Source organism: Carettochelys insculpta, chromosome 17 (assembly GCF_033958435.1).
Source record: "Carettochelys insculpta isolate YL-2023 chromosome 17, ASM3395843v1, whole genome shotgun sequence".
In the NCBI taxonomy this organism is placed as follows: Eukaryota; Metazoa; Chordata; order Testudines; family Carettochelyidae; genus Carettochelys; species Carettochelys insculpta.
In genome coordinates this window covers 19,971,576-20,084,491 of record NC_134153.1, presented here as the reverse complement: position 1 = coordinate 20,084,491, position 112,916 = coordinate 19,971,576, and the positions used below count along the sequence as shown (strand labels likewise).

General features: G+C 43.9%; 1 protein-coding gene, 1 long non-coding RNA gene, 3 other non-coding genes and 1 pseudogene across 9 annotated transcripts; 5 read left to right on the top strand and 1 right to left on the bottom strand.

Annotated features, from left to right (window-relative positions):
* The first annotated feature begins 15,254 nt into the window (after positions 1–15,254).
* Positions 15,255–68,578, top strand: STAU1 (staufen double-stranded RNA binding protein 1). 5 transcript variants are annotated; one of them, XM_075011476.1, is made up of 16 exons: positions 15,255–15,390; positions 22,896–22,964; positions 35,477–35,753; positions 38,119–38,243; positions 43,167–43,323; positions 53,196–53,334; positions 54,080–54,245; positions 57,068–57,166; positions 58,896–59,108; positions 59,686–59,829; positions 60,667–60,813; positions 62,042–62,114; positions 63,202–63,521; positions 64,277–64,399; positions 65,988–66,073; positions 66,779–68,578. In XM_075011476.1, the coding sequence occupies exons 3-16, from the start codon at positions 35,555–35,557 to the stop codon at positions 66,864–66,866; spliced, it is 2,079 nt and encodes a 692-aa protein (XP_074867577.1). In that variant the 5' UTR covers positions 15,255–15,390; positions 22,896–22,964; positions 35,477–35,554; the 3' UTR covers positions 66,867–68,578. The 5 variants fall into 5 exon arrangements, with proteins under 5 accessions (XP_074867577.1, XP_074867574.1, XP_074867578.1 ...); XM_075011473.1 differs by having other exon boundaries at positions 58,878–59,108; XM_075011477.1 differs by lacking the exon at positions 59,686–59,829 and having other exon boundaries at positions 58,878–59,108.
* Positions 68,579–71,991: 3,413 nt separating this feature from the next.
* LOC142022102 (retinol dehydrogenase 10-like) lies at positions 71,992–82,240 on the bottom strand (annotated as a pseudogene).
* A 1,428-nt stretch (positions 82,241–83,668) lies between these two features.
* On the top strand, positions 83,669–89,310 carry LOC142022103 (uncharacterized). The gene is made up of 4 exons (XR_012647856.1): positions 83,669–84,225; positions 85,129–85,252; positions 87,012–87,058; positions 88,917–89,310. It is a non-coding gene; the product is annotated as an uncharacterized LOC142022103 (long non-coding RNA).
* On the top strand, positions 83,908–83,999 carry LOC142022432 (small nucleolar SNORD12/SNORD106). The gene has a single exon (XR_012647960.1). It is a non-coding gene; the product is annotated as a small nucleolar SNORD12/SNORD106 (small nucleolar RNA).
* On the top strand, positions 84,956–85,047 carry LOC142022433 (small nucleolar SNORD12/SNORD106). The gene has a single exon (XR_012647961.1). It is a non-coding gene; the product is annotated as a small nucleolar SNORD12/SNORD106 (small nucleolar RNA).
* On the top strand, positions 87,139–87,232 carry LOC142022434 (small nucleolar SNORD12/SNORD106). Its single transcript, XR_012647962.1, has one exon. It is a non-coding gene; the product is annotated as a small nucleolar SNORD12/SNORD106 (small nucleolar RNA).
* Positions 89,311–112,916: the final 23,606 nt, after the last annotated feature.

Here is a 112,916-nt window from a genome sequence, read left to right as displayed (position 1 = left end):
CGGGGCCGGGATCCCCTGTACGTCAGGGGGCGGAGTTACCTCCTCAAGGGAGGGGGAAGGTTGCACACAAGAGGAGGCATTGCAGCCCCTCTCCGCACAGGGCTGTGGAGTTGCTTTCTCACAGCCCTCCGCTTCTGTTACAGACTCCAACCAGAAGGCAGGGGTCCCCCCTAGCCTACCCGGAGCCCCCTTCTCCATTTTTTTGCAACCAGCCTCACCCTGGCTGGGACCACCTTCACCCTTCCTGGGGTTTGAACCGCTGGACTATTATGCAAAATCGCTCTCTCCAGCCCTCCCCCAGACGCAGAGGGTATGCACCAAGGGAGTGGTCTAGGTCACCTTCCCAAGAACAGTGCCTATACTGCCATGGTTGCCCCTACCACGCGGGGCATAGACACCATCGGCTATCTACCAGGGAAAGATCCCCACAAACGATCTCGTACCCCCGAGGGCAATTGCGACCGGGGACAGAGACTCAAGCATCTCAGGGGGGACTGGTTATGGAACCCCGAGATTTTCCCTTGCAAACCTCTAGTGAGAGGGTGTACCATCACCAGCAGGAACCGGAAGGGTCCACAGAGACGTATCCCAGTGGTTCCTCGCTCTCCTCCCCGGATGAGGCTACGGCCCCGGGGGACGTCCATCCTCCGGACGATCTCAAACAGTTCCGAGAGCTGTTTTACGAGGGTGGCCTTCATGCAAGGCATCCAGACAGCTAAGGTGCAAGAGAAACACCATAAGCTCCTCAAAAATCTGAGACCTCCGGCCTCCTCCAAAATAGCAATACCGCTTAATGACGCAATCTTGGAGTCTGCCACTGTGATATGGCAGACTCCTGCGACTATTCCGCCTGTCCACAAGAGAGCGGGGAAAAAAAAAACAAAAAAAACAAAAAAAAAACCAACTTCGTGCCGACAAAGGGCACGGAGTTCCTGTTCAGCCACCCACAACCAAATTCCTTGGTGGTGGAGTCGTCGCAATGTGGGGGAACAGACAAACATGCCAAAAAGCTAGAGCTGTTGGGCAGAAAGGTCTACTACTCCTCCACTCTACTGTTGCGAATGGCAAATTACGCAGCGCATCTAGCGAACCATAATTTCGATAACCACATTAGGTTAACCTCCCTCATGGACTCGCTTCCAGAGGGCAAGAAACCAGTGCTCAAGGCCATCATGCAAGAAGGCTACGCGGCCTTGAGGACGGGAGTTCAGATCGCCCTGGATGTTGCGGACTCAGCAGCAGCGTCCCCAGTACCACAGGGGTTACGAGCAAGGGCGACATCAACAGCACCAGCAGTACAGAACTCCCAGGCGTCGTTCCCAACACAGCCGTGCATCCTCGGGGCAGGGCCAAAGGCCACAAGTTTGACACACAGATCCAGGGCTGCGCCATCACTACCGTCGCAAGGTCATCCGAAGCGGTTATTCCACCATCGCCTCCGACCATTCTATAACCAGTGGCGAAGGATCACCACAGACAAATGGGTGCTGGAGATCATAGCCACGGGGTACGCCATCCCCTTCCAGTCGCTCCCACCGCCATGACCTCCACCCAGGCCCCATCTCCAGGAGGCCTCCCACGCGGCGAGGCTCAAGCAGGAGGTAGACCATCTCATGCTCATAGGGGCAGTGGAAAGAGTGCCGGAGCAACTGCAAGGGAGAGGGTTCTACTCGAGGTACTTCCTCACGGAGAAAAAGACAGGAGGCGGGAGGTCCATCTTAGATTTTCGAGGCCTCAACCGGTACCTGCGCAAGCAACGCTTTCGGATGATCACAATCGCCTCCATCCTTACGGCACTAGACGATGGAGATTGGTTTGCAGCCCTCGACTTATAAGACGCGTATTTTCACATAACTATTCATCCGTCTCACCTACGATTCCTCTGGTTTCTCATGGTAGGCAAAGAACATTTTCAATACAAGGTCCTACCGTTTGGCCTCTCCTCGGCCCCCAGAGTCTTCACCAAGCCCTTGGCAGTGGTGTCAGCCTACCTGCACAGACAGGGGGTATTTATATTCCAGTATCCGGATGACTGCCTACTCAAAGGGGCCTCGAAGGAGGAGGTACTACGCATAATATGCGTCACAACAGGCACATTCTCTCGCTCGGCCTGGTTATCAATCTGACAAAATCGAAGATAGACCCCACGCAGGACATAGAGTTCGTAGGGGCACGCATAAATTCTATTACAGCGAGGGCGTATCTACCAGAGACTCCCTTTCAGGCCGTCAGCTCCCTCGTGCAAGTCTTCACCTTCAGCCCTACGGTGCTGGTTCTGACGTGCTTACAGCTGCTGGGCCACATGGCAGCAGCGGCGTTCGTACAACAGAACGCCAGGTTACACATGCGCAGCATGCAGCACTGGCTGGCGAGCGTATACAACCCGGCAGCACACACTGTTCACAGGGTGGCGTCGCCCACAACAGAGGTGCGCAAATCCCTGCAATGGTGGGTAAACCCCGAGAACCTGCTAACAGGGGTACCCTTCCACCAACCACACATATTGGTTTTTCTTACTACAGACGCCTCCCTCATAGGGTGGGGAGCACACATGGGCGAAGAGGTGACGCAAGGGCTGTGGTCCTCCACGGAGCAGTCACTGCACACAAATATACCGGAGCTCAGAGCAGTGTTCAACGCCTGCAGACACTTTCGAGACCATATAAAAGGCAAAGTAGTCGGGATCAGTATAGACAATACCTCCACCATGTTTTATATGAATCGGCAAGGAGGAGCTCGGTCCTGTGCCTTATGTGCAGAAGCAGTCCGGTCGTGAAACTGCTGCATCGCCAACGATATAACCCTGGAAGCCTCATACTTCCCAGGCGTTCACAATGTGAAGGCAGACCAGCTGAGCAGGCGTTTCGCACTCACACACGAGTGGCAGATCCGTCCCGATCTGCTGCAACCGATCTTTTCATGCATGGGGTTTTTCCCCAGATAGACCTGTTTGCTACTCAGCACAACAAGAAGTGCCCACGATTCTGCTCCAGGGCAGGACTGGGACGGGGGTCCCTGAGGGACGCCTTCGCGATCTCTTGGAGGGCCCCCTGCTTTACGCTTTCCCTCCCACAGTGCTCATCCACAAGGTGTTGCAGAAAGCCAGGAGGGAAGGAGCCTGAATGATCCTGATAGTCCCAATGTGGGATCAACAGCAATGGTTCCCCCTACTCCTGCGCATGTCGGACCGGCCACTGATGCCCCTTCCGGTGGCGCCGGATCTGCTCACGCAAGCCCAGGGGTCCATAGTGCATCCGCACCCCCAAGGCCTGCGACTACAAACGTGGTTAATCCATGGCTCAGCTCCCTAGAGAGCACATGTACGGAGGAAGTGCAGCAAGTCCTAGAAAGTAGCAGGAGGACTTCCACCAGGAAGACCTACAAGCAGAAATGGACTCGCTTTACGGCATGGTGTTCTACCAAACAGCTAGCCCCCCTTTCGGTGCCTATGGCTGTGATATTAGAGTATTTACTGGACCTCAAGAGAGGAGGACTCTCGCTATCCTCGTTTAAGGTCCACCTTGCCGCCTTTTTGGCATTCAGATACGGAGAGACAGGGCACACGGTGTTCGCCCATCCCATGGTTACCAGGTTCCTTAAAGGGCTGGTAAACCTATACCCCCCCCTCGGAAACCGCTTCCACCTTCGTGGAACTTGGACCTGGTGCTTAATGCGAAAAGGGGACCACCGTTCGAGCCTTTGGCCACGGTTTCCCTCTGCCTCCTTATGATAAAGACGATCTTTCTTCTCGCAATTACGTCAGCTCGCAGGGTGAGCGAGCTTGCAGCAGTTATGGCAACGCCACCCTGCGCTGTTTTTTCCAAGGAGGCGGTAACCATACGGCTGCATCCAGCCTTTGTTCCTAAAGTTTCTTTCTGAGTTTCATACTAACGAACCTATTGTTTACCCTCGTTTTATCCAAAGCCTCATACCTCTAACAAAGGGGCGCGCCTACACCTCCTGGACGTGAGGAGACGCTAGCTTTCTATATAGACAGGACCAAGTCCTTCCAGAGAACGGATAGACTCCTAGTCTCTCTCGCTCCCAAATCAAAAGGAGAAGGTCTCTCTTCGCAGAGAATCTCGAAGCACATCGTATCTTGCATAAAAATGTGCTACAAACTCAAAAAGACTCCTTTCCTGGCCATGCCCAGGGCTCATTCCACTAGGGCGGTGGCAGCATCAACAGCCCTTTTTCAAGGGCATTGCGCTAAAAGACATTTGCAGAGCGGCGACCTGGTCATCCTGTGACACCTTCGCCAAACATTACGCCCTTCACAGGGTATTCCAAGAGGATACCCGTCTCTCGACAGCGGTCCTCTCGGGGACAAGCTGCACATAATCCGATTACCCACCTCCTATCTTGGGTTACTGCTGGGTAGTCACCTAATGTGGAGCACCCACGGGGACACTCGAAGAAGAAAGAGAAGTTACTCACCGTAGTAACGGTGGTTCTTCGAGATGTGTCCCCGTGGGTGCTCCACTACCCGCCCATCCTCCCCGCTCCGGATCTCTGTTTAGTGTTTTGCAGGAGCATCCGAGGCGGTTGGTCAAGGAACTGGCGGGGACCGGATCGCGCACGTGGCCGGGAGCGCGCGGGGGAGTGGCGCGCACCGGCGCATGCGCGGTCCGGCAGAAACTGCTTGGAAGATCCGATCTGCGGTGCCGGGCGAGCCCGACACCTAATGTGGAGCACCCACGGGGACACATCTCGAAGAACCACCGTTACTACGGTGAGTAACTTCTCTTTCTATATGTTTTTAAAATAATGCTGCATAACAGTGGAAAATAGTGACATAAGAGAAAAAATATTACAAGCTACTAATGCAGCAGAAAAGCAAAATAGGTGCAGCAGGCAAAGCTTGTTCACATGTTTAACTGCCTGCTGAAAATTATTTAAACACATTAAGATGAATTGTGACATCAGTATTGGGCTACTGTGAAGCAAGTATCTAAACAAATGTGTGATAACATTACAAGAATATGGTAAATTTCAAGTGATTGTTTCACAGTTTGCCGGAAAATATTGTGTATATTAATGTGTGTATGGTACTGTTTTTTGTTAATTGTTTCTAAAGTACTTTGCACAATGGTATTAACTACTTTGGTGGAAAATGAAAGAAATGGATCCATGCCCTTCTTTTGCAGCTTAATGATATATAAGGAAGTCCTGTCAGGTATCTTATAAAGAACTCTAACATTTTTAGGAATATAATCTTTACTTGAGTGGGAGCAGTTTTAACCCTCTGTTGAAGAGGCAGGCGTGTTATGGTACCCTCAGACTTTCAAATTAGGTAGCTATTTGTTTAAAACTTGATTTTCAATTTTTGTAATCTGGCTACATATATTTTTCCCACTGTGAGTTTAGATTTCACATTATTACTTCAGATGTTCATAGTTCTTTGGGAAAAACAATGTAGGTAAGATCTGAATTTCTAATACAAAACGTAATCAGAAAAAAATTGACCTCCCCAACATCAAAAACCTGCCCCTTCCATTTCCACCCCCAAAAGTGTACTCTATTGCCTTTTCTCTCATAGGTCACCTTTAAGCCTCACAGTAACTGGTAAGTCAGTAGCTTCTATAACTTCATCTATTGTTGAACTGCAGCAATCTCTAGTATGAAATCCAAAGATATGCACAACAAATCAAAACAAAATAGGAACTGATATTTACGTACAACATGTAATGGATGTCTAGTATTTTATTATTGGCAAATGATCTTTTAAAGGCCATCTTGTCACTGTATTTAAAGCTGTACAATGTATTTTCCCTGTGGCTCATTTGGAAAGCATCCTCATAATAAATATAGACTTGGATAATGTATGTAAGTTACGTGTCTATTGGTATTGACCGAAGGGCTTGTAGGTAAATTATTTATCCCTATATTCAATCCTTTCCCCTTTTATAACTGCTATTTACACATGACTGAATAATGCAGACTGCCTGCAAGAGTGTTTTTTTTCCTGTTTACCAGTAAAACAGAGGCAAAATATTTTTTAGTTTAATGAGGGGTTTAAATATCACAGGGTCTTAAATGTTGGATTGTAACTTCTGAATTCACTTTTTTACCTGCTGCATTAAGAAAGAATAAGCACTTCTGAACAGAAGATTCCTCCCACCACTTTCCCTGGCTAAACAGATTGACCCGATCTAGCTGGCTACCTGTTTTCCTTTCCAGGAGGCAAAAAAAAGGATTATTTAAGATTATTTTTGGCATTACACCATAATTTTCCTATCATTTTGCCTTTGTTTTTAGTACAACATCCGCAGTTTACTGCTGTTTAATCAACAGAAAAGAGACTTGAGGATTGAGGAAAGCTTAGCCTCCTCGAGATATTAATGATTATGTCTAAATATTTGATAATGATGGTTAAATCTCATACAACATTCCCATTGTAAATTTGATATTTACAGTGGTTTAGGAAGAAAAGCTTCAAGTACAATCCTGCACAGTTGGTCAGCTGGATAATGCTGCCTTTCCCTCCCTCCCCTCTCCCCTTCCTTTTGGAACACAATGTTAGTGGCTATTTTTGGAAGGAGAATAAGGTTATTAAAGGACTCTTGACAAGAAATGTAAATTTTCAAATAGCAGGATTCTGCTTGGAATCTGTCAAACAAATTGGCCCATACATTGTTTTTGTCTGCCAGACAACTGGTATGTAATAAGAACATCATTTTCTCCAGGTGCTAATTTGAGTCAAGGTGGTACAATTTTTAAATAGTGTCACAAATACAGAAAACACAACTAAGTTTAAATTAGTGACGGTTAAAGACAAACAGTTTCTTTTCGGGAGGTGGCGGGGGACAGGCATGCAAAGGGACTATCCATGTAAAATGAAATCACATATGCAAACTAAACAAATAGTAAATAGCAGTCTAGGTCATACCAATGCTTATTTTCAAATTCTTTCTACATGGCTATGTCTACACAGAAAGCTTCTATCGAGAGATGTCGCTGTTGGAAGGGATTTTCTGGGAAGACATCTCTTGACAGATTGCAGCTACACGTAAAAGTGGATCGCTGTACCGATCTACTCTGTTGACAGAGAGCATCTATACGTGCAGCCTGTTCTGTTGACAGAACCAGCCCTGTAACAGGGTAGCATGGCTCATGTGTTGGGCAAGTCCTTCTTCCTAGACCACTGACCCTGTGTGACCTTAAAAGGCCCCCCCAAGCCCTGCTCCCTGCCCATGCCAAGGCTTGAATACTTCCTGGAGGGACAGCAAAGCCATTTGTGTGAAAACCCATCCTTGCTAGACCACTACCATGCCAGAGCAGCCCCTGGGCTTGCCCTGGACCGAGGCCAGCTGCTGCTGGCCCTGTCACTCCTGATCAGTCTGTTCCACCACACTGGGTGGGAAGACTCTGAGAGGCAGCCCACAGTGCACACCCATGGTGTCCTGCCTGCCTTCACCCCCCTTGGGGCTCAGGAGGGTCAGACAGTACCCCACTAGCTCTGATTGGTGGGACCGGCTGGTTGTGGGGCATTGGGGCATCCAGCAGTGGACACAGAACTTCTGAATAAAGAAGGCAACTTTCCTCAAGCTGTGCATCTGGCTCGCCCTGGCCGTCCACAGACAGGACACAAAGATGCGGCCTAACCTCCCCTTCAAGAAGTGGGTCACCATTGCTCTGTGGAAGCTGTCCATTCCTGACAGCTACCGGTCTGGGAGGTCCACCATAGGGCCTATACTTAAGCAGGTAAGGCACCCTCAGGCCACATGCCCTGCACAGGAAGCTGGGGACTGGGAAGCTCACCAGGGCCCTCAGCAGCTATCCCCCCAGTCACTCACAGACATGTCTGGTTTTCCTTCCACAGGTGGTGCGTACCATCAACACAGTTCTGCTTTGTAGGCTCATCTGCGTCACCAATGTGAATGTCCTCTTAATCGGCTTTGACGCCTTCAGGTTCCCCAATTGTTTTGGGGTGTTGGACAGGACCCACATCCCCATCCAGCTTCCAGAACACAGCTCTGTACATTTCATGAACAGGAAAGGCTACCACTCTGTGGTCATACAGGCCCTGGTGGACCACTGAGGACAATACCTGGACATCTGTGTTGGGTGGTCAGGGCGGACCTATGACTCCAGGGTCTGGTGGAACTCCAGCTTGTTCCAGAGGATGGAGGTGGGCACCTGCATCCCCCTTCCAGGAGCTAGCCAGGAGGGATGCACACAGATGCCTCTGTGCACTGGGGGGATGTAGCCTACCCACTCCTCCCATGGCTGCTGAGGTGCTACACCGGGCACCTGGGCCCCACACAGGACCTTTTCAATGCCTGCCTCACCTGGGCAAGGAACCCAGTGGAGCTCACCTTCAGATGCTTGAAGGGGAGGTTCTTCTGCTTGCTAATGGCTGGATGTGGGAGAGCTGAACGTCCCCAACGTCATGGCTGCCTGTTGCACTCTCCACAGCCTAGTGGAGTGGAAGGAGGAGGACTTCCTCCAGGACTGGGTGGTGAAGGGCAGGGGGCCCTATGAACAGCTCAGAGCAGCTCCCAATCAAGACTGGGTGCACATCTGGGAGGCCCTGTGGGACAGCTTTGCCTGTGGACCCCTATGACCCTCCCCAGCACACCCCGGGGGGTGCCTCAACTCAGCATCCCTACCCTCCCAACACCCCTCCCTTACACCACCTACCCCCAAGACCCCACCCAATAAGGAGGGACATGGAGTCGTGCTTAAAAATAAACCTTTACAAAAAAGAACTTGTGCAAAAAAAAAACTGTTAAACGATTTACAGATGGTAATGTTCCTATGTACAGTGTGGTGGGGGAGGGACATAGGGGCCCATTCAACTGGGGGGGGTCTTAATCTGCAGTGAGGGTAGAGGGCCACAAGCCAGGCTGGCCATGAGATCCCCTCCCACCCCAGGGCCAGGGTCCACCTCGGGGCTGAGATGGGGGCAGGATTGTAGGGAGGTGGGGGAGTTGCTGTGGGGTCAGTCTTGGAAGGGGAGACAGAGGAGGCCGGGGGCGGGGCATGGACACCTGCCATGTCCACGGCCCACCGCAGGGCCTGGAGGAGGACATGGAGCCAGGGGGCTCAAGGGCAGGTGTTGGGGGTGGGGGATGCTAACTGCAGCGGGCAGGGGCTATGGGCAGGGTGATCCAGGCCGGCCAGCCAGGCCTCCATAAGGTCTAGCAGACGGTTGACCCAGGCCAGCCACTGGTCACAGGCCGCACCCAGTCCCAGTGCCACTACTCTTCTCACTGCAGTGGGAAGGTGTCATTTTACTGCCAGAGGGTAGCCGTGTAAGCCAGTAGGGTGTCATCCTCTGGGCAGCAATGTCCTCTCTGGGCGTGGGTGTGCCCTTCTGGTGGTGGACTGCAGTCTCTTGTGAGGGGGGCACTGCTCCAAGTGCTGCCAGCTCCAGCTCCTTCCTGGGGCTGGCATGGAGTGCAGGGGGGTGGGCTGGCCTGGCTCTACGAAGGTGTAGCTGTAGGTGGAGAGGGTGACTCCTTCCCACAGCACCCCCCCCACCCCCGAGTCCTGCTCCAGGCCCCCCAAAGCAGCAGCCCCCACCCCGGGCCATGAGATGGAGCTGTTCGGAGTGTGCATGTCTGCGCCCCCTTCATGGTGGGCCCTGCTGCATGGGGACCCTGTGGTGTCGTGGGGACTGGCCTGACTGCTGCTTCCCCCAGCCTGATGGCCTAGGGGTCTGGGAGTGGGGAACAGCCATGGAGGGGTCCCAGCATGGATGGCAGGTGGCCTGGGTGCAGCCATGTTCTCCCATGTTTCCCAAACACATACATAGCCCTGGCGGAGCGCTTTCACCTTCGCTCACACCTGCTCGAGGATGCGGATGGGGTGTCTGTGCTCCACCAGGGCTCCGGTGATGCGGATGTAGGCAGGGGCGTTGCAGCGCTGGGCGTTGCAGCGCTTGGCATTTGGGTCCAGTGGGACTGACTCATTGGCCCAGAGGGCCAGCAGGTCCCAGATCTTCAGACTGGAGCAGGATGGGGCCCGCTTCCTGGTGCCCTGTGGTGGGAACCCTTTCTGAGGCTTGGGAAGAGTCAGGAGGGTCTTGGTCAGCCTGGGCAACACTTTTAAAGGCCGCTGGGAGCGGCTGCCAGGGTGTGTTGCTGGCCGTGTGCAGCAGGGTTGCAGCCACGCCTCCATCTTCCTGCCTGTGGCTTCTAGGGCTGCCTGCCCCTTTAAGCATGTCCAGAGGCCCAGGCCATAGACCCATGCCTGCAGTGCGGAGGGTACCTTCCGTCACCAGCAGTCTGGCACCATGGAGGACCCCTCTGTCGACAAAAGGGGCTTCAGAGCATCTACACAGCAGTTTTGTCAACAGAATACTGTCCAGAGAGGCATTATACCTTAACAGGAAAAGGTGTAACACTGCTGGCAGACATGTCCGCTTCTGTCGGAAAACTCCTGACAGCACATTTGCAGTGGAGACGTGCCGCAAGTTTTGTCAACAAAACCCTCTCTTGTAGACATAGCCCATGGTTTAGGTTCAAAGGGTATAGAATTTGAACGGATACACACTTCAGCAATGGGCATATTGTAAATTGTAGAACTTTTTATTCAGAAAATCTCTGCCCAACTCTGTGCCAGCCTGTAGTTACTGGTTATAGTTGAACAGCCATAATCTTTATAACTCAGTGGCTGTGTCTACGCTAGCCCAAAACTTCAAAATGGCCATGCAAATGGCCATTTTGAAGTTTACTAATGAAGCGCTGAAATACATATTCAGCGCCTCATTAGAATGCCGGCAGCCACGGCACTTCAAAATTGATGCAGCTTGTCCAGACGGGGCTCCTTTTCGAAAGGACCCCACCAACTTCAAAATCCCCTTATTCTTATCTGCTGGGGCTCAGCTTTGGCCCTGGATCATTGCAAGTCTAAGCCAGCCCTGATTAAAATGAGGTTGTGACTCACTTTGGGGGTCCTGACCCACAGTTTGAGAACCACTGCTCACTGCTTTATATTATTGTAATACAAATAATTATTAAAGAGTTATCTGCTGATAGGAATAAGGGGATTTCAAAGTTGGTGGGGTCCTTTCCAAAAGGATCCCCGTCAGGACAAGCCGCGCGGCGGCAAGCTGCATCAATTTCCAAGTGCCACGGCTGCTGGCATTCTAATGAGGCGCTGAATATGTATTTCAGTGCTTCATTAGTAAACATCGAATGGCCATTTCGAAGTTTTGGACTAGTGTAGATATAGCCAGTGTGATTACAAGTCTTGGAATGTTACAAGCTGGAGAAGAAAAATTGATCTTGCTTCATGATTTTGGCCCTCAACTTCAAATAGTGAATAAACAGAGAAAAACAAGTCTCCACAAACTGAGAGGCCTTATTTTTAATATTCTACTACTAGTTTGGAAAGGCGTGCATATGTAAGACTAAGCTTTTTATTCTTAAGCAGGATCCAGGTAATAAAACTGCTATTTTGAAGTCAATAATTAAAACCATCAAATCCCTAAAAGTTCTCAGTATTGACCTGTTAAATTCTATTTTATTTCCTTATTGCACTTTTTTCTTCTCTGGAATTATACAATTAACAGCTTTCTAAGTAGGAACCTAATTTAAAAGTTCCCTACTGTTTTGTTTGAACAAAGAGATGTGTAAAAGTTCAGCTGGGCACAATTCTAAGGCCAAACAACTCAACAGTGTGTTCATGTCATAGACTGCAGAGTCGGTAACTCTTTAATAATTATTTGTATTACAATAATATAAAGCAGTGGTTTTCAAACTGTGGGCAAGGACCCCCAAAGTGGGTCACAACCCCATTTTAATCAGGGCTGGCTTTGACTTGCAATGATCCAGGGCCAAAGCTGAGCCCCAGCACCCAGGATGAAGCCTAAGAGTCTCTGCTGGAGGCTTTGTGACTCAGTTGCCCTGCCTGATGCTGAAGCCCTTGGGCTTCAGCTTTGCTGCTCTCTTCCTCCTACATTCCTGCCTGGGACAGCAGACCTTGATTCCCTGGCTTTGATTCTCTATCTGGCATTGATTCCCTCTCTGGGGGTCATGTAACTTTTGTCATATGGCAGTTGCAGTGCAATGAAGTTTGATAATGCTTGGTGTAAAGGGCCGCTACTGAGAGTTGACTATGTACCAATAAAACAAACCCAAAATGGTACTTCTACCAGGGTAGAGTTTATGATCTCATCTCTTTGAGAACTGTTGTTGATGCTAAATGGTATAGATAATTCAAACTAGACTGCTTAAACTCAGTCTGGAGTATGGATCAGAGCTGGAAACTCTTCTTAGCTATAGACTATGGTAGTGGTTTTCAGCCAGCGGTATTCCCCTCTTCTGGGTTGTATCAACTCACCTAGATACCTACCTAAAGTTCCAATGAGCAACAGAAGAACTAGTGAAGTTGGTACAAACTAAAATATCACCAAATGACTTATTTATGTTGTTCCATACACTTTACATGGAAAAGTAAATACAATATTTATATCCTATTTTATTTCTAGGTCGGGGTGGTGACCATATAGATCCTCTTGAATCAATAGATGAGCTGGCACCTATCCTGCCTTTAGGAGGGAGAGATTGGGGGTGGAGCAACTGCACCTCTCCCTCTGTACCTTTCCATTTCTAGCAAAAGAACCTGCAGCTTCTAGTCACTGGTACCTTTGCACTACAGGTCTTAGTCAATACTAGCTCTGCTGCTGCTGGGCCCAGTTATGATCTCACATTCAACACAGCTGTAAACTGCCTGCCTCAAATAACATCTCTCTCAAGCCCCTCTCTCCTCCGGGCACTGATGTAACCACTTTGCCTATCCACTAGCCTGCTGGTGTCCAACACACTTACCACATGTGGCTGTTTGGCTTGAACATTGTTATTTTCAGAATAACGGGGCTAGTTTGTTCTCAGAAGTGGTTGGGCACTCGGATTAGGGTTCCTGGACATCCTGCAATCTTCCAAAATTCCATGAAAAGTCCCACATTTATGCAAAAAGGTCCTGTGGCAACATTTTTGCATAAATGCAGAACTGCAGGACTTGTCATGGAAATTCCTGGCCCCAGCCAGGTTTCCTGTGGCTGGGGCTGCCGGTGGGGCTTTGTGCCCCAGCCGGCTCCTAGCTGCAGGAACCACAGGTTGGGGGTTGGAAACCCCACCAGCCCCACATCTAGGGCTGTCAGTGGGCCTTCATGCCCCAGCCAGCTCCAAGCCACAGGAACCCCAGTGGGTGGGGGTAGACCCTAGCAGCCCCACAGCTGGGGTGCAGAGCCCTGCCAGCAGCCTGAACCATAGGAAGCCAAGCTGTGGGGCAGGGAGAGAACCCCAGCAGCCCTGCAACTAGGACCTGGCTGGGATGTGATGCTCCATGGCCTGGCAATAGCCTCCCGGTTGTTGGGCTGCTCATTTTCTCCCCCTACACAATCAAGGGATTCCATGGCTGGGGCTGCGTGTCCCACAAACCCTCCCCAAAAAGCTGGTACCCCAGACCCTGGCACTAGCACCTACTCTGCTGAGCTAAAAACTGGGCCACAGAGGTCCTGCTCTCATTCCATCCCTTCTTGGCTTCCTTGTCCCCGGAGCTGTGTCTGCACTTGCTTTCCACTTTTGAAAGAAATGCAAATAAGGGAAATTGAAAATGCAAAAGAGGTGCAGATTCACACATCTGGCACCTCCTTTGTGTATTTTTCTTTTGAAAGACTGCAGTGTTGACGTGGCTCTTTTGAAAATAAACCCCATCTTCGAAAGAACCCTTCTTATTTCGTTTCAGGAAGGGCACTTTTGGGCTACGTCTACACGTGCACCCAACTTCGAAATAGCTTATTTCGATGTTGCGACATCGAAATAGGCTATTTCGATGAATAACGTCTACACGTCCTCCAGGGCTGGCAACGTCGATGTTCAACTTCGACGTTGCTCAGCCCAACATCGAAATAGGCACAGCGAGGGAACGTCTACACGCCAAAGTAGCACACATCGAAATAAGGGAGCCAGGCACAGCTGCAGACAGGGTCACGGGGCGGACTCAACAGCAAGTCGCTCCCTTAAAGGGCCCCTCCCAGACACACTTTCATTAAACAGTGCAAGATACACAGAGCCAACAACTAGTTGCAGACCCTGTATATGCAGCACGGACCCCCAGCTGCAGCAGCAGCAGCCAGAAGCCCTGGGCTAAGGGCTGCTGCCCACGGTGACCACAGAGCCCCGCAAGGGCTGGAGAGAGAGTATCTCTCAACCCCCCAGCTGATGGCCGCCATGGAGGACCCCGCTATTTCGATGTTGCGGGACGCGGATCGTCTACACGTCCCTACTTCGATGTTGAACGTCGAAGTAGGGCGCTATTCCCATCCGCTCATGGGGTTAGCGACTTCGACGTCTCGCCGCCTAACGTCGATTTCAACTTCGAAATAGCGCCCAACACGTGTAGACGTGACGGGCGCTATTTCGAAGTTACTGCCGCTACTTCGAAGTAGCGTGCACGTGTAGACGCAGCCTTGATTATGCAGTCCACTTTCGAAAGAGCCACGTCTCTTAAAAGAATATGCAAATGAGACATATGTAAATCTGGACCTCATTGACATGTTCAATTTGCCTCCTTTGCATCCCTCTTTCGAAAGAGGAATGCAAGCGTAGACACAGCCTAACGGTATGGGCGGAAGGGGGAGAGGGCTCCAACCGCCTCACAGAAGGCATCAAGGGGGGTCTGCAGGGCTGTGTGCCCCCAGCGTACCTGCCCACCCTTCCCACACTGTCCTCCGAGCCATGGGCCGGCCCGGAGTACAGGCGCCCCCGCCCAGGGGTAAGCGGGGTCTGAGCCCACCGGGAATGAGGCTTTAGGCCTCGCATACTGAATGGTCTCCGGCCTTGGGCCGGGGCAGGGCCCCAGGAACCCACCCCGTTGTGGGGCCCCCTCTTGCAGCGCTGCCTTGGGAAAGTTTGAGCTCGAGTCTCACCTGCGGGCATGCCGGGAGCTGTAGTCCCCGTGGAGATGAGACGGCGTGTGGGAGTGATGCATGCCGGGAGCTGTAGTCCTCTTGGAGATGAGAGGGTTGACCTGAGCGATACATTTCCGGAGCTGTAGTCCCCTCAGAGGGGAGGCGGGCTGAGTGAGCAGTGCATGCCGGGAGCTGCAGTCCGGGAGGAGGCCTGTGCTTCGAGCCGGTGCGCTGGCGGATTGGCCGCGAGTGAGAAGTTGGGCGGTGCTATGAAGTGCTGTGACCCTGCAGATTGGTTAGCACCGTCCCCGGCGTGCTGCGGTCACTTCCTCCCCGGCCGGACCTGCCCCCGGCGCTCATTCTCTTTAGTGTTTGCCCTGTGTCCGCCGCCTCCCTCCGCCACTGCGATTCGCCCCCCCCCCCTTCCCGGACCCCCTCCCCGCCTCGGGACCCGGCCCATGGACTGAGACGCCCGCCTGCCCGCCTGCAGTACCAGCTGGCCCGGGAGCCGCAGCCCAGGCAGCCAGGTGAAAGCGAGGCGGCTCCGGATTCCCCGGGGGGCGCCGGGGCCTAGCGGGGGCAGCAGCGGCTCTGGTGCCTCTCGCTGGGGGCGGGGGTGAGGGCGGGGGCGAGGAGGCCGGCAGCGGGGCTGGGAGTCGGGGCTTGTTAGGGAGCAGCGGCACCCGCTAGGGAAGCGGCTGGGTTCTCCTTCGCTTTTAGGGTGAACCGGAGCCCCGTCCTCACGGCAGTGGCAGGCGGGCCCTGGGGGGAGCCGGCCTGGCCTGGGGCGAGGGGGCCCGGCTCTGGTTACAGAGTGGGCCTTGCCTGAGGCTTGTAAAGAGAAAAAGGCCGTGCGCTGCGGGGGTTCGGCGCCCTGTCCCTTGTGGGGAGGTAATCCCGGGCCTTGTTCTGTCACACGCCCCGATCCCCACGCGCATAGACAGCTACAGCGCCAGGTTTCCTCCTTCCCACTCACCCCCGTAGCGCTAGGGCGGGTGTCAGCTGCAGCATCAGCCACCCCCCACGTTTTCCTATCATGAGAGCAAATTGTTAACAGCAACAGGTTCTTGTGAAAACTCTCCTCCCTGCTGTCCATGTTAGAGCCCGTGGTACAGGTGCATTTACCTAGTTCGTACCTGCTGTCCCATTGTGTTAGAGCAGTCTCTAAACTTGATACACAGAGGACAGTCTTGTGTTTGTTTTACTCCAGTGAAAGAGGAGGAAGAATGTATTGGTGTTGGTGGGTAAGTTAGATCATGATGATAAAAACAAATAGAAGTGTCAGACAAGGAGCACAATTCTCCATCCACTGCTTTTGTTGAAAGTGTATAAAATAGATGCACAAAGGTTTTCAGAGTTTATTGTAATTTTCAGTTAAACGTGAAACTACAGTAGCTTGTGGTAATGCTTGTACCATGAGGGGAGCTATATTTTTAACATGCTAATTGAGTTGTTAGCATGGGTCTGTCAGTGAGGGCAGGAGACTGGACTCAACTCAACTCAATGACCTCTCTAGGTCCCTTTCAGTTCTGTGAGAGAAGTAACATTATGCTTCTCTTTCTCTGTATCTAGGTATATATATAATGAGTTGTAATTCTAACATGTATTATTTGGTCAGGGTAAACTCTAGAAATCCACTTAGAATAAACAATACCAATTTGGGAATTGTCCAATCTAGTCTTTACAAAGGTGTTAGCTATTTTAAGATAATTACCAATCAGTTAACCATGTACAAAGCTTTAGTGTAGACATATCTTGTATAGTTGAGTCCCTCCTCCTCCTCCTCACACACATTCACACACTTTCCTGTCCCAAAATCCTCATTGGGTCGTATAATTTCATTTTTAACAAAATAAAGCTCTGTACTATGTGTGTGTAAATAAATAAGAGTACACCAAAATCCCTAGCTTTCAACAGCCAGGCTTCTTGAAAGTCATACTTTTAAAATTTTTCCTGCATGGGCATCTGTCAAATCAATCAGTGTAAATGTTAAACTATCCATGGACTTACCTACATAATTACAGGTTAACAGGTAAATTGAAAAAATGGGCTGCCTATATATTGATGTCATTAAATAATATAAATTCTGCTTTATGAACCTCTAATAGTCTGTTTTGGTAAATCTAGAAAGTGGTTTATTTTTACATATTTAATTATTCCAAAGAGGGGAGTTGATTTTGTCTCTCATAATGCTTTCAACAGTTGCATTAACAACTTTTCATAGACATGAAGATGTTGATATTTATACTGCATGGATGTGTCTTGATTATTTTATTGGAGTAAACTAATAAAAGGCTTATTGTATTTTGATAACTACAAGCATTAGCCTTGAGTGTGTGTATTTTCAAACCTTGTGTTTTAGAAGGGTAAATTAAAGTATAATTTAAAATATTTTGTTATAGTGGAAACTGTTAGCATTCAAAGGCTTACTGTTATTTCATTTCTTTGCCTTCATGTCCTTTCTTTCTGGTCTTGGTTTTGTGTTTTTAAATCATGGTGTTGCTTCTGCTTCTCCTTCAGATTCCTTTTTAAAATCTCCTGTTGTGTGTTTTGTCGTCTGTTTCCCTTTTTTTATCTTTCATCCACATCCTCTGTTCTGGGATCTTATCTGTATTTGTGAAGCAACATGTAAGTTATCAGTTATCTGAATTATTTTGAGCTTCATCGTATACTACCACAAATTCTGGCTTTGAGATATTCTTTGGCTAATCAAGGATTTGTGAGAGGAACATGTTTGGGGTTTATAGAAAGTTCCCCAGGAAAATGACCTTGCTCAGCTAGAGTATTTTTTACATTTTTTCCTTGTAATTGATAAAGAATGAGGAGTTAGTGACTTTTTTTGTGGCAGCTATTTAAACCTTTAAATCGATATTTGGCTATTCTATTTTAACACTGATTATAAACGTTAAAATACTCAGCTACATGAAAGCTACTTCATACAGTCGGTTATCAAGCCATGGTTACTGAGAAGTGGTTTACACCTAAAACTGGGGTCAACCTAGTTATATTGCTCAGGTCTGTGAAAAAATTTGACCTAGTTAGGTCAACACCCACTTACTCTGCTTCCCCTTCCCTCTGTAGATGCATCTAGGCCAATAAAATAATTCTTGTATCCACCTACCTGTTGCTTTTTCAAGTGGTTGTGAAAAAATATTCTTTGATTACTGCACAAAGTGTCTGTTCTACAGGAACATAGCTGTGGCTGTATTACTGTACTATAAACATGTCCTGATTTGGATTATCATGGAGGTTTTTTTGTTTTGTTTTTTTGTTTTTTTGTTTTTGTTTGTTTGAAAAAGTCATAAGTTTTCAGAGCTATTAGTTTGTGGGAATTTGGACTCAAGATTCTAATAATGATTTGGTGTAGGGGAAGAGAGAGAAGGAGCAGAGGCAGTTAAGTCATCAATTCCTGCAGCATTAACCTTCCATGTTTTTAAAAAGCATGTAGCTTTTATAGTCAGTCACAAGGACAATTCAACTTTGTGATGTGGTCCTATCTTCCTGGGTCTCCAGGAAGACAGCTTAATTAGTTTCACTGCTGCCATGGGATTCTGATTATCAATGTGCGTGAAATGACTTCTGCTAAAACCGATAATTTTTCAGAGTATTAATGTATTCATTTAATAATAAAGAAATCCTTAGTGGAGTTCAGGAACAGCACTTTGTGTGAATTTCCACACGCTTCCTCTTTTCACTGGCTTTAGGGAAGGTGGTTGTTCTCACTGGTTGGAGTAGGCTGGTAGATGTAGTATTATGGTTATGTGGGTATCAGGTATATTTTTCAATATATCAATTCTGGGGCTTCAGTTAATCACCACTATTATCTAAACGATTACAAGTTTATCTGTTGAATAGTAGTAGAGAGGAAGCCGTGCTACTCTATACACTATCAAAACAGCAGTCAAGTAGCACTTTAAAGACTAGCAAAATAGTTTATTAGGTGAGCTTTCATGGGACAGACCCACTTCAGACCATAGCCAGACCAGGTCTGGTCAGGCTATGGTCTGAAGAAGTGGGTCTGTCCCATGAAAGCTCACCTAATAAACTATTTTGCTAGTCTTTAAAGTGCTACTTGACTGCTTTTTGTTTTATCTGTTGAGTGTAGAGTAGTAATAATTCATAAAAAATGTGCTATGAAAACCATTCCTTTCAAACTGCATGCCACCAAAACCCTACTCCTTTGCAGACTGAGACCTTGGGCAAGTGACGTAGCCTCTCTGTGCCTCTGTTTCCCATCTATAAAGTGGGATAACACTATTTCAAAGGGACATTGTAATAATACATTAGACTGAGAGTCTGATGGGTACTATTATAATGGGGCCCATGTGAGTGCCTAAGATCGGTTTGAATAAATCTGTTAAGTTCAGTTTGTCGTCTTTGTTCATGGGCAAAAACACTTACTATTCCTGATCTTGAACTGAAGTTCTCCATATTTCATTTTATAATTACTTCCATCTTCCCTTTTATACCCCTGAATAGGAATTTGTTGGTGATTAGTGAAAATTATTCAGTCTACAGTATAATTCACACTTTGTGACTTTAGTTTTAGCTGAGTATGGTAGTGCACAAAGCTCTAAAGCTCTATTGTGCCTTCTCAGTTAGTGTTACTCCCTCTCTTTCTGTTCCTGAAAAGCAGTGCAGTAAAATTAGAAGAAAATTTGCAATCCCCTTCAAACAAAGAATGACAACATTCATAAAAGGGTTTCTAGGGACATGCCAGTTTCAGCTAGCTTCTAATAGATTTATATTCTATAATTAAAGACTGATTTACAAACTACTTGTTCACAAGTATGGTGGAGAGGATGCTATTAAGTGCAAAGCAGAGGACACTTAATAATGTTAGCAACATGATGACATGTTGGTTTTGTTCTGCTTTTTAATTCTTTATTTCAGATGACTAACTTTTAAACAAACAGATTATGGGCATATTTTTTTCATCAGAATGGATGAAAAATATTATCCGTCAGATGTTAAACTTCGTAAATCTGCCCTATCAGTTATTCCTCTGTGCAAATTAGATGTTCATAAGGTTTGCTATATTTATTGTGACTGAAGAATTCCTTGAGTTTTTAAATATCCGAGGAATGACTATAATGTCTCAGTTTGGTGTAACTATCTGTAAACTATGATTTGTGTAATTTTTATTAGTTTTTCACAAAGTATCTTGAGAGAATAAACTCCATTTGCTCATCTAAAAAGATAGCCAGAAATGTTAGTATGTCTTGTACAGTTTTCATTTGTGTAGACTGAAAAGTCCTTGTCTGTTACTATTTATTGCACAAACCTGTTCTCATCTTTTCTTTTTCCAGTTATATGTTGTACTGCTTTGTAGTATAAGTACAAAAGTAATTATCCCTGTCCCACTTTGTCTACAATTAGACCTATAAACTATACTAAAAACTACACATGATGCATGTATTGGAGGTCAAAACTTCATGTGGTCGTTTATTTTTTTAAGTAAAAATTTAAATTTAATACTTAATATGTATCCTTGCACTGCATCACACAGTGTTCTGAAATTGAAGCATTCAAATTTTTTGAGCAAGGTCACTTACAGAACAGTGAGAAGGGAATTAAAAGGACACGTCCAAGCGTTTAATAAATATCCCGCTATTGAAAATGGTTATGATCATTTTGCACAGTAGTTTTTAAAGGCTGTATTGCTGCAGTGAAGGAATGCTTTTCTCCTTTTTATACTGTCCAGTTGAAAAATCCTATGGACAAAGTGGAATTTAAACCTGTTTTTAAGTTTTGGTTTTAATAAGATACTTGTAGTTATAAGACTTTTACATTAGAGACAGAAACACACTTTGGGATTTATTTTTCAGTGTTGACATATGTCAGAACAATACCAAGAGACTATCCACCGCCTCTCATATAATATTAGGAAATAACTGAGTAGGAAACAAATTCTCTTTTTCAAAACCCTAGAGGCTAAACTGTGGACATGGTATGTGTATTGTCTGCCAAAGAAAACATAAAAATGTGTGGTGTAAGAGTGGTTTAAATGCAAATTGCAAAACTGACACGATCTTAGTACTGAAAGCATTTCAGTTAAAAAAAGCCTGGCATTTAACTACACAATGTTTAATACATGAGAAGTGACCAAGTTTGAACACTGCTTTAGTATTACTTAAGTTCTGAATCTTAACAAAACATGTAAGCATTAACTCTTTCAGAAAGTTTTGGTAATCAATCTTTTTTTCCCCCCTCCTTTTCACATGGTATCAGTATATAGCACAAGAAGTTGCTCAGAAATATGAAGGGGCCTGGCCTGGGACTTGATTGTGTAGTCAATTGTCAGATAAAACTGACATTGAAGTGAGGGATTTGGAGTTTGATTCATAGTTGTTAAGGTTTTTCTACTGAATCAGCCTTTATAAAAATCCTGCAATACAATGCCAGAACCAGCACTTTGATAATACTGTCTTCTCAGCTATTACTAGAACTTTTAAAGATGACTGCAAAACTCGGTTTTTGAATAACACTGTCTGATACCATGAACTGGTTATAGTTCTTTGGAGGAGGCATAAATACTGTTTCCTGTCTTGGGCCTCTGTTGTTAGATCACATGGCAGCGAGATCAGGCGTTGCTCTAGAAGGGTACATCGTATGCAAACCTTATGGCTGGTCAATCAGCAGAATTGATGGACTCCATAATTTAATCATCCTTCCAGGTTGAAGGTTTGATCTAACCTTACGAGCCTTTGGCAAGGGAGCCTATCAAATTTGACATAGTGATGTTAGTCAAGGATAGAGATGTAGGGAAACCACACCTTCTGACCCGCATAGGTATTCTGACTTAAACCCCAGATTAGACAGAGTGATGAAGGAAAGAATGCTTCCGTCAGTATAGCTGCTACGACTCATGGAGGTGGTCCTTGTGTCTCAACAGGTAAACTTCTTTTGTTGGTGTAGGCTGTAATTACACTACATGGTTGTGCTGGTGTAGCTGTGGTAATATAGTCTCTGTACAGTAGGCATCCCTAAGGGAGGGCATGGGAACAAGAGGAGGAGGGCTGTCAAATCAATCTGTATTTCTGCATGGTAAAAAGTGAAGCTAATTTGCAAACAATCTGTCAGTGAGTACATGTTTACATAAGTCTAAGGCTGAAATTCTCATTTTGGCCTAGGGAAGTTAGGCATTCAGCTCCCTTAGGCCCCTCTGGAATTCACAGCCTAAATACTTACAATGCATATGTTGAATGCATCTTATAAAATAAGTCTGAGAAACGTAAAATAATGTAGAGATAGCATTTTTCAGAAAACCAGATCCAAAATTTCCAAGTAGACTTTAGTCTCAGCTACACTTTAAGAACATGAGAACAGCCATATGGGTCAGACCAAAGGTCCATCCAGCCCAGTATCCTGTCTGCTGACAGTGGTCAATGCCAGGTGCCCCAGAGGGTGTGAACTGAACAGGTAATAATCTCTCCCCTGCCATCCAACTCCAGCTTCTGACAAACTGAGGCTAGGGACACCATTCCTTCCCCATCCTGGCTAATAGCCGTTAATCGACCTAACCTCCATGAATTTATGTAGCTCTTTTTAAAACCCGGTTATAGTTCAAGTCTTCACAGCCTCCTCTGGCAAGCAGTTCCATGTTTTGACTGTGTGCTGTGTGAAGAATGTTTTATTTGTTTTAAACATGCTGCCCATCAATTTAATTTGGTTTCAGCTAGTTCTTATGTTTTGGGAACAAGTAAATATTTTTTTCTTGTTTTTCTCCATACCACTCATAATTTTATATACCTCTATCACATCTCCCCTTAGTCTTCTCTTTTCTAATCTGAAAAGTCCTAGTCTCTTTAATCTCTCTTCATATGGGACCCATTCCAAACCCCTAATAATTTTAGTTGCTCTTTTCTGAACCTGTTCACTTTGGACAGTTTTGCTTTCATATTCAGACATTTCTTTTTTTTTTTCCTCTGATGATAGTGTTTACCAATGAGCAGTTAATTATAGAATAACTTAAAATACTTCAGTAGCTTCACAAAACAAATTACTAACACTGAATTATTTTTCGTCCTAGGCTTTCTCCAATATAAATATTTGCCTTGGAACTAAAACAAAAACTTCACTGTCCCCGGATCACCGGAAGGTACAGAAAACATTAAACCTATCATTCAGGAATTTTTATCAGTAATAGTGTCTATCATTTTTACATACTGTTCAAAGAGGTTGCAACTGGCAATATTCTGTTGGAATAAAAAAGGTCTTATCCCCTTCTGCGCACTTGAACTTATAAGAAACACCTTTTATAATTTTGTGATTAAAGGAATCCAGAAAGATCAGTTGCCTGCAAAAATTTCTCTAAATACCTTTTCTTGTGAATATATGACAATTTTTTGGCTGAGTGAAATGAGGTTATAAGCACAACTTGATGGTATTACTCCAGATGTAACACAATAACTTTAGAATAACATTCCTGATCACTTCCAGAGTTTCAGCGAATATTGTAGACAACAATTGACAGAATCCTGGTGATTTTGATGAAAATTGGAAAATCAGGATGGAGAAATTGGGGAAGCACATTTCCTAGCATCCGATTAGCACACTCATCAACTTTAATCAGCTCTGTCTCTGTTAACAGAACAAAGAGCATTCCTCAGAGAGCCAAAGACTCAAAGAAATAATCCCCCTCCCACCCACCCCCAAAAAAACATTAAGTGCATTGGAAGGAGGAAGTCTGCGAAACAGCCAGGGGGCCAATGGATGACTGAGGTAAAGGGGCTCTCAGAGAGGGAAAGGCTATCCTGCAGGAACTAAATGAATTCTTTGCATTGGTCTTCTAAACCTGAGCCGTTTCTTTTAGGTGATAAATCTGAGGAACTGTCCCAGATTGAGGTGTCAGTTCAAGGAGATTTTGGAACAAATTGATAAACTAAACTAATCATCAGTACCAGATAGTATTTACCCAGGTATTCTGAAGGAACTTCAGTGTGAAATTTTGGCATTACTAACTGCTGTTTGTAATCCCTCATTTAAATATCAGCTTCTGTAGCAAATTACAAGGGTTGATAAAGTGACACCAATATTTAGAAAGGGCTCCAGAGGGGCTCCTGGCTCTAATGGACCATTTAGCTTGACTTCAGTACCAGGCAAACTGGTTGAAAGTTTAATAAAGAATAAAATTGTCAGTTACATAGATTAACATAATTGTTGGATAAAAATTATCATGGCTTTTATAGAGGAAAATCATGCTTCACCAATCTACTAGATTTCTTTGGGGCGGGGGGGCTCAACAAGCATGTGTACAAGTGGAATCCATTGGCTATCATGTAATTACGTTTTCAGAAAGCTTTTAACAAGGTCCCTCACCAAAAGCTCTGATGCAAAGTCAGCTGTCATGAGATAAGAATGAAGGTCCTCTCATGGACTGGTAACTGATTAAACAAAGCGTAGGTACAAATGGTCAGTTTTCAGATTCAGGAGAGGCAAATAGTGTTGCCCCCAAGGGTCTTTATTTGGACCAGTCCTCTTCAACATATTCATAAATGACTTGTAAGAAAGGGTAAACAGTGAGATGGCAACATTTGCAGATGATATAAAACTACTTAAGATAGTTCAATCCCAAGCAGGCTGCAAAGAGCTTCAGAAAGTTTCAGAAAACTGGGTGACTGGGCAACAAAATGGCAGATGAAATGTAATGTTGATAAATGCAGAGTAATGCACACTGGGAAGTATCCCAACTATATATGTAAAATTAGCTGTTACCACTCAAGAAAGAGATCTTGGAGTCATTATGGATGGGTTTCTGAAAACACCAACTCAGTGTGCAGGGCAATCAAAAGAGTGGGCAGAATGTTGTAAATCATTAAGAATGGGGTAGATATGACGGAAAATTTGCCTTTATATAAATCCATTGTACGTCTACATATTGAACACTTCTTGCAGATGTCACCTCTTCTTAGGAAAAAGTTCAGAAAAGGGCAACAAAGACGATGAGGGGTATGGTTCATCTTCTGTATGAGGAGAAATTAAGACTAGGACTTTTCAATTTGGAAAAGAGATTAAGGAGGGCATCGTAGATGTCTAAAAGTTGTGACTGGGTCGGGGGAAAAAGTAAATAAGTGTTGTTTACTCCTCATACACAAGAATTAGGGGTCATCAAGTGAAATTAATATGCATCAGGTTTAAAACAGAAGGAAGTATTTCTTCACACAATGCAAAATCAACCTGGGAAACTCCTTGCCAGAGGATGTTATGAAGGCCAAGGCTATACAGGGGTTAAAAAAGAACTAGATAAATTGATGGAAGATAGGTCCATCAGTGACTGTTAGCCAAGATGAACAGGGCAGTTGGGAATGGGCAATGTGGGATGGAATACTTGATTATCTATTCTGTTCATTCTCTGGCAGTGGCCACTGACAGAGGACAGGCTATTGGGCTACATGGACCTTGGTCTGACCTAGTTTGGCCATTCTTATTTAACCTGTGCCCATAATTCCAGTGGAATTTAAAATGCAGATACCTTGAATGCCTTATTTCCCAGACAGGAAAAAGAAAACTAACTACAAATGAGAGTTCAGTGACATATGTAAATCGCTAAGGTGGGGAGGAGATAAAAAGGTGGTTATGTGGAACTGTCTGGGTGGTGAAATGGAAGAAGCATGAAGCCCTTGGTGTGTGCAATGAGCTTGACATACCGAAGCTACAAAGTATAACTCTGATCTAAAAAAGTCTTAATGAGAACAGGATTGCGACTTGGAGCCAAACTGCCTTTGTTCACTTTTGTACTCTGCCTCTGAGTGTTGTGACTTCAGGTTTCAGTTTTGCTATTAATATCTCACAGGGGTCACCTATGCTTTCCCAGGTAATTGTCATTAAAGAAAAGGTTGAGTAAGTGTGAATTTTTTTAAAATTATGGTAATTTTTGAAGGCAGCTGGCAAGCAATTATCTGTGTTTTCACCTAAGTATTTTTTACTTCACTTAAAATAATCTCGTTGTATATTAAAGACCACCTAACCAGAAAGAAGAGGTGGATGAGGCTTGTTTTAAACAACTGAAAAAATCGTTTAAAGTACAGAAGTTCGTGGTGATAGGGGTCTTCAAATATCCAGACGTTTGTTGGGAAAATAACATGGCAGGGCACAGATTATCCAAGACATTCTTATAGACAGCTTTTTATTTCACAAGGTGTGGAAAGCTACCACATGGGAGGCTAGTCTAGATTTTAACAAATGAGGAGGAACTGGTTGAGAATTTAAAAGTAGAATTCAGCTTGGATAAAAATGGTCATGAGGCGGTAGGAGAAGAGCAAAATGAAGACAATGGATTTCAAGAGGGCAGATTTTAGCAGACTCAGGGAGCTGGAGGGTAAGGCACCGTGGGAAGCAAGACAAAGAGGGAAAACACTTGAAGGTGGTTGGCAGCTTTGCAAAGGGACATGATTAAGTGGGCAGGTTCACACTATTCCATCGTGTAGAATGAATAAGTGTGGCAGCAGATCATCGTGGCTTAAGCAGGAGATCCTGAACAGTCTAAAAATCAAAAAGGAGTCCTATAAAAAGTAGATGAGCTCAGTCTAGCGTGGGACATAGAATGAAGCAAGAAAACATTGTACAAATATATTTTGGGTATTTGCCCATGAAAGCTTATGCTCCAAAATATCTCTTAGACTATGAGGTGCCACAGGACTTCTTGTTGTTTTACAAATATATTGAAAGCACGAGGAAGAGCAAGGTTAGGGTAGGTCCCTTGCTGAATCAGAAGGGAAAACAGCAAATGTGGTAATGGCAGAGATGCTCAATGACTTTGTTTTGGTTTTCACCGGAACAGTTTGTGATTGGATGTCTGGCATAGTGAATTCTGAACAAAATGAGGTAAGATCAGAGCTTAAAATAGGAAAAAAACGAGTTGAAAATTTCTTAGAAAAGTTAGATGTCTTCAAGTCACCAGGGTCTGATAGAGTGCATCCTAGAATACTTAAGGAAGTGTCTGAGAAAGTATCTGTCATTAGTTATCTTTGACAAGTCATGGAAGACAGGAAAGATTCCAGATGTCTGAAAAAGGGCAAATACAGTGCCCATCTCAGGAAACAGGGAAATAAGAACAACCCAGGAAACTGCAGATCAGTCAGCTTAACTTGTGCCAGGACAGATAATGAAGCAAATTATTGAGGAATCCATCTGCAAACATCAGGAAGATAAGGTGATAGTTAACAGCATGGATTTGTCAAGAACAAATTGGGCTTGTCTACACTAGCTCCCTGCTTTGAAGGGAGCATGGTAAGTAAGGCATCGGGAGATTATTAATGAAGTGCTCCACTGCATGTGAAGTAAAGTCCCCTGGAGTAAAGGGACTTCAAAGTTGCCCAGGCACTTTGAAGTACTGGCGGGTTAGCCGTGGCTACACATGAGCCGGCACTTCAAAGTTTAACACTTCACCGTTGCCACAGGGGAGAATTAGCTTAATGAAGTGCTGCATATGCAGTGCAGCACTTCATTAATAATCTCCTGATGCCTTACTTACCATGCTGCCTTCACAGTAGGGAGCTAGTGTAGACAAGACCATAATGTCAAATTAATCTCTTAGCTTTCTTTGATAAAATAACAAGCCTTGTGGGTAAAGAGGGAAGAAGTAGGTGTGGTATGACTAGACTTGGATAAAGTATTTGATACAGTCTTGCATGACTCTCTGATCTTGTAAGTAGGGAAGTATAAGGTAGATGGGGCTACTTTAAGATGAGTGCATAGCTGATTGATTAACCTTTCTCAGAGTACTTATCAGTGGTTCACACTCATCCTGGAAGGGCATAACAAGTGGGATTCATAAGGGATTAGTTTTGGTTCGATATCTTTATCTACAGTTTTGGTAATGGCACACAGATTACACTTACAAAGTTTATAGATGATACCAAGCAGAGAAGGGTTGCAAGTGCTTTGAAGCAGAGTTTCTCAACTGTTTTTTAATAAAGTACCCCTTTAAAAATTATACCCTCAGACCTGTCTCATGTATCCCTAAGTGTATGCATACTATTGGTTAAGAAACATGGTCCTAAGGTAATCTGAGGTCTTGAACAGAGTGCCGTTCAACCTTTCCAGGTTGCTGTACCATTTTCAGAAGTCAGATTTGTTTTGAGTACCACCAAGTTACAGCTCACTTAAAAACTACTTACAGAAACATGCAAAATATCACAGAAGAGACTACTACTGAAAACTTGCTGACTTTCTACCATCTTATTAAATAAATGAATTGGAATAGAAATATTGTTCTTACATTTTTGCGTAAGGCATATATATTTATAGAACATTCCCTAAAACGAAGTATGACTGATCCATGTGCTTCTCTACACCTGTCAGCTTTCCCCCAGCCCTGAGTTTAAAAACGACTCTACCTGTGTTTCCTGTATAGGCTACCACTTTCCCAAAAGTTTCCCCAGTTCCTAATAAATCCAGACCCCTCCTCCCTACATCATCATCTCATCCACACATTGAGACTCTGCAGTTCTGTGTGTGAAAATGAAAGTGTTTCAGAGAATATTATCATTGAGGTCCTGGATTTCAGTCTCTTTCCTAGCAGCCTAAATTTGGCCTCCAGGACCTTTCCTATCCTTCCCCATGTCATTGGTATTTACATCTACCATGACCACTTGCTCTTCCCCTATACTACACACAAGTCTATCTTGATATCTCGAGGTGCCTTCACACCAGGTCATCGTACAGTTCTCCTGGTCATCACAAACCCAGCTGTCTGTTTCTAACCTTACGTTTAGTATTCTGAGGATTTGTCAACTTTTTATAAATTTTCTTAAACTCAGCCATCAGCTGGCAACTCAGGAGACTGCTACAATTGCAAATGTGAAACATTTGTATAACATTTAAGATTTAGTTTAATGAAGTGGGGAGGGGTTGGGGTGGGTTAGTTCTTACCCTTCTTAATGTACTGCATCTGCAGCTTGTTACATATAATACATTTTTCTTAATCAAGTTATCTAAAAATTATACAAATACCCTCATAAATATGGTAAAACGCTGTATTTAGTTGCAAATTAATGTGTTTTACTGATCAGATTTGCACCACCGTTTAAACAATTTGTGAAGATGTATCAGTGGGAAATTTTATTTAAATCACTCAGGGAAAAAAATTGATTTTAATCGGTCTATGCTGCAAACCAGCTGGGTGCAACCAATACAAACACAACAAATGCTAATTTAATTGTGTGCATATAATGATCTATTGGGATCAATGGACTTGTAATCAAGATACTTTTGGTAGTCAGGGACATCCGTTAGTAATAACGCTTCCTCATGGATATCAGTATGTACTTACCAAAACAATCAACCGCAGAATTCCATCAAGCATTTTGAGGGAAAATTAGTTTAGATCCTCCTCCTCTCTTCAGTGAAGCTCAAGCAAAATGGTTGTGCAAGTAGTTTGTAAGTTCAGCATTTTCTTTTATTCCTGGAGATGATGTACATAAGTCTTTGGCTGAAAGATTTATTTAAGGGACACTGCAGCCATATGTTAAGGAGAATACTTTCATCCAGCTATACTTACCTCTTGCACTAGATCCTGACATCTGTTTATGACTAAATCAAGAATTGCCTCTTTTCCTTTGGGTTCCAGAGCCACCTGCTCCAAGAAGCAGTCATTTCAGATGTCAAGAAACTTTCTCTCTTCATCCCAGCCTTAGGTGACATATATCCAGTCAGTATGGGGATAGTTGAAATCCTCCACTAAAAGCTTTTTTTTATTTTTAGCACCTCTCTAATCTCTCTTAGCATTTCATAATCACTATCCCTATCCCAGTCAAATGGTCGATAGTATATCCCTGCTGCTGTATTATTAGAGAATGGAATTGCTATGCGTAGAGCATCTATGAAAAACTTTGATTCATTTAAGATTTTTACTTTGATTGTTTTCTTTCACAAATAGTACCACTCCCCCACCAGCACGACCTCTTCTTTCAAATATATTTTATACTCCATTAAGGCTGCGTTTCATTGATTTAGTCTCATTCCATCGAGTTTCTGTGATGCCTGTTCTGTCTATATCATCCTTTAAGGCACTCTAGTTCACTCATCTTATTTAAAATTCAATTTTGTTTTATTTTTAAAATTATTTGTTCTCCCGATCAGTATTTAGGAAATAGTAGGCTTTTGTTGTTACCCCAGAGGCTTATATCAAGTAACCTGTGAAATTGTTCAAGACTGACCGCCTAGAAAAAGAAATCTGCATGATGCTGAGTGGCTAGGTGAATGCCTGGTGGGAATTTGGTACAATTTCAGCAGTATCTAAAGAGAAGCCTAAAAACCTCCCATTTCTGTAAAAATTTAGCTGAGGTATTGGGTTGCTTTGACAATGTAAATTATCACTGTATGTATTCATATATGACTTAATTTCATTTTTTCCCTAGTTTTAAATTTATAAGTAAAAATGAGAAGTGTCACCAAATTTTAAATTTGGCCTCCTCAAACTTCTAACAAGCCCCATTTTTTACCCAAAGGGAACTGCAGAGAATGTTAGTGATCTGTAGTTTAATATTTATAAAAAGAAAAGTCAAACTTAGTCTTTTGTTACAAGGACTGAGAATCCGTCCAGAAAAGTTGCAACAAATATTTTGGGTTGGTATATCCACTCTCTAAGTGCTGTCATTTCTATAATGTATTGTTTCAGAGTCTGCTTGAGTGTACTCCATTTTAGGAGCTGTTTTTAATCTTTGGGGATACAGTGTATAGTGCATTCTTGCTGTAGTTTGTGTGGTATTTTTAAACTGGCAATTTTGGAGAGATACACAACATCTGAATAGGTAGCTTTTATGTTTGACATTTAGCCAATCTCTATGAAATCTTAATTATGCTCATTGGTAGACCTTAGTGCTGACTTGGAAACCTATGAAAAATGTAATGGGCAGCATGGAACATTGGAAATAGACTTATAAAAATCAAACTCGAGTCATCATCCAGCGAGCAATATAGATTAAATAACAAGCAACATGGAAGGAAGTCTGCCCTTGATAAAAGCATGAAGGGTGTTTTAGTAACTTTGCAATTAAATTAAATATTGTACTTCATTAGTGTTTATGTGCTGACAATGTTTGTTACTGTGACAATGCAAGCTGAAAAGGCTTTGGAACACCAGCAGTGCAGCTTGCTTTCTTTGAGCAACTAGTGTATTAGCAAGCAGAAACCAGCAAGCAAGCAATAACCAAGCAGAAAAATCATTAAAGCAAAAAATCAGCTTTGTGACATTGTGAACACCTGACATAAGACTCTGCTTTATTCATGAAGACCTTTTGGAAACTACAGTTAGAGATGAATTTGGTGACTCACTTAAGCTTTGTCTATGCTTCTAAAATTAAAGCGCAGAGACAGCAGCACTTCAAAGTGCAAGTATGGCTATGGCTGGAACCTTGGGAGACAGCTCTCTCCGCAGTCTATCTAAATTCATCTCCACAATGGGAGTAACTTGCTGTGTTGCGGGTGGGGAGAGTAGGGTGCTTTTTCATACCCCTGCATTAGAAAATTGCAGCTCAGTGAAATGGAAGTGTAGATTTAGCCTGTACCTATGTTTACACCAGCTCTTATATTGCTCTTGGGTGTGAAGAAAAGTCTTATTTAGTAGTGTTTCCCACAGAAATTACATCTTTTTTTAATATTTCCTGCACTTCTAGCTTGACTCAAAGTGAAATTTAATGTTTGTTTTGCAGCTTAGCCACCTGAGATTCTCTCTTGGTACCAAGGTAGTGGAGTTGAATTGAAAAATAAGTGCACTGATTTAAACATATGGGAGCCAGGGGCAAAGATTTCTTTGAAGGAACAGCAGCTTTAGAACTTGTTTTCTACTTTATATTTTCAGAAAAGCAGTTTAGTTGTATTAAGAGGCATGTTCAGACTATCAGTAATTTCGTCTATCTATTAGACATTGCTCTTGAGTAGAACCTGAGACCTCCTGTTATTTGGCCAGTTATTTTTTCCGTACAGTCAAGACTTTTCAGTACTTTCAGAAATACTCATTGTAATTAGGTGTAATGATTAAAATATCATTACTCTGGACCTGCCTTATAAATTTACTGCATTTTGCCTTCTGTCAACCACCAGGTCCTTCTTTGTAAACACTAACAACCGTTATGGCGTACCAAATGTGAAACTTCTGTTAGGCAAAATAATGAACTTGCTGTCAGATATTTGACTATTTGCTGCATATATGAAAAGCTAGTTTACCTGCACTACTTTATTCTCTTCTGTTAGTTAAAGCATTTAAAATACTATGAGTGAGTCATGTAGAATTTTACTGGCAACTTTTAAAGTAAGCTTTAATTAGCAGGCATATCACTTTTTTTTTTTTTAATTCAAAACATAATGGGAGGAAACGTACTTCAGAGTTTAAACTGCTTTGAATATTTACAAAATGCCATGAGATCCTTGTTATACTTGCTAGTATTTTTATCTTTAATGGAAATTGGAACTTTTTAATCCTTCTATAGGTATATATTGGCATTTTTTAAAAAAACTGAGTATTACAATAAAACAAGGTGAAAATATGCAAGTAAATAATTTGCGTCAGACAGTCAATTGAGTACATAAATAATAAGTAAAGGTAACCATTAATCCCAGAAAGAAACTCCATGTAAGCTTGTAACACCAGTATTATGATAGTCTTCAAAGTACCATTCTTAGCAAATATGAAAAACATATTTTGTCTTTCAGGTGAGAATGGATGCTCCCACTTTCTTGCCAGAGTAACTTTTACAAACATCAGGAAAGATACATACATAGGATATGACTGCTAGTTGTCCAAACCTAATTCATTCATGATCGATTTGTAGATAAAGAAACAAGGAGTACCTTTTTTGAGGCATGGAATCAGAATCAAGAGTATTTAAAGGGAACTTAATGGAGATGCACCAAAAAAGTTTAGGAATATGAAGAGGAGCATCAAAATCAGTGAGTTTAGTAGAACAGAAACAGTTATCTGAAATCCATTTATTAGAAATGCCATCAAATACAAGTATTGAAATATTACATGACTTTCAATCTGCTGGATTAGCAGAGGAAGTTTAAATTAGCAAAATTATCACTTTGCCTTCTAGAAGTTTTCTTTTTAAAGCTCGTGGTGTATATTCATGAGCACAGGTTCTCACTGCAGGCTTAATTTTTTGTTAGCGTTAGCTAAAAGGATTACTTGGGTACATCTACACTGATGCAAGCTCTGTTGCCCAAGGGGAGAGGGTGTCAAAGCCTTAGTCCCACTGACCACGCAGGGGGGAGCAAAGCCCAAAGTCTTGAGCGCCAGGCAAGGAGCCTGTAAGTTGAACCCTATCGCCCAGGGTGGAAATTTTTGGGCTTTGACTTTCGTCCCAGTTTGTGGGGCTTAGATTTCAGTTTTGGTCCCAGCAAGTCTCTACAGCCAGGGCAACCGTATTAAAATTGGGTTAGAATCCACTTTGGGGTCCTGACCCACAGTTTGCATGCAGCAGTAGGAATGCAGCTTGCTTTTCATTGTGGCATGTAGCCACTTCCAATAGTTTGCAGTGTAGATATTCCCTTTGAGTCATCCGTCTTTCCTTCTTAAATTTGGAAGGTCTCTTCACAGGCTCAGAATTTGAAGCCCACAGAATGTGGATAATTATATTGCTAGTAGACGTACCTTGATGGATTCCAGATGAGCAGTTTCACTTGTATTCTTCATCTTAAAGTTATACAGGCATAAAACTTAGCCAGCTAGCTAGGTTTTATAGAAATCTGCAATTGGGAATGGTGTGTAAAAATACATTAATAGTAAACGTTGCAGTAAACACTTGCTTTGAACCAGTAAATTACAGGATGGCTGGTACAAGGATATTGGCTGTTGGCTCTGGCAGATATAATCTTCAGGCTCAGTTTGTTAGCATATATTTAAGCTGACCAATCTGGGCATGAATGTTATGTTGCATCCATGAAAAGCAGAATGCTGCTACTAACTTGTTAGAGGAAAGTGCCACCATGTATAGTATTTATTGTTATTTGTATATGTTTGTCACTCAGAGCTTATGTCTAATACAAATAGAAGCTTAAGAGTAATTCTAGCATTTGGCTAGAGGTCCATAAAACTAAACAGTGCTATTCTAATGTATGAACAGTGAGTGCGGCACCTAATTCAAGTATGTATCCCTTTGGAATGTTATCTCTGTATATTATATGCTGAACTCTAGTTACCTAGATTATTTCTGTTGGACCCCTTTTATTTTGTGTTTCTCCTGTAGACATTTGTGCGTTATCTGTATTGCTTTTGGACATTTTTACTGTTTGGAGATAAAACAAACATACTTTGAAGACGACCTGTAAAACAGGTGTTCTTAAACTTCACATTGTATTGCAGTGTCCTTCTGACTTAGTTATTACAAGACTAAGGGTTTAAGGGGCCGGGGGGTTGAGCAGCCCAATTACTATTGCCTGAAGTGGAGGGAAGAAGGAGGCCACAGCGTACGCTCCACCACCCCAGGCAGAGGTGGAGCTCAAGCTTGGCCTTCAGCCCCAAATCTTAGCATGTCGAACATTGGGCCTGGTGACCTCATTAAAATGGAGTCACAACTCACTTTGGGGTCCCAACCCACAGTTTGAGAGCGTCCACTGTAGAGTCAGTCTGCTAGTGCTGAATACTGCGACTTACAGATAAAAAGTGACATAAAGTAAACTCTGTGCTATCCGGCATCCACAGGACCAAGAGGTTGCAGAAAAATCAAATATTCTGGATAATAGAGAGTACTTGTGGTGGGTAGGCGAGCAGAGGATCCTGCAGCTGCACTCAGAGCAGCATGGAGGGATGCAGGGCAGAACTGAGAGGGCTGGCCCCCTCCCTTGTGGGTGTGGAGCTGCTCTCCCTCTCTGTGTACAAAACTCAGTCCTGATGCCGCTTCTCCTGCCGGCTGCACTAAAAGATGCAGCTTGGAGGGATGCACGGCAGCAATGAGTGGGCTGCATCCCCCCACCCCCAGGGGTGTTGGTCTCGCACTCTGTACAAACCCCAGCCCTGATGCAGCTTCTCCACACTCCCACCTGGTGTCCGCGTACCAGATCTGCCCAGCTGTGAGTTATATCAGTTATTTGGGTGTGCTGGTTAATCAAATACCAGTTAAACAAGACTTTACTGTATTCAGTGAAAGCCACAGTATGTTTCCTGTCTGAATCAAATCTGATTGTGCTGGCATATACTTTGAGCAACTGTTCTGTTAAAAAGACCACATTATTACTTACCTTTTAAATTATAAACTTTAATTCTGAAAAATAAAGCTGAAACATAATATAATTTTGAAATTTAAGCTGTTGTGTATAGTAGCAGTAAATCATTTCAGGTTGCTGGATATATTTTCAAAGTGGATTCAACGATGTATGAAATATGGGTGGTTAAGTCGTGGTAAACTAGCATAAAGGACACTGAATCAATGTGAAGCTTATGTATTTAAAATATTTTAAAGTTGTTGAGTTGCAGGAGTATTTTTTATGTTCAAAATGGAAGTAATGAGCTGCTTGAAGAATATTTGAACTCCTTTTTTAATAACAGATAAATCTAATTATGTCCAGTTATAAACACTTTATACTTACTGATGTTCCTGTCTGTGAATTATTGGAATTTAAATATTTGGTTTAATCTTTTTTTTTCTTCTTCTTCTTCCTTACTACTTTTAGGTAGACCATTAGGCTCCATTGCACCAAATTAATCTTCCTTCAAAGCTGTCTGCCTGCAGTAATTCGCTTTGGTTACAAATGAACATGTCTCAAGTTCAAATTCAGAATCCATCTTCTGCTCTTTCAGGGAGCCAAATATTGAATAAGAATCAATCTCTTTCGCAGCCTTTGAGTATTCCTTGTACTACTAGTTCTCTGCCTTCTGAAAATGCAGGTAGACCTCTTCAAAACTCTGCTTTACCCTCTGCATCTGTTACCTCCACCAATGCAGCTGCAGGTAAGCATGTTGATGATGAATATCTATATTTCTTAGCCTCATTCGGTTTTCGGATGGAGCAGGTTGCTGACATAAAAATTGTTTTATAGCCATTACTCTAAAAGCTGTATTTGCCATCTGCATTAGCTTTCACGTTTATCCCTGTCTTAAAATCATAGGACAATTTCATTTAAAATGAACCAATCTAAAAATAGATTTCAAAAGGCTTAAGAGAATTAGTTAAAAATCTGTTAAAATAACTAGATGATTTTGTTGAATGAATTGACAGCAGCATTTTAATCAATGTTCTTCACAGAACATATTCTTTAAGTACAATATTTTAAACTGACTTCATGTCTTCAAATCACATGTACCAGCAGGAGGATTGGTGCATGAGCAAACCTCTTCTGTCATTTTAGCAATGCTGTTTCTTTCCAGATCAAAAAGAATGTCTACAAGTAATAATGCCAAAGCCCCTTGGTATCTGACTACATTTCTTTATTCTCAATAAACCAGTTAATGAAGGTAGAAATTTAGGACTGGAGGGGATCTTGAGAGGTCATCTAGGCCAGTGCTTCTCAACCAGGGGTACATAGAGGCTTTTCAAAGGGTGCAAAAGGTCATTTAGATTTGCTTAGTTTTACAACAGATTATATAAAAGGAAATGGCAAAGTCAGTACAGACTAAAATTTCTTCCAGACAACAGCTCCTTTATACAACGAAATGTAATTACTCATATATATATATATATATATATATATATATATATATATATATATATATATAATATACACGCACACACACAAATGCATACATTAACTTTATAATTACATGGTAAAAATGAAGTAAACAATTTTTCAGAAATAATGTACCGTGATACTTTTTAGTGTTATGTCTAATTGTGTAATGAAGTAATTAAGTGAAATGAAACTTGAGATGTGCAAGACAAATCAGATTCCTGAGATGAGTAAAATAGATATGGAAAGATTAAGAACCACTGATCTAATCTAGCCGCTTGTGCTGAGGACTGGACCTTAGACCATCCCTAAGAGAGATTTGTTTAAAATGTTCTTAAAGACACCCTCCCTTGAAAGATTAATTTAGTTTAACTGTGCTTATATTTAGCAAGTTTTTCCCCCTAATATCTGACTTATATCTTCAGCAAAGCAGATTTAAACCCTATTACTTCTTGCACCACTTTCAGTGGACATGGAAAACTGTTGATCACAACAATTGTTGTAACTGCCCTTAACATGTTCAAAGACTGTTCTTAGGTTTCTTCTTCACCCCTACCCACAGTTAGTCTTCCTTTCCCAAGACTAAGCATACCCAATTTTTAAAGATTTCCTCATAGGTTTTGTTTTCTAAACCTTTGTCCACGTTCTTCCTAAAATGTGGCACCCAGAATTGGACACAGCCTTTTACCTGAGGCTGTACCAGTGCTGAGTAGAGTGAGACAGTTAGTTCCCATGTTCTGCAGCCTGTTAATACACCCCCAAAATATTAATCTTTTTTGCAACTTTGTTGCACTATTAAAGCATGCAGTTTGTGATCCACTATAACCCCATGATCATTTTCAGTAGTGCTACTGCCTGACTAGTTATTCCCTATTTTGTTAGTGTGCATCTGATTTTTCCCCTTCCTGAAAGCAGCACTTGGATAACGAATAGCATAAGGATCATACTTTTTCAATGGGGGGGATACTTAACAAGGGTTTACATGGGAAAGAAGTTAGAAAGAATGACAAAGCTAGGGAACTAAATTAAATGCATGTGAAAAGACTAATTTGGCTTACATGAATCATTTTAATTTACTTAAGGTAACTTAGACTTTTGTGTGGAGGAAAAATGAATACAAACCAGAATAACACAGGAAAATAGTTTCCCAAATGAAGAAACAAAAAGACCAGTAATAACTGACCTTCTGAAATTGTCCAAAAAGAACATTGTGCACAGTTAAGGAATATTGAATGCATATTGCATAGGTCAGAGTTGAAGCCTCAGCCTCCTAAACTTTAATCCAGATTGACACGTACTTGGGTAGATGTGTGAAAGCAAATTTCCATTTGATCCTTCGTTGCTGTCCCAATTATGGCATTTGCTTTTAGATCTTGAAATTAAATCATGCCCTCCATTCTGTACACTACTGTTAGAGATCCCCAAATCCACTTATGTCTCAAACCAGTGAAGATACGGTTAGCGGTCTCTATCCCAGCAAGTACCTGACAATGAAGTAATATGTTCCCCTGAACCAGCATGGATTGCAAGCTGCTATCAGTACTTCCTCAAAGGCACAGAAAATTAAGTGTTTGAATCTATGGTAACTTTTTAAATTCTGGAATCTTAATTATGGTCTAATTTGTGACTTTTTTTGTCTTATAATTCAGCTCCTTCTAACATGGCAAACCCCAAAGAGAAAACCCCAATGTGTCTTGTGAATGAGTTAGCCCGTTTCAACAAGATTCAGCCTGAGTATAAGCTTTTGAGCGAGCAAGGTCCAGCTCACTCTAAGGTAAATACTGTTCATTTACGCCTTCAAGTAACTTTTATGAGTGGACACGCAAAATGGCTGCCAAATTGTGCAAAGTAAAAGTAATCGACAGCAGTCGAATTACATGTAGTTTAATGGCATACTAAAAAATTAAAACCTTAGGTGGTTTCCAATTGCCTGTCCAGTTTTTATTGTGGAGGCCTATTGGGTACGCTGCAACATATTTATGTTGAGCAGGGAGTGTTATTCCATTGGTTAAAACTTCTCCAATGCTAATTAATTGTCTTTAAAGCACTCTACTGGAAACCTACTGTTTACTGTAGTTATTGCACATGAAGCATTAACGTTTTTGAGACTTACCCTTAAATGTACACTACTTACTGTTTTTGTTTGCATTGCGGTCATAGCTTTAACATACAGTGTTCAATGGAGCATGAATTAGCAATCGGTTTGTTATAATACCCAACTTTTAATTGTTACAAATATGCCCTGTCTGCTGAAATTTCCCATGGTGTTCCTACTTAACTGTGATTTTATTTTAAAATGAGCTAAATTCAGTTTCCCCCTTTCCCCAAAAATATGATACCTTCAGATTCAGTAAAGATGGCTGAAGTTTGTATGTAACAGGAGTTGCTACTCCTGCTGGAACTGTTTTGTTTGTGAGAATTGTCTGAAGTGAATCTTTGCAAAGCTTTTAGTAAAATCAGACTGGAGAGAATATGGGGAATTTTTGCTGCATTCTACGAAGTGTCAGTATTAAAATAGAGCATTTCCAGTGCTAGCTTTCTACAGATTGCTTCACCTTTTTCAGGTAATGCAATGCATTAGGAGTGCTATAACAACTTTTAATGCTGGAGAATAGACTATTAAACAGTCTGAAATAATGCCTAAAGGCCCTCGGTGTTCAGATTTACTTTTTTGAGTGGCTCTCACACATCTCATTTATTTGCTACTACCACGTTGTAACTGACAGTGAAGTGCAATTTACTGGAATCCTGCTTTCCAGATGACTGAGAGCAACATTTTAGTAAATTTCACTTAACTGCAAATATTCAATACAGTGGAACCTCATAGGGCATTAATCCACTTTGAAATAAATTACTTTAGTATTAAAGTCTTCAGTCCCCTATGGAATTAGTGGCACTTGTGGTTTAAAAATATTACATTGCCTGGACCCATTTATGTACATTCTGTGCCACAATATTCTATTGACATTTTGGCAGGTTGTATTAAATACTTCATTTCTTGAATGTCTGCTATTAGCACGAAAATGCTTACCTTAAGAGGCTGTAGCAAATGTACACGAAGTTTCTGCTGTTGCAGAGGGTAGGGAAAGGAGTTTGAAAATTAAACCTTCTTCCTTAGTAAAGCACTGCATTTACTGTGATTCCTGAGATTAAGACCTGACAAGGAAAATCTGGTGGAATGTTTTTATCTGTTTAAGATGTGTCAGGCAAGAGGTCTATATAGTAGTAGTGATCATGAATGTCATGTACACTAGGACAGTCGTTTTCAACCTGAGATCTATGAACTGTCTAACATTTTTATTCACATTTTTAGGGATGTGCAAAAGGGTTTAAAACCTCTGCCCTAGAAGAATATGCGAAAATGTGAATATTTTAAAAACTATTAAAGTTGATAAACCTCATTCCATTACTTATCTAGTGTCCTAAACCAAAGATTCCATGTGCAAAGCTGAAAACTCATTTAAAAAAATGAGTATTATGGAATACCAGTCAAGGCATATACTTATTTGCATTGTAATTTTCATCAAAATTAAACTTAACACGTAATGAATCAGATTCATTTGTGGAAAATTAGGTTACTAGGTCTGTCCTTACCCCACTTTACTTAGAATGACATATTGCAAAATTTCTGCAGTTGTTGCATGTGGTGTAAAGCAGCTGTTTTGTCACTATATTGGACTGAAAAACTGTGCACATATGACAGTGATTCCCCAAATCTTTTCTGTTGTTTACTCCTTGTGGCAGCTGGGGCGGAGGCCAGAGCAAGATCGGGTGATGCTCCTCTCCCTTGCGCTCCTTGGGAACCAGCATGGGCCCCGCTATGTCCTCAACATTCCCTCATGTCCCCCCATGGGGCATGCCCCATGCTTTGCAAACCAAGGACAACATAAATATTATTCCTTAGTGCCTTGTGTGTCTTTTTTTTCTTTAATCTGAAACCCAGCTGCCCAAATTCAAAAGGATTTGGATAAACTGGAGAAATGGTCTGAGGTAAACAGGGTGAAGTTTAATAAGGACAAATGCAAAGTGCTCCACTTAGGAAGGAACAATCAGTGTCACACATACAGAATGGGAAAGGACTGCCTAGGAATGAGTACAGCAGAAAGGGATCTAGGAGTTATAGTGGACCACAAGCTAAATATGAGTCAACAGTGTGATGCTGTTGCAAAAAAAGCAAACATGATTCTAGGATGCATTAACAGGTGTGTTGTGAACAAGACACGAGAAGTCATTCTCCCGCTCTACTCTGCGCTGGTTAGGCCTCAGCTGGAGTATTGTGTCCAGTTCTGGGCACCGCAGTTCAGGAAGGATGTGGAGAAATTGGAGAGGGTCCAGAGGAGAGCGACGAGAATGATCAAAGGTCTAGAGAACATGACCTATGAAGAAAGGCTGAAAGACTTGGGCTTGTTTAGTTTGGAAAAGAGAAGATTGAGGGGGGACATGATAGCAGTTTTCAGGTATCTAAAAGGGTGTCATAAGGCAGAGGGAGGGAACTTGTTCTTCCTTGCCTCTGAGGATAGAACAAGAGGCAATGGACTTAAATTGCAGCAGGGGAGGTTCAGGTTGGACATTAGGAAAAAGTTCTTAACTGTCAGGGTGATCAAACACTGGAACGAATTGCCAAGGGAGGTTGTAGAATCTCCATCACTGGAGATATTTAAGAAGAGGTTAAATAGGTGGCTTTCAGGGATGGTCTAGAAAGTGCTTGGTCCCGCCATGAGGGTGGGGGGCTGGACTCGATGGCTTCTCGAGGTCCCTTCCAGTCCTACTCTTATGATTCTATGCCTGTCTTATCATTTATGCTTTCTTCTTAACCTTATCTGTCTTTAGCCATCTGTCCATATTTCACAGTTATGTACATATATGGCATATAGGCTGGGGCTGCTGGCAAGAAAGGTATTTGCCTGAAAGTGGTGCTAGTTGGGAGAGGCTTAGGTAAGTGCCTCATGGCCAGAACCTGGCATTGGCACCCCACCCGAACTCCCTCCCAGACCTACTCCCCCTTCTAGACCCCTCCCCCAAGACTGAATCCTCTTCTGCATCCCTATATCCTCCAAGACTCTGCACCCCAGTCCCACCACCCAAACCCTTTGTACCCTCCCCCCCGCACATCCCAGGTTATGACCACCTCTTTCAACCAAACTCCGTCAGGCGCTACACCCCCTCTGTAGAAAACTGTGGCTCTTGTTCTCTTTCCAAAATCTTGAAGTGACCCTCCTTCAGAAACTTCTCCCCTGGATTAGGAAATTGCTGGGCAACTGAACTTGTGCTTTATACAGTAAACACCAATATTTGGTAAACTGGTATGCGCCAATAACCGGCATGACTCACAGCTGTTCAGATCTGGTCAGTGGACACTGGATAGGAGTGCAGAGAAGCAGCATCAGGGCTGGGGTTCGTACAGCGCGTGTGAGCAACACCCCCCAGGGGAGGTGGGGAAGGAGCCCCCTCATTGCTGCCATGCGTTCCTCCAAACTGCATCTTAGTAGAGAAGTGGCCAGCCCTCTCAGTGCTGCCCTGCGTCCCTCCATGCTGCTGTGACTACAGCTGGTAGGATCCGTTACCCACCCATCCAGCTTGAGTCCAGAATATTTGATTATCAGGCAACCTTACAGTCCCATGGATACCAGGTATCAAAGAGTTTACTGTAGTGATTGGAAGAGAGCTCTGTATGTTTCTCCGTGTTCTCACTGGTACATCTTGAAGTCAGTTAACTGCCGTTTTTTATATAACATTCCCACGGAGTTTTAAAGTTTCATCTGAGTAGCCTATTATGAAAATTCAATGAATAAAACCCACCATTACCCATTTTCTCCTGCGTTCCTCCTCCCCCCGAAATGTCTTTTATACCTGGGTGACGTACCATGGTTTGGGAACCCCTGACTTGGGGAATATGAAAATGTAATTCTATATAAGCAGTCTGCATTTTTAGAAAATTTAGGAGAATCTCATTGACATTGTAAACATTAAAACAGTGGTGGACAACCCGCGGCCTGTCAGGGTTCTATGTGTGGCCTGCAAGACATATCATTTGTTGTCCTCACACAGGCAGCCAGATTCTGCTGGCTTGCATCTGCATAGTTTTTTTTTCCCCTACCAGTATTATTATAGTGACATGCATGGAAAGCAATGGCACATGAAATGTGTACCATCAGCATGCTTTTCAGCAGTGAGTGTGAGAGCCATGCACTCCCACCGCATCCAATGGAAGCGCTGCTACGGTTCACTTGGCACAACCCACAAATTCTAGGTATGCAAGTGAAGTTAGCAAAACTATGCTATTCCAGGAGACAGTCTTGGTTATGACAATCTTGCTGCCCACTGAGATGGAGAGCCACTTTTGATGCATTAAAATCATACAATCAATTCCTGGCAGTGACAGTTCCCAGTTTGTCCATTAACTGTCTACATTCTTCTGTCCACAAGCTTCAGGCAGATGCCCCAAACCTCTTGCAGCGGCAGTTGTGTGGCTAATATTGTTGTAATAGTTTTTGTTAATGCTAGCATTCAGTAACCTGGGAAAACCAGAAGCGTAACATCAGCTACAGTGCTTTATAAGCTTTTATTTGAATTGTACTTAGTAATTAATAACCTTTCTGGTTGTGGCAGAAGGTCTGTTTAAACATAAGAGGTCCTAACAAATAATGTGAAATGGTGGTGTCAGTTATAATAAAGAACTTGCACTTTTTGTTTGTAGGTGTTTACAGTGCAGCTGACTCTTGGGGACCAGCACTGGGAAGCTGAAGGAACTAGTATTAAAAAAGCTCAACACGCAGCAGCTGCCAAAGCTTTGGAAGGGACAAAATTTCCTAAACCTACAGCTCGCCCATCTCGCAGTGAAGGAAAGAACCCAGGTATTTGCTAGGGCAAGCTCTTTAAAAATTTGTGTAGGATACCCACAGGTGAACTTGGTATGTATAAGGTGCTTAAGATTGTGCTGACTTAGTGATCTTGAAATGAGGTTTTGTACAGTCAGACCATCATTTTAACCTAAAGGTTGGTGTGTATCTAGTGTGGAACTGTTCAAGTGTTTTTGGCCACCAGAGTATATTTTAAATTGTAATTTGTTCTGTATGCCTAGACATGCACAGTAGTAACTTCTAAGAAATGTCAGTTTAACGTTTACTGTTTGGCTTCAGATTTTGCCATCTACCACTTCAGTTAGAGTATCCTTGTAAAAATCCGCTTATCAATGGATAGAAATTTTTACTGTAATTGAATTGTAGTGAGGATAGGTAACAAGACTTTTTGGTTTGCTAGATAAATGTCTTTAGCAATTCTGAAAGCCTGATTTTTTTTTTTTTTTTTTTTTTTTTTTTTTTTTTTTGAGACTCCATAAGATATTATACTTAGTTTTGTTTCTATTGACACTTTCTATCGGGTAGACTTCAAAGGATTTTATGAGGGCTTACAAATATAATCAGAATACATGCATAAAATTCATAGTACTGAATGTAAACTTATTGCAGTTCTCTTTTGTGTTAAAAGGGTTCATATTGCGAAGTTACTATTTATGTGGGACTTGTATGTTTGAAAACAAAGGTTCTGATTTCATTAAGTTTCTGTAGGAAGGATTTTTTGTAGTTGGTAAAGTGAAGGCTGAATGTTCTTACATTACTGCATGTTCTTGACGTAGCTTTTTCTGTACTTTCTCTGTCCAGGCCTTTTTACTCAGATCAATAAAGTTGTATGGCATCTTGGTAATTAACCAATAACATCAGCAAAATTAGTACAGATTTAAAACCACTGTATAAAAGAGAAAAACATTCAACCTTCTCCTAAATCTCACTTTTGAAACACTCTATAAAGTAAATACTTAGCTCCCTGCATGAGTATATTTATATCCAAAGATATAAGGCAGATACCTGCAGAGCTGTAGGGCTGTACAGTGTTGGAGTCCCGTCCATACATCAGTGTGTCTCCCCTATCCAAGAGCATGAGAGCCACTTATACGCACTCGAATGACCAGGGACAGCTGTCAATGAGCCTGGTGCCTGCCACAGTAGGCAGAGCTGGGTCTGGCTCAGCCATGCTGCAGGAGGTACCTGGTCAGAGTACTGGTTCCAGCAAACAGCAGGCCGACATACTGCTGCAGTCCCTGTTGGAGCCTTGCAGCTCTGTGGATATTCACGTTATATCCACATAGATCAATTTTGTTTTTGCTCAGAGCTTTACAAACAATAAAACATGAATAAGTTGGGCCATTTAATGCATAAAGATGATGCATGTCACATCATTTTTTCCTATTTGCCACTGCCTAGGCAAATAGAGGAACTGCTCATATATAACCAGCAGGTTATTACTACGTATTTTTCTTTGAGTGTTTGTCCCTTCATGTATTTCACTGTGGATGCATGTGTGTCCAGTGGGAGAGAATTTTGAAAGCCATGTCCAATTATCCCCACGTGCTTCCTTGCTCATCTCATGTCTTTGATTGAAGAGAGAAATGATGCAGTGAACTGACTGCCTCTGTGGTTCCTTCTAACCTTGCAGGGTCCAGATCAGAATCTCAGGTGTCCAAAGCTTTGGTTTTATTCCTTTATGTATGAATTTATATCTCTAAACTAGTTTTAGCAGTTCATGGAGTTTAAAGTTTTATCTGATAGTTTTTAATGTTAGCTCCTCTGTCATGGGGAGCCTTCCCAACCCCTGTACTCAGTTTTAGGAATTGGACTGGGCACAGCCCTATGAACACCAAAATTTATTCTTTCTGCCCAGGCTCCTCCTTCATCAGTGACCACTAATGCTGCTTGTACTACTTTAGGGAAGCCCCCATCACAGTGAGGTGTAATATCAGACATACATTTCTTATTTGTACTCAGGAAGGGTGAGAATTTTGCCCTAAGAAGCACCTCCTGGAAAGGGACCTGAGACCGCAGTTAGACAAAGCCAGAAAACCCACCGGACATCATCCTGATTTAACATGATTCCCACCACAAGGTTTGACTCAGGAGTGAGGAAGTTGATTCTTACAAGTCTGCCATCATTCTCCTAAGCCTGAGAATAAATTGTCCTAAAAGGATTTGGAGACGTGGTAGGATTCTGCTTAAACTGAATAAGTCTTGAAGCTCAGCCCAAGAGAAGTTAATACACCCCAAGTTTCAGGTGTCTGATAAGAAAGCCCACAAGTCTAGGGCTCCACTGGCGTCATATGTGATTGGGCAGTAACGGTGCTGCTAATATCACCCAGCAGAAACTTGAGATCTGCTGGCACTAAGGAAGAGTGATCAGAGATCCATGGCTATTCACGTTACTGATTTTATTTTCCATAGCTGTGGTACAAATGGTCTCTACTACAGCTGTTTGGTGTGGGTGGACAGGAACCCACATGCTCCTGGAAAAGCCAAGTATGCGCCTTCTGAGGATGTCTTAAGTCTGATACCTCCTTCTCCATCAGCCTCTTCTTCTTCAAGGAAGATTTTAATTCCATCCAGTTTTTGGGAGCAGTCTATCTCCTATTCAGTCTTCAGGTTGTGACTTCCCTCCAGCAGAATCTTGGGTGCCACAGCTGGATCTGGACTTGGCATTCTGATGCTCAGGAGATTCTGATATCATGATAAAGTGATATTGCCTCTTCTAAGATGGCTTCCTAGTCAGCAGGCTTCAAACAGCTTGGAATCAACCTCTGTCTCATCACCTGCCTTGGAGCCATTGTTCGTTTATGTCAGGGGGAACCCTCTGCAGCTCCCATTCTATCTACTATAGGCCATAATGGTGGCTGTGGGGCCCATACCATCCTGCAGTCAGTCTAGTTTTCTAGGGAGTCATCCTATTCCTTCCCTCTGAGAGGGCAATCAGAGCTCCCTCCTGATCCAGTTTTTTCAAGTTTTGATTTTTTTTTTTTAATTTACAAACTTCTGAAAGAATCACTGAGCAGATAAACTAGTGGAAGTCCATGAAAACTTTTGCTCATGAGTTTTGTGGGGGGCAGGTTTAATGATATTCATGGGTGTGAATAACTGGTCCCTGAGGCCTCACATTGGCCCCCAAGTTTAAAACCACCAAATGGGAGTTAACACCACCAGATGAAGGAGGAATTAAGCTAGCCCACTGAAGCCCAATGGCTCCCAACACTGGGCAGTGGAGATCAGCCTGGCCACTGAATTGGGAATTTAAAGGGGAGCGAGAGACTAGTTGATGAAAACTATCAGGGCCCAAGCAGAAGGAGAATCTTGTGTCTGGGAGGAGTCACTTGCACATCTTGCTGAGCCAGATGGTATCACTGGCTCCTTTAGTTTTGTTTTTCCTGTTTGCTCAGGAGGCTATCACTTCCTCTAGTGAAGCTCTTATCCATTAGGTTCAACTGTAAGTTATCTACTATGAGATACACATGGTTCTGCAGCACTGCAGTTGTCTTGGAGATGTTCTTGGCAGCTTAGATCTTGCACAGCTTGATATAGCCTGGGTTCTTCCTCTAGTCTCGGCCAGTCATCTGGGCAGCCATGGCTTCCCCCTTTGCCTGGGCAATCTTCTGCTTCTGCTTGGTCTTCTCCATCAGGAACTGGGCTTGCTGGGCCACTTTGAAGAGGAGTAATATGTGCCAGATCTAGCAGCTCTGCTGGAATCAATAAGGTTGTATCTTTATACCCGGGTGAAGCTGTGGTTCTGTTGCCTTGATCCCTTCTCATCCCCCAGTGCCTATAAGCAATTCCAAGAACTCAGAATTGCAAGGGAGCTGCAGATTATTCTTGAAGTTGAAAATCCTGAGCATAACTTCTGGGCATCCTTTGATTCTCAGATTCCAGTTGAATAGCTCTCCCTCTTAATGAAATCATCCTGGAGTTGGTTAAAGCAGTTTTGCCCTTGTACCTTTATTTCTAAGACAGCAGAGAACTGTTACTAGCTACGTCTACACTGGGATGCTACATTGAAATAGCTTATTTCGATGTAGCGAAATCAAAATAAGCTATTTCGACGAATAGCGTCTACACATCCTCCAGGGCTGTCGACGCTGGACAGCATTACATCGAAGTAGGCGCTGCAGGGGAGCGTCTACACAGCAAAGCAGCCCAAATAGAAATAAGGGTGCCAGGAACAGCTGCATACAGGGTCACAGGGCGGACTAGCACTTCCGGGGCAACAGCAAGCCGCTCCCTTAAAGGGCCCCTCCCAGACACACTCAGCCTGCACAGCACGCGGTCTGCAGAGCCACAAGCACGCACACCCCGTGTAAGCAGCATGGACCCCCAGCAGCAGCAGCCAGAGGCCCACACACCCGCCCCTGGAGGAGCAGTGGTTGCCCTGCTCAGTGCCATGCAGGAGGCAGCTGACCATCTTTTATTTGAGGAAGATGAGCTGTCCTCGGGGGATGAGGAAGCAGCCCCAGACCTTGCTGCCCTCCCAGCCCCCCCGCTGCACACGCCACCGGCTGTGGAGATACCCCACGAGCACAGACTGGTGGGAGCAGCTGGTGCTCGGCGAGTGGGACAACAACCGCTGGCTCCGGAACTTCCGAATGAGCCGGCAGACATTCCTGGAGCTTTGCCAGTGGCTCACCCCTGCCTTACGGCACCAGGACACCCCCATGCGACATGCCCTCACCGTAGAGAAATGGGTCAGCATCGCTGTCTGGAAGCTGGCCACTCCAGACAGCTACCGATCCGTAGGGCAGCAGTTCGGCATGGGCAAGGCCACCGTTGGGGCTGTCCTCATGGAGGTAAGAGGACCCGGGGGAGAGGGGGGAGCCCGGGGGGAGGGCCAGACACACCCTGCACACCCCTCACCGGTGCTCTCCCATGTCCTTCCCCTGCAGGTCGTCCGTGCAATCAGTGCCCTGCTCCTCCACAGGCTCGTGTGGCTTGGGGACCCGGTTGCTGCCATCACAGGGTTTGCTAGCCTGGGCTTCCCAAATTGCTTTGGGGCTCTGGATGGGACCCATATCCCCATCCGTGCCCCGGAGCACAGTGGAGGACGCTTCCTCAATAGGAAGGGCTACCATTCCATGGTCCTCCAGGCCTTGGTGGACAGCCGGGGCCACCTCTTGGACATTTTTGTTGGCTGGCCTGGCAGTACCCGCGATGCCCAGGTGTTCAGAAATTCGGGCCTGTGCCGCCGGCTGGAGGCAGGGACCTACATCCCCCAGCGGGGGACACCACCATGCCCCTCTGCGTCGTTGCAGATGCGGCATACCCCCTCTGGCCCTGGCTCATGCACCCTTACACGGGCCACATCACAGCCAGCCAGCAGTTCAACACACGCTTGAACCATGCGCGCCAGGTGGTCGAGCGCACTTTCGGCCACCTCAAAGGGCGCTGGAGGTGTCTCCTCACCTGCCTGGATGCAGGCCTCACCAACATCCCCCAGGTTGTGGGTGCGTGCAGTGCACTCCACAACCTGGTGGAGAGCAAGAGAGAGGCCTTCTTCCAGGGCTGGGCTGTGGAGGCTGGCAGGGCCGACCATCCAGCCACCCACTGCCCCTAGTCGCCAGGTCGACCCTGAGGGGATCCGGGTCTAGGAGGCCTTGCGGACCCATTTTGACCAGGCTGCGGGGTGAACACTGGCAGGGCCAGCTGCGGGTGAGCCACCCACTGCACCCCCCCATCCTCCACAACACTCCCTGCCCCCACGCCCACACCACAGAGAACCCGAGAGCACACACACACCCCCCACACTTCTGTGCAATAAAATGGAATTTTTTTAAACAAAACCCTGCAACCTTGTATTATTAATTATTAAAACAGAAGAAGAAGGGGGAAACTATGTACATGGGACGGGGGCAGGTACAAAACAGGTAGAACAAAAACTATTTACAAAGATGGGAGGAATGAGTCCAAAGGAGGAGGCCTTGGGGGGCAACGTCCTTGGCCACGCACCCCCCTATTGTCCTGCGCCTGGTGTTGGGGGGTGTGACCCACATCTCGGCCGGAGGCCCGGTCGAGGCTGCGTGGGGGCTGGGAGAATCAGCAGACAGGGCCGGTCGGAGTCCAGAGGCCCATGGTCCCCCTTGGTGGCAGGCCCTGGGACGGGGGGTGGAGTGGCGGGGGAGGCGGGGGCCAAGTGCTTTGCGATGTCATCGAACGTGCGCATGAAGGCCCCCCAAGCCTCCTGGCGCCAGGCCAGCGCTCGCTCCTGGAGATGAAGCTGCCGCTCCACCACCTGCAGGGGCCGCTCGGACACCTCCAGCTAACGCTGGAGGGTGGCGGGCAGCTGGGGGTCTGTGGATGCCCGCAGATGGCTTCGCTGCTGTCGGGCTCGTCCTGGGGCTGGTCCGTGCTCTGCCGAGGGGCTGGCCTGGTGGGATGGCCCCGGTGGACTCTCTGGGACCACAGACAGTGCGCCGGTGCTCTCCGGGCCCTCCGATGGTGCAGCTGCAGAACAGAGGCAGGGGGAAGAAGAGTGGAGACAGCTGTTAGTCTGGGCCATGGCCCTCGTCCTCCCACCCCTCTGCTGCTGATTCCCCATCCCCGTCCCCCGGAGATGCTGCTGCTGATGGGTGTCCAGCCCCCCCCCGCCCCCCCGGGGGACCCTAGGTTCTGCTCCCCCCCATCCCCAGGGATGGGGCATGGCGCTGTCCTGCTGGGGGGCAGGGGCTGATGGACTCTTCTGAGGGACATGCCACTGCTGTCCTCGGGGCCATGGTCATCTGGGTGTGTGGAGGGCCCTGGTCATGTCTCTTGTCCCTGCCCTTTAACCGCGGGGGTGTGCACCAGGGGGGTACATACCTGATGCTCTGCTCCCATGGTCGGGGGACACCCATTGGGCAGACGCCCTGCTGGAGCTGCAGGAGGGGAGGTTGATCTGGAGCCCCCTGTCGCTGGAGGCCCCGTTCTCCTCCTCCTCCTCCTCCTCCTCCTCCGGTGTCCCAGGGGTGGGCTCCTGGGGGGCCCCTGGGGTGCAGGGCTAGCCTCTGGGGTGGACTCTGTCTCCGGGGCCTGCTGGGGCTCGTCAGCCGATGTGTCAAGGGTGGCCGGGGGGGAGGAGGTGTACCGGGGGCCCAGGATGGCCCTGAGCTCCCTGTAAAAGGGGCAAGCGGCGGGGGCAGCCTCAGATCGGCTGGCCATGTCCTGGGCCCAGGCGTAACCCTGCTGCAGCTCCTTTACCTTACTCCTGATGTGTTCAGGAGTGTGGACAGGCTGACCCCGGGCAGCCAGGCCCTTGGCCAGCTGAGCGAACACATCCGCGTTCCGCCTCTTACTCCCCATTACCTGGAACACCACCTCCTCGCTCCAGAGCCCCAGCAGGTCCCAGATCTCGGCCTCGGGCCAGGAGGGGCCCCGCTGCCTCTTCCCCCGCTGTCTGGCAGGCTGGGAGCTCTGGGTCCCCTTGTGGGGGGTGCTCTGTGGGCACTTGGGGGGGCTGGCTGGATGCCATGGGGTGCAGGGTGGTGGGTTGGGGCTGCTGAGGGACATGCAGGCTGTGCATGTGGCTGTGCTGCTGCCTGCACGAGCTCTCAGCTTCCTGCACAGGAAATAAGGGGGTGGGGAGCTTTAAGGGGCTGCTGCACGCAGCGACCATAGAGCTCAGGGGCTGGAGAGAGCGTCTCTCAGCTGATGGCCGCCATGGAGGACCCCGCTATTTCGATGTTGCGGGACACAGATTGTCTACACGTGCCCTACTTCGATGTTCAGTGTCGAAGTAGGGTGCTATTCCCATCTCCTGATGAGGATAGCGACTTCGACGTCTTGCCGCCTTACGTCGATTTCAACTTCGAAATAGCGCTTGGCACATGTAGACGCGGTGGACGCTATTTCGAAGTTGGCACGGCTATTTCGAAATAGCCGGCTAGTGTAGGCGCAGCTACTATGTCCCAGCCAAAGGGACAGAATTTCTGCATTCTCCTCCTGCCCCCAACTCTTCAGTGGTCTAGGCCGCTGCAAAGATCAAGGCAGCAACTTCCTTGATCAATCCCCAACAGACAGGGTGGGCAAGCATCTCAGCTTTTAGAAAGCAGAGTTTTTTTCTTCTTTCGTGTGTCATTTCAGGGATAGCCAGTTACCAAGCCAAAATTCCTGAACCATTCAAAAAATATTCATTTTTGCTGACAGACTCCTGCCCCCGAAAGGAGTTCATTTCAAGCCTCTTGAAGAAAAAGGCAAGATTTATGCCAGGATTGCCTTTCAATCAGTGGTAGATGCCATTGATAAATCTTCAATGGCAATGGCTACTGCCATTGTACTGTGTAGGAAGTCATGTCTTCATGCTTTCAGGTGTCTCAGGGAGACTTCGAACACCCTTGAGGACCTGTCCTTTGATGAGACTCATGTATTTAACCAGAAGACAGATAAGAATTCCAGTACTGCCCTCTGCTCCCTAAAAATATATGCTTTCCCTCAATGAATATTTCATAAGTAGTCATACAAGAGGAGACTGATGGCTCAACAGGTCTTCCACCAGAGACCTTATGAGCCATCCCATGAGAGGCAGTGGACTCAAAAGACCTAATTATCCACACCTTCCTCATCAGATTCTTCACACACACACACCCCCGCCCACCAACCCTTTTCTAGGTGTTTTTGATGGAAGCTCAAGAGCTGTAAACCATTAAGACCAGCACCTGCCAATCCCTACACACTCTGGGGGTTGCCCAACACACTTTTTCCGTAGCTGATGTTTAACAGACAAATGTGTGAACAACGTCATACGTGATCATTTGTCTCTCATCTGCATCTTGTCCCCCACCTCTTTTCAGAGCCCATTGTCATGAGAAGATTCTCTGAGCAGTAGAATTCCACTTAGAGCAGGCTCCTCTTTGGTACCAAGTTTTTAGCGGCCATATTTCCTAATACCAAAGGTATGAACAAGGGTGCACATGAGGACAAAGGGGTGCCACTTTCAGAGTTATCTTCAGATTTTGGACCCTGTGAAACAGTGTGCCTAAACTAGAGAGCCATTTATTTCTTAAATGATGATAAAAGTTCCAAGATAGCATGGCAAATCTTCATCCTGGCCAGATGCTCCTGAAGACAAACACCTGTACCTCTTTATACCATTATATAAATGCCAGAGATGATGGTAATGTTGGTTAATGTAAAACAAGGCACCTCCTGGAGAGGAAACTTGCATATTTTGTGATTTATTTTTTTCTCCCCACCATAACATTTGGTGGTATAAAGAAAATAGTGTAACTATTTGTGAGAACATAGAAAGCTCAACTGATTACAGCAAGACTAGTACAATAGTGGTACTAGGTTTACATACATGGCAAACATTTTGTACGTGGCTTTACTCATATTCATATTTAGAAATTCACTCAGGTTGGAACTCCTAAATCTGGCATTCTGTGGTCCAGCAACATCACTGGATCAGAGAGCTGGGCAGGAGGGTGCAGTCCGCATTCTCAGGCAGCACTCGGGGCTGACTGCAGTGGAGCCTGTGTCTCCCCAGCTTCCCCTTGGGAGGCCAGGCACACAGGGCTGGGGCTGGCATCCACCAGCAGCCTGGAAGGCCAGGGCAGCTGCACAGAGCTGGATCTGCATCCCCAGCTCAGGCCGGAGACAGCTTCCCCAGGCAGCCCCAGGGCAGCAGGTAGGGGAGCAGCCCAGTGGCAGGGGGAGTGGTAGATTGGGGGCCGTGGCAGGAAACCTTCCCTGATCTGGTAAATTTTCTTGTCTGAGACCGGACAGGTCCCCGATCATGCTGGATCGGGGGGGTGGAACCTGTACCGATCTCTGGGATATGGGCACCAGCAATCTAGTCCCAGTCTGTCCTGCTTTGAGGCAGCATGAGAATTCACCTGATTTTACTCTGCTTTGACACTTGGCTATGTCCTGTATTTCTGTTTATCTAGATAGCGTAACCCCCACAGTGGAGCTAAATGCCCTTTGCATGAAGCTGGGAAAGAAACCAATGTATAAACCTATTGACCCTTACACAGGGATGAGACCGACCTACAACTATAATATGAGAGGTGGTGCTTATCCTCCACGGTACGTACTAGTTTTTCAGTTTTGTCACCAATCCCCTATTCTTTGAGATTCCTTTCTTTAATGTGTGTGCATTGCTGCAGATACCATTTGAATAACATCTGAAATTAAAGCATGCCATAAAGGGACACTCAACTATAGCCAGCATATTATTTGGAAATTACTCTTGTCCCAAGTAACTGCAATTTTTTTTTCTTAAATCATATTTCTTTAAATTTTTCTCTCTACTTTGTGGGGAAGAATTGAAACAAGGAAGTGGGGAGTTAAACAAAACAATGAAATTGTGCATTATTTAACAAAATAAAGTGAAAACATTTCCTCAGTTACAATCTTGGGTGTGAAGTAAAATAGGCAAAATGTGTAGACATGTTTTATTCTGAAGCTGACTGTGTGCTTTCATGAGTATTGACTGTGGTCTAAAATACTTAATTGTGTATAAAAATCCATTGTTCCTTTACTTAACTAATTTGAGCGTATTAAAAACTTAATCTATTATTTACTTCTGAAACACAGGGATCGAAATGTTTAACTTTTCCTTACATTGTAGATACTGTACATTTTTTTTAAAAGTCCTACATTAAACTCCTTTAGAGTTAAGTTACTGCATTCAAATTGAATCTCTTCTGTGGAAGCTTATTACTGAGCTCAAGTTGCAGAGACTCATTGGTATATCTTTTTTAACCCTAAATATTTGCTTTGTAGCTTACCAGTGGTTTTAAAATAGGCAAGCTTTCTTTTCTAATTTTAGGTACTTTTACCCATTTCCTGTTGGACCCTTACTTTATCAAGTTGAGCTCTCTATTGGAGGACAGCAGTTTCATGGGAAAGGAAGAACAAGACAGGCTGCTAAGCATGATGCAGCTGCGAAAGCACTGAAAATTCTGCAAAATGAGCCCCTGCCTGAGAAACCAGAGGTAGGAATAACCTGGGAATGTCTGAAGTGTGAATTGAGGTACAAGATGAAATACAGTGTTGTGTCCTTTGCTAGTTTAAAAAGAAACTGCACTTTTAGAAGACTAAATTTTATGGGCTTAACACTCGCTAGTATCTAATGGAACCACTTATAGCACAAATAGAACTACACAATCAGGGTTTTCTTGTGAGGTCATTTTCATTGCTTTGTGCTGTCTTAATTCTTGTAGCATTGTCTACTACAGACTGATCCCTTATAGGCAATAAGCAGCAGGAACAGATAAACTGGTAATATTTTATCCAGTGATGACAGCGTGCTTTGGGCTGTACAAACCTATGATGAAAAATCTCTTTCAAGCAATGGCAACTTAGTTCAGACACCTCTACTACAAAGTGTCAGTATGAGTTTGACATCCTGTAGGAATTTTTCCAGGAGTGTGCATAAACACTATAGACATTTGTAGAAGCTTAGGAAAATGTGAGCCTATTGAAAGATGAAGGGATTGTATCAGATGCATGAAGAGGTATGGGTGTATTGCTTGGGAGTAAGTTTCTAGGTGTACCTTGGGAGAATTTTCTGTCTTAAATTTTTAAACTTAAACTTAATACATAACTACACTGAGCAACAGTGCATACTGAGCATGTGTATTTTAAAAAAAAAAAAGATACATGAGGGCTCCAGAGGTGAAGAAGAAATGCTTGAAGTCAGTTTGGATGATGGAGAATCCGGATATTTAAACTTAATGACATGAGTGGAGAATGAGAGAATTACTCTATTTTCTGAATGGACTGGAAGCAAAAAACTAGAAGCCAGAATAAATTAGCTTGTGGTATTCAGGGCCACAGATAAACTGTTGATTAGGCTTATAGTGCTAGACTTAAAGACTACGCATTTACTGGCAAATCTCTGCCTTAATAAATAGCAAACATTAATGCAGAAATATTTCTAAAGATTTTTTGTGATTTCTCCCCCTCCCCAGTTTGTCCGTGAAGTGTCAGCTGTTTACATTCTTCATATATATTTTATCATTTGAGCGAATCTAGACTACAAATCATAACACAGCTATTATCTATGAAATAAGCTCTGGGTTTTTTCTTGGCCTGCCCTCGCTTGTGTGCTTCCAAGTGGTGGGGGAATGTTAGTCCAGTAAAACAAAATCTGGGAGGAAAATCCCTCTTAAGTGGGAAACGTTAAGTTCCAAAAATTCAAGCAGGGAGGGTATGAATGCATTGAAAGCTAGATGGAATTAAGGAAGATTATTTTGATGTGGTTAAAACAATTGTGGTAGTTGATATTTTGAAACTGAAAGGGCATCAGCAGAGGTGGCACTGAACAGGCTACTACACTTAAAGGGTTTCAGATAGACTGCACTGAACTGTTAGGGTTATTGCTTAAGATCTGAAATGATTGTTCTGTGTCTTTCATTAAGAGCCTACCGTGGTGCATCAGAAAAGTGTTATATCTTTCTGTAAAATCCTTTTGACAACTGCTTTTGGGTCTTAAGTGCCAGATGTGTTAACTAGGTTGTCTCCTTAGGTGCGCTTCCAAGAGATGAATCTTTTAGTATGTTGGTATGGCCTGAAGAGCTGTCATAAGCTATGGCGCACAGAGTATATGCCTCAATTCCATTCCAGTGGTCTTTATGAACATTGAGAATACTTACCTGTGTGTCTCTGTACTGAAGAAACCACAAATATTGGATGTTTTTATTGTGAGGAGCACACTGAAATTTGCACATCCCTCTGGAGTGTTTGTAACTTAAACAATGAGTATTGTTAATGCGTGAGAGAAAGTAAAACTGACTGAAAATAAGTGAAAATGGCAAGTTTATTTTGTTTACTGATGTTTCTCTTTAGTTGGGTGGTAGAACCATAAATGGTGAGTCATAAACTAGTTTTTTAATGCTTAATATCTTAATTTAAGATGGTAGTAAGTCAAATAAGGAAACTTTTTTAAAAATTAGAACTGTTTTTAATCTGACGAGGTCTCATCAGGGTATATTTTCCAGTTTTTGAAAAAAATCTCTCTGCTTTTCCATATGGTGCTGTGCACTGAAGAGATTAATAAATTTGCATTGTTTCTCTGCACTGTGGTCCCTTCCACATCAATGACTGACAGCTCAAGTTTCTCGGTCATTGTTATTTTAGCTTTGTACCTTGCTTGGAACATTAGTGCAGTTAAGGCCATAATAAACTTTTGAAATAATGTGATGTGCACAAGACTGCATCATCACAGGACTAGCACTCTTCTAAGGAAAAGTGCATGATCTTAGACTCAAGTATTTGATTTTTAGGCATCTTATGAGCATTGCATTATAATAAATTGTTTCTCCAGTTAGAAATATCTGCAATGCAAATGATTAAAAAGAAGCACGTGGAGAACACATGACTACCCCAGAAACTAACCATCATGCATGACAGTCCCACACTTGGAATTCAAATTTTTCCTGCCTTTCTCTTGTCTGATAGTCTTACAAATTCCAAATAGCTGATGAGACTGCAGTACATTTGTGAAACACATCAATTTGGAAACCAGTTCATTTAATGGTTGAGTTCGCTTTAACACTTCCAAAAACGGTTTTGAAGTTTATTTGCTTTTGTAATGCATTTCTTTCCTTCCCTCAATGAGCACTTGTGCAAATGTGTAATCTTGTCAGCCTTTTGCATAAAACATGTCTTTGTCTAGACTACGTGTGGCGTATTGTACATTTTCATGAAAAGTGACGTACAGGTTAGACAACTTAAAGATTTATGAATTCCATAAACTGGTTTGTTAACAGTTTAATTCTTGAGAACTTTATTGAAATGATTATGCTTCTTTTAGGTTAATGGAAAAGAACCGGATGATGAAAATCTCAATAAATCTGAAATAAGTCAAGTGTTTGAGATTGCACTTAAAAGGAACTTGCCTGTGAATTTTGAGGTATGTTTATTTTACAAGTTCTAGAGTTATTCTTTGTTAGAATATTAGTTTGAAACTAATATAAAATTACTAAGTGACCATTTTAGCTAAACAAAAATGACCTTTAAAGTTTCATGTTAGTTGTGAATATGCTTTTATCACAGTGCATTTCAAGCTGATCATTCCAGAGCTGTACAGCTTAAAAAAAAGTGCTATTCCATAATTGGCACCCTGTGCAAATTATATCACATGTAAGCAATTCAATTGCAGGATAGATCATGAATCATGCTTTTTGAAAATGAATCCTGAAAGGATCTTGCACTAAACTTCTTTTAAATCAGAGTTAAGAAAGGAAAGTGTTTAAAGTGTCCCTTTAAAGGCAAGTTATAGGAACATTTGTTTATTTGTGCACTTAGGTGAGTGGCACACAATGTGGAATTGCACAAAACAGGTTCCCTTTCCATATGACTTTAATCCTCAAGAATCATCATCTGTTCCCTCAAAATTGCCCTCCTAGCTTCAGAATGATTGGCCTCATATGCACAAACTATTCTGCCTTTTGTTACTGCCTCCCTGTCCCACTCTCTCCCAACTATAGAAGTTATATTAATTCCTGTCATAGAAACCTCTTTTTGCACTAAAATTTTAATTTATCATATTGCTGTGATGTTCAGAAGACATAATGATTCTTCATATAAACCCCTGAGTTCTTATGCAGTAAAACTCAATTGTGTATCACTGACAAATTTAAGTTACATTTTCAGTCGTCTGCTTGTCATAGACTTGGGTTTAAATTTTCATTTATTTTTCATCTCTTTACTGTCAATTAATATATGGGGATTTAGTGTCTTTAAAGTGTGTGTAGAAATACAGAATAAGTCCATTCAAAGACCCAGTAAGTTGTTGCAACAGTACCTCATGTTTCTGCAGTGTGCTATGTATCTGAACGAAAAGCACAGTAGAAACACTAAACTAAAGGAAGTCAATATTTGGCCTCGTGGTCATGTCATATGTTCAGAAATTTTATGAAGGGCCAGGTAGGGAAGGCTGTCCCTCACCGTCCCTCATCCCTTATTCAACCCTCCTGCCCCCTAAGAACCCCATTGGGCTTTCCTTCTCGTCTCCTCTCCAGCCCCCACTGGCCAGAGCACCAGGACTAGTGGTGCTGCAGCCATGGCTCCCAGTACTTTGAGGCAGAGGCTGCAGGCAACAGCAGGTGAAGGGGAGGGGCTGGGGATGAGATCCCACTGTGGGAGCTCAGGGGCCAGACTGAATGATCTGACAGGCCTGATGTGGCCAGCAAGCTGCAGTTTGCCCCCCTCTGCTTTTGACCCTAAAGAATGACTTCATACTGATCAAATTATTGTAATATGAATCATATTAATGGGATGATGTGAGTTGGGTAGAAATGCACACTCAAAGAGGAACACTCGTGTTTTCGGTTGAAAACTAAACACAATTTAAATATGATGTGGATGTCTGCAGCATGTGAAGTCTGCTTACAGCTTGCTGTACGTACACTTTTCTAGATACAAATATTTTAGAAAATTTGGAATGGGTTGATGATTTCCATTCTACTTAGTGATGATGCACTGAAACAACCCCTGTTTGGATTGTTTCAGGAATGTTACCTCATGTGAGTGTTCTGCCTTTGAGAGTTTCTATGAGTGAAGTTTGCTATAACCACTGTGCCCTACCATTTTTAATAAGTGTTTATCACGCTTTCACTCAGTTTTTCCCTCTGAAACAGGTGACCAAGGAAAGTGGTCCTCCCCATATGAAGAGCTTTGTAACCAAGGTGTTCGTTGGAGAATTCATGGGTGAAGGTGAAGGAAAGAGCAAGAAGATCTCAAAGAAAAATGCTGCAATAGCAGTCCTGGAGGAACTGAAGAAACTTCCACCCCTTCCTATGGTTGAGAAAATGAAGCCACGAATCAAAAAGAAAACAAAATCAATAGTGAAGGTAAAAAATACTTCATGGTGGACTCAGATTTAACTCTTGTAAAGTGTCATAGGAGAGGGACATTCCCAAGCTGATCATAAATTGCCTTTTCAAATGCTGAACCATCACCAGCAGTCCAGTGCTGCAACTGAGATGTTAGTTAGCCAGCATCCTCTCTTAATGGAGCTTTTGGCCTTGGTGTAGCACTATTGACTTTGAGAGCAATGAGAAAACATGGGAAAATGTTCTCCCTAACTAGTTCTCTCCTTTTCTAGTGTTTAATGGCATTGTAGTTTGTTGATCAGTTTCCGTGGTGCCACCTCCCTCCAAGGCTGCGCTTTCAGCACTAGTTTCCTAACATTCAAAATAAGCTGAATTTGTGATGCTTGCTGGTGGCAGGTTATCAAAGAATTAAGTTGGCTACTTCTGTTTGGCTGTTGGTATTGCTCTTTTGTAGTGTTTCATGAAGCAGGTTTTGGTGTTCTAGGGAATCTGAAGCCTAGAATTGACTGAATGAATTGGCACACTACATTTGTGATGACTGTACTCAAATATTCACAAGTGTCAGCTTGTTTCTTCAACGTTATTTCCACCTTAGCTTCAAACAAGCCCAGAATATGGCCAAGGAATGAATCCCATTAGCAGACTTGCTCAGATACAGCAGGCCAAAAAAGAGAAGGAGCCAGAGTACATGCTCATCACAGAACGTGGTCTTCCAAGGCGCAGGGAGTTTGTTATGCAGGTTTGTATATTGATTTCAGATCTCTAGTTACCTGGCTTTGATTTGTTTGTTTGGTTTTTGTTAGCTTAGGGTTACCAGACTTTACAACAACGACAAAGTTAGCAGGATTGCACTCATCATTCCATTGAGCTCAGTAGGAAGTATTTCCTCTGACTCCATTGGAGCAGGATAAGGACTCAAGACAGCAGATCTCTTCTATTTTGAGTCCTGTTTTTTAAAAGCTGGATTGGCTCCTCGAAGACTCATCTACATCATGCTCTTTCCTTTAGCAAAAAATCCCAGTATGAACAGCAAAATGCTGTTGTATGTGCTAATATGTGTACTTTGTATATCTAGAGTCTGAGTGAGGTTCATTGAAATGTAGATCTGAGAATTCCTTGGCTTTTTTCCATTTCCTTCCTTCTCCCAGTAGATGTAGTCCAGTAATATCATTCTGTGTTGCAAATTCCAGTAATTTGGTAGAAGTTGTGATAGTAGGTATTTCTCCTGATTTGTGGTTGATTAACTACTATCCTCTAGTTAAAGTGCTTAAATGCTTTCTAGCCCTCTATCTATTGTGCTGAGCAAGGCAGAAACTACCACTGTGTCCAAGGATGTGAATTCTTACTGCACCTATGAGAGCTACGTAATTCTGAGCCAATTGCTTTACCGGTGGACTTACTGAATATAAATTTCCTGGCTTGACAGAGCATTTAAGCCAGTGCCAAAGTGAGATCATGAAATATAGCTGAATGTTCTATTTGTATGTGCCTTTATTCTGTGGGGTTCTTAATGAACGATATCAATAGACAAACTTTTTTTTTGGTTTGGTTTTTTATTTGTCCCTGTTCCTTCCAGGTGAAAGTTGGCATGCACACAGCTGAAGGAATGGGTACAAACAAGAAAGTGGCTAAACGCAATGCGGCTGAAAACATGCTGGAGCTCTTAGGTTTCAAAGTCCCCCAGCCTCAACCCCCAAAGCCAGCACTAAAAACAGAAGAGAAGGTAACAGAAATTGACCCAATATGGTATTTCAGCAACTGTTGAGTGAAATGACGACTAGCAGAGGTGGTCCGGGGACAAGACTATATCAAGTTCATACTTCACACCTGAGTACACTAGATAAGAGGCAGAAGTAACCCAGCCACGCTGCATTGATGAAAGGGAGTTCCAGTCCGTAGTCTGTTGGTATCCAGGCCCTTGTGGATTTCTGAACAAGGATATAATCATGGCCCTATGCACTAGCCACTGGGTGCATAGCAGTGTTGGGGCACACATAATACTGGTGGTCCTGTGTTTGGATAATAAACCTGTTCCTGTTCCTGACTTACGCAATTATAATGTTGCCAGAGGGTCATCTCTGCACAGAATGGTTCAGAGTCTGGAATATTTAAGGTCATTGGTCTGAGTACCTAGGCTTCAGTAGGCCTATATCAGACCTCATAATAAAAATGTTCTGTAGCTTAATAGGAGATACTGTTGGGTACTTAAAACAATTGAACAGGTTTTTTCCTTGGTTGATACCTTTAGAAGTCTGACTACTCCTGGGTAACTTGGCATACTTCACAATGAGGCTTGAAATTAACAGGGTATTTTTCTCCCTTTGTGTACCAGTTTGTCACTGCTCTAGGAACCATGAAAAACTAATGTTCACTAAACTGGCTATGCTTCATTAAACTCTTTTCATGTAGATCCTAGGGAAATAACTTTGGCATTTGATTTCTTGAGTAGGAGTGGTGAACTGTTCCCAGATTTGTAGAATGCATGGACCCAAAACTTGGCTTAATTTGAAACGATGAATTAATTAGGTGTTGTTTAACAAATTCTCTCATTTAACAGTTAGGGTGCAATACGGTAATACTTTTCTTTTGATAATGCATAGTAATCAGGCCACTCTTGAGGCTGTGCTGTCAGCTTTAAAGAGTCAAACTAAGCTTGCGTATTTTCAGCCCAGGTTCATTTTAGCTCATTCAGTTTAACAATACCATCCAAGAGTATCCACTTCTGAGCAACGGTGCTTTTTTTCTATAGTACTTAGTCTTAGACTAAATGTAGTTTTGCCTACTTAGTGTGTTTATAGACCACTTAATTTGTTTTCTTCTTGCATGTCTATATAAAGATTAATTTCTGGGCATGCCACTGGAAGACTTTTTTTCTAAAGTTTTATGATACTTCAGTCACTTAAATCTTGAAATTTTTAAGGCAAAGTTAATGGTGTTTGGGTTTTTTTTAGACACCAGTAAAGAAACCAGGAGATGGAAGGAAAGTAACCTTTTTTGAACCAGGCACTGAAGAAACTTCAACTAGTAAGTGAAATTACTGAAAATTAATTTTATATGGGTGCATGTTCATAAGACATATTTCTCTCTTGATTTGATTGCTGCACTTAGCCTGCTGTGTGTATGGTGTACCAGACTAGCTTGCTTTAAGGAGCCAATTCATGGTTTGATTTATGCAAATGGTTCTGGTTCTAGTAGAAAGGTCTCTGAGCATGAATTTGTGTGAATCAGTCCTTAAAATTTGTTAAGAGGGACTTGATTCTGCCCCAAGTTACACCATCTTCCTGCTCTGAAACCCCAGTTGCTTCCAATATCATTTTCCTGGATTGTGCTCTGGCTTTATCATCCCTTCCTTCATCCATTTCTATTGTTATTCTGAGTCCTCTAATGGCATAGTCCTGTCCTACCTAACTTATTTATTCTACCATGATTCTTACCTCTGCCTTTGGTCTGACACTGGACCTGCACTTTTCCGTCCTCCTCAAACTCACCTGATATTCTCCCATGGTACTCCTTATGGACTGTCCAGGGATAAAGGGACAGAACACCTGCAAAAAGTCACTACCTTATCTTTCAGATCTCTTAAATTTAACTTCTGCCGTGGTGCCTACAAATAACTGCTAACTGAAAGTGGTTAGGCAGATAGTGAGCTGTGGCTTTTGCTTGTTGTATGATAGGCATGCTTATGAAACCCATGTTCCTTTTTATGTGTTTCCAATCTCAGCTGCCTTGTTGTAACCTAAACTATAAGTTGCCTTGGTCCAGATTCATTTAACCGTCTGTTCAGTCTTAGCATAGTGAAGTCTGGTCTTTGTGTGGTGTCCTTATGCTTCTATTGGAACTCAACTAATGTGATATAATAAGAGACCTTGATGTCAAAGGCCACCTGGAGTGTGGAAGTGTAAGAGAGCTCCATTGGAAAGGCTGTGATCTTAGGGATAAAGCAATACCTTTAACTGAAACAGCCATTGCGTTCAATGAATAATTCAGCATAGTGCTGCAAATACTACCTAGGATGCAGTTGCACCCTTTTGTACCAGTTGAGATGAATCAAACCCAGTAAGTTTCACTATGTTTCAAACCTAGTCAAAGCTTGTACCTCTGTCTTTTTCAGGTAATAAAGATGATGATTTTAGGATGCCTTATCTCAGCCATCAGCAGCTTCCTGCTGGAATTCTTCCCATGGTCCCAGAGGTTGCACAAGCTGTAGGAGCCAATCAAGGACATCACACCAAAGAGTTCAACAGGGCAGCCCCTAATCCTGCCAAGGCTACGGTAACAGCCATGATTGCTAGAGAGCTGTTATATGGTGGTACATCTCCTACTGCTGAGACCATATTGAAGAATAACAACTCACCAGGCCACGTACCCCATGGACCACTCACTAGGCCCTCTGAACAGTTGGACTTTCTTTCCAGTGTTCAGGGAATCCAGGTAAATGTTCAAGCTGGATTATACTGGAAAAATATTATATAGGGTTTGCCATACTAAATTAGATAATTTAGTTTCATAAAACTCTGCCAGGTGCTTCTGACTCAGAGTACTTCAGGTGTCCTCAGCTTTCTATCAGTTATTTTTCATCAGCTGGAAAATCTTTTGAATGTGAAGTTTTAGTATTAGAAATATGTATTTCTTTGATATGTGTCTTCCTTTAATTCAATGCTACTATAAAGTCTCTTTTTAAGAAATGGGGTTAAGTTCCATTTTGTAAAGTGTTTCCTTAATGTGGGAATCAGCTGACTAATGTTGGCCGATCCAAATTTCAGTTTCTGAAAAAGCCTGAGTACTTTGACGCTTGCTGTAGGCTATAAATTATCCATCATACATATTCTCTTTAATCAGAATTTACATTTCAATGACTCCACTGCATTAATACAGAAAAGAATTTCATGGATAAATTGTATTGGAAAGAATTTCAAATGACACTTATTCATGGTTGGAATAAAGTAACTTTTTTACATGACCTTTCACCTGGAAGACTTTCACGAGCTCTTGTAAATGGTCAAGAACGATTACAAGTTCAAAGTTAGGTTACACAATAAATGATTTTACTAATTTTTAAATAAGCATTGTGCAAGTAGAGTGAACATACCTTCTTGGTGAAGGCAAGTACAACATAGTAGCTGGAATAGGTTTACTCTTTTCAGAGTTCATTGAGAACAAGTATTTTTCTGTTTTTCCCCCTTCAGGTGGAATATAAAGACTTTCCAAAAAATAACAAGAACGAGTTTGTATCTCTTATAAATTGTTCCTCTCAGCCACCACTGATCAGCCATGGAATTGGAAAGGATGTAGAATCTTGCCACGATATGGTATGATCATCATCGCTGTTATACTATCTTCTTTAGTCTGCATTGAGCAAGGGGTGCAGTTGATCACTCAAGATGTCATTTCACAGGAAAATTCAAATATCTATGGTGTGCAGTTGCTATCTGCCATGTTGCAAGTCTCAGAAGCACTTAAATTGATTTACACTTTACTGATTATGTATTTCAAATGTAGAACAGACCTTTTAAATGCTAAATATATGTTCACCATTTTGGTGTATAAAAATGTACTTGCTTTCTTATTGTGTTGTGCTCAGTTATTTTACATGATTGTTTAGTAAAGAAAATGTAGCAAATGAACTTTCAGAACATAAATTACTTATTGGTATTTTCTCCCTGCTAACTGGGAGATGCTTTGTCTGATTCTATAATTTCTTTGGACTTCCTGTTGGAAGCATACCATGTTGGGAGCAATGTCGTTCTCATTAGATAGTCCAATACATTCTCAAACCTACTGGGTTTTAGAAGAAGATCTGTAACAATAGTTTTAAACAATGGTTCTTTGTGAAAGGATGAATCTCCTAGAATGAAAGTTTTGAAGGAGAGACTGTCTTTGTACTAGTCTGGAAGATGCTTATATTGTTGATGATATGCACCTAGTCTGGTAGAACACTGAAAAAGTTTCATTTCTGTGCTCTTCAGTGGGGAATTTGTGTTCTAACCAATAGCCTCGGACTGTTAGCATGGCTGCTTTTTAACTCTTAGGTGAAATATAATTTAAATCACACAAATATATCTTTATAATTGGCTTCTTTATAATGATGTTATAATGTTTTAAATTTGCTAGAGATTTTTTAACCTGACTTATGTCTTCAGTTCAAAGTTTGCAAAGATGTAGATCCTGTTCAAAGAATTTATATGAGTAGGTATACAAACCAACATAATAGGAAAAGCAGTAAATTTGGGGAAGAAACTTTGAGCAGCCTTGCGAAATAATTTTTACTGTCTCTTGCGCATGCTTTTTTATTTTTAATTTAGGCATATGACATAACTAATCTTTAACGTTAATGTAAACCAAAAATATTTATTTAAAGGGAATAGTCCAAACCTGATCCGAACCAAATAACTGTAAAATCTTGAACCCATAAGACTCCATGTTTCTCACATAATGACAATATACCCATAGTTTGTTAAACACTAGTTACGCTATGTCTATATTTTCACCAGTATGTAACTTCGTAGCTCATTTTTTCCTGAAAAGCATTTTCTGGTTTTGTTCATTTTAACCATATATAGCTGGTCTCAGTATGGTTAGAAATAAATAATTAGTAATGACCTCTTTAAAGACACCAGTTGCAGGGCAGTGGTTGTGATGTATTTGGCAGTGAGGGATCCATTGTTCCCTCCTGTGAGAACAAATGCAGTAGGAAACCCAAAGCCATGGCATCCTACCACTTTATTATAGTACTTATAGGATGCTCTTAAATGATGAAACCTTCACCTTTTACTCAGTACTAACTATGCTAGCAAAAAAAGATTAGACTTGGCTTTCCTCTTGTGCACAGAGTTTCAAGTTGGGGAAATTTGAGGAAAGGGCACGTTACAAACACCAAATACTATCCCTTTTCTTTAGGCTGCACTGAACATTTTAAAGTTGCTGTCTGAGTTGGACCAACAAAATACAGAGATGCCACGACAAGGAAATGGACCAATGTCTGTGTGAGTGAAAGCAATTCTGGACAGTATTTTTTCCTTGCAGTAAAATACAAGCAGCTGTTACCTGTAGTGCAGCCTTACCTCAGGCACATAAAATGTTGTAAGGTTGGTTTTTATCATTAGGGATTTTTGACCAGAAGAATTACAATATCAAGCTATATCATCTTGGTAAGAGGGAGAGAGAGCAAGTTTTATGATTACACTTGCGTGGTTTTATGACCAGTTGAACAAAAATTATTGGGTTCAATACAGGAGATAATTGGATAAAATGTGATGGCTTGAGATATATACAGGAGATATAAGTAGATTATCTGATTATCTTCTGTTCTTATACTCTATGAATCTTATTCTTTCTTAGTCATTTTAAGAAATGTTTAGTAGTTCTTTTTCAGTAAATCTTCTATCTGTGTAACCATAAACAGACTATTCTGTTTAGCCAGTTTACTGTCATCTAAATTGTTTCTACTATGGAATAATAAATGAATTTCTTTGCTGATCAAAAATAATGTTCTTTTGCAGGAAGTTTGAGTTAATTATATTGTGCAACTGGCAGTACGCTTTCTATCGATTCATAAAAGTCATTACAGGAGACTGTTGATTCATGTGAATATAAAGTCCTTTTTTCTGTATTGCAGCCAGAAAGTTAACAGTAGTGAAAATAGAATTACAATAGGCTCCTCTGAGTAACACGTTGTTTCTCATTTCTAGATGTGTGAAACAAGAAATGGAAAGTGACCCTCTCCTCAAACCGGCTAACTCAAACACTTTGGGACAAACACTGGACAGCACTGCCTGAAAAGGCTTTTGACTGGACCCAAACCTGAAAGCACCAGAGAAAATCAAATGCTTCCTCTTAATGTAACCTTACTGTTTTAGAGTGCTACAGTCTTTCCAACCTACTGTAGTATCTAAATCATAACCGTTGCTTTTTCTTCAAAGTGATAAATTTTTAGTTTCATTATACTGTTTTGATTGAAATGACACTATAAATTTTTCATTTAAAAGTTTCTTAATTGTATCTAGAACAATAGCACAGTTTAGAAACTTTGTCTTCTGAGACTGATGTTATCTGTGAACTAACTTGGGAAGATCATATCCATGTATGTAGTTACTTTGTTTTTATTGAAATAGCAAAGTTTCATTGGAAACAAATTTGTGTGCCCTCCATTTAAAAAAAAATAAAAAATAAAAAAGTCCAGGACTTCAGCAAACTTAGCTTAATTCTCCAACGGTTGTATGAATTAAACTTTTTAGGCATTTTAAACTTTGTTTGATCATTTTGGTTAATTTCTAGTTTTCATGAGGGGGTTGGGGGAACTTGAATGCAACAGGAATTTAAATAATCTCTGATCTATGTTTTAAAGATTGTGTGTGCGCGTGTGTGTGTGTATATATAGTGGCACACAACTCACTACATTACAGGATATGATCTCAATGTAGTGCATATAAATCTGCAGATTGATTTTCCTTGAGTGCTTTATACTGTTTAATTACATCTCCATGTAGGGCTGAAAAAAATTACCTATGTTTATATATAAACTGTGTTGCTTTTGATGTTGTGTTATTGTGCACAATTCTGTGCACAATAAGTTTTTGCATATGGTCCAGGTAAAGCACGATAGCCTTGCAAGTTAAGTACTGCTTCAGTTCATTGTTTACGCTGGAATTTTTTCTCCCCATGGAATGTAAGTAAAACGTAGTGTTTGTCACCAATAAATGGTAATACTAAAATTGTTTTGGTTAATTAATTTATTCTTGTATGCCATTACTGGGGCTCCTTTTGGATAGGATTTGTAATGCTTGTGATATAGTATGGGCTGTAATGTAAAATGATGAAGTAACTGTACAATGGTTAATCAGTAACCTATAAATAACGACTTTTTGGTAATGTGGCGGTTGTGACAAACTGGCTAGGCCAAGGAAATCGAAAAGTAAAATGGGTTCACTTTCTGTCTTTGGTGCCACAATATATTAGCTTAAATGAATTAATGGGAGCCTTACAAAAGTATAACCTGGCACAGCAGGTTGAAATGATCTCTGCCTAGATCTCTACTTTTACGTTTTCTTGCTTGCTTGTAATGTGTGTCATAATCTTAGTTTTGCAGAGTAATTTTGGCGGGTACTACTTAAACACCCAAAATCTTCCCTCTAGCAGCAAGAATTGGCACCATAGACTGACCGTATACCAGTGTTTGGATGTGAACTACCTTAAATGTATATTTATCTGGTAACCTGTAGCGGCTCTTCCTAAATATCTACATTGCAGCATGTGAAGTAAATAAAAGTTACTGCACATGCTGCTTATTCAAAGCTAAATGTCTTGGCCATATTAAAATTTATTTTGTTCACATTATTAAGCAATTGGAGCATACTAACTGCTTACCAAATTTTATTAAATCAGTTGTTTTGTGATCATTATAAGTACAAAAAGCATTGTAAAGTTTTTTTTTACATTTGTAGAATTAAAATGCTGTAAATTTAAAAATTAAAACAAAAGAGACTTGCCAGGCTGAGACTCTGTATTGCAAATTCTTACAACCCCGCGTAGGAATTCCCTGGCAAATCCTTTATCATGGAAATCTGTATGGTGGTGCAGGTGGTCGCTGTGCGTTGGTTAACTCTCTTCTCACTAAGCTGAACAGGAAAGCTTTGTAGTTCTGGCTGTCTTGGCTTGTGCAGCAGTTGAGGTATTACAGTGCTTCACGTGAACTTTTAACAAAACCCCATAAAAATATCAAACACCTAATCCTTTCCTAAAGGCACTGGCACCACAGGTGTATATGGTTCATTGGACACAGGATAAGGTCCCTGGCCTAAGTAGCCTGGAGGCAAAGCCAGATAAGCCAGGGACATCAGATTATTGGGAAGGGTTATTGTGGGCAGGGCTGAGACTGCTCGAAAGGAGAGCTGCTCCTCTCTCTTTCCCCCCCCCCCCCCCGCCCCCAATCTATATCAGCTTGAGTTGCTTTGCTCTGTTTTGGTTAATGTCCTATTTAGTCTACTCTTAATTCATGGTAGCATAGGACAACAGTGTAATAAACACCCACCTCTAATACAGAACTTTCCATTAGTAGCTCTCAGAATGCTTTACAAAGAAGGCTTGCATCATTATTGCCATGACACAAATGGGGAAGCCGAGGCACACAGCAGTGATGTGGCTTGTCCCACATCGCTCAGCAGGCTAATAGTGGACCTAAAACTAGAATCCAGGTTATCTGAGTCCCTGTCTAGTATCCATTAGGCAACAGTGCCTCTCTGCTAAACTCCTGTAGCTTTGATTGTAAAAATGTATGCACGTAATTAAAATGTACAGTGTTCACCATTGGCCAAACTCCTCCTGTTGAAGTCCAAGTCCCACTGCAGTCTGTACAGCTCTGAAATGTCACTACATAGAAGAAAAAGGCTTTTTTCCTTTATTTTCTTAACAAAGTACTGTACTGTATTTGCTTTTCTGGTCTCTGCTACAGCTGGATTGTGTACATCTGATTCCAAATGACGTGTGTGTTGACTGGTCAGTTCCTAACATTGGTGTTTAACTCCGAGGCTCTACGTTCCGTGTAACCTGCATGGCCATGCAGAAGGCTATGGACTGCACAAGTCCCCTGGCCCAGCTCAGCCGCTCCAAAGCTGCTTGGAAGAGGAGCCCCTCCCCTGGTCTGGCCTAGGCCTCCTAGAGCTGCCATGGCTAGGAAGAGGAGCTCTTCCTAGGATGGCCCGGCCCGGGCCAGCCCACTGGAGCTGCTGTGGTGGGGAGAGAGCTAGGTGGGGAAGCCTACATGCTAAACCCATTATCTACAGCTCCAGCCTGGAACTTATGCCCCCAGCCAGAGCAGTCCCCCACTCTGCCCCAGCCCTGAGCCCCTTCCTGCACCGCAAACCCCTCATGCCTGGCCACAGTTTTCTGCCCCAACCCTAACCCCCCGCCCACAACCCAAGCCATTCATCACCAACCCCACTCAGCACCCACAATCCTCACCCTCCAATCTTTTGCCCCAGCCTAGAGCCCCTCATCCCTGCCCCCGCATAGCCCTCGACCCCCAGACCCAAATCCTCTGCCCCAGCAGGGAGTCCCCTCCCACACTCTGAACCCCAGAGTCCCACCTCACCACGTGAGTTTTGGGTGCACCACATCACCTCCATAATGGAGCACATAACAAAATTCATTCCACACATGCATGTGAACAATTAGAGGGACCACTGCTGAGGTTCTGTACTGGGTTTGCCTGTCAAATCATGACTGAGTGTAAAGGAAACTTAAGTGTTAAAATCCTAGTCCTGTTCTACCCATCAGTCTCTGAACAATACACTAGCAGCCATTGAGACAGTGATTTTCCTTTTCCATCTTTGCTTTCTCTCACATGGTCAGAGCAGTTCTATAGCACTTGACATGTTTTTAGTGCTGTACAGACACTAATCCTTGCAGCATCCTTGGGAGGTAGGGGGAAAAATGAAGTTCGGCTGAATAATGTAATGACAGACCTGAACAGGGAGTAAATGGCTCCAGCACAAGGCTAATGGTGGTAACTTAATTTTACTCTTGTATAGGAAGCCAATTTTTGGCGAAATGGTGACTATTCAGCAGGAGCAGTGAGGCTTTGAAAATTCCACTAATGTGCTTTCACTAAGCAGCTCCTCATCTGTAGACATCACAGTGGCCTATCTGGTATTTCCAGTTCAACACTGACTTTTCAGGTCTTGCTTCTGACTGGCACCTTGCACGGACAGTTGAGGCAAGTTTCCCTGTGTTTCACACTCTTCTTCACAGCTCTGGTTTGCTGTCTGTGCAGTGGAACTGAGTTGACCTATCTACTCGACCATGCTTCTTCCTCTTGTCACCAAGTGACCTGCCTCCAGCCAAGGCAGGCACTCCCTCTTCAGCTGCTGCGTTTTGGTACAAATCCTACCAAGTACTGGTACAGGAGCAGCTTTTGATCAGAAATGGAGCCCTTCCTCCACATGGTGGAAGGGTGATATCTGGAACTGTAAGCTTTCCCTGCCTCAGCAGCAGGGTGTGGAGCATTCAAACAAGTGTTTCAGCTGCAGCAACTAACTCAATTCTCATCTGTTCCCAGGCCAATGACACTTTGCTGTACTAAGTAGAGGGACTTCCTTGGAGATGGGAGGGTCTTCCCTAGCACAGCCTGGGCAGTCCAGAGTTGGTATTGATCTACATCGCAAAAGAAGCACATATCTTTAACAAGGACTCTGGGGCCCCATTAGCCTAAGTATTCCTATGATTTCCCAAATGGGAAATCAAGCAGCCAATCCTGTAAGGTCTCCCAGCTTTCTAATGGAATTTCCCTATTGGGGGTGGGGTAATAGCTGATGAAAAATGGGGAGGGGGAAATCAATTTTATGAGAAACAGGGAAAATGTTCAAAACTTATAAAATTCAGAAGGACACCCAGCTCTAAGAAGGGGCTCCCCACCTCCATACCCATTAATCTTATTCACAGCTGAGACCATAGGGAATAAAACGTCCCATCCAAAAGCAGCCAAGGGAAGCCTGTCTGAAAATACGTGATACTCTGCACTTTTTATAGTGTGGTGGCCAAGAAGCCCAGAAAATAACAAAAAAAATCCTGGAAAGATGTTTGTTCTCATCATCTACTTGATGGGTCCTGGGACGGGACTATAGGTCCAAATACTACTACAGCTTGTGCAGCAGAACCAAGGACCTGATCTTTTCCAGGTCTAATGCATAATGCCTAAAAAGGTGGGATTCTTCACAAGTGCCTCAACCATTCAGCTGATCCTCCCCCTTGAGTGTAGTAGCTATCACATAAATGCTTGATGTCAGAATTCTCCAGAGAGCCTGTAGACATTGACCAAAAGAGCGCACACGGATCAATTCAAAATGCTACCCTATGTGCTTCTACACAAGTGATTTTTATTGACCCCATTTTCCTGGCTGAATTTAGGTTAAGAGAACCTTCCAGAAGCTGCTAAATTTGTGCAAGGACTAATCTTCATCTTCCTGTTGCTGTGAGATGGCATTTTGCTTCCCTTTGTCTAATGAATGGATACGTGCACTTATCAATACCCAGAAACTTGCGAACAAGAACTTGAACGTCCCATGGAAGGAGGCTGGAAATAAAGTTTCAGTAATTAGAAAAAGATTTTAATTTTCTCAGATCATCCTTTATTTCATTCTTTCAGCACCTCGATTGAATCTGTAGACTTGTTCTAATTGATGTATTGAAAGCTGAAGAAAACATACTCAAAAGAGTATCTATGCTACCTTCTCCATTCAAAGAAAAAAAATCTTGTTACTAATGCTATTCCAATATAGTAAAATTTTGTAAGACTGGAGATGAAAAAGCTGTAGTGGTATTAAACAATCCATCTTCTTCCTGTCAGATTTTAGGATGTGTTCCCCAAATTGCTAATAGGTATGTTGAACATTAAATGTAATATTAGCTGACATCTGCAAAAGCCTCTGACAGTATCTTATGTCTCCTGTTCTAAAACATCTTACCACCTTAGTCTGTCTTATTTCAAACATAAGACGTAGGTGTAGTGTCTTGAATATTTAATACAATCTTTGTGCAGAGGGAAGACCAGGGTTTCCTTACTAGCAGACATCAGTCCTGTGCTAAGGCTCATATGCTTTTCCATTAAATCAGTGTTCTAGCCATTTTGAGACAATCACATAATGCTCCAGCCAATCATTTCACTTTTAGATGCATCTTAAAACAGAGTCCTGTCTAAATGAATTAACATGGCTGCAATTCCCTGAGTGGAAATACTTACTGTTTTGAAACGGCTGCAAAGTACATCACTCTGGGGATACATATTATGGGCTGGTTACTCGGTATTCCTTTCATCGCTGTCTTCACACAGTCATCTGGTTTTAATGAAGGCAGAAGAGCAGCCAGCTCTCACCTCGCAAAACAATTGGCAAAAGTTTCATTAAGAAAAAAAATCATAGGTAATTCGGAGATGATGCAGTTCTGTATAACCCTGCTGAAGCCACCTCTGTATGAAGGAAAAAGTGGCAGCTTTTCCTTTTAAATCTTATTAGATCTAAGGGAGTTCATAGAGGAGTCCCGCCTGCCAAACTGTTCTAAGGAGGAGCTCAGATACAGCCATTGTTGGCGATATACAACTTCACGTGCTCCTGGCTTAAATGAATTTAAACAATGCCTGCTCCTAAAAGGATTACTTGTAATAATTGTGGCCTTCTTTAGAATATGCTAGTATAATCAAATCTGCACTGTTCTGGGAGTCTCTGGCTTCCGACAGGCAAGGAAGTGACCTGTTGTGACAGTGTAGTTGATTTTTAATGGAGTTGTGGATGCTGAATCAGATCTCTTGTAAGTGGTTCAATTAAAATTAAACTGATTTTAGATAAATGACCAACATTTAGCACAGCTCATGCTTGTGAGTAGTGACCCCTGACTCCATGGTCACTAAATGAACACCAGTCTTCCCTAACACTTAGATCAACCTGGATAATACTGTTTATTGTGATCATCTATCTTGATCTCATGCTCATGGCAGGCCACAGAACTTCATCCCTACCCACTACTGAAATGGACCCCCAGTGTGACTGGTGGTGGGGGGCTCCAAGTGGCACAGCACTGATAGTGCAAAAGGGAGACTTAGGGGGTACACCTTACGCACCCCCAGATCATGCTCCTGTAGACACCTAACTTCTGTCTGAGTTACCGAAGTCCTCAAATCATGGTTTAAAGATCCAGTTACAGAGAATCCACCATTTCCACTAGTTTAGACCTGCAAGTGACCCAGGAGATGCAGTTAAGCTGTTCTAAGCCCCAGGACAGACATCACAAAGTTGACCAATAGCTTCTCCCCTCCCCTTAGATCAGAGTATCCAATCTTTTTTCATTTAGGGCCAAACAGTAATTTTTTACGTGTTCCAGGAGCTGAACACAAAATAGCCCCGAACCTGCCTCCCCCCTTGCCAGGCTTAACGCATACACCCTGCAGCCCAATCTGTTGCCCACCCCACCCCCAGGTTTAATACCCCACTGCCCCTGCAGCCAGGCACCCTACACCTCACCCATAGTGACTTGCCAGAGCCCTGAGAGCTGAGCCATGCCCAGCCTGCCCCACCCCATGAGCTGCACTGTGCCCAGCCCCAGGAGCATGCAACTGCCTTTTAAAAATGGTGCTGCTGCCAGCTCCGGCCATGTATTGGACACCTGTGCCTTACATATTGCTTCTTGAGAGAGTGGCTTTACTACAGCCACAGAAAAGCCACTTCTATCATTGTCACAAGTGTCCTATACTACAGTGGCTTAGCTGCACCTGCACCACTCTCGTGCTTATAAGATAGATATGAATGTCTGTCTCCACATTCGTTAAGTTCTGGTCGAATTGAGGCTTTAGATAGGTGAACTGGGAGCTCACCTTTTAAATGTCAGTTGTATGTGAGCTTTGCAGGAATGCAGAGGCCTACCTCCAGCCCTTACCCCCTGCAAAACACACTTAAAAGGTATTGCCACCTTTTTAGCTTATGACTTTACTCTTGGGGCGGTTGGGGGGAGAGCCCTCTATACCTCTAACATTGCATCATCTGGAATTTTTTATTCTCATTTCCTGGGCTACTCAGGCTCAATCCCCTGAGTCAGACAATTGTGCACTCTATAAATCTGATGAGAATCTTTATACACAGTCTACTTCATTAATGAAAAAAAAAATCTTGGCATAAAAATAGTTCCTTGTGCCCAGGGGCTTTGCAATTAACTTTCCTGAGATTTTGTAAATAGGTAAATTTGAAGGTAAGCAACTCCTCCAAGAGCTCAAAGTTGTGCCATTGGTAGAATCAGGAATCCAACAAGGGCATCCTGTCTCCTGGGCCTCTGCTATAACGTGGAAGTGATCTCACGGGTAGAGAAATCCATTTCAGTGTAGGCTTCCTCCCACTCTTGAATTAGTGTATCAACATTCAGTACTTCACTCTAAGTACTTTGTGACTGAGGGAATATGAATAGTGACAGCTCCTGCAATTTGAAATCGCCAGAGTTTGCTACAATTTTCCACTGGCTTTTTGCCAATCCTCCTTCAAGAATTAGTGGTTTCTGTCTATCCCTTCGAAGAATGATGGGTCCTACTTTTATAAAGAGATGTCAGCGTTAACTTCTAATTGTGCTGTCTGCTTTGAATAACATGTCCCAATGTTCTTCACATGTGACCAAACTGCTCTAATTCACCAACATTAAAGGAGGTGTATTCTTGGCTAAATAAAGGAGTTTAATCATGATCTGAGTAGTTGAACCAGTGCTGTGCAGAGGGTTCTGCTGATTCCAGCTGGCTCTGAAGTCAGCTGGTGGTGGTCTTTCAGGGTCCCTAACAACTGAGGAACTGACCCTGGTTGCAGTGGGACCGGTGCAGTAGAACATAAATGGTTTTACCTGAGTCTACATCCAGCGAACATGCCTGTGTCCACTAGATAGGGGCACACCAGCGTCATCTTCACTCCATTTATTCGCTTGGGTTTGAGCTGGTGGCTAAGAGCTTTATGGAACCCAACCACTGCAAATTTGCTTGCACAGTAATCCTGCAAAACATGAGAAGCTTTACCTAGTGCTAGGTAAGGGGAGTGCTAGGAAACACTCCCTGGTTGTAGCTGGCGATTGCTCATTCAGCTACAGCAGCGTCTCCAACTGGCTTGTCCACACCCAGCAGGTTTGCTCATTGAACCCAGGTGTTCCTGTGAACATACACAGAAAATGGAGACCTGGGACCTGGAAAGCTTTCTAGCTTGTTCTGGCTTGGGTGAAAAGCTCATTGAGCCTGAGGGGCATGAGAAAGGGCTGTAAAGCACCACCTAAAACAAGGCAGAACGGAGTCTGTCCAAAAACTAGTCCCATGTGGGTGAAGGGTTTGACCACAGGACAAACTGAAGTGCATAAAATTGAGAAAGCACACAGTACTGAAGTAAGATATGCTGGGAGAGAGCAAGAACCTGGACTAGCATGGTGTATGTCCCAGGAAGAAGCTGGAGGGGGCACTTCTGGTTCTGATGCTAGCTAGAAAGGCTGTAAGCAAAGAATCATAGAACACTAGAACTGGAAGGGACCTTGAAAGGTCATCGAGTCCAGTAACCTGCCCTCACGGCAGGACCAAGTACCAGCTAGACTAGGAGTGGGGAACCCCAGCCTGCAGTCCGGATCCAGACTGCGACTTAGCTGGATCTAGAGCCTGAGGCGTGGGGCTCCCCTCCGTAGAATCTGGCTCAAGGTAGGTGGAGGGTGTGGAGCCCCAGGCTTTGTGGGCTGGATCAGGCAAGCTGTGGTCTTGGTCCAGACTAGGGTCTCTGCCATGGCCTGGGGAGCAGGAAGCGGCTCTGGGCTCTGGTGTTGGTCACTGCTGTCCTCCCAGGTGTGTGGGGAGGGGCAGTAGCAGCCTGGAATTTCGGCCAAGCAGAGCAGTGGAGGTTGGTGCCTGGGAGCAGGGGAAGGGGGTGCTGCAAAAGTAAGCACAGCCTGGTCACCCAGCTCCTGTGCCTTCCAGACAGCCCCTGCCTGCCTCCCATTCAGACCCCCATTTCACCTCCTTCCTGCACCCTGCCTCTGAGCTAGACCCAAACCCCCAGCCTGCTCAGACCCTCACCTTTCCATCCCCCCCCACCCAGGTCATCTAGCCCTGCCCATCTCTGCAGGGACCCCGCTAAATCCCTTCCTCCCACCTAGGCCCTGCACTTCCCAGCCTGCTCCTGCCCACTCCCTCCTTCCCAGACCCCATAGCCCTGGCCCCCATACAATCAGGGACCACATCAGTGAGGGTGGTTGTTGTTATTATTATTATTATTATTATTTTGCTTTCACTTGTTCGCTCCTGACTGATTTGTCCACCAGTCAGTGGCCTCTGACCCGAAAGAGGTTCCCCACCTCTGCTCTCTAGATCATCCCTGACAGGTGTTTCTCTAACCTGCTCTTAAATATCTCCAAAGGATGGAGAGTCCTCAATGTCATTAGGCAATTTATTTCAGCACTTAACCACCCTGACAGTTAGGAAGTTTTTCCTAATGTCCAACCTAAACCTCCCTTGCTGTAATTTAAGCCTATTGCTTCTTGTCCTGTCCTGTCATCAGGTCAAGGAGAATAATTTTTCAAAATCCTCCTTGTAACACTTTTGTAGGTACTTGCAAGCTGTTATCATGTGCCCTTTCAGTCATCCCTTATAGCTAATTTGTTTTTCACATCCTGTTGCATTAGGAGAAACAGGATTTTTACACTCCTTGATTTAAAAAACAGAAAAAGGAAAAGAAAAGCATCAAAGAAAATACCAGACTCCCTCAATTTCTGCTCAAAGCTGGAACAGCCTCAGGGCCCAAGCTTTGACTGGTTAGTCAGGTCAAAAAGAGGTAACAATGTTATGGGACAAATAATGGTACCTCCCCAACTGCCCCCTGCAATCCCAGGATTTACCTTTCAAAAGGAGCTCTGGGTACTCCCGCTGCTTCCCCAGATGTGGAATGTGTGTTCAGCAGGGGAACCCCCCCCGACTCACACAAAATTCCAGTTATGCAAGGGTGTGTGGGAACACAACCCTCATGTAAATTGAGGCACTACTTTATCTTATTGCCTCTATAGAAATCCATGGTCTGCCCACATCTTGAATATTGCATACAGGTGTGGTTGTTTCATCTCAAGAAAAGATACCTTGGTACTGGAAAAAGTTCAGAAAAGGAAAATAAAATATTAGGAATTTGGAATGGCTGCCATATGAGGAGAGATTAAAAAACATGGGACTTTTTGAGTGAGAAAAGAGGGGATATGATAGACCTCTATAGAATGATGACTGGTGTTGAAAAAATAAATAAGGAAAAGTTATTTCCTTGTTCCCAGAGCACAAGATCTAGGGGTCACCAAATGAAATTAATAGCTAGCAGGTTTAAAACAAAGAAAAGGAAGTATTTCTTCATGCAATGCACAATTAACCTGTGGAGCTCCTGGCCAGAGGATGTTGTGAAGTCCAGGGCTTTAACAGGGTTCAAAAAAGAACCAGATAAATTAATGGAGGATCGATTCATCAGACTGTTAGCGAGGATGGGCAGGAACGGTGTCCCTGGCCTGTTCATCAGAAGCTGGGAAATGACTGATGGGGTCAGATCACCTGAATTACCTGTTCTGTTCATTTCTCTGGGACACCTGGCACTGGCCGCTTTTAGGGGGATGGGATATGAAGTGAGGTGGACTTTTGGTCTGACTCAGTATGACTGCTCTTGTGTTCTGCTTAGATCTTCCTTTCAGAGAGCTTCACTTCCACCTTGATTCATAGATACTGACCTCTACGCAAGCTGTCCCAAAAAGGCCCAAGGATCCTGTAATAGTCACAATGTGGCCATGGTCCATCTCCATCATTTTGGGAAGGAAGGCCTTAACGGTCTGCATGGAAAGAAGGAAGAGAGCTTATTCATGTGTACCCTTCGCCTGCTACACTCGCACACATCAGACAGTGGGTACTCATGGCTCAACTATTACTCCAGAGAAGCAGCTTCCTTTACAGGTGATTATTCCATTATGTGGAGTAAATGATTTTTAGGCATTTGCAATTTCATTATTTGGAATGACCAATATTTCTGATTTGGCAGTTATATGGAGATTCTCCCAACATACTGGAAATGTGCTGATAAGTGTCTTTTTAATAACCTTACACGTTGCCTCTTAGCAGCATTGCTGGTTTAAAGGAGATTTTTTTACGGCTTTCAACCTGTATTCCCTCGAACTTTTTTCCTTCCATGGGCAGAACAAATTTTGTTCTCTGCACCAAGACGTGCAGATGTGAACCGCGAGTAGAAACACATGCTGTTGGCTGTGGGTGCTTGCTAATCAGCTGGGTAGCACCTGGATCCCTCCTGGGTGGCCACCTAACCACTCAGTTTACAGGGAACACTGCTTTCCAGTCAATGCATGTAGTTTAAAGTGAGGTGGTTAAGGGAGATGGATTTTAACTGTGAAGTTACAACCTGGATTGGAACGAAGGATATTAAAATGATTAGCCATTTAAACTATAGTGCTTAGCCAGAAGTGAGGTCGTCTCACTGCCTGGTCTGCCAGCTTCTCTGGGGCTGCTCCAGCCCAGTGCAATTGGCCACTGCCACAGTTCACCAGCAAAAGCGGTGAACCAGTAACCCTCATGCTTACGAGTGTGCTTAACAGGTAGCCGTCCCTACTTGGAACTTGGGGGTGTTTGGCTCTGGGGTTTTGGGTTAGCTCATTATTTTACATAGAGGCCTAGGTGTTTTGACCTCAACTCCATCTAAATTTGGGGAAGTTCAGATCCAGGGATCTGGATCTAGCCCATATCTAGTAGTTAACTGTTTACATACTAAACCCTTGAGGACCCCACAGAAACTAGTGTCATCCAGTTTGGTAACGCTGAAGTTTCTCTTGTTTAACTTTTATTTGGGCCTGTTGGAAAATGACTGGCAGCACAGGGGTTTACACTGAGGTGATTGAAAGCATGTCCCTTTAATGTTTAGATGCAAATGAAAGTTTTCCATTTTGTAAAGCAGTGAGTATCTGCACACTGGGGACGGCAATGAGTGCATCGGTGTAATTCCAGGCCTCCAGCAGCCTTTTAAACCCTCCCAGTGGGGAGAACTGCTCTGTGTAGGCTTAGACAATGCAGTGGTTCCAATGCCAGTAGCAGCCACTCCTGCGATGGCGCTTGCAGGTGGAGGTGTGCTGTCAGGAGAACAAGAACTTCCAACATAGACAGCCCAGAAACATCTTTACCTTGCACAGCTGTGCAAAAAGCATCTGTGCCAAGAGAGGGAGAACTCTGCTAGGGGTACAGCTGTCATCAGGGGGGGTGTCTTCTGTTGGCTAATGCACTGATTAATGGCTGGAATCCAGCAATGCTTTCATGGGCGGGCTGGCTGGAAGCCACTGAAGCTCTCAGAGAGGAGCTCTGTTTGCAGTCAAAAGTGAAAAACCGTGGGAGCTGAGGTGGGTTTTGACCATCTCACTCTGCTTTTGTCAACTCCAAGCAAGGTGAGAATCCATATTTAAACACTACTTCTGCCCAAGAGATTTCTATGAAAAAAATCTGAATGTTATCCAGGGAGATCAAGTAAATCCAGCTGTCTGTTTGATTCTTAGCCCTATGCACTTTCCCTTTCCTGCCAATTTCAGAAACACTGATGCCCACTAAGTTTCTTTTCAGTTGCACATGTGAGATGATTTTGCTGTGTAACAGGATTAGTTTTCTCTGTAATCCTCTTCAAATGTCCTTCCTCAGATTGTCCTTTCATCTTTTAGGGCTCTGACACTGGGATTAAGGGGATCCAGAACTCATTCTCCAAGTCCTGACCGATAAGCTACTTTCCAGAATTAGCTGCCTACAACCACGAGTCATACTGAACAATAACTGCTACCAGAATTTAATTGGGCAGTTTCATAAGACCACGTTTTTCATAATGCCTAAATGCACTCAGCAGTATGTCTCCATGTGATCCGTTTAGTTATGGAGATGGATGAAACCACATTGGCTAGGTTGTTTCAAAGATCAGGAGTAAGAAATAACTCCCTAGGCTAGTTCTGTAGAGAGAGTTAGCATATTTTCCGGAGTCTAGGTTGAACATATGCATGATATCTTCTTGCACTCTTTTCTTCTTGGTTTCAGATAACTCCCCTAACCTGTCCTCTCCACTAGGGTTTTTAAACTTGCTCTTCTTTGGCTTGTTTTTGTCTTGGCTGCTGTCATGAGAATCTCACTGATGAAAAACAAGTTGATTGGTTGGGTTGAAAAACCAGTGTAACAAATCAAATTGAGCTACAGCTTCAACCGACATGGAAGAGGTGAACAACCGTATGGCTATATACAGTGACTCAGCAGTACCAGTTTGCACTGTACATGGAGAAAAACTGGGGTGCAGAGCCCTTACATGAGAAAGAGCTGTTGAGGGACTCACCAGCAGAACAGGCTGCATGTGGGACCAAGGAGTGCTCACTTCCTGTTCCTTTGTTTGTTCCAATATATCACTCTGCTTCTCAAAGCTCACAGATGGGAAGCCCAAGACATGAATGCAGAAAGTTGCCTCAGCTTTCCCCTTTGCTTTCCTGTATTGCGCTAACCCTTCAACACCACCTCTTTTGTTGTGGATCTTAGCCTGGCACTCATATTAGGTTACATTCACCAGGGAATTCTGGGAAGCAGCTCAGAGTACTACCTTGGAAACCACTATGTCGTGCATATGTTATCACCAGGAGGGGAACACTCTATGGCTACATCTACACTAGCATTTCTGTCTTGAAGAGGCATGCAAATGAGGAAAATTGAAAATGCAAATAATGTGTAGATTTACATATCTGGTGCCTCATTTGCATATTTTGAAAGAAGAAAAGCAGTGTAGATGTGGCTCTTTTGAAAGTAATCCGCATCTTCGAAAGAACCCTTCTTCCTTTTTTAGATGGATGCTGGAATTCAAACTAAGACATGCTAGAGGGTGAGTACCAAGAGTCAATCCCTGTCATAAACTGAACAGGAAGAGCTGTGGAAGCTCAAAAGCTTCTCTTTCACCAGCATGTTGGTGCAATAAAAAACATTCTCTCTCTAATAAAGAGCATAACTAGACAACTAAAAGATGCACACTAAGGTAAGGAGACTCCTCCAGGGTCACAGAGCAGATCAGAGACAGAGTAACAAACCAGAGTACCAGGACGTTCAACCAGTGCTCTACCCACTAAGTCACACTGCCTCTCCATCATCTTGAACCTGGTTTGTTGAGCTGACACTTACCCAGAAATGTCCATGGCAGTTAGTCTTCATGGTCCTTTCCAGAAGTTCATCTGAGCACTGAAGAATTGGTTTCCCTGCTACTACTCCAGCATTATTGATCAGGAGGGTGACATCTCCCACCTCCCGCCGCGCTCTCTGCAGTGTTGTAGACGTCCTCTTGCTGGCTTACATCACAGGTGTAAGGATAAGCCTTGGCTCCCAGCTCCCTTACCAGCACAGCTGTCTTTTCATTACCAGTGGTGTCTATATCCCACAGAACAAGTGTCGCGCCTCTTTGGGCAAATTCTAAAGCAAAAAGTCGACTGAGCCCTTTTGCACTGGCTGGACCTGTTATCAAACATATTTCATTGTTGACTCTTTTCTCTGTAGGCTTCTTTATCCACCGCACAAGGGACTGGAGTGTGTAGCCCACAACTTCAGCTGTGAGTAGCAGAAAATCTACAAACACACTCATTGTTTTACTTTTTTAAAATAGGAGCAGCCTGTGGAATGCCAGTGTAGTGAAGGCCTCAGACTGGCAGTGCAGAAAGGGTATACAGGGAAATGCAGGATTAAGAGATTTTACTGGCCTGCTACTGCTAGCAATAAATGGGAGGAATCTGTCCCACAATGGAGATATTTCCAGCCAGATCCCTCAAACTGCAGTGCCCTGACTTCTCATGTTCTTCACCAGGAACAGAGAGCACATAGAAGCTTGCAGGAGGATCAGACCTTAGACATTCAGCTTAGGGATTTATTGAATTTGTAACAGTCGGGGAACACTTCTTCTGACAAAGTGGGTCATTGCCCACAAAAGCTTATGCTTCCAAATATGTTAGTTCTATAAGGTGCCACAGGATTTCTTGTTTTTGAAGATGCAGACCAACTCGGCTACCTCTCTGATACTGGCACAAATTTGAACTCTTGAGTGCCACTGTGGTTGTCTGGAAACCACTGATGTGCTAAATATCAGTGTTTCACCTGCTTTGCTGTAAAAACTTGAACTCTTGTGGCACCTTATGGACTAACAGATATTCTGGAGCATAAGCTTTCCTGGGTGAAGATCCGCTTCATCAGATGCATTATGTATCTTGTTCTCAAAGCTACAGACTAACATGGCTACCTCTCTGATGCTGTAAAAACTGCCATTAGTGCCATGGTCTGGAGGAAAGAGATGGTGCTTCCAAGGACACTTTCACTTTGCTATCAAAACAAAAAAACATCAAGTAGCACTTTAAAGACCAACAAAATAATTTATTAAGTGACCTTTCGTGGGACAGACCCACTTCTTCAGACCATAGCCACACCAGAACAGACTCAATATTTAATATTTGCCTTAAATATTGAGTCTGTTCTGGTTTGGCTCTGGTCTGAAGAAGTGGGTCTGTGCCACGAAAGCTCATCACTGAATAAATTATTTTGTTGGTCTTCAGAGTGCTACTTGACTGCTTTTTTGTTTTGATAGTCTGTAGACTAACACAGCTCCTTCTCTGTTACCATTTCACTTTGCTATCTGTGCTGTGCTCAGGCCCATCTCGGCAAAGGACCTGCTTGATGGAGCATTAGCAACCCAGCTTCCCCCTGGTGTGGCTACCCTAGAAAAGAGCCATACCAAAGACTTGCACCGTACAAACTGTGGGCCGGCGCTCTGGATTTGCACAGCCTTTCTGTGTGTCTTCGGATTGTCCAGGGGGCAAACCCTAACCTATCAGCGAACACCCACAACGCATCTGTACTCAGACGGCTCTTTTGGGACTACGTTTCCCAGGTACTGGTGGGTGGAGCATGCGCAGTAAGACACAGTCTGCTATATAAGGACGTGCCGCGGGATGATTCATCCTTTCTCGTTTTCTGCGCTGGGTGGTGATGAGTGAGGTGAGCGGGATCGGGGTGGAGGCGTGTGCAATCCATTGTAATCCGCGGCCATCGGCGCCGGTCCCTGTACCCTGTCCAGCTCCGGTGGTGCCTCGCAGCCTCTTCTGCTGCACTCGGTCGATATTGCTGAAGTGCCTCCTCCAGGAGGGCCGCGGGAGCCGGTTTTTGGGGGAGACGTTCGCTTGCGGCGGCTGCTCCACGCTGCTCTCCTGGCTCCGCACCGGGTTGGGGTGTGTGCATCCTCGTTCCGTCGCTGGCTGGAGGCTCACTGGTGCACATGATGACTAAAGCTTTTTTCCCCATCAGAGCGACAGTGTTGATTTCGCTGTTCTAAGCCAGATTGCGTCTGATGCACCAGCCTGGGACCTGCCTTTGAGCGCCCGGCGGGAGCAAAGCCGCGGGACTGTCTCTTTTTTACCTCTTTCTTCTTCAGCTTCACAGTTCAACAAGCGAGCAGCATGGGCTGCGGAGCTGCCGGGGTGGGAAATGGCCCGGCCCAGGCCAGAGCCAGCAGGAAGGATGACTGCTGTGGTTATGGGGCCCGCGGTTTGTCCATTCCGCCGTGCGAGCGTGTTGGAGGGAGCGGTAAGTGTATGAATAAATGTCCTTTGCTACAGCTTTCCTAATATAAGGTTGTCCTGTATACAAATACTGCTATGCTTTGTGAAGGGCCGGGGGTGGCTGTAGCTTCCACTTTTGGGTTTGCTAGCCATGTGGCCTAAATAGTTATTGACCCAAAGACTTTGCAGACTAAATGACTTAATATTCAGTATCATCCCCTCCGTGATGAATATTTACACACTGTATCCTAGCCAGCAGTTGTAGACAGTTCTAATTTTGTACCCATTTTGCCACTTTCTCTGTCCATCCTCCTAAGCTCTCTGTGCTATGTAGACTCACATCTTTAAAAGTGCTGTTCTTATGCCAACCTTATGTCTATCTACCCCATAACATTACTGCTGTTTCTCCTTCTCTGCTCCCTGTTTTTCAGCATGTTTTTTTCTCCTTTTTCAAGTGTGACCAAACAGCTGGCTCTCTTAAACTTGCCTGCTGCAGTTACATCTAGGATGCTTCAGCCTCTAATCTTGTTAGATATTGGATGATCGCAATTTTCCATCCAAAACTGATATTCGTTTCTGAGTCTTTTTGAAAATAAAAAGAAGTGAAGAACACTTTTTTATAGTTGTATGCCAGCCTAAAGTGCAAATAACCAGTTATCTATTTGCCTTGTTGGAACTATGCGTGCCTGCTAGGGTGGTGTTTGAATTCAGACCTGGCACTGCCTTCCTCCAGCTTATACTGGAGCTGAGATCTCTCTGGTGTGTGTGATGACTAAACTTTTTTCCCCATCAGAGCGACAGTGGTGATTATCACTGCTTCAGCCAGTTGTAAGTCTGATGCACCAGCAGGGAAGGGCCTGTCCCCTGCCCCTCCTTTCCCCTCCCCATGCACAGTAGTTAATCCTGCCTCTTGGTTTTGTGCTTTCAGGCCCAAGGCAGCAAGTTGGCGGAGCATGAGCCTGGGAGACCTGGATCAGTGAAAGGAAGGTGACTTGGAAAGAGGCCATTGCCCAAGTTTACAATCCACTTGTGAGCCACTGCTAGTGAGAGTGGTAAGTTTCTGAATATATAGCTTTGCTGGTAATCTCAAATTTGCTCCCTACAAGGGAGAAACTGGCTTTAAGCCCAGTCGTATAGCCCATCGATTTCTAAATTGTGGTAGTTCATACGGGACAACTGAGAATGGGGCCCTGCTGTAAGAGGCCCTTCATAAGCAGTAGATACTGAAGCATTTACACTCTAATAAACAAGACAAATTTAATCCCTTTCTACTCAGGCTAGAAGTATAAGCGGGTCTTTGGCCATGAAAGCTTATGTTCCAAAATATTTGTTAGTCTGTAAGGTGCCACAGGACTTCTTGCTGTTTTTAAACATACAGACTGACTCAGCTACCTCTCTAATATTTCTGGCTAGTGACTTCCATGGAGGAGTGACTGCAGCATTTGCTTTTAACAGTCTAAGTGTCATTTAAAACAAAACTTTCTGCAGAAATACTTTTGTGTCCATTGCGCCCAAATGTCTGTTGCTGACTGAATCTGCCAACACTCGACTTAAGCAGCAAATACGGGACATATGAGTGGCTGTCCCGTGGTGAGAAATATGAAGGGCTAGGACCCAGACAATCTACCATTGCTTAGGTTACTGGATGGCAGTGGTCCCAGAGTTGACTGTGGTCATTAAGTCCCACAAATAGCACACGAATGAGGAACAGTGGTGGAAGTCTAAGAACGGTCTGGAAACTTTCCCATGATATGCAGGCAATTCAGGATGGAAGGGAAAGGATTTGCTGCAGGTGTTGTGTGGCAACTTGCAGAGCTCTGAAGGTTGTCTAATGCACAAATGTTGATTCTGTATAGTATTACTTCAACCACCTTGTCTCTCCTGCATCCTGTCAGGCAGGGGCTATTACGTTAAAAATCTTAATGGTTTGTCCTGGAATGGGTAAATGACAAAATGAGTGTGGGAACAGACGTGTATTATAGCAGTAGTTGTCAATCAAGGGTATGTGTACCTATTGGGGGTACTTGCAGCTCTCTGAGGCCACAGTAACTCAAAAATTGGACTTATTTTGTATCAATCTAATTTTATTTATTCTTTTTGCACAGTTGTAAGTATGATAACTTCTTCCAATCAACCAGTTATGATTCTGTTGGTTTTAAGCAAATACATTGTAGGAAAAAAATACAGTAGTAGGAAAAAAGTCTGAAAATTGTAGGTACTGTGTATACTTCATTATTTATTTATTTATTAAGTTGAGAAGTGCTGCAATGTAGGCTTGGTGGCACTGTCCATGTCTGTAAATAAAAATGAGCAGTGACTCCCCAGGTGTAGACTAACCTTTATGGCCTTGTTACAACATTGCATAATGGGTTAGGGAACCAGACTTTGATGAAATTTAGTGCCATTTCAGGGCCATCTTAGCTGTGCAGACCACCAGGGCATCTCTGTGTATAACAATGGTAAAATTTGCAGCATTGAGGTGTATTGTGATTGGTGTGGGGTGCCTACAGTTGTGCTGCCTTTTACTTCAAGTTCTAAATGGTTTTGAACAAGTAATGACTTGGTTTATTGAGTGCGTATATTGATGGAAAAAAGAACGAAGCTTTCTGTGTTGCTGTTAGTATTGTTTGATACTTTTTAGCAATTCATTGAGATAACTAGCAGCGCTTTGTGTGGAATACAAAAGTAAACCTTTGTCATTCAAGTATGCGTACTTGCTGTTTATATCTTAGGCTGTTAAGAGCTGCTGACATTAAAAAATACTTGGTCTGTATTTTAGAAACTAATTCCTTTGTATAATTTCTCCTGCAGGGAACATTGCATTGTCCGTAGACATAGATCTGAAGAACTTTCTAAAGGTAAACAGACGATAAGAGCGGGAGAGAGGATGGTGTGTGTGTTTGTGGGGTTTTTTTAATTGATAACTTGAAAATGTCATTCTGTGAAATGTGATGACTTGAAACTTTTTTCCCCATCAGATCGGCAATGTTGACCAAAACTTGCATTTTAGCCAGGCTGTCTGATTTCACAGATGCAGAGATGTTTTTTGTGTTCATGCTGCTGTGTAAATACCTGTCAATTACTTAATATAGAGCTCCATATCCAAGGTTTGTGTGCTCAAAGTATTGCACATAAAGGCAGACTGCTTTGAAGGCAGATGACAATTGAGGGTGCTGTTTATCTGAATAATGCTTAGTTTATATAGTCACCATCTTCAAAAACCATTAGTGGATCAGTATTGAATGGGATCTGCAGTGACTGCTGTGCTAGTCTAAAACAAAATGTAGGTCACTGAAGTTACTTCACTGGCATAGCTGACTGTAAGAATGGCTTGTGTGCTACACAGTAAAGTTGTGACATTCATGAATTCAGTTATTTGTGAGTGGCCTGTCCTCCCTGGCGCTGTAGCCACCCGTGTGGTGCCCTAGCCACCTGTGCCATGCATCTGGATGTCTGCAAAATTCAACATTCCCAAGGGTTCTCAGCACTGAATCCTCACGAATGTTGTGACCCTTCTGTACTGCTGTGTTAAAGGTGATGGAGGCTTTTAGGGGGCAGGAATGGGGGTGTCTCTGGGGCTTCTTTTCTTCTTGCTGGTTTTAAAGATGTTTGTGGGTGGGTCGTCAGCAGACTTGTTAGCACTTCAGCTCCCATGTGGGCTGAAAGACTGCAGGTGGCCCAGGTTTTGGAAAGGCAGTAGATGTCTCAAGATGCAGACAGATGCCTTGTAGAGTTTTCCAAAACACCTATTGATTGATTCCCTTGTAAATAAATGGGAATTAGGTTTCCCAGTGCCCATGAACATTACAACTTCTGTTCGGACACTTTAAATCCCCTTTAGTGATTTTTGTGTTTGTATCACTGGACCTGTGGCTGGAAGGCTGACTCAAGGAAGGGGAGGAGAGGAGTCTGTTGCTTTGAAACTTCTCTTACTATTAAATAGAACTTCAGTGAGTGAAGAGCTTTTGTTGGAGACTATTGTGAGCTATAACTCTTTATTCAAGGTGTTAGTGCTTCCTTCATGGGACCCAGGAAATGGCAGACTTCGATGTCCCTTGTTTTTATGCTAAGGGTAGGTCTTGCTACCCGAAAGATCTACCTTGTCAGGGTCAATCTTCTGGGGTTTGAGCTATCAGGCATCCACAATTGTCCCCGGTACTCCTCAATGTCATGAGGCATAAGGGAGGTTGATGGGAGAGTTTTTCCCATTATCCTCCCTCAGTGAGGCGGAATTGCATGTCTACAGCTGACTTTAAGGTCTAGTGTAGACCTGGCCTCTGTTCCCAAGGTTTAAAAAAAACTTAAAAGAAGATGGAAGAAGCAAACAGTTATGTCTTGATACACTTTCTTCCCAAGTTTAAACATGTCTGATTGGATTTTTTTTTTTTTTTTTTTTTTAAGTTTGATATATAGGTGTCCTGCTATAGTAAGTAGCAGTAAATGCAATCTTGTATTAGCTCTCAAGATGCTTTAACTGATGGGGTGGTGTGAGGGGAGGGAATAGCTGCTCTGTATTTTAGCCTGTGGAGAACCAAAAGAAGGCTGCATTCTGTCTGACTTCTGTGTGTCTTCTTAGAAGTGCAGTGTGTCAGTTGCTTTAACTTGAAACAGGTGACAAGGATGGTAGCTGGCTCAAATTCTTAAGACTTAGCTGCAGACAGCTGTCTGTAAAATAAACAGAGTTCATGTGACTAAATCTTGACATCCTCTTGACAGGCCAAGGAGTTGTCGATGTCAGCAGGAAGCAGAGTTGCCCTGTGAAGCAGCAGAAAGCTCTGTTAATATTACATACATATGACAAAGTGACAGCAAAATCTCCCAAGTCAACGGTACTAGAGCCACATTGCCCTGCAATGACTTCTTTGTCAAGTGCAGAGCATAAAATACTGAAGTCCTGCCTCCTGAAGAGGTGCCAAGGAGCTTTAGTAGCTTATTCTCTCAAAGCTCATGAGCCATTTCGTTGGAAAGGATTGACTCTCTCTGGATCTTGACCTCCGCTCTAGACAACCTGTGTCAAGTGTTCGTGTGTCTATGGTGGCTGTGTTCAGCCCACCAACGTAATGTGTGAGGTTCCAATGTACTGAAAATCATTAAAAACACCAATAACTTACTGGCTTGAAGTGTGTGCTTTTGTCCTTATAAACAGGCACGTCAGATGGTTAAGCCAAGGGTTGGGGGAAGCTGGGGTCCAGATCAAGCCCCTGAGGCTCAGGGCTCCCTTCCTTGCCTGTGGTGGGGCAGGGGATGCGGAGCCCTAAGCCTTGTGGGGTAGAGTTAAGCAAGTTGGATCCAGCCCACAGACTCTGCCTGGCAGGAGCAGTAAGTGGTTCTGGGTTCAGTTGCTCTCCATCCTACAGTCGCGGAAACTGCAACACTGCCAGTAGAGGGTTTTCCTTGAAACTATGGCCAGTACCCTGGCCAATACAGCAGGGGAATGCCAGATACCTGCCTCCCATAGTCTAGCACCTGCAGTCCCTCCTGCCCAGACCTCCCCCCTACTCTGCACCCCCTTCCCAGGCACCCCAACCTCATTCACTCCTGCATCCTCCCTCCTGCCCAGGCCCCATACCTCAAACCTGCTTCCTGCCAGCTTGTGCTGAACTCATTGGTCCCAACCAGAGCCCAGAGTGCCCACAAAATACAGCCCTGGACTCCCTTAGGCTCTGGGGCTGGTATGTCAGGGAGTGAGAGGAGTGTCTTGTCTTTCAGTCAGGGACCACATCAGTGAGGATTTTTTGACATTTGTGGTTCTCCCACCCTGACCTTACCCTGTGGGTCAGTGGTCTCTGGTGTCTGAACCAAAAATGGTTCCCCACCTCCTGCGTTAAGCAGAACTTTGGTTTCACAACAGGGTTAGATTTGGGTTGTGTCAACTGGCTTTGTGGTGGAATCTTAGCCAAGTCATTGAATCTCCATGCCTTGGCACCCCATATGTTTTTTTAAAAAAAAAAAAAAAAAAGGGGGGGTTGTGCTTTCCTCTGTGGGGGAAGAGGAACCTATTGGTGTTTGAGGTGCTGAAGTGGAGATGACGAAATGGTTTGACACCAGTTTTATCATGAGATGGTAGCATCTTGAAACTTCTGTACACACAAATGTTTAGAAGGGGGAAATAACCCAATTTTGTGACAAAACTACCCTATTATTGTCAACCTTAGTTTATAAAGTACCCCTTGGGGGGAAAAAAAAAGTAAGTACCCCCAATAGCTACAATTTTTAGGCGCACACAATTCTATTATTGCAACACTTGATTAAACAACTTAATTGTAACTGGTTTGGAAGAAATTGCCTATAGGCAATAAACTTGCCATCATAAAATTACTCTTTTTGCACAAATAAAAATAGAACATAGAGTCCAATTTTTTTTTCAGAAAAAAAGACAGGAACATGAGTTAATACTCTCTGGAAGAGCTCTGCATACCTCCCAGGGCTACAAGTATCCCTGGTTGAGAACCACTGGTCTACCCCAATCATCTGAATATAAGTGGGTCTTACCCAGAAAAGCTCATTACGTAAAATTTTTTGCCTTTAAGGTGGTACAGGACTGCTTGATTTAGAGTTGGTCATTTTTCCCCCGGTGGAGTTTGCATACTCAAAGGCTACTGTGATAGCCAGACCTGCTGCAAAATTGATACTTAAAGTCATAATGTAGCTATCTCTGAGATGCCTTTTTCACTCTCCTGACTAAGGTGGGTTGCCACAACTTCCAGGTATAGACCAAGCCTTGGAGCAGATGGGGCTTAGTAAGAGTGGTATGCTACAGAGCAGCTGTTGCTATCTTTTTCTCTTCACATAGTTTCTCATTCAATGCCTGGAGTCTGAAAAAGCCATGTCATTAGGGTGGCATGCTCTTTTTTCTACTTGGATTAGCTTGTACCCTGAGATGAAGTAGAAGAGTTGGTCTGAAGGCATTCTAAGCCACTCTTCCCTCATTTCTTTTGATTTACACACAAATAAAATTAGGCCCATCTAAGGCCAATGATTACTGCTATAAATTTACAAAACAAGCATCAGATTACAGAATGCACAACTCAGGCCTACATCTCATTTCCCTTCCTTAGATATACCCAGGTGCTGTCAGAACTGAGTCTCAACTCTTCATTAGGGAACAAAGTTGATCCCCCATACTCAATTCCAGCTATGCCATTAGCATAGCTAGAATTGACATCAGGATTGATTTTGTTCCTTGGTGAAGACTGGGACTCTGGGCTTGTGCTGATGTCCCCTTACTCCATTTGACAGGTGAGCCCAGAGAGACTGATTTTTTTGTCACATCTTCATATACAGCAAAACCAAACTCCGGAAGCTTGATCGTGGTGCATTGAAGGCAGGTAAGTGCAGACATACCCACAGAGAAATGTGCTCTGAAATCTAGGGTCCTTTAGAGGAAGGTCTACAAACCCCCTTGTAAATTGTGGGGAATCCAGCTCTATGGCTTCAACTGATTGTAACCATCTTATGACGGAAGGCAACATCTTTACTGCTGGCATTTGTCAGTTCTGACTTGTTTGAACTAATTGGTGAAACGGATTCATTTAAATGCTGCAGCTTTCTACCCCATCCTGCTGTCATTTGTGTCTCAGATCCCCCTTCCCTCCACCAGCTACCTTGTAATACCAACCCATGTAATGGACACTAATACAGGCAATTGCTGAGCAGGAAAAAGTGAGTAGCAGTTAGAGCCATGAGATGGCACCTTTCCTATACCTCTGATTTATGCATTCCGATTATATTAAACCGTATTAAAAATAAAATCCATTTTCCCTCTCAGCTGCCTCCAGCCCATTCTAGTGAGCATGCAATGATTTACCAAGAGGTATAAAAATCCGAGCTCCAGTCTTGTGCATGATGAAGCTGACTCAGGTGAGGCTGCTCCACCGTTCCTTTAGGAATGTGAATGCCATTTTCCATCTGTATGGTTGGTATGCATACACACAGGATGCAGGGTGTGTGCAGCACCCTCCCAGGTTTTGCTTCCTCTGCCAGATTCCTGGCCACCAGCTCCAGGGGGTTCTGACCACTGGCTGCTACCTCCAGGGATCTCAGCTCTGCAGCTGCTTGCAGCTGAAATGGTGAGGAGCATGGATAGTGCAAGGTGGAGGGAGAGATGTATAGCTCAGCACCCCCATCCTAAAACTTGTTCCAACTATACTGTTGCTATGTGGCGCACAGTGATCCTGGTTGGGTGCAACTGGAAGCCATTGGGTCAGGGTAGCTGGCGTCAGTCCTCGCAGACACTTGACCAGGTGACTGCCAAGGTGTGGCTAGGTGTGAATAAACAGGCGGGCCATGCACATGCATGCACTCTTCAGTGCTGTCAGTAAGAGCTGAAGAGTGTGTGTTAACCAGCAGCCTCAGAGTGAGGGGATGCAATTCAAACTTCAGGCTTCCTGATGAACATTGCTACTCCTGATGTGCTAATGTAACACAGCAGATCTCTACATTAGATGTGTTTTCAGAAATAATTTTCATACTCCTCTAAGTCATTGGAAGCCCCACCCCTGCCCCCCAGGAGCAGGGTTTGCTTTCTAGGATTGTAAGACAACATGTCTGCAATGGCCTGGATCTGTGGAAACCTGGAACTAGTTATAGGCCTGCTATAAGCAAGTGAGCTGCATTTGCCAGGGGGCAAATGGCTGTGGCACTTAAGCACTGTGGCAAGCTAGTTAAGGAATTCCTCAGGCTTCTTCCACAAACAGCTGCCAGCTAGGCTGAGGGAATATTTAGGCATTAATTTCCTACAGCATTTAAAGTGTAGCTTTTAGTTCAATGCCCAATAGCAAGAGCCTAATTAAAACTATAACAGATTGCGCTTGCTGTTAATCGTTTCCAGGACGGAAGGGCTTGCATGTTTGTAGGGTATTACTGCTACTTAAAACCATAAATAACAGTTTCCATGGAGAAGGGAGGGAAATGACTAGCTGAGCTAATAGCTGCCTTGAGAGAGAGAGAGAGTGTGTGTGTGTGTGTGGCCACAAGACAATGAAGGAGGAAAACTGCCTCATAATCCAAAGCAGTTTTCCATTAATCTGAGATTTCTCTCAGTGATTTACTCCAAGCAGAATAATGTCTTGCACTAGACTAGAGCATATTGATGGAGACAGGGTGTGTGCTAAACTGCTTCTAGTATATAGACATTGTAGTGTTAATAATTTATGTATGTTTACCAGACACATCCTTTCCGGGTTCCAAGGGAACCCAACAGGAACCATTTATTTAGACAGTCTCAGAAAGACCAGCTGGGATGGCATTTTTTTCTTGGCATATTCTCTCAGTGTCTTCTCTCCAAGAATAACAGGTCAGGATTCTGCTCTGTATTACAGGGTTGGTCTGCATTTGTATGGGAATACAGCTTAAAATCTGGCACTGCCGATTTGCTCACAATGGTTTGGACATCCATGTGAATGGTAACAATTCTGGATGTTAGGGTCTGCTGTGCAGGGACTGAATATATGTGGGTGGGGAAATTGCATACAGATTGAGAACTAAATTCAGAGATTTGCAGTTAATTATGGATCTGCAGGGGGTGCTGTGTGCCTGTGTTTGCCAAGATTTTGTACGGGTCAGATGGAATTCTCTGTCAAATACTTCCATCTGTTTGAGTTTGAGAAGGTGGCTGTGTCTGCCACGTCATCGCTTTTTGTGTTCCTGTATTTGGCACTTTCTCCTTATTACTTGATTAAAGTTGTAATAAATAAATCCAGGGGTTCTAGATCAGAAAAGTTCTTCTCTATGTTCCAAGAGGGGGGAAAAAAGTGAAGCGAAACAGATTTGCCACATTGTCCCCTGAGAAGCAGCTCCTAAGTAAATCTGAAATTGTCAGGATCTTACACGGGGGGAGAGGGTCAGATGAGGTTTTTTGCCTTGTTGCTGAGAGGCACAAAGCCCAGATAGAATGCAATTTTCCTTTGCTGTATCAAAAGCTTGGTTTAGTCCGTGTGTATCTTACAAAGTTTTGTTTTAGCCAAGTTTGGTCAGTTTCTCAAGACTTGCTTCTGTTAGCGTTCCTGACCCAGAGTCAAACAGAAGCATAAGGACAAGACTTTAAAGAAGAGGTGTTAAAAAAAAGGGCTTCTAAGTGATGAGGAACTTTTCAATTCTCAGCACTTGAAAAATCTGGCTAGTTAAAGATATTTAGGTGTTGATGTGCTCAGCATTGTCAAAGGGATTTATACTCCCAAGTGCCTAAATCCCTTTTAAAAGGAGACAGAGTCTCCTAAATCATTTGTGTTGTGATGCTGAGCCCAGCAACATGTAAATACTTCTTAAAATCTAGGCCAAAACAACTATTTAAGGTACTGAGATGCCCCACCATCTCAGTTGAATTGAAATACCTTATAATCTTCTTATAGCATCCCTGTGAGGTAGGGAATGACAATCATCCCTGTCTTACAGGTGGAGAATTGAGCCACAGAGAGTCTATGGCCCAGATGCTTAAAGGCATTCAGGCCTCTAATTCCCATTGTGAGCTCAATGAGAGTGAGGCACTTAGTGGACCAAAGTGACTTGCCTGAGGTCACCCAGGAAATCTGTGGCAGAGCAGGTTGTTGAGCCTACCTGTCCCAGATTAGTGATTCAACCATTAAACCAGGATGTAGGAGCACCCCCATTTGAAAATGTTGGCCTTAACCTATTCCTTTAATAAATGGGAGAGTGGGGTTTATATCTGCTCTAAAGCCTCACCAAGTGAAATCTGAATTCTTTTTCTGGCTGGGTCTCTCAGCTTCTGGCTGGAACTAGCCAATTCCCTATATAACCATTGGCGGGTGGTTTTGGAACACCAGCTGACGGCAGAATTTGTGGAATGAAATTGAATGCGGGGGGGTTTATCCCCTTTTAAACCAAGAGCCTCAAATCAGAGGCAGCTTAAAGGAAGGTTCCGGTATATTCGTGTTGCACCCATCCCTGGGTGGAGCAGCAGGAGCAGTAGAATGCAGTTTTCCATTAATCTGAGATTCCTCTCGTTTAGTTGCTCCAATCGGCATAATCTCTTGAACTATCATATTGCTGCTGGGAGTTGAGTGGATTCTCTCTCCGCCTCGTGGTATCATTGCAGAAACAGACAATCCCATGTATATTTACATAACTTTAAAAAAAAAAAAAGTTAATCTGGAGTCTGTCACTGGGTTCCTATTTTAAACAAATGTTTACTTTTGTCAAACAGATCTTGTTCTTCGTTCCATGAGGGGATACGGGATGGGGTGGGAGGGGGAGTAGGCCAGAAATAAGAACAAATTATTTCTCTGTATGTTGCTTTTAATAGGTTTAGTATTTCCCATATGCTGTGAGTGGTTTAACACTTATATTCCCAAAGACCCTATAATCTTTCTGGCCATATGCTGATTATAATATTATTTTAGAGCCTGTCCTAGCTCTACTGTGCAGCTGCATTTACTGATGGGTTAGCATGAACTAGTTATTCACTGCTTCATCCTCTTCCCCACATCCCCATCTCTAATCTGAGTGATGAACTGAATGGCTGTTAGCTTCAGATACACCAGTTGTGTTGACAGACTAGACTATATTTGTGATTACTCTGAGAGATCTAGGTCTTTGGACTGCGCAGCACAGTGCAATTAAATGCTTTTGACTGTTGTAACGTCTTTTTTCCATTTTAGGTTGATCAACTGATTGATTAGCTGATGATGGTGACGACATGCCTCTCCCTTTCCTTGAGGCTTCCACTCAGCTGATTGTTTTACACCGAGAAACGGTAACAGGGCTGCTCTTGAGACTGTGTGTGGTGAGTTTGATTTCCTCTTTGCCAGGGCAAGTGTGTGTTTAATATTGGTTTCACATCAACCATTTATCCATGACAGTGGGCTGACGGCCACCACAGGCCCAGTGGCAGAGTGTGTGTCAGGGTGGGACGGCTCCATGCAATGGAAGGGAGAGGACCATGGGTAGTCAGCGCTCAGCGCTGCCCAGAGCATGGTGTTGGTCCCACCCTCGCTCTTCTTTCCTCATGCAGCCAGTTGCTCAAATTAACAAAAGACCAGCAAATGTTACCAACCATCACCTAAACAGTCAAGCTCTGCATCTTTATTTATTTATTAATGAAGCTGTTGTAAGTAGGGCTATAGTGACTTTAAAAAGTGTCACCAGTTCTCAGACTATACATAAAGGTGAAAAGGTCAAATTTCGGCTCTCCATCTTGGAAGGGTTGCTGATGTAGACTCAAGAAGGGAACACTGCATGGTTACACTTGATTTGCATATAGTTCACATTACAAAGGCTTTCCATTCACGCAGAAGAGCTAGAAACCTAGTAGGTCCTTTTCTTCAGGACAATGGGGACTCTGCGACGTCTGCTTTGGGCTGCGTAAATATCTTGAGCAAGCACAGTTCACGCCTCTGAGCTCAGCACCCAACACCAGTGTTTCAGATCAAACATTTCCCAAACATTCATTATGGTGACGGTTGGTGTCGAGAGCCATTTATTTACAGCTCTGATTTTCCTGGAGATCTAGAAAGGAATCTGTTTGAGCACTTCCTTTAGTCAGCAGTTTATGTTGCCATGGCAACATTTTATGCTGCTGTAAGGACTAAGGGAAAATGGCTCCAGACAAAAGCTGTCAGACAGGCCAGGAGTAATTATGGCTTCTCACTGGTGTCTAACTCACTCCCTGTTACACCATAAAAAGAGGCCAGTGGTAGGCCAGGGCTGCCATTAGCTCATTTAGTGAAAATGGTTTGCATGCTTCATTTCTTTGATGAGGCCCTGTTCTCTCTCCTCAGATCTGTGAGGCAGACTCCTTGCCAGGCTTCCCACTGATGCTTCTACAATGCGTAGTGCTACAGTAGTTTTCACACACAGCAGGTGGTGTCCACATGTGAGGTCACAGGCTTGATGTCAGATACAAGGAGGTGTTAGAGAGGGGCTAGGTCATGCTGGCTAATCAGAATGAAGAGTTGTGTGCTGTCCGGACTAATGCCCAGGTAGCTGATGGTTGTGTTTGCACTACAACATGCCTGGGGTTTTGTCCAGCTCATCTCACTGTGTGCGCTCTGTTCTGTTTTGCACTCTCTGTATAAGCGGGGTGGCCACTGAGATAGGGCAGCTCTGAGATCAGCCTGTGTGTTTATGCAGCAAACACAAATAACTCCCCTCTTGGTTCTCTACCCTAAAAGGATATTGGAGGCTGATGTTTGCTGTGGCTATCCCATAGCTCCTAATCCTGCCCAAAGTATCCAGAGTAACATGGCACTGAGGAAGAGGAGGCAGCTGGCAAGTGCCCAGATTGCAATGAAGCACAAAGGGCCAAGATATCAATTCCTTAACATCTATGCTTCAGATTGGACAGCTTCTGAAATCTGCACAGATAGGATGTGCCAGGCACAAAGGAGGGCATGAGCAGTTCCCTGTGAGGTGTGGTACTGTCTTTTCTCCACAAGTGGGCCTGTTTCTTCAGGCATTGTATACAGATATGTGATGTTACCAGCAAGTGTCCTGCAGTGTCTTTTTGAGACATCAGTGAAGCCCTCTCTACATTAGGAAGGTAGGGAGCATCCAGGGTACCGCATTCTGTTTTCCCACGTCTCCTTTCTTCTTGCAAAGCAGAAATCAGGGAACCCTGCCACAGAAGAGGTTGTGCTCTTTGTTAGTTTCTAAAGGAAACACGTCATTCTGAGACATGAAGGAAAGCCGGTTCTTTGCTGTTAGGAAGCCCACACTTGGTTCTGATTCAAGTCAAACTCCTACTGGACTGAGGGAGAGCTGAGTGTCTAAATCACACCTCTGCTTCCAAATCCCTGTAGTGATCTCCCTCGTTCCTGTCAGAAGGTGGGTTTGGCTGACTTCATCTCAGCATTCGCCTCCCTCTTCTGAAAACTTTGCTCAGTGGCTGCTGGATCTGTGTGGAGGGCCATGGTGGGCTGGGAAAGGAGTGGGCAGGTTGACAGAGGATGGATATAGGACACCTCTCACCAACTCTGAGAAATTTGTGACCGAAATATGCTTTTTGGGGGTGCCTCAAGGAAGTGTCAGAGACAAGAGCCCTGGTAGCACCATTTCAGTGAAGCTACACTACAGAGCTGACCCACCAGAGACCCTGAATGGGAGGAGGTGTGAGGCCTTCTCAGAGTGTCAGGGCCTTCTGTGGGCCCCTTTCTCTATGATCTGTGTGGATCTAGAGGGATTGTGGAGGTGGCTACGGAAAGGCCCCTCTGGTGGAAGGATTGATGAGCAGTCTCCTGGAGGAGAAACTTTGTGGTGATTTCTTTAGCGTGACCATATCTCCCTGACCCAAATATCAGACAGGGAAATATGCAGGGGAGGGACCACTCCTTCAAGCCCCAGGGAGCTGGGAAGGAGGCAGCAGCTGCCGGCGCTCTCTAGGAGCCTTGGGAAAGCGGCAGCTGCTGGTGCTCCCCAGACGCCTGGGAAAGAGGCAGCTGCCCACGCTCCACCAGCTTCAGGGCAGAGGCAGGGGGGTCAAATACGGGATGGTTAGTCCCTTTAAAGAAAAAAAAGGTTGGGATGCATTTTGGGCGTCCCAAATACGGGATGGATGCTCACCCTAGGTTTCTCCATCTTTAGCCCCCTTCCCCCAGTGGTTGCGACCTCAGGAGATGAAGCAATGTGAATAATCCTGACATGTCTGATATGTTTATGCCTGCTGTGCCTTAGTTTTCAGCCAGGCTGCTCATGTTGTGATTTGGTTCCTAGCAGCCTTAGGGATGTGGTGTTACATGGTGCCCTTGGTTCACCAGACCTAAAGTAGGTAGAGGGTGGGTAAAGTGCCTTTTGCGGTCTAGCCTTTTCTAATGTTAGTGCGTGCTGTAGAAGCCAGGCGGGTGTGGAGAAAAAAGGGGCTAAAAAGTCTTAGGAGCAAAACATTAGTCAGAAAAAGAATGTGCATAACAGTGCAATGGTGGGAAATAAATGCAATCAGGCCAGCTGCTGCTTTCATGTGCGGGTAAGTCCAGGTTCATGCTGATGTTATGGAGATCAGAACCTGACAGGAAAATGTGCAAGGTGAAGCGACAGGAGCTCACTAGGGATGTAGAGAAAATTCCAACTGAGAACAGGGACTGAATAAAATATTCCTTGATATAATAAAGCAGACCTGACCTCATAGCAGCAGCCTTGTAATCATCATGTCATCTTGCTCAGAGCTCTATTAACAGAGCACTGAGCATAGGAAGGAGAAAAAACCCTAGGGGGCAGGCAGACGTCCTTGTTTTGTTTTTTGTCTTGTTATGTTAAAAACAATAATATCCACCAACTCTGAGTTCCCAGCATAGGAACCTTCCAGGGGAGTTTGGTTGAAGTGAGTAAGTTGAGATGGGGGGGTGGATGGTTACATGCTGAGGGCTGTAACTGAGGGCACAGTCTTGTGCAAATATACCCAGCTGGTCAGTGTGGGGTTATGCATCTTCCTTCCAAACCAGCAGGGGCCTGGGAAGTAGGAGTGTGTGGGTGCTTTGGGTGTCCTGGCCACACACCCCTGTCACCTGCTGTCTTGGCCACCAGATTGCTGAGCCTCGAAGGCTCCACTTCCAGCTGGCCCCGAGTCCTACTCAGCTGCTGGCCCCACCATGAGGCCCTGCATCCTGGTTCCTCCCCAGCCCATCAACCCCCACATGTTGGGTCCCAGCTGCCAGCCCAAGCTCTGCAGGGTGGTGAGGGGTGTGGGCAGAGTGAGGGGTGGAGTACAGCTCAGCACCTCCACTCCAAAAGGTCTTCCAGTGCCACTGCAAACGATGTAGAATGTGCATCTGTTACGGCTTCCAGCTACCGTGCCTGGCTCTTCAGCCTGAGAGATCTCCAGTTTATTCCCTGGTGTCAGTTAGGGTGGTGGCCATTTCACAAACGTCACTAGAGGAGGTAGTCCCTGCTCCAAGGAGCTCATAGTTGAAATTTGTTGCAAACCACGTGAGTCACATACCCAAGCAAGCTGAAACACTAAACTAAGCAAGACAGGTGTTCCTTTATTTAATAGATTTACCAGAATATTCAAATTTTTCCCCATGCAAAGATATCTACTCAGTTTTGCACCTAATTTGCCTTGGCAATAGTTGCCTCATTTCACAGAAGGCTGAGTAATTGAACATTCAAGTAGCCAGTTATATTACTTCACATGTACAATTGGCTCATTTGCATGCAGATTAGGTCCTGCTGTGTGATCGTGCATGCATTTTTGCATGGGCAAGACTGACGCTATGGGTCGTGTTCTGTACTTGGCAGGTAAAACTGAGAGACTTGGCAAGAGAAATGCATTTAAGGAATGCTTTAAGAGGTGGCCAAGGGGGTGATTAGCTGCACATGGAGCAGAAACCATTATTAAGCTCACCAAGCCTTGTCTGAGTGACTTACCTACCAAAGCTGTTTCCCTTCCTGATCCATGGAAAGCGGAGATCCAGGTAAAGGAGCTAACCTGTTCTGCAGTCTCTTTGGTGTCTGGGGCCTTCACAAATTTGAGCCAAATTAATTTGCGCACGTGTGTGGTGTTAGTGAATCTTAGCACTGGCACAAGGTGCTGAGCCAATAATCCTGGAGACTGAAGTCCTCCATTTGTCCAGTACAAGCAGTGGCAGATCCAAGGGAAGGATAATGAGCTAGATCTCACCTCAGACCTTCACCATGAATTTGTCTGTCACCAGGATCTAGCTGTTATAGTACTGTACAGGGTGCATTATAAATGCATGGAGAGATTTCATCGGGGCAGCTTCTGAGAAGTGTTGACCCCTGATGGAGTGCATGTAGAGCAGTGCTTCACAATCTTTATCAGCTTATAGCAAACTTCAGCACTGGTTATAATTTCACAGCACACCCAATATATGTAATCCAATCCCCTTCCACTATAACTCAATGCCCTCCTCCTCCCCCAAAACCAAGCACCCCCAGCTCCCTGCTATAACCCGATCCCCCACCCTTCTCTGAAGCCAGCCACACCCAGCTCCCCACTATAAGTTATCCCCCACCCCCAGAGTCAGGCACCCCAAGTGCACACACCTCTAACTCAATGCCAGTGACTCACCAGAGCCCCGCCACTGCTGCCCCAGAGCTGTTGCTGCCACTGTGTGTTTCTCTTGCCAAATGGCTCCTTGTAGCCATGTGCTGCTCCTTTAAGGTAGGTGAATAAATTCAGGCAGAGCAAGCTCATCCCCCTTTGTGGGTTCCACAGGAGTTCTTCTTATTAAAGACTAAACCAGGTGCTCTCCTCTGGCCTTTTTATTTTTATCAGTGTGTTGCACTCAATAGGCCTAAGTAAATATGGTTTAACAATCATGAGGCGATGCCTGTAACTTTTCTGCAAGGCCCCAAGCAGCATCAGATGCATCTGCCCAGGATAATTAATTCTCAGCTATCTTTCCTATGCCACCTGTTTTAACCAAAAAGAAGAAGAAGAAAAAAAAAACACCCCACAACCAACTAACCAGTGGTGGTTTTTGGGCCTTCCAGATGTCTCATTGGGTGTCTGATGACCTATTTATTTGGTGTTTGTCACTGTTGCTTGCTACAATTCTGTTGCACTTCATTTTACCACCTGCCCTGGTTATGTCCTCTACAGTTACTATATTTTTGCTACCCAAGCAAACCTCTGCAGTGACCATGCAGTCATCTGACACCTTTGTGTGGGGTCAGGCCTATGCAAACCAGTCTCAAAGATGTCTGCAGCCCTTGTCACTGAAGGTTTTGCTTTTCATTTTGAATTATCAAAAACTGCCAGATTTCACTGAAAATCTGACTTCAGTGGAAGTTCTGCATGAAGGGCTCCTGCGGCCTGACTCCAGACTTAGTATCGTAAATGTTCCATAAAAGGCCATGAATTTACATAGAATCTTGTAGTTAAAGAGGAGGTTGGCAAACCCAGAGATGAACAGAGTCTGTGAGAATCCAGGTGTTCTTTGGGTTTATTGCTGAAAAATATTTACTTTTAACCTGTGGGAAGAGGAGTTTTGAAGAGGAATTAATATTAATTATAATATTTATCTAACTAATACAGATCCCACTTCCAGTGAAGCCCAGGCAAGACATCTCATGATGCTAAAAGGGCTTTGATCAGACCCTAATTTTGCTGTTTTATAAAGAGGTCTTTGTGTTTCTCAGGCATTTCAAACTATGATTTTGAGGTTACTTGTTCTGTGTTAAATTCTACAGTTCTCTTGTAATCTACGCACATTTGACCAAGCATTTTCAAACATAGCCTGGGCCAATCAGATATTGATGGACTGAATCTTTAGTTACTGATGGCCTTCTTGCTGGATGTCAGTGTTTCCCTTGGCAGTTTAAAATCAAGGACATTTTATTTTAAATGTAATTACTTTCTTCGGCAGCTTGCATGGCAACCTAATGAGGTTATGTATGATGGCCCTGATGTATCAAAGCATTTAAGCATGTACTTAATGTGAAATATATACTAAAGTGCTTTGCTGACCCAGGGCCTGATTTTTCTTTCCTTGGTAATCTTAGTAAATATTTGACAAGTTGAATAACTGGGTGAACAGGAGAGTTTGAATATATACTGATGCCCTCCAGTTGTTGTTGCTAACACTTAGAAACTGGATAAGAACTTTGGAAGTCTAGAGCAGGGGTGAAGAAAGTGGGGGGTGGGCCATTTTGGGTGGGTGAAATTTAATAAGGGGGCACAGCATGATCAGCTGCTGGGTTTCGGGCTCATCCGTCTAATTAGAAATGCTGAAATGTGTTTGTTTTTATGTCTGTGTATTCACATTATACACCAATAATAATGTTTTTACAGTCTCTGTACTTATTTTCTTACATGTGCAAAAAGGGCTTTTTTCCACATGAACATAACGGAAATTTCTGTTGGTTTGGATCACGTTAGACAAGCTTGGGAGGCCCTGCTAGTTGCATGGGTGAAAAGTGGGGGCCAATATACAAAGTTGGCTCACCCCAATCTAGAAGTCAGTCTGAGCCTGAAGTGGCAACTTGAATTTGTCCATGACGTGTCCTTTGCACTTGCTACCTTCAGATAATAGGCCCTGAAGAAACAGTAAATAAACACAACTAAACGGCTTCATTAGTGTTGTCTGGACTAATTTATCCTGAAACTCACATGGGCTACGTCTACACTAGCCCCAAACTTCGAAATGGCCACGCAAATGGCCATTTCGAAGTTTACTAATGAAGCGCTGAAATGCATATTCAGCGCTTCATTAGCATGAGGGCGGCCGCAGCACTTCGAAATTGACGTGCCTCGCTGCTGTGCGGCTCGTCCCTACGGGGCTCCTTTTCGAAAGGACCCTGCCTACTTCGAAGTCCCCTTATTCCCATGAGCTGATGGGAATAAAGGGACTTCAAAGTAGGCGGTGCCCTTTCGAAAAGGAGCCCCGTCGGGATGAGATGCGTGGCAGCAAGGCGCGTCAATTTCGAAGTGCCCCGGCCGCCCGCATGCTAATGAAGCGCTGAATATGCATTTCAGCGCTTCATTAGTAAACTTCAAAATGGCCATTTGCGTGGCCATTTCGAAGTTTGGGGCTAGTGTAGACACGGCCATGGAGTTGCATCTATAAAGCCCATGCGCCATGCAAGGAAAGCAACTATTTTTTCATTGCCTTTTCAGGATAATTCATTGTGAGAAAACCTTGACACTTTGCTTAGATTCATGAGTTGTCCTAAAGGAGGGATATGTTGGCTTTGCATTTTGGTCCTGTGTCATACATTAAAACCATAAACAAGGCTTGAACTCAAGCCAGAGCCAACTTGCCAATATTTCCTTCAGAGGCTTAGGGGGACAGAGTTGGCTGGGGCTACCTTGCTGCTTTGGGTAACTACCTAATTTGCTTAAAACTAGAGTGGCCCATGGCTGTAAATATACCATAAAGACAGAAGAGTATGGGGGAGACAAGGAGGATTTATGTGGATGGTGCAGAGGCTGAGTGGAGCAAGTCCATGGAGGATTCTGAAAATCTGGAGAGTGATTGTGAATTATCTGGGAGATGAATAGGGAGCCTGTGGAAGTGACAGGAGCTTTGAGGCATCTGTTCCCTCTTCCAAAGTTGAGAGCATGGCCAGGCCAATTTGAACTGTTTTCAGGAGTTAGTCTTCTGAGGTCAGAAAAATTCCTTGCTAAGACCTTACAACATGGGGTCTGACCAGGAGAGACCCAGTGATATCCCAGTGTGAGTGTGCAGATACTCCAGCATTCACTGGACAGCAGCTCTGCCCTTGGCTTTCCCTCCAGTTTGGAGAAAGTAATCACTGGCCTCTGCTCATGGGGAGTTGTTGAAGGGCTGTTTCTCAGAGGCTTTTAAATATATTCTTTAGGAGAGACAGAGCAGGAAGCCAAAGCGGTCATCTGGGGGCCTAATGTGCCAGTTCCAAAGAAGCAGGTTACTCCTGGTGGGGAACAAAAGAACAACAGAGAAACTACTAAAAGCTTTAAAAAGGTATTTTTTCACATTGTTTTCTGACCTCAGATTAAAAATAAATGGCCTGGCCACTTTGGACCCACTCCTGCTGCCATTCTAGGCAATGGGAGTTTGGCCATGGATGGCAGAGTTGACTCCTTTATGTCCAGTGTCACACATGAATCCCCCCTTTTCTTCCAATTCATGAAGAGAAGACAGAGCAAACTGCATCAAATCAGTTATTTGCTATGCAGAATCCTGCCTCACCCAGCCTGAGCCTTCCCCTGTGCTGTCACTAGTGCAGGGTTGTTATTAAGAGAGGGAAAGGTAGAGTGACAGGATAAAACTTGCCATGCTGTGGAGGTTCAGCTCTCCATTGGTGGAGTCCAGCGAGAAAGGCCAGCTCTGGATTAATGAGCTGGCCATGGTTAATGTTCTCACAACTAAGAGCAGAGCTGAAGTCCCTGAGGGCTGTCTGCTTTCCCTATAAAGTTACACATGTAACTTGCCTCCTTCCAGCGGAAGATTCTCTTAGCTGCATCTTGCAGCTCTAAATCCTGAGAATAAAGCTGTTGACATGCATCCAGCTGAACAACTGCATGGCTTTTGGACCTGGCTGATCTTAAAATAGGACAGCAGAGGTGGCAGCAAGAGTGAGCTGCCCTCATCATCTCTTCATGCCCAGCTGTCTTGCACATGAATGTGATCTCCTCTCCCCATTTGCAGTAAGGCAGGTGCCCATGTTCTATGGACATGGAGACAACCCTGGTTCTTCCTCAATAGGTATCAGAGTCTGGAGTTTTGAACTGGCACAGACTGCAGCAGAGCCAAGAAAAAGTTGGGTGTTTTTTTTTGGGTGAGATGTTCTTTGGTCTCTGGAGCAATACTCTGGTTAGAAATGTTCATCATGGTCCCCTTTAGTGTGAAAGGGGCCACGTTTATTTTTGTTCAATTTATACAATTAGTTGCGAAGGGTATTGGTTGCTGATGGTGTTTAGGATTTGAGTGTTCAATGGTCTTTGCCTGGTCTAGCAGGAGACAGAACACCAGAGTTTATGAAACAATAATAAACTTGGGAAATCTTATGTGAAACACTTCTAACTTCACCTGCTGGGAGAGAGGCTCACAGGCAGTTACAGAAAAGTAAACACAGGTTGGACCTCTCTCATCTGGCACCTTTGCGACCTAATCGGTGCTGGAAGAGAGAATTTGCTGGACAATGGGAGATCAATGTTTTCTAGCACATTACCAACACTTCCACTGCTTACTAGGCTTTTAGAAGACATTTAGAGGTAAATTGGAGCTAAGTAACAGCACAGAACACCAAGAGCCAGGATTGGTAGCTGTAAACAAACTTTATGGTGCTATGGGAAACTTGGCCGCACCCATTATAAGTGGTTGTCTGGCTAACTAAAATCATGCTGGATTACTGAGTTTGCTGGACAAGAGAGTTCCAGATAAGAGAGGTTTAACCTATATAATAATTCCATCCAAAGATCCCTTTCATCTGTTGTTCACAACAGTACTCAGCAAGAAGTAATGAATTAAGGTTCAGAGTCAGACTCTCCATTAAGTTATTCAGAGTCGAACCATCCTTAAAGCTTAGAACCCTCACACCCACCTTCTTGTGGAACCAGGCTGGATAAATTAAGAACTCATTTAACCTTGCCAAATCATGAAGTTTTTTTTGAGACTCAAATGTTTTCTCCTCCCTCTTCTTCCCTCTCCCCTCATCACTTCTTTTAATTACAGCTTTCCATGCAGGGTGCCTGTGTTAAGAAGGTGGAATGGGGATTTTGAAAAAGGAGGAGCAGGTGTGAAAGTAAATTGGTCAAACACCCCTTGTTTCAGGAGAATTACTTTCAGTTCATCAAAAGAAAAAATAATCTCTTAATTCCTCGCTTGGATCTTTTTTCACATTAGATCTTTTTTTTTTTTCTTGCCCCTAAGACCTTGTCAGCTTGTTCTGAATCGTTTTCAGTTGGCCTTGAATGCATGCACTTATATTGTGAGTGGGTTGCCTGGGAAAACAAGCCTAGATCAACTCCCTCTATTTCTATTGCAGTCAAGGCCAGCAGTCAATCTATGGAATGGCTTGAGAGAGACAGCACGGGGGGGAGTTTTAACATAAATATGGTAATTCTATAAAGCCCTTAATAACAGGTCTCTTTGGAATAAAACCTAGGAGTACTGACATCTATCCCCAGCTCCCTCAACAAGACTAAACTGCCTCCTCTAGTCCAGGATTAATGAACATCGCACATTGGTCAAACCCAGTATTGTCACAGCAGTGCAGTAGGCAATGTGCTCTGCCCTTTGCTCTGGGAAGGTTAGAGCAGCCCCTGGAAGGAAGAGGAGAGAGCACCTTATGCATATCTGGTTCTGGCTTATGCAAGGAATGGCACTGTGCACAGCTTTTTCCAGCAGCTGTCATAGGGAGGATTATCTCAGTGCTGGATGCTGGAGGGACTGTGATGATCGTGAGGGTGGAGTGAGGGCTGGTATTGGGACCCTTCAAGGTCCCCTGCTGCCACTAACTCAAAGAAGTCCTGTTTTGTCTCGCTCTTTAAACCAACAAATGCTGAGCAGAGTAACCTTTCTGAAAATGATCAAAGCCACCTAGACTCATGGTTCTAAGGCCATGGAGTCCAACACGCTAGCCACTAGTCACATCTGGCTGTTGGGCCAGTTGAGTGTGGCTAGTCAGCTTGAACAATAAAAACCCCAAAATCATTGCATTTAAAAATTTTTTTCAATCAAAACCCAAAATTTTTCAGAGAATAAACAAACAAACAAAAAAAAGAATTCAGAAGTTCTTTCTGAATTCTAAAGTAATTTTCCATTAATTTGACCCATCTGCTGAATGGACACTTCCACCAGTTTCTGGAGTAGCTTACATATGCTGCTTAGGCTGGAAATCATCACGTATCATCGTAAGCCACATCTTACTGTTTGACTTTTACTTCTGTTTTTGAAAATTTACCATTTATTTACATTTTTGGAATAATATGGCTAGTTTGCTATACCTTCAGAACTGGTTTGGCACCACAACTCTAAGGATCCCCAGCCTGGGGATATTCGTGGTGCTGGAGTAGGGCTAACAGAGATGATCACAAAACAAAGCAGCAGAAATGTAGCACTTCAAAGACTAACAAAATGATTTATTCAGGCTACGTCTGCACTTACGAAAAACTTCTAAATGGCCATGCTAATGGCCAAATAAAAGAATACTAATGAGGGGCTGAAATGAATATTCAGTGCCTCATTAGCATGCCGCCAGCTGCAGTACTTCGAAAGTGCTGCATTTTGCTCGCATGAGGCTTGTCTACATGGGGGTCCTTTTCAAAAGGACCCTGCAAATGTCAAAATCCCCTTACTCCTATCAGCTGATTAGCATTCTTCGATTTGGCCATGAGCATGGCCATTTAGAAGTTTTTCGTAAACATAGACACGGCCTCAGTGATGAGCTTTCTTGGGACAGACCCACTTCATCAGATCAATCTCATTTCCAATACAGACTGACATAAGTTCAAAGGACCAAAAAAAAAATTGCAATAAAAACTGAAAGATCAAATTCATGGGACTGAAGTAGGAGGTTGTCTATAGGAGAGGACAGGCCTGTCACCCAGTGCCTTCTGGAGTGTAGCATCACGACAACCTCCTAACCTTAGAAAGATTCTCATTAGCAATTACAGGTTACACCATAGTAATACTAATTCTGGAACTTTTCCTTGCAGCAAACCCTGCTGCCAACTTTGTCCACATATTTATTCTGGGGATACCATTGCTTGACCTAACCATGTTAGTTACAAGATCAAGGGCACATTCTCATGCACTTTGAGCAACCTTATATATGCCATCATGTGCCAACAATGCCCTGCCACTACGTACATTGGACAGACTGGGCAAAACCTTTGCCAGAGAATAAATGGATACAGAGCAGACAGCAGGAATCTCAATAAACATTAGCCCAGTCAGTGAACACTTCAGTGGAGTGGGCCATTCTGTTAAAGACCTGAGAATTTGTGCCCTAGAACAAATAGAATTTAAAAACAGATTACCTCAAGAAATTTGTGAATTAGAATTCATATTCAAATTCGACACATTAACACAGTATGAACAGAGACACTAATTACCTTACACATTACAAGGACTGCTTCCCTTCCTTTGATGTTTGCAATTATCTCAGGCAGGACACTTAACATCCCTCATACTTCTGCCACCTACTTCAGTCCTATGTACTTGATGTATCAGTTTTTATTGCAATTTTTTTTTGGTTCTCTGTACTTATAAATGTCAGTCTGTATTGGAAATGAGATTGATCTGTTGAAGTGGGTCTGTCCCATGAAAGCTCATCACTGAATAAATCATTTGGTTAGTTTTTAAAGTGCTACATGTCTGCTGTTTTGTTTTGTTGGAATACAGACTAACATGGCTACCTCTCTGTTACTATTCAGAGATGATCACAGTACTTGCTCTCCCCGGAGCTGGATGCTTTCCCCTGTGTGACTTGTAGAGGAAAGGAACTGGGAGGAGAAGCTATTCAGTAAATGGCAGAGACAGACGAGTGCCACATATACAATGGCCCAGCAGTCTCTTTGGCCTTGGCATAGAGCCAGTGCTTCCCTATTCTGCCAGGTCAGTGAAGCACATGCATAATTGACGGTGTGAAAGGGAATATTAGTGAAGTATATTGGGAAGCTGTTTAGTTTCTTTTGATTCCTGTTGTCCTCCCACCCCCCTGCTGCACTTTCCCTCTGGCTAGGGCAGATGGGGAGCAAGAGCATACATTGTTACATAGCCAGTCTTGAATTGGTGCCCTGTGCTAAGAAGCAGCACAATCCAAGCCTTGCAGCTGACAAATTAATCCAGCATTATTTCCAGCACCACAGGAAACTGTTGGTGAAAGGGGAAAACAGCATTTGCGGGAACAGCAGAAACAGAGGACAAGGAAATGAAACAGAACAGGTAAAAGGTCTTTACTAAACTCAAGCTTACGAGCCAGACTTCAGGGTGTGTGTGTGTGTGTTCAGAATCTATAACTGAATGGTGCAATGTTTAACAGGCAGAACCAAAGCTCCAAACCTCTCCTTCCTCCCCTTTTGTGCTCCATGCATCTTCAGCACCTTCATCTGGATCCAAATCTTGTGGCTGGAGCTTTCCTGGTCTTGTTTGGCTTTTCTGATAGATATTATTAAAGGTCCATTATGAACCAGAATATTTCTAACACACTGCCGTTTAAATAATATCCCCTCTCCCAGCATTGGCTTCCCTTGGGCCCTTGTTACAAATGAAACAAGAAATGGTGAAATATTGCTAGACCTCTTTGTCATCCTGGTTATTGTTTGTAATGCAGAAGGACCTACTGCAGCAGGGCCTTCAAGCTCCAGTCACAGCTCAGGGCTCTACTGGGTTTGGCACTGTGCAAACATAGAACAAAAAGATGATCCCTGCTCATGATGCAAATGGAAGACAGGAGAAATCGTTGGACACCAATGGACCGATTGAGGGAGCCAAGGAAGCAATATCAAACAGCATCCCGGGCATTGCACCGGTTGCCTAACCATTGTCAAGTTTTTTTGTAGGCATCACAGTTGAGGAAAGTATAAAGAAGGGATTTGATGGCCCTCTTTGCTTGTGGCACGATGATTCCCACCAAGTGCATCCCCCTGGAATGCAGACGCCACTGATGCAGGCTGGTGAGAATGATGAACAGTCCCAAGCGCTGTCCAGAAGTGAACATGAGAAGAAGAGTTCTTTTGTGTCTACTGCTTTCAAGGACTTTTCCCTCTGGCATTCTCTTTATGGTTATGTGTTCAACCAAAAGGGACTGAGAGTGGAAGTCTCTGGGAACTGGGTCACTGGCAGCTCTGCTGCAGCACAACTTGCTTAATTAAGGCAGGAGAAAAGAACTAGAGGAGAAGGAAATCCTGAGAGGTTGGCGGCAGGAAAGGTGGCTGTGTGTTGAAAGAGCAAATCATAGAACACTAGGACCGGAAGGGGCCTCGAGAGGCCATCGAGTCCAGTCCCCTGCCCCGACGGCAGGACCGCCCACTATCTACACCATCCCTGATAGACATCTATCTAATCTGTTCTTAAATGTCTCCAGCGAGGGAGATTCCACAACCTCCCTTGGCAACTGATTCCAGTACTTGACCACCCTGACAGTTAGGAACTTTTCCTAACTTGGTTGCAGCAAACAGCCCATCGGGTTTCCCTTAGTGTGGCAGGCACAGCGGCCAGTGCCAGGCCCACCAGTGTGATCTCTTCCTGCTTCCGAACTGCTGTCACTTGGCAAAGCGAGCTAGTCATGCTGCCCTGTGATAAAGCAGAAATTGCCAGGAGCTTGGATGGTCTTGGAATGGGCCTGCTAGCCTTTGCCAGGAACTAAGTGAAGCATTAGGCACAGGAACAGCCAGCACCAATTAGTGGAGTTGTTTCTTTGTGGAAGCAAAATGGATCACATCAACTTCCACAGGCCCCTCAATCTGACCCTCCTCTCTCACCAGTACCATCATTCTCTCCTCTCCCAATGGGGTCTCTCACATTCTCCCTCATCTTCCATTCTCTGCTCTTGTTCATTGGCTCCATCCTGTCTAGCGTCCCATCAGCACTCTCTGACTCTCTGTGGACCTTAGTGGGCGCTGGATCAGGCCTGCTATTTCATTCTCCCATGGAAAGACATCTGTAACTTTAACTTGTTGGCATCAGAGACAGCAAAAGGGAGATGCCACGCTGTGGGTCAAGTTCTCAATGTCAGAGATTGTAGGAGCTAGCACCAGAGGTCACATTGTTTGACTTGTCACTCAGGCACACTCAAGATCAGCTTTGGGTTATATCCCACTGCCACTCATGACCTGGGTTCCCTCTGATTTTTTCTATCTGTGAACAGAACAAATTTTATGTGCACCAAGGCATGTGCAGATGTGCTCCACCATAGAAACACATGCTGCTGGCTGTGCATGGCTGTAGGCAGTCTGGTAACCAGCTGGGAAGCACCTAAATCTCTCCTGGGCAGCCACCCAAGAACTCAGCTTACAGGGAACATAGCTCACGACACTGCAGTGAATTGTGCACATTTTGTCAAAGTTGGACGAGGCGCTTTCTGATCTGGAGATCCAGGAGTGCTGAATGGCTGCACACCTACGTGTTCCTGCTGTACAGTAAGTTCACTGAGAGAATTTGTCTGGGGCTAAGTCGCATGATGGTGTCAATTGGCCAGTAGGCTTTCTTCTAGTGCCTGCAAATTAGGGGGCCTGTCACCTTGCCCACGGGGTCTTGGCAGGGTTTAGCCAAGGAAAACTGGGCCCCTCTTTTCCTTTCCAACATTAGAGCTTGTTCACATTGAAGTCACAAAACCACCTCAAAGGCAGAGCTCACACAAGGCTGGTCCCTGACTAGTTTAGCACAAGAAAAAATTAATTCTTGTCCTTTAAAGCTAGGCCAAGCAGCAGAGTTCCATTTCAGCGCTGGAGGTTATCTATCACAAAGTTTAGGGTGGGTTGGCTTGAGCAAGTAGATTGCCACACAGTCTGGATCCTGATCTGAATTTCTTCAATGCTTGGGTTTGTCCATCTGTGTATAAAACTATGTTTTTGCATTTGTTGTCTGTGGAACAAGTTTCTGCTAATCCAGTAGGCTGTTTGCCTTAGGCTGCTGCTTGAAATGGTAAGACAATGGAGCGTTCCTTACTTCAACTTTTGACAAGCTGAACAATGACAATGTAGAGACAGTGACACGAAGGGCTGAGCTTTAGTAGCAGTCAGCAGTGTAAATATGTTTTCCTTGTGCCCCAGTGTGGTGGGACTCTGACCACTGATAAAATAGCAGCAATTAGTGCCTGAAACAGAGGAAATCCCTTTGAATTATTCTCCATTGATGCCACTCTGTGTAATGTGCCACTGAGGACCTCTGGCCTTACGCTGATCGATTAGTTAAGCCACACAGTCATCTTATAGGCTACATATACACTAGCATTCCTCTTTTGAAAGAGTTGTGCAAATGAGGAAAATTGAAAATGCAAATGAGGCACATATTTACATATCTCACACTTTATTTGCATATTCTTTCAAAAGAACTTCTTTCGAAAGAAAAACAGTGTAGATGTGGCTCTTTTGAAAGTAAACCCCATCTTCAAAAGAACCCTTCTTCCTAAGAAAAATTTAGGAAGAAGGGTTCTTTCAAAGATGGGGATTACTTTAGAAAGAGCTGCATCTGCACTGCTTTGCTTCTTTTGAAAGAATATGCCTGACATGTAAATCTGTGCCTCATCTGCATTTTCAATTTTCCTAATGTGTATGCCTCTTTTGAAAGAGGAATGCTAGTGTAGACACAGCCATAGTGATTAAATGACTCACCCATAGCAAGTCCATGACAAAAGGGAAGAATTAGAACCCTAGCA

Excerpts from the sequence above, each read along its gene's own strand:
- STAU1 (XM_075011473.1), top strand. The coding sequence starts at position 35,555 with ATGAACATGTCTCAAGTTCAAATTCAGAATCCATCTTCTGCTCTTTCA. Across the intron at positions 59,830-60,666 it reads GCAGGGAGTTTGTTATGCAG|GTGAAAGTTGGCATGCACAC; the intron begins GTTTGTATATTG and ends TGTTCCTTCCAG. Across the intron at positions 62,115-63,201 it reads CACTGAAGAAACTTCAACTA|GTAATAAAGATGATGATTTT; the intron begins GTAAGTGAAATT and ends TGTCTTTTTCAG.